Consider the following 144,179-nt stretch of genomic DNA (forward strand, 5'->3'; position numbering starts at 1 on the left):
ATTAGCTTGTAAACTTGGAAATATGCTTGCAACAAAGCATCTTTCGTATTTACCATGTTGCAGAAATTGTCTGGCAATTTGATGCATTGTGTGCCTCCATGCAGTTGTACTGTTCCATTTCCAATGCTGAGCAATTGCTCGGAGAATGATAGTGCCAATGGATCGTTTTGCAGTTGAACACGTATATTTGTGTTAAGACGTAATGTACTGACATTTCGCCATAGATAAGATCGTTTTATAGATGCGTTAATTTCATCCGCATATGTAGCGCGTGGAATGACCGGCAATGTCTGTCTAAAATCACAAGACAGCAGCAGTAGAGCACCACCGAAAAGCCTGGTGTTATTATTTAGATCTTTCATCATTCTATCGAGAGCTTCAAGTGAATGCTTGTGGGCCTTAGTGCATTCGTCCCAGATAATAATTTTGCATTTTTGCAAAACTGAAGCCGTACTGGAATGCTTTTTTTATGTTGCACACTGCATTTGGATATGTGTGAATGTCCAACAGCAACTTAAGTGCTGAATGTGCAGTCCGTCCACCATCAAGCAAACTGGCTGAAACACCTGATGACGCAATTGCTAACGCAATACTATTTTGTGATCGAGTGCGTGAAGTATTAGTGAGGTGAGAAACGTTTTTCCAGTGGTGCGTCCAAAAAAAAAACAAAACAAAAAATCCACCTTGTTCTGCTGCAATTGACAAGTTAATTCGATCGTATACATTATTTTGTTCATCACGGAGTAGATACTCATTATTTTCAACGAAAGTAGTTAAAGAGACCTTTTTTCGATCGTATACATTATTTTGTTCATCTCGGAGTAGATACTCATTATTTTCAACGAAAGTAGTTAAAGAGACCTTTTTGAACTGTTGTTCGCTCTGAATCTCGTTGTTAATAATGTCTGTTGCTGGGCAGTTAGGTGAGGCATACCAAAATGAATGAGTGGCATATTCGAAATCAAAGTGCAATTATCTTCAATCTTTATTAGCACCTCGTTATATGTTTCCGGCAAAAAATCGATATTGGGATCTTGATCAGCGATGCGAATGCGATGCAGAATGTCGTCGCTCATGGAATCCTTATATTTGTCCCAGAGGACAGAAGTTTGAGATGGAAAACATGTCGTCAATAATATGGCGAATAATTGGCGAATTTGATGAGGAGAGGAACTCTGTGTTGCATCTGCATATGTAATATACCAATGTTTGTCATCTTCCAGTAAATGTAATTCGCGGCACGCATCTTGATATGTGTCGTACAAAATGCCCATTGACTGTTCGCACGTATTGGAAGGACGTCGGTCCAGGAACATTAACCAACAATAAAGGCAGGAAGAAACATTAGCAGTGCTTTGGATGGACTGTGTATAATCGGCCTAATGTATTTCCCATAACTATGCCGTTGTATCCTTCAACCGCAACACCTCACTTTCGTGGTACCCACTTTTTTGACTGTTTGTTCCATGTGAAATATAGTGGCACATCAGTATACATTAATGTCTTTGGGAATTGACAGGGAATACCTGGTCGGTTGCATAGTTCGAAAAACTCAGTTAATGTGGTTTTTGGAACAATTTATGCACGCTGTAGAGCAGTCTCTTCAGTGACCTAAACACGCTGTCCATTTTTAAGGTGCACGGCCAAATGTATAATGGAAGGGTCTCTTTCGTGTATCGGAAAACCCAAATTTTCATTGTCCGTCAATTAATCTTCTGTTGATCTATTTAAACAACGGTTCTGGACTAATTGTTGATTCCGAGTACGTCGACCAATATTTCCTCCTCGTCCAAGAAGATGTGGCATTGTTTTATGTACGTAACTTACATGTGAATATAATACACTTAATATTGACTAAAATGAGACACCTGAAATATCAAAAGACACCGTACAAAAAAATTAAAATGTCAGAATAACGAAACACACATAATATAGTACACTCAAATTAAAATGTCGAAAAATAAACGAAATCCTAAGCACGTAACTTATATCTGAGTATAACACGCTCAATGTTGCACACAAAAATGCAACGCCACCTACCTTGCTGATTTAAGAATGTAAATTTTCCATGCCCCCACTTGAATGCATTCACAAAAATTCTTTCAAGTCGATCAAGCCGTTTAGTTGCAGTATAGATAAATAACCTAGATATCGACTGCAGCGCCATCTGCCGGGCTGATTTGTGAATCTAAACCACCCAGGGCGCCACCCACAGGCATACAAAAAATTCATTCAAATCGGTCCAGCCGTTTAGGAGGAGTTCAGTGGCATACACACGTACAGTAGAACTATATATATAAAGATTTGGCTATTTATGTCATTAATATTTAAAATCAAAAAAATAGTCTCAGTGGCCACCTACATGCAATTCGAGCCACGGAATATTGTTATTTCAGTCGGTCCTTTGGTCCGATTATACTGCATGATGATTTGAGTTTTGCGTGTTGCCCTGTTGTTGGATCAATCTGATAATTTTCATGGAGTGTACTTATCATAAGCATAACTTTTTTTTCTTTTGTACATAGGAAGCCAGAACCTTGTTCTCTTGAAAACCAAAGATACTGCTCAGTGTTGTTCTTATTTTAGTATCTAGGAACAAAGGAGGAATTTCTATTTCATTCTTCTTGAGAATAGCCTACCAACTAAAGTGCTTCTTTTGTTCACCAGTTCGTCAGATAATGGAATCGAGGTGAAATAATTATCAGTCGTTTTATTTCTACCAGTGTATAACATGTTGTTGTTGTTGTGGTCTTCAGGCCAGAGACTGGTTTGATGCAGCTCTCCACGCTACTCTATCCTGTGCAAGCTTCTTCATCTCCCAGTACCTACTGCAACCTACATCCTTCTGAATCTGTTTAGTGTATTCATCTCTTTGTCTCCTTCTTCGATTTTCACCCTCCACGCTGCCCTCCAGTACTAAATTGGTGATCCCTTGATGCCTCAGAACATGTCCTACCAACTGATCCCTTCTTCTAGTCGAGTTGTGCCACAAACTCCTCTTCTCCCCTATTCTGTTCAATACCTCCTCGTTAGTTATGTGTTCTACCCATCTAATCTTCAGCGTTCTTCTGTAGCACCACATTTCGAAAGCTTCTATTCTCTTCTTGTATAAACTATTTAACGTCCACGTTTCACTTCCACACATAGCTACACTCCATACAAATACTTTCAGAAACGACTTCCTGACACTTAAATCAATGCTCGATGTTAACAAATTTCTCTTCTTCAGAAACACTTTCCTTGCCATGGAAAGTCTACATTTTATATCCTCTCTACTTCGACCATCATCAGTTATTTTGCTCCCCAAATAGCAAAATTCCTTTGCTACTTTAGGTGTCTCATTTCCTAATCTAATTCCCTCAGCATTACCCGACTTAATTCGACTACATTCCATTATCCTCGTTTTGCTTTTGTTGATGTTCATCGAATACCCTCCTTTCAAGACACTGTCCATTCCGTACAACTGCTCTTCCAAGTCCTTTGCTGTCTCTGACAGAATTACAGTGTCATCGGCGAACCTCAAAGTGTATAACATATCTTGTGATAAATGATTCACGGCACCAGATGTAATGTTATCGAATTTGTATGGGCCATTTGGTTGCTTGCCTGGGTATATTTTTACATTACTCGTATAAAAAGAATTTGACTCACATAAAGCATACATCTTGATTCCGTACTTGCCCAGTATATCTGCTATGTACAAACGGAATATACAGCGGCCTAGAAATGTTTCTAACATTTCATCAAGTGTTACATTTTCTCCTACCTGATAATTCTGTCGACACTTCGCTGCAAACGAATCAAATAGTTCACGAATTTGGGCGAGACTGTGTTACTTAGACCTCTCTGAGTGGGTTGAATATCGTCAAGCCTTACAGTTGTTATCATAAAAAGAAATCTAGTACTTCTCATAACGGCTCGAAAAATATCAGGAGCTCAGTAGTGTTTGTTCATTTCCTGCACCTTCAGATGACACAGTTTTTGGTACTAGACATGTATAAAATGCTAATAAACACTTTCAGTTGTATAATATGAGTCTCTTTACATTCCATCTCTCTTGACAATCGAGCCTTGATTTTTCTAATATGAATATTCGTAAACGTCACTGTGTTAGGATTTCTTTACTTACAAAAAGAATAAAACAGTCTACAATATCTCAGGAATCTTTTGCCACAACTTTTATCTCTTGTTTACCAATAACAATATTATGAGATCTTCTCCTCACATTGGAACATCATGGACTTTAATTCGTTTGTTTGTCTTTGTCTAAGTAAAATAACTGACCTCATACTTGGATGGAAGACATTTCCACTTCATATTAATCTGATGACTGTTCTGTTTCGGTACAGTGATTGCTGTGTACAGTGTCTAGGTCACTTTCAGTATTATCGGCTCTAACACATGCTACTGCAGCATTTTCTAGGTCGTCTTTTTCAGCCAAGGAAATATTCTTTCTTCTAGTCCATCAATCTATAAAAATTCTAAATAATTTTGCAGGTATGTGTTAAATTGGTAATCTATAAACGACGGACAGGCTTCGTCCCGGCGTAGCCCTCAGTGGTTCACAACCCCACAACAGTCCACAGCAGTCCACCCACCCCACCACCGCCCAACACCGAACCCAGGGTTATTTTTCGGTTCGGCCCCTGTGGACGCCACCAGACGAGTGTAGCCCTAAATGTTTGCGTGGTGGAATAATTACGGTGTACGTGTGGGTGGAAACGGTGTTTGCGCATCAATCGACGACACAGTGTAACTGAGTCAGAATAAGGGGAACCAGCCCGCATTGGGGGCTAGATGACAAACCGCCTTGCAAACCACCCTCAAGCCGGTAGGCACACCGGACCTCGACACTAGTCCGCCATGCGGATTCGTGCCGGGGACCGGCACGTCTTCGTGCTCGGGAAGAGGCCTAAATGATGTTAGTTCATTCATTACATAGACACTTAGCTATCGCAAAAAAACACATTAAACTTAGACAAATACACATAAAATGATATTTTAAGAAATATGAATAACAAAATATATACTTGCGTCGACACTCGCACGATGAGTAAAATGCCACTCGGCGATGATTGGCCCAACCAAATGACATCTGCGAGCGACACTCACGTACTGGCGCAATGACAACAGTCTGCACGGATCGGGGGACGTAAAAAACCCAGTTACCGAGCGAACGAGAACGCTTCGACAAAATGCCGATTGTTTTAAAATTTGTGTGAGCCAAATGCTCATTGACAAGTGCTCGTGGGTTAATACCAAGACCACGTCTTCCCGCTACTTTGTCTCCTATTCCTGTCTCTATTACAGTGTTCCAGTCATCCTTAATTAGTAGATTCTCATATCTCTTTATGTACTGTTATATGCTGAATATCCTAATGTCTCTTCATTTTATGCTTTTGAAGGTGTCATGTATATCTGGGCTACTTTTTCAGCCCTTAAAACAGATAATTGACTACAAATAGACACAAACCTAATCGCTTGTGTTTTCCAGTATTTGTTACTGCCAACATACTGATGAGGTGTTTTATGCATTAGTATGAAGCTAAACACCTGATGAAGCAAATATAATTTGAGAAGGTTCAAGTGGTTCAAATGGCTCTGAACACTACGCCACTTAACACCTGAGATCATCAGCCCCCTATAACTTATAACTACTTAAACCTAACTAACCTCAGGACAACACACACACGCATGCCCTAGGTAGGATTCGAACCTGCGATAGTAGCGGTCCCTCAGTTCCAGACTGAAGCGCCTAGAACCGCTCGGCCACAGCGGCCGGAATAATTTGAGAAACTAGCTTGAATTTGAAGAGAGATCTCTTAATAGTCAAAGTGGTCCTTCTTATGCAATGGGGAGTATTTAGACTGTTGATGCCCTAAATACAAAGTGTTAAGTTCTTTCCATTTCATGTACTTCTTACAGTTCCCCAGCCATTTCCACTCCACTGCCTGTATTGATGATAATCGTTCCACCATATCAGTGCTAGCAGAGTGTGGATGTATGATGTGACGGCGGGAGTAGCTATACAAGAAAAAAAGAAAGAAAAAAAGAGAGAGAAAGTGGTAATATGCATCCTTCCACTCGTGTGCTGTTGTAAGTTTAAGAGGTGTTTCTGGGATGGGGTAATATTTGAAGAACGAATCAAGTTATGAGGTCATGACCCGTCGGCAGACCTCGTCAGCCGTGGTGCCCGAGCTGATCAATCACCTTCGCCATTTACTGGAAGTACCAGTGCAGTTAACTTCTGTGGGGCAGCATGCCGTAACTACAGGCAACGTTAGGCTGAGACTAGTTCGTTCATTAGGTTTTCTCTACTGAGAATGTAGCAGACCAGGATAATGTGTTATAAGGGACGATCGAAAACGTTTCGTGAGGGCATTGCTGTAATGTATACGCAACACAGCACGACTCCTGTGTCAGTATATAAACATCGAAATGTAGGCTAGGGATTAGTGTGGCATTCATGTCTGTCCGAGCTGCTACAGTAAATGTGGCAATGTAAAGTATGGCAATGCAATTACAAAATGCGTCCAAATTGGACGAACGTGCTGTTCTTCTTTTCTTGGCTGCTGAGGGACAAACACCTGTAGACATCCACTGAAGAATGAAAAATGTGTGTGAGGCAGCATGTCTTCCCAAAGCCACCATCGTGGAATGGTGCGTCAAATTCCGTGGTCGTCGCAGTTCGACACAAATGTCGTAACACAGATGTTACTCCAGATGAAGTCGGAGACATTCGAGCACCTGCCCTGTAGTTGGTAACGCCACGTAGCGTTCTGTATGAAAATCACTGACTGTGCTGTGTGCAGTCTGTGGCTGGTTTGCATTGTTGGAATAATTGCTATTGTAGTGTTGGGCAGTTGGATGTGAATAGCGTGTAGCGTTGTGCAGTTGGTGAGCCGGCAGCGGTGGTGGATGTGGGGAGAGAGATGGCAGAATTTTGAGAGCGGACGATCTGGACATGTGTCCACCAGAGAGAGTAAATTTATAATACCGTATATCATGAACTGATATATCTATATGATGAATTTTGAATATTATTAAGGCAAATACATTGTTTGTTCTCTATCAAAATCTTTCATTTGGTAACTATGCCGATCAGTAGTTAGTGCCTTAGTAGTTAGAACCTTTTATTTAGCTGGCAGTATTGGCGCTCGCTGTATTGCACTAGTTCGAGTAATGAAGAGTTTTGTGAGGTAAGTGGTTCATGAAAGGTATAGGTTATTGTCAGTCACGGCCATTCTTTCGTAGGGAAAATTGAAAGTCAGATTACGTTGCGCTAAAAGTATTGTGTGTCAGTTTAGTGTTGATCAGAATACGTAAAGAGCGAAATGTCTGAGTACGTTCAGTTCTGCTCAGCTGTTTGAAAATCAAATAACGTAAGAGGTTTATCAGCACAGTAATTCATAAATTTTTCTAAGGGATTGTGTCATATGTCGACCCTTACCCGAGGATACCTCACTGGAATCTTCTGATTTTTCTTGTAGTTTGTGCAATTAATGTAGTTATTGTTTATTGCTAGAGCGTAATTGTAGAGAGAATTTCCTTTGTAGTTGTAGTTTTTCATTGTTTTACAGTAAAACAGTTGTGGCATGCATGGAGATTTGCACCAAGTATTTCGCAGCTGCGCTTGCAATTAACTAGATATTATTTACAGTGCTATGTTAATGTGTTTTCTTATTTTTGCTCTTCAAATTGTGCTTTTCTTGTTATCGTGTGAAATACGTGATAATTATGGCGTGTGAAAAACGTAACACTAGGCTCCAAAGTAAATTGAGAAATGATAGTGACGACGAGTGTAGCTTATCAGCACAACCGTGCAATGAATTAACAGACATTAAAAGTAGTAATTTGGTAACTGTACATAGGGAAGTGGAGCGGACGGCAAATAATGGTGTAGACAGTGAAACAGTTAGTGAACAGGGAAGCATTATCGATCGATCGGTCGGCAACAGCTCGCCTCATGAATCCGAAATGACAGGACACAATCTTGCAAAGACTGTAGATTCAGGTTTTGCGTCCTCACCATTTTCTCATATAAGTCAAGACACATTTTCTGCTTTTCAAAATGCGAATATTGCCGATTTAAATGCACTACCGAATAGCGCTAAGGAACATGTTTCAGACACCAGTGCATTGTTATTACAGTTAATGGGACAAAGGCTTCAAAAGTTAGACACCACGCTTGAACAAACACGTGAAGGTTTAACTGCTGAGTTACTTAAAATCGAATCGAAATGTCAAAAAGTCTGTAATGACGTAAAAACACAAACTTGTGAGCAGTTCCAACTATTGTTTCGCGTCATGAAAATGCATTACAGAATCACGAAGCAGCCATAAAGTAACTGCAAACTATTGTTCATGAAAATCACGACACCTTGCAAGCTAAAATTGACTCAGTTGCATCTACCGTTTCAGTTACGCAACTTGCAAAACTAAAGAAAACTTAAAGGACACAGTAGATACGTTTTCAACACAAATGGATACTCTGAAACTTGGTTCAGAAAAACACACTCAGGAAATCAGTCCATTGTCGGAGAAAGTAGCCGAACTTTCGGATCAGTTCACTAACTTATCTGTAAAGGTAGATGATGATCTGAATGACACAAGACCTGTAGCCTTCACTGACACACAAGAGTGAACAAATTAAGATATTTAAACCAAATCAAAATCAAATTAATACGCAATACAAAAGATAAATCCAGGAAGTACAAGATCAGTTGGTACAAGCAATACAAAAATTACATATTTCAGAGGACACTCGCGCTCCAACTCAGGAAGAGGGACATAGAAATACGGAAAAACCACAGGGCTTTTCGGGAATTGTGAAAGAAATTGGCAAGGTGTACCTAATTTTGAGATGGAACCGCCGACACGACGTAACAATGACCGATGTGCGACTCGTCGACACGATGACTTTGACTATTAGCTGTTCATTACTACACGTAAATTCAAAACATTTTAGAACTCTGGCAACGACATTCATCCACAAGCGTGGCTTCATCAATTCTCTCAGTGTTTCCCTCCCAACTGGTCATTAGAGCACAGATTATAATTTATGTGTGGCTACTTAGAGAATGAACCAGCTGTAAGAATGCGATCGGTCGTTCACGATTGTCACAGTGAGGGGGAATTTTATCATGCCTTCCTCTCAGCATATTGGTCTCAAGCTACGCAAGACCGAGTAAAACATAGCACCATAATAATGAAACATTTCGAACAATCTGAATCTTCCAGTCTTGTGAAATATTTTGAAGACACGTTGCATAGGAATCAGTATCTTTCAAACCCATACAGCCCCTCAGAACACATCCGCATTTGCTTAATCAAATTGCCTGAACATTTACGACGTATTATTTTGGCAGGACGTTGCAAAGACGACATTGAAGCTTTTAAGGGACTGTTACAACAACTGGAAATTGACAATGACGATCGCGGGACTCGAAAACATGACCACAATAATTACAGGTCACATCCGTCACAATTCCGCGATGAAAGAAATAATAACTGGATACGACAAGGCTATTCTTACAACGCAAATCGTGACCAAAACAGACTCCACCCGTATGACAACCGTTGGCAGAGTAGTAATTATTACAAGGAAAGATCACCTCTCCGTCAACTACCATACTCTCTACAAGGACTACAGTGGGTTTGCACCTTTGATGGCCCACCAATACCATTATCTCTACAAGGACTACAGTAGGTCTGCTCTATGCTGACCTACCTACCAATATTCTTCAAAACTTCGACTGACTCTACTGTGGGTTTGATCTGTTGTGGCCCTTTACCTGTCTGCATGTCAAAAGTCAGCATTGCCTTTCCATTGGAAGGACAACACTACTTCTTCAGGACTGCATGGAAATCCACTACTTCTGTGTGCATTTTCCTTTAATGATAAGACTTTGTGGAATGGGAACAATTTTTGCTTTTGGCCACCCGTGTATCAATAAGTGTGTGCATTTGATGTCTTTGTTATTGTAATTATGAAAATTTTTTTTCAGATCTGTATTGGGAACTGGCCAAAACAATTTGTAAAATTTTTTTGTGGGGTGCATGGGGGCTATGTAAGTAGGCTGCTATGTAAGTAGGCTGCTATGTAAGTAGGCTGTTTAGGTTTTTGTGTTGGTAACGTCATGTAGCGCTCTTACCTAAGTAGGCTGCCGGCCAGGGTGGCCGAGCGGTTCTAGGCGCTACAGTCTGGAACCGCGTGATTGCTACGATCGCAGGTTCGAATCCTGCCTCAGGCATGGGTATGTGTGATGTCCTTAGGTTAGTTAGGTTTAAGTAGTTCTAAGTTCTGTGGGACTGATGACCTCAGAAGTTAAGTCCCAGAGTGCTCAGAGCCATTTGAACCATAAGTAGGCTGTCTGGGTTTTTATCTGGGTCACACCATGTTGCACTCTGTATGAAAATCACTGACTGTGCTGTCTGCAGTCTGTGGCTGGTTTGCCACGTTCATAAATTTGACACAGATGTTACTCTGAGCATCTGTTCTGCCATTTCTTGTAGTATCTCCACAAATTCCTTTTCGGATTTATACCTCACTTTAATTGGTATGTAGCTTATGCTTCACTCACGAAAGACTGAAGGAAAGGTAGAATGCGTCACTTATTCACGGTAAGCTAATAATTAACACACACCTTACTACATGGCCTTCATCGAACAATGAACCGAACAGATGCAGACGCATAACTGGGTTCAGACTGTGAGGGAGTTAATGAGTTCTTGTGTTCTGAGAGACAAGGGGTCTTCCACCAGCACCTCTGTTTTAAATACTGTGCCTTTACTCTTCAAGATTGTAAGTATGTTTGCAGTATAAAACATTTTCATCTTTTCCAAGAAGATAGTTCACTTACCCTTGAGTAAAACTAAACATCTGGTTCTCGGTTTCATCCATGCGATTCTGTAGTTCTGTCGTATTGCCAACACCATCCCAAACGTGTGCAGATATATCTGCTTCAGTTCTTATCACAATCGGTTGCGAACTTCGGTGGCTTCTACTCGCTCTTCCAAGAAACTAGTCAACTTCTCCAAATATAATCACATCTGCACTACTCCAAAGCATTTTTGTGTGTCATAATTTCCATTCCTAAGGGACATTACATTTAAGACAGTATTACTGAAAACAATATTAATAAATGTGGACTTACTGTAATTCCTATTTTCGTTACTATTACTATCATTATTATTATTATTATTATTATTATTATTATTATTATTAGTGGTGATAGAAGTAGCAGTTGTAATAGTGGTAATTGTCTGCCTCTGTAGCTGTGTGATAAGTGTGACAAACTAAAATGAACATGTCCCGGTTTCGATTTCCAGTGCTGCAAAGTACATTTCTTTGATGGAAGGATTAGAACAGCCTCGTGATGCCAGTTGACAAGCTGCTTGAGCGATTAATAACAGCTCCACGTCACGAGAAGGGACAACTCCGGAAAAATGGTATGCTGAATCCACACTTCTCCATACCACATCCCATGACGTAATGGGCAGATGATGACACGGTGATGGGTCGGTACCGATGGACCCGCCAGGGCATGTGGACAGAGTTTACTTTAGTAGCAGCTATAGTAGTAGTGCCATTTTATGCATATATGTTGTATTACGACATCGCAGTGTTGAATCTCTAAGGGTGATGGAGAAGAAGACTTTCAACTTAAGATCAGTGCATAAATAAATAGTTTTTTCGTTGGTGCTCGCTTTGTGTATCATTGCACAGGACAACTGCAAGTTCTTCCTCTGCTACTGAAACAGATCTATTGGAATTTTTTTATTTGCGTTTCGGCAATTTGTACATACTTTGGATGTCTCAAGCACTAAGCGACAATTTAGAATTGCTTACTATTAGCGCAGTCTTTGGTCAGAGTAGTGATGTCGCTGGCAGACGTGCTTGTTTTGTCATTGCTGCTTGGCAGCTAGGGGCGGGGAAGTTCTGTCGTTAAGGAAGTAGTGAGACAGATGTCGAGCAGAGGGTTCGTGGCAATGTAGACGTAAAGTTCAGTGCATCTGAGTTTAAGTAAAATGATTTGTGTCTGAATATTTTGAATGAACCGAGAAAGATTCGACCAATTATTTAGAATGAAATGAGATGTAATGAGATTAGGAGAGAATATGAAGAGGAATGAAGGTCATATTTTTTATCTACGCGAGTAGTCTTGGAACCATTGTTGAATGAGATATCTATATCAGGGAACTATAGATATTTCATTATAGATTGAGTAATCTTCACTGCCATGTGTTTTTCTTGTTTATTAATTATTTGTCTATAGTTTGAGAAAGTAAGAGTTTAATATCAATTTTAGCCTTTGTCAGCGTTGATGAGTGTCGTAACATGAGTTTCGTACAAGTAATAATATATCAGATAATTTAATAACAGTTTGTTAAAGAAATATTCCACCTAAGAACATTGTCCACATCTTCGAGCCAAGTAAATTTTATTTACATGCGTGTCTCACTCTGTGATGTGTATAAAATAGTTTACTTGTTTTCTCCTGCATTGCAGTAAGCTCTGAGCAACTGCAGCTAGAAATTTGCAGCTGGTGCTCGGAGAGCAGCAAGCACCAAGAAATTACCTTACGAGGTAAGATATTTTCATTTCAGTATCTGTTTGCTACGAACATTATCAACGCACAGGCGCCATTTCAAGAACAGCTTTATTAGGATGATCATTAACACATAGTATCCTCTTTGTTAATTAAAGACATTAGCCGTAAACTTCCGGCTTTAATCAGCTTGCACGTTTTACAAAGATTATGAAGCAGGGTCAAATTCATGTTATATTTTTGCAAGCAGGCATCTTTGGTTTCTGTCGCAGTTAGAAATGCACAAAGTAACCCAAAGCTAAAAAACAGTGGAGTTGAACCAACGACGCAAGCCAGTACGAGTTCGAAATGAAAGTAAAAATAATCACCAAAGGAAACTTTCACCATGTGCCATGGAGATGAATACGAATGAGGTTCGATATCGATATGAAAACTAAAAAAATCACCAAAGGAAATTTTCATCATGTACGATGGAGATGAATACGAATGATGTTTTCGCAGTGTATAAGATCATAATCTGGAATCTTGCTTTGAAAGGTTTCACACTATGGTCACCAAAGGAAACTTTCACCATGTACGATGGAGATGCATACGAACGAGGTTTTCACGGTGCGTAAGATCAAAATGTGGAACCTTGATTTGAAAGGCTTCACTCTATGATCATTGTTATAGACTGAGATATCGACAGCGATTAGTACTGAAATAGTTAAGTCAAGAAGGTGTGACGATACGTCACATAAATACTGACATTTTTAGCGGTTGTAAATCGTAGTTTAGGTATTTTATGAATATAATTACTGTAAAAGATATAGATAGTGTTCTTGAAACAACTGATATGCAGTGATAGCATCTTTATTTAATGTCTATGAAAATAAAAAAGGATCGAAAGAGACGCGGTTGTACGGCCGAGGAGGAAGGACGTATTTTGTGGTACACACACTGTTTTGTTTCGCTATACGGAGGGCAGCCATTGAGCGGCTACATATATTTTATGTAACTTATTCCTATTTATTGCTAAAATAAAGTTATTATTATTACAAAACGAATTTCTTTGTAATAGTTGTCACCTCAAATGCTCCCAGTGGCTAATTATTTTTAATAAGCATTTTTTCAGAAATTCGCGCTGCGAGTTCATCTTCCGATACAGTCTCTGGTCGGCCATTACGCGCCGAAGTATTAATTTATCTTTCAGTGTTAACAGTAACTGTAAATGCGAGAGATTTCGTTATAAGAACCTTTTTAAATTGCAACACATAATTAATTTACGTTAAAGTTCAAGTTTTTAAACTATACAGATTCCATGAGTTCGCTAAGTTTGATCCTGGCCGCTCCATGGCAACAATCGAAATTCTGTCAAGCTTTGCTTTGCAATCAATAAATAGAAATTAACAAAATTACATTCAATTCGGTTAACGGCAACTATATTTTAGTCATCACGTTCAAAATCTAAAGTTGGTACATGAACAACTGAGGCCCTTCAAGAATCCGTTTCATATTTACTTATCCACGTAAGTAAAAGTGATAAGAAAAGACAACATCCCTGAGAAAAAGAAGCATGCTGATAAATTAAAAATATGCAATTTATTTGTATACGACGTCATAAAGGTAAGACGAAAGAACAACAAGCATGCAAAGCAAACACAGCAATCCGAGTCTGACTGAAACGCTGCTGGAGACAGAAGAGTAAAAACAAACAGAAAAGTACGTTATGGTACCATGTGACGGAGATAAGCAACGTTCTTCAGCGGAGTCTGCAGGGGACAAGGCAATGGTAAAAGCTAAAACCACCGTCACGCGAGAGCTGTCAAAAGTAAAATAACGCCGAAAAGCAAACGAGATGAACGCCCGTCAGAAGTTCTGACAACTTATTCAAGACAAAATATCGGGCTCCGCAAAAGAATCGTGATGTTTTTCTTAACAGGGGAGATCCTTAGCATATGCAATGAGGAAACTGTGATGAGCTGCGTTCAGATAAAACGCAGTCTTACATATATAGTTTAAGTGGCTCTTATGACGAGGGAAACAAAGTTGCTCCACTGTCTACTGCATCAAAGAAGAGCAGCGATCTCTAATTCCTTTTTTTTGTCTGTGTCACCAGTGAACGCCGTAGGAGACTTTCAGAAAAAAACGAGAACAATGTTTCACTCAAGTTTTTACCCGTGGACTGAACAATTAAGAAGCGGCCGGACAAGTGTGAAGAACAAGGAAAGAAGGGGACGACCTATCACCGATCCCAACATTGGGCAACTCTGTGGCGTACTTGCAGTTGGTTAAATGATTAGCAAAACATGAGCCACATTTCTCATTAACATATCTTCCATAACAGGCAAGCTTTCCTTATAGTCTATTGAAGATGGATCACAAAACAACGAAACAAAGGCTACAAGCGCTACTGTCTGAGAATCGTCAACACTTTTAGGTCTGTCATAAAGAGGACGAAACATTTTGAAGCTAATCTTCACTTTGAACAACTAAACAAGCGCCAGAATGGAAATACCTAGGATTCTCAATCGAAAAATTTCAATAGTCAACTCAGTGCAGGAGAAGTGATGATCACAGATTATTGCGACGCACGAGAAACAATTCCGAAACATTACCTGGAGAAACGGTCAACAGTAAACAGTCAGCGTTACGGTGCTCCGTTCAAACTATTTAGAATATGGATTTTGAGACGCTGGAGCTTCTTGTAGACAGTTTGATTTCGTCCCGACGAGTTAGGACTGATACGGTTCACTTCAAGGTGACTCAGGAGGGAGTTGATACACCTCTGGTCAAGAGGTGGAGGAAGCGATGGCATGCTGCTATACTGATTTTCTTCTGAGGGAATTGGTGATATTGTGCAACAATGCAGAAAGTGCATTGAAAAACAGTGACGTTGTTGGTATGATGTCATCTAATTTTACTGATGCAATAATTTATAAAGATGTTGTGCTGGTACTTTTTGACTTACCCTCGTAAATTCTCCATACAGACATTGTGGTCACCTCATAACGTAAACAGAGAGCAACATATAAACGGTGGGGAAGACAGCGTGTATTTTGTAACTCCGAAGTTCGTATAATCAAGCAATATGGTATTTCCTCATCCCCGTTCCTGAAAATGTTCGCCCAGCATCTTAACTGCGTTCCAGAGATTTCGCCGTTGAATGCCGATATGGGCTACATTCTCGACAAGCACTGGAGGTGAATATTTCAAACAAAATTACTTCCGTGCAGCTGCTGTACAGGAGACGCAGTAATGTTAAGTATGTGTTCTTAATGATAAAATCGACACACCATTCATGTATATAAACTTACTTTGCTTTTTTACGAGTTATCGGGCGAGCATTTACTCCGAATACTCCTCAGTGCAAAGAATGCATGCTTGGACGCTCCATAAAGCGTGCGCCGCACGAAATCTGCGGCTCGGATCTGCCGAGACTGACAGCGCCTGTTCCGGGGCGTGGCCCGCACGGCGACCCTAATCGATTGCAGGAGGTTTCTTGGGAACCGACCTCTATTAGTTGGCTGATGGGCGTCCATTTGCTGCGAAAGACATCCGCCCACTGGGCTTCTATTGCCACAGCTTGGGCCACATTTCTGAGGCTCCGTGCTCCCTGAGAATTTGTTTCTCCTTACCCGCTGCAGGCTTGATTACAACGTCGTTCAGTGCCTTCTTACGGTGCAATCACGAAAGCCTCAGCTATTGTTTTGAAAGGTGATCTCCTGAGACAGTAATATTTACTTCAAGTACGTCACTGAACGAAAAACACATAACGATTTACTCCGTCAGTCTGTTTACCAGTTTTCCTAAAGCTTCCTAAAACCATTTCTATTTGTTTGGAAGAAACAATATTCTTCGCAACTCGTGCTTAATTAATTTCGGCTCCATACATCAACCAGAAACGTTTGTTATAAGGATCGTGTTGTGAGCACTGCTTTTAAAGAACCAATCTGATTCTAATTATTTTCATTAAAATGATTTCGGGACCACCGGTGCACATTTATTTTTACACATTTGTATTACCTTCGACATTTATGTCTGCAGAGTTGCGTAATTTGAATTTGCCGCTGAGATAATTGTTAAGATGGCGGCAGACAATTGACAGAGACTTTCTATTGTTAGAGCAAATAGGATAAGTATTTGAAATGCTTATTAAACTTTACTTTCGTATTGTGCACTATTTGGATTTCATCAAGCAAACATTTGATTTTTTCTAATAAAAACACAGACAAAAAAACGCGATACAAATTGCTATCATCAATGACTGCGCTCCTTGCAGTGGAAAGAAATAATTAACACAGATAGTGCTTACTGAGAGAGCAATTAAAGTTACAAATAATTATTCACTCATATTTATAATAATAATGAACTCTATTCTCAAGTAATAATTAACAAATAATTACAATTTCTTAACAGACCTCAATTTGATATGCGTCTTGCGTCCTGAACCTACAAAAGCCAACCAACAAAAGGTAAAAACAAAGGACGACAAACACAGATCATAAAAGGAAATTACAATTATCATTGTCTTCGTATGATACACATCGATATATCCAATGACATCATAAAATATTATATAAATAATTAATATTTATCATCGTTTTCACTGTTTTTTCATATGTCGAATAGATAATGTTTATAACTGTTAGAGGCATAATTTCCTCTCGTCGCACTGTAGCTAAAATTTATCTCGTGGATGTTAGAAGCTTCCTAAAACCATTTCTATTTGTTTAGAAGTTAATGTTGGATTTTGATAATGAAATAATAAGACACCGAAAGAATGGATTTGATGAATCTAGTTTAGGTCTTGCGTGATTTATCCTTGAATAACAGGAACAGAAGTATATTAACACTGAAGGAAAGAACATAGGATTGTCTAGTGCTTGAAACATTGCCCCTTTCGTCAGAGTGCTGAAAAATTAATCCTTTATCTGTCTTATTAATTTGCTAGAGTCAGTGTTAGCAAGGAGATAATCATAATGGCTGGCAAATTCATAACAAAATTAGTGTCCCTTCATTAGATAGCCATAGTGCCAAAAATTTAACTAATGGACATTAACGAATTTGAACAATTTTGTCATCATTATCATCTACCTACTTATTTTTGCAACGTATTAATTCTCGGAAAATTGTACCGTTTTCGACCTTCGGTGGAAGGAGGACTTTCTGTTTCCTGTGGCAAGTCATTCGACAGGAAAGTCTCTAATATTTCTCATCCACTGCTGAAGAACGCTTTCCTTCAACTTTATTTTCAATGGTCTAAGGGGTTGACTACATGAACCATGAGATCTGCTGCATGTTCGATTTGTAGTATGTTCTAATAACAACGTGTACATTTATTATAATCAGCTTTGTGGGACTGTGGTGACTGCAGGCACCGGTATGAGTTTAGATGAAATGTGTCGGCCCTTCGCCAGATTGTTCCTTGTCGGGTCCACATATTCTCAAGGTTGTTTCGACTACACTGCAAAAGATTCGATGGGAACGTCCTTACCTTTTTTCACATTTCTCGTATTCACTGGACTGTCTTTTATTACTCATAGCCTCCACGCCAGAAAAGTAATGCAACCATCGATATTAGTGCTGTTTGGTGTGGGATGGACTGTTTAGCACAGGGGAACTCGGGACGGACCGGGGTGGGAGACACAACGGGACTGTGCTGTATTTTAAACTGGAGAGTGCTACGAGGAATTTCAGTGACGTGTAACTATATCTCTGAATGGAAGGAACGGCGCGACATACGTTTTGACTTGGTCTGGAGTGAGACTTGTAAGTAAAAATTTGTCCTTCACGTTTCCAGTCGTATTTTTACAAGTTTCGGTGAATTTCAAGGCAAGATAAGCCTTTGCTTTTTTAACTGTATGCCCATCAGATGGTTAGTATTTAAATTTTTGTTTTGCATGATCGCCGACCGATGCTTTTTATGTATTAAATCATGGGTGGAGAAAGCTGACCTGATTCCAAGACTACAATATCAAAATCCACAAGTACACTTATTGAGATGCTTCCACACACTCACTCATATTCACTGGTGTAACGGGTAAATTTATTTGGAATACTTGTAAAAAGAAGGATATACGAACTGAAGCAATAGTATACCCACAGAGTAATTTGTGTATAATGAATATGTCTGAAGGCAATGCCTAGATGATCTCACACATACAAGGATGAACTGTGTTCAAAATACACACATACTCTAAATCAATTGAGCAGTTGGTTACTACATCCGCACTTACTGCATCACAATACCAAAGCAGTCATTCCATTAGAAACATATCCTCCTACATGATTCATCACACTGAAAAAATTCCCATTAAAATACACTGACATATGGAAGCATTTGTACATTACAAAAAAACTATAATAAAAGTAAATTATACCACACTTGTGTTGTATGATCAGGTAGGAGTACAAATTTATAAAGTATCAAAGCCGGCCGGGGTGGCCGAGCGGTTCTAGGCGCTACAGTCTGGAACCGCGTGACCGCTACGGTCGCAGGTTCGAATCCTGCCTCGGGCATGGATGTGTGTGATGTCATTAGGTTAGTTAGGCTTAACTAGTTCTAAGTTCTAGGGGACTGATGACCTCAGAAGTTAAGTCCCATAGTGCTCAGAGCCATTTGAAAGTATCAAAGGATATACTCATTGCTTCATACGAAATGTGTGAAATATTTTCGTGTTCTTGGTTTTTTGTGTGTTGTGTGATGCAGACGTGCTGGGGCTCAGAGTGGAGTGTGGAAAGAGCATAACATACTTACGTCCTCAACATAGAAACGTTATACAGGGTGAAAAGTATTTAAACATACAAACTCTGGGAGGTTGTAGGGGACATTAAACCAATTATTTTTCCCTAATATCATTTTTTCCGATGAGGATTATTTAAACCGGTGGAGGCCGTATTACGCTCTTCAGTTGTTAGAGGGCGTATTACGCTCTTCAGTTGTAGGCAACTGCTGTCCGCCAGTGTAGTTGTGCATTGTCTCTGTTTACTAATGGAGCGATACATCTGGAGTGAGTATACTGATATGGTTGGTGCGTACTACGTAGCGCACCACAACGGATGAGCTACTCAGCGGGTTTATCAACAACAATATTCTAATCATTACTATTAAAAACAGTCTTGATCACAATTTATTTTATAAGGTGACCGGTTTCGACCACTGCTGTGGTCATCTTCAGACCATTGAGTGGAAGGGGTTTCCACTCAATGGTCTGAAGATGACCACAGCAGTGGTCGAAACCGGTCACCTTATAAAATAAATTGTGATCAAGACTGTTTTTAATAGTAATTATTTACAATTTTATTGATCACTGCTGTTCCCATAATGCATTCAAAAGTAATATTCTAATCGCCGTATCCTGCATCATACGACGTTTGTCGCTGTGTACCAACGTCCGCGTGAGACCGGGTCAGTTATCAGATAACCTGGACAGGGACGCCGTCGCACGGTATGAACGCTGCAATTTCAGGAAGCAGTCTTGCAGCATGTGGAGCGGGATCCTTCAAACAGCAATTGTTAGTCCATTTCACTTACAACGTGGGTTGGCAGAGGTGGTCCTGTACCATGGCCTGCTCGATCCCCAGATATGTCCCCTCTGGACGTTTTTGTGTGGGGAGAAATGCGCAACCTTGTTTACGCAACTCCTGTTGCATCAGAAGAGGATCTGGTTGCCCGGATAGTAGCAGCAGCAGGAACAATTCAGGATACTCCTGGGGTTTTTGCCCGTGTCAGACAGAACATGATCCGACGGTGTAACCTTTGTTTAGGTGTCAGTGGAGAAATTTTTGTAAATCTACTGCAATTGGAATTGGGTTGTGTTACTGTGTTGTCTCTTGATCATAAAAAAATGGAAAAGTGTTTGTCGGTTTAATTAATTTTCCACCAGAGAAATATTCCTCTACCGCTTTAAATACTCCTCATAGGAAAAAAATGACATTAGGGAAAAATATTTGTTTTGATGTCCCCTACAACCTCCAAGAGTGTGTCGGTTTAAATACTTTTCACCCTGTACAAGCAAATTCACGCCTAGCACAAAATTATACCAACAGATTGCGCAATTTACATCAACTAATTTTCTTTATACTCGTAGCACTGAGGTAAATGGTTCAAATGGCTCTGAGCACTATGCGACTTAACTTCTGAGGTCATCAGTCGCCTAGAACTTAGAACTAATTAAACCTAACTAACCTAAGGACATCACACACATCCATGCCCGAGGCAGGATTTCTAACCTGCGACCGCAGCGGTCGCTCGGCTGCAGACTGTAGCGCCTAGAACCGCACGGCCACTCCGGCCGGCCACTGAGGTAAATACAAATAAAAATTCTCCTTAGCCATTTGTTACATAAATTAATAAAATTTTCCACAGCACAAATTCAATAGTCCAAGTAGGGGCACCGGTTTTGCAGTGGAACGCGTGCCATTCACTGTACGTGGAGCGCGTTCCACGGAGTGAGAGCAGTACGTAGGGGTGCGAGAAAAGTTGGTAACTTTTCCTTTTTTAAAAAAGGAATGAAGGTTGCCTAACCCGGACAGTTGTAACAAAGATTAAAAAAGCCAAAATACTCTCCTTAGCTTTACTGTATGATTTTATTTTTCCCATGTCTGTACCACAATTAAATAATTTACAGTTAATTTTCTGTACAAAACTGAATATACACTCCTGGAAATGGAAAAAAGAACACATTGACACCGGTGTGTCAGACCCACCATACTTTCTCCGGACACTGCGAGAGGGCTGTACAAGCAATGATCACACGCACTGCATAGCGGACACACCAGGAAGCGCGGTGTTGGCCGTCGAATGGCGCTAGCTGCGCAGCATTTGTGCACCGCCGCCGTCAGTGTCAGCCAGTTTGCCGTGGCATACGGAGCTCCATCGCAGTCTTTAACACTGGTAGCATGCCGCGACAGCGTGGACGTGAACCGTATGTGCAGTTGACGGACTTTGAGCGAGGGCGTATAGTGGGCATGCGGGAGGCCGGGTGGACGTACCGCCGAATTGCTCAACACGTGGCGCGTGAGGTCTCCACAGTACATCGATGTTGTCGCCAGTGGTCGGCGGAAGGTGCACGTGCCCGTCGACCTGGGACCGGACCGCAGCGACGCACGGATGCTCGCCAAGACCGTAGGATCCAACGCAGTGCCGTAGGGGACCGCACCGCCACTTCCCAGCAAATTAGGGACACTGTTGCTCCTGGGGTATCGGCGGGGACCATTCGCAACCGTCTCCATGAAGCTGGGCTACGGTCCCGCACACCGTTGGGCCGTCTTCCGCTCACGCCCCAACATCGTGCAGCCCGCCTCCAGTGGTGTCGCCACAGGGTGAATGGAGGGACGAATGAAGACGTGTCGTCTTCAGCGATGAGAGTCGCTTCTGCCTTGGTGCCAATGATGGTCGTATGCGTGTTTGGCGCCGTGCAGGTGAGCGCCACAATCAGGACTGCATACGGCCGGGGCACACAGGGCCAACACCCGGCATCATGGTGTGGGGAGCGATCTCCTACACTGGCCGTACACCACTGGTGATCGTCGAGGGGACACTGAATAGTGCACGGTACATCCAAACCGTCATCGAACCCATCGTTCTACCATTCCTAGACCGGCAAGGGAACTTGCTGTTCCAACAGGACAATGCACGTCCGCATGTATCCCGTGCCACCCAACGTGCTCTAGAAGGTGTAAGTCAACTACCCTGGCCAGCAAGATCTCCGGATCTGTCCCCCATTGAGCATGTTTGGGACTGGATGAAGCGTCGTCTCACGCGGTCTGCACGTCCAGCACGAACGCTGGTCCAACTGAGGCGCCAGGTGGAAATGGCATGGCAAGCCGTTCCACAGGACTACATCCAGCATCTCTACGATCGTCTCCATGGGAGAATAGCAGCCTGCATTGCTGCGAAAGGTGGATATACACTGTACTAGTGCCGACATTGTGCATGCTCTGTTACCTGTGTCTATGTGCCTGTGGTTCTGTCAGTGTGATTATGTGATGTATCTGACCCCAGGAATGTGTCAATAAAGTTTCCCCTTCCTGGGACAATGAATTCACGGTGTTCTTATTTCAATTTCCAGGAGTGTAAATTCAAGTAATTACATTAAAAATGATTGCTTACTTGAGGGTCAAAAACGTAATGGATCTAAAAATGAGTTCACTACATTCCAGTGCTGGCCGCTGTGGCCGAGCGGTTCTAGGCGCTTCAGTCTGCAACCGCAGGTTCGAATCCTGCCTCAGGCATGGATGTTTGTGATGTCCTTAGGTTACTTAGGTTTAAGTTAGGGGACTGATGACCTCAGATGTTAAGTCCCATAGTGCTCGGAGCCATTTGAAGTACATTCCAGATTTATGTGAATCAGAGGTGACCGTCTAAGAAAGTCAGTGCTACAACAGAATACTCGTTGATGTGCGAAAATGTACAACACATGAGAGCTTGATTGAAGCTCAATTTGTATAGAGTGTAGCTGGTAGGTACCTGAAACTATATGGGAGACTGCTACTGAATCGCGACTGGCTTTCCAAATCTGTACAACTGGCAAGTGCTAGGTAAAAAACGGATCGAAGATCCAAGTAACTGAAACCACTGAAGAAGCAACGGAATTTGTGGAATAAATCTCACAAATTTTGGGCTGTTCAGAGCAAAGGCAGCGCTGACGCTAACATCGACACTTACCCAACACTCAGCAGTGTTCGACAGGCTGCGACTGTGCGCTTCTCTCTATATATATCACTTCTGGCCCGCGTGCTATCACACTGACTACGCAACTCCTCTAGATTCCTCTGTGTTCCCAAAATCCGACTATTTGGAGGGGAGGATTCGCGACTTACACCAATGGGCCGACGAAAAATCAGAGGAAGCATGCCAAAACTTCTCCACCATCACTGTATGTCAGTTTATCAACCAGACGTTGGTACAAGGTATCTGCTTTGTCATCACATACTGGCTGTGACATTGGTGCCACACCACAAATGCTGGTGGCCAATTGGATGGGCTGACAACATCTGCTCTGTAGAATCCAGTAATTTTCTCACATTCGAAATGGAAAAAGGTGGGTTTCGTGTATTTGCGTTACCTTACGTTATGCACACATTCGTCACGCCATCAGTAACAGGGGACCTGCGGTGGCTATGTTAGAATATGGAAGGCTCACGCTGTCGTGCTGACAAGGGAAACAATTCCATCTTCGACCGAGTAGTCCTGAGAACCCATAGGTGCCAAGCGTGTTGGAAACCACTCCGTTTCAAAGCGCCAAGATGATCGAGGCTTTACGCCACGCATCCACTCTGGACGTTCCAGGGCAATGGAATGTAAGAGTATTACTCCAGAAGCTACTAGCTATCTATTACCTTGCCGCAAAGTTAAGGTAACACTACTGCAAAAATTAATTTGTATCGCAAAGTCATACTGACTGTATAATCACATCACCCATTTCGCTTCTTTATGAAAGAGCAAAGTTCCCTTGATGGTGATGCTGGACTGTAGCTGATTAATGGTATGACTAGAGAAAGAATTATACTTAAACATCAGAAACAGGAAGGACACGAAACTCATAACAAATTTCTATTCAACGATGAGAAAAGATGAAAACAATAAATTTGAGGAACCTCGTCCCGGAACCAATTAAAAACGAATACCACAGTATCTTTAGCCTGGATTTTACGTGGAAGGCTCGAAATGTTCCAAAAATGTGTTTCAAATTACATGATCATGTGAACGCCATGAGAAGGTAATGAAGCTCTTTGCTTTAGTAAATGAAAACACAGTACTTAGTGTTATTTGGCTCATTTGGCTAGCCACTGACCCAAATTAAAAAAAAACTCACTAAATTAAACACGAGCGCAATTGGCTTCAAAAAAATAATGGGCTGATGCCAAAATTCATTTGGTGTGGTACTCACGCGCGTACCGTCGTGCATGTCCAGTGGTTAGAAAAGCAAGCCAAATATGTGTTTATGCATAAGTGTTTGTGGGGGACAGTAACATGCAAAACTGAGCTAGCTTAATGTGGTTAAACAGTTGACGGACAGGGTGAGCAGGTTGCTGACAGGCTGTGCCAACAAACTGTGTTCACAGCTGGGCAAGACTCTGTTATACACGGGGCACGCGCCTTCCCGTCTCTTGAGAGATATGCCGCGGGTACGGGCTCCACTCGGCAACTCTCCTCTAGTGGTCATTCGCCTCGGACAGCTGCTGCCAAATCCCTTCCGCTGCTGAAGGCAATACCGCTGAGTCCGAGACATTCGAAGGCTCAAATGAGCATAGTCTCTCATCTTTCCGGCACTTTTGCGCCCCTGTGTCGATCGTAATATTATAGTCGATCATCGTAGTGTCTTTTGTATCTAAATTGACTTTTTATTCAAAAATGGGCACTGTTTCCACCACAGAGTCTAAGTGCAAAGAAAGAACGGCTGTAGTCTTGTTCAACAAGCAAGAAGAATAAATATCTATTTACTACCCCCCCCCCCCCCCCATCCAATAAAACACACTTCCAAACACACATTTAGTGCACTCGTTCACAAGTCAGTCCTTGTGACAGACAGTCATGATTTGGAATTGTTACGTGACTGTCAAGGGTGATGAAATCTACACACTGCATTCACGAAACAATTCGTTAGGGTGACGTGTTCACAGAACGCTACATAAATATCTCATCGAGCTTGCTCAGTGCTCTTATGACTTCGAATGGTGGCTCACGGTAATAATTAAAAATACTAAGGCAAATGTAAACCACTGTGATAATCAGAAACGTTTTATCTGCAACAGTTAGCTACAGGTCCCAGCCATTTCTCTACATAGTCACCACTCCGACATTTGTGGTAGCTTTGTACTAACTTTCCGGTACCCTCGTTATAGAGCGCAGGCTCCTGTATTTCCCGCCAATTCTGTACGCTCATCTATAGCTCATTGTCTGTGCGAAAATGTTTCTTCATAGCCAGTAATTAAAGTGAGCAGAGATGAAACACAGAGAGAGCCAATTACCGGCTGTAGTGCGGGTGATCAAACACTTCCCATCGAAAACGCTGCAGGAGCATTTTCATTGCCCCTGCAGATTGTGACAAAGAATTGTCACGAAGTAGGATTCGTATGACAGTTCTGTAATGTGGGCTGCAGAACATCAGGCGAAATCTCTCACCTGGGCCTCATACTTAGCGGGAGACACTATTTTCTACGCATCTTTATGGGCTCACCATGCTCTCAGAACTAAAATGAGGGAAATGATGCAACAGACAGGCATACTAGAGACACTGTAAAACACATACCTGCAAAGATTTATTCAATTTTCAGAGTGGTTTCCATTTCTTGACCGATCGAAACTTACTTTCCGAATATCCCTCGTAATATTTGCCAGACGGTAATTTCCCCGGTGCGCATGGTCGCAGCCGATGGAAAGTCCAAGTACAATATCATCATGACACACATTAAAAAGTGCTCTCTCTTCAACAAATGCGTAAGGTTATACCCTTCCAAAATCTGTTTACTTGTAGCAGAGATCAGCAGTCCCCCTCAAGTAGGATAATTCCGAAATCTCTTAGTAGTAAACAAAGCCATTCATTCTTGGAAATGCCAATTTTTGAAAGCAAGGATGAGGCGCCGTACAAGAGATAACAAAGAGAAGGTAAATCTCGAACAGAATGATATAGATACTTTATTATCTTGTGCAGTTCTTTCGATGCTTCACAATCAAAACTTGGAGGACACCCTCGAGGAAACGATGCTAATGGTTCTTGTAGTTCACCGTTGCATCACATTCAGTGTAACTGTAGAAAACAAGACTTAGCATTCTGACAATGAAAAGACCTCCACCAAATGGATGTAAGGATGAAAACAACTAAGAGTGTGTACATCAGCACACACACACATTCTCAAAAATACACACGAACGTGCAAAAACGTTCCTGCAACCAAAACAACTTCATGCATCACTTAACCTAACAAAACCGTGAACGCTACATATTTCACATACAAAGGAAAATAGACATACACGAGAACAAGAAACTTACAGCTAATGAAAGATAATTGTTATTTGTTTTTCAGTCTCAGTTGCACGCTTTACATTATGTTACGTATTTCGTTAACTCAGGATCATCCTCAAATTTAAAAAGCTGCGTTAGCAACCCGTCTTTCCATTCGGAACAACAAATCAGAATACTACTTAGATCTGAACATGTGTGTGAAATCTCATGGGACTTAACTGCTAAGGTCATCAGTCCCTAAGCTTACACACTACTTAACCTACATAATCCTAAGGACAAACACACACACCCATGCCCCTAGGGAGGACTCGAACCTCCGCCAGGACCAGCAGCTCAGTCTATGACTGCAGCGCCTTAGACCGCTCGGCTAATCCCGCGCGGCGATCTGAACATGATCCTGAGTGATCGAACGCTTTATCTATTTAAAAAATGTGCAGCTGTAACTGAACAATAAAAAAAACTGTGATAAATATCAATAAGTTTCTGACTATCAACAGATGAATATGTCGTCTATAGTATTATAGCCCTCCCCATGAACCATGGACCTTGCCGTTGGTGGGGAGGCTTGCGTGCCTCAGCGATACAGATAGCCGTACCGTAGGTGCAACCACAACGGAGGGGTATCTGTTGAGAGGCCAGACAAACGTGTGGTTCCTGGACAGGGGCAGCAGCCTTTTCAGTAGTTCCAAGGGCAACAGTCTGGATGATTGACTGATCTTGCCTTGTAACAATAACCAAAACGGCCTTGCTGTGCTGGTACTGCGAACGGCTGAAAGCAAGGGGAAACTACAGCCGTAATTTTTCCCGAGGGCATGCAGCTTTACTGTATGATTACATGATGATGGCGTCCTCTTGGGTAAAATATTCCGGAGGTAAAATAGTCCCCCATTCGGATCTCCGGGCGGGGACTACTCAAGAGGATGTCGTTATCAGGAGAAAGAAAACTGGCGTTCTACGGATCGGAGCGTGGAATGTCAGATCCCTTAATCGGGCAGGTAGGTTAGAAAATTTAAAAAGGGAAATGGATAGGTAAGTTAGATATAGTGGGAATTAGTGAAGTTCGGTGGCAGGAGGAACAAGACTTCTGGTCAGGTGACTACAGGGTTATAAACACAAAATCAAATAGGGGTAATGCAGGAGTAGGTTTAATAATGAATAGGAAAATAGGAATGCGGGTAAGCTACTACAAACAGCATAGTGAACGCATTATTGTGGCCAAGATAGATACGAAGCCCACGCCTACTACAGTAGTACAAGTTTATATGCCAACTAGCTCTGCAGATAACGAAGAAATTGAAGAAATGTATGATGAAATAAAAGAAATTATTCAGATTGTGAAGGGAGACGAAAATTTAATAGTCATGGGTGACTGGAATTCGAGTGTAGGTAAAGGGAGAGAAGGAAACGTAGTAGGTGAATATGGATTGGGGGACAGAAATGAAAGAGGAAGCCGCCTGGTCGAATTTTGCACAGAGCACAACATAATCATAACTAACACTTGGTTTAAGAATCATGAAAGAAGGTTGTATACATGGAAGAACCCTGGAGATACTAAAAGGTATCAGATAGATTATATAATGGTAAGACAGAGATTTAGGAACCAGGTTTTAAATTGTAAGACATTTCCAGGGGCAGATGTGGACTCTGACCACAATCTATTGGTTATGACCTGTAGATTAAAACTGAAGAAACTGCAAAAAGGTGCGAATTTAAGGAGATGGGACCTGGATAAACTAAAAGAACCAGAGGTTGTACAGAGATTGAGGGAGAGCATAAGGGAGCAATTGACAGGAATGGGGGAAATAAATACAGTAGAAGAAGAATGGGTAGCTTTGAGGGATGAAGTAGTAAAGGCAGCAGAGGATCAAGTAGGTAAAAAGACTAGGGCTAGTAGAAATCCTTGGGTAACAGAAGAAATATTGAATTTAATTGATGAAAGGAGAAAATATAAAAATGCAGTAAGTGAAACAGGCAAAAAGGAATACAAACGTCTCAAAAATGAGATCGACAGGAAGTGCAAAATGGCTAAGCAGGGATGGCTAGAGGACAAATGTAAGGATGTAGAGGCCTATCTCACTAGGGGTAAGATAGGTACCGCCTACAGGAAAATTAAAGAGACCTTTGGAGATAAGAGAACGACTTGTATGAATATCAAGAGCTCAGATGGAAACCCAGTTCTAAGCAAAGAAGGGAAAGCAGAAAGGTGGAAGGAGTATATAGAGGGTCTATACAAGGGCGATGTACTTGAGGGCAATATTATGGAAATGGAAGAGGATGTAGATGAAGATGAAATGGGAGATATGATACTGCGTGAAGAGTTTGACAGAGCACTGAAAGACCTCAGTCGAAACAAGGCCCCCGGAGTAGACAATATTCCATTGGAACTACTGACGGCCGTGGGAGAGCCAGTCCTGACAAAACTCTACAATCTGGTGAGCAAGATGTATGAAACAGGCGAAATACCCTCAGACTTCAAGAAGAATATAATAATTCCAATCCCAAAGAAAGCAGGTGTTGACAGATGTGAAAATTACCGAACTCTCAGCTTAATAAGTCACAGCTGCAAAATACTAACACGAATTCTTTACAGACGAATGGAAAAACTAGTAGAAGCCAACCTCGGGGAAGATCAGTTTGGATTCCGTAGAAACACTGGAACACGTGAGGCAATACTGACCTTACGACTTATCTTAGAAGAGAGATTAAGGAAAGGCAAACCTACGTTTCTAGCATTTGTAGACTTAGAGAAAGCTTTTGACAATGTTGACTGGAATACTCTCTTTCAAATTCTAAAGGTGGCAGGGGTAAAATACAGGGAGCGAAAGGCTATTTACAATTTGTACAGAAACCATATGGCAGTTATAAGAGTCGAGGGACATGAAAGGGAAGCAGTGGTTGGGAAGGGAGTAAGACAGGGTTGTAGCCTCTCCCCGATGTTGTTCAATCTGTATATTGAGCAAGCAGTAAAGGAAACAAAAGAAAAATTCGGAGTAGGTATTAAAATTCATGGAGAAGAAATAAAAACTTTGAGGTTCGCCGATGACATTGTAATTCTGTCAGAGACAGCAGAGGACTTGGAAGAGCAGTGTCTTGAAAGATGAACATCAACAAAAGCAAAACAAGGATAATGGAATGTAGTCTAATCAAGTCGGGTGATGCTGAGGGAATTAGATTAGGAAATGAGGCACTTAAAGTAGTAAAGGAGTTTTGCTATTTGGGGAGCAAAATAACTGATGATGGTCGAAGTAGAGAGGATATAAAATGTAGGCTGGCAATGGCAAGGAAAGCGTTTCTGAAGAAGAGAAATTTGTTAACATCGATTATAGATTTAAGTGTCAGGAAGTCATTTCTGAAAGTATTCGTATGGAGTGTAGCCATGTATGGAAGTGAAACATGGACGATAAATAGTTTGGACAAGAAGAGAATAGAAGCTTTCGAAATGTGGTGCTACAGAAGAATGCTGAAGATTAGATGGGTAGATCACATAACTAATGAGGACGTATTGAATAGGATTGGGGAGAAGAGAAGTTTGTGGCACAACTTGACCAGAAGAAGGGATCGGTTGGTAGGACATGTTCTGAGGCATCAAGGGATCACCAATTTAGTATTGGAGGGCAGCGTGGAGGGTAAAAATCGTAGAGGGAGACCAAGAGATGAATACACTAAGCAGATTCAGAAGGATGTACGTTGCAGTAGGTACTGGGAGATGAAAAAGCTTGCACAGGATAGAGTAGCATGGAGAGCTGCATCAAACCAGTCTCAGGACTGAAGACCACAACAACAACAACAGTATTATAGCCAGTACTATCTGATACCTATGGGTAAGGATCATTTCCCTAAATATGTAAGCCCTGCTGATTAGAACGGGATTCCCTATTATTTCAATGGTTTTGTTTCCTCACTTCCTTGGGGACGCCGACATTCCGTTATTCTAAGGCACCTTTGTCTTAAACTTTCGAGGCCTTTGGTTCCGCAAGTTTGTAAATTTAGACAACATAGTCCGTGGAGAATAGGAAGCTGATGGTATATTTTAGTTAAAATGAACAATCGAGATCGCGACAATATTTGTTTATTTATCGACAATCGCGGTACCATAAGAAAACCGAAGGGCTGCCAGCACCAGCCGTAGGGGGACAAAAAATTCTGAAGATGATCCGAAACCGGTAAATAAACAGACATTACTGTGATCTCGACTGTTCATTTTAACTTAAATCTGCCAATTTGGCTTTTCAAACACGACTTCCGTTGTCTAGTGCTATTCTAATCTGCATTGGTATTTGCTCGCCCGATACTACAACCAATTCCGTATTGACGCCTGTCGTATGCAAAACACGCCCACTCCTCCTGAGGCTGAAATTCAGTCAGGTCAAACAGAATTAAGGTGAACGCCTCTAAGTCGTTTTCCTCCACTGTAGTGGGCGATCGTCAGTGCTGGGTTGGCATCGAGTTTGTGGATAACTGGATCAGCTCACTAAAACAGATGATCCTAATGTTAATTCCGCTTAAGGATCTTGCAGAAATATATGACATACGAATGGAAACTCGTCGCTGCAAGGGGCGGGGCTCTCATGATGTTGAAGCGCAATCGGTTCTGTTCCGCCGCGGTTTTGGTTTACTGGCAACCAGTAATGGCTTCACCACTCAAGTGCCTACTAATTAATTGGAGTGTCCTTGGGATAGCTTGGTAGGCTGTTTTTGAGTCGGGCCATCCAAATTTTGATTCGTAGCTCCCCGCCAACACAGTGTGTTAAAAATTTCCTAAGCAAGTGTTTTTCATGAAACTAGACGAACTCTCGAACGAGCACATGGACCCCGAAGACGCTCTAGTTTGTCTCTCTTCGTCCGGTTAGTGCTCCCCCAATACACTATCAATTTTTGCACCCAAAGCGCACATTTTTCTTCATTTTTCTACTCTACAGCACTGTTAAAAGCGATCCCACCAAGTGGAGTCGCTCAGTTCCTCTGTCCAGAATCGCTACATTCAGTTTCAACTAGCTGTGTCGGCTCTGCCACTTCTGAACCTGACCGTTCCTTTAGATTTTGCATGCTTTGTTAAAGTTCTTCATTCGTGCCTTCGCTCGTTTTCACTCTTTTACAAAGAGATGTATTAATTTTCTCTACTTTCTCCATTCTAGTTTCGGCCTGCCATAGCCCAGCTAAAACCATTTCACTGTTCCCAGGACTTCGTCGATTTGCTCGTCGGTAATGTTGAAATTTTAAACTATTTTCCTTTCTAGCTCGGTCACCTTCTCCCGAACTGCTTTCTTTCTTCTACGTTTCTTCTCTGTCTGCTCAGGATTTTTATCCATCTGCCTCAACTTTATGTCTCTCTGCCTCAGTTTTATGTCTGTCTGATTCAGCTTTTTGTCTTTAAGTCTCAGGTTTTCGTCTATCAGCCTCCTTTGCCTCTAGCATTGTTCAATCCATAGTGACACGTCCCTCATAGCTCCAAAAATTGAACTGCAGTTATGATTTTTTTTTCACATTTATCAACCAGACTGCTTCCACTCTGGTCATTTACCTGTTCCCTTCCATAAATTTCAGGCATTGTAACTGCTGCTACTGCCTCCCCCACGAAAAATTTCTTCTGTATCCACAGGATTTTCGTCTCTCGTAATTTTCGTAGCCTCTCTCGACGTAGCTCGATTTTTCCTTTACATGGCGTAAAGAGCACAAATCTAATTTACTATTCAACGAACAGACTTAACAAAAAGTGCAATAAACAAATATACACCACAAACACAGAAAATAGTTTCACACACAATTGAATTAATCTTCACACCTAACATAATAAAAAAATCAAGAAAATGCCCCTGTCATACAAGTGCCACTGGTGAAAAAAAAAATGCAAGGAAGTGAAGCGGTGACCGCAAAAGGATGGCTACAACAATATTCTGCACAATAAATAGCGTCTCTTCACGCATTTCTACCTGCGTTTATCAGACAATTTCAGTGGCAAGGATCCTGGATAAGGGTCGACAAGAATTATTCCCATGTTCTCATTTTGTGTGTGCAGTTTTCTGCAGACATTCTGGGGCTCGACAATGGAGTGTGCCAACTGCTTACCACATTTACGAGCTCAAAACACGAACGTTATACTAGCGAGTGCACATCTTGTACAACATTTAAGCAACAAAATGCGCTAGTTAGAGCAAATGAATCTCTCAATAACGAGGTAAATACAAATGAGAGCATTTCCCATTAATCACTAGTTACATAAATGAATCAAATTTCCTACAGAACAAGTTAATTGTTGCAAGTAGGGAAGCCTATTTTACAGTGGAACACCATCACAGTGAGAGCTCAGTTCAGCTAAACAAAAAAACCAGTCATATTTTATTTTTAAATTACGGTCACCTTAAGGACAGATGTAAGGTAAGTTACAAAGCCAAAAACGCTCCTAAAGCTTAACGTATGAAATTATGATGGCTTACTTGAAGTTCAAAAATACAACAGACCTCAAAATGAGTTTACTGCGCCACAGATTTTATACGAATCGGAGTCGACTGATTAACAAAGTCAGTTACTCAATGGAATACACTTTGAGGTACCCAAAAACAACGCAAAAGACTGCTTGAGTGAAGCTCAATTTGTGCAGAACGTACTGTTAAAGGCTGGTAGGTAGCTCAAACTACAGCGAAGATTGCAATGGAACCGTGACTGGCTTTCCAAAATCTGTGCACCTTACTAATGCAAAGTGAAAAACGGATGACACGTTCCAATTAGTGAAACCACTAAAGAAGCAACACTGTTTGTGAAAGAGATCTCGCAAATTGTATGCTGCTCAGAGCAAGGCAGCGCTAACGCTGAAACTGACATTTACCCAAGACATAGCGAAGTACTCCAGGCTGCGACAGAGTGCTCCTCTGTTTCTCTATGGCTTTTCGGCCACAGACGTTCACTCCGACTCCTTGGCTCCTCTACGATTCCCTCTACTCACAAAAGCCGACGACCTGAGAGAAGGATTCACGAGTCTCACCACAGTGACGAGCAAGAATTTTGCTGAATACGCCAAAAGGCAGGGGAAACATGCGAAAACTTCTCCACCGTCGCTTACTGTTTGTCAATTAACTAACCAGAGGTTGTGCACTGTATTTTCTGTGTCAGGACTCATTGGCTCACACATTCGCGTCACAGCACCGATACTGATGACCAACAGCACTGGCTGACAGTGTGGAATGTCGAATTTAGAAATTTTCTCCCCTTATAAACAGCCCAGTTCGATTTCGTGTGTTATCAGCCTACAGGATGGGCAGATTCAGCATTGCAGTAATACTCAGGAGACCATTAGGGATAAAATCACAGGACTGGCGTTTGCTATGCTCGAATATTAAAGGCCTTTGAGGAGGAGATGACAAAGAAAACAGAGAATCCTATGGGCAAGCGGTTGTACGAACTAGCTATGTATTTCCCTACAGCAAAGTTACGAAAGTACAACTACGAAATCTAATTAGTATCGCAAAACGGTACATTGTCGTACTGTGTCATGCTATATAGGAGGGGCATTCAAAAAGTAACGCAACACAATTTTTTTCTGAAAGCAGGTTCGTTTTGCTCAAAATTCTAAAATCATTCCGAAATCTTTTGGCTATAAAAGCATACTTTTATATTCCGTTAAGTGTGACAGCCTGACGCCACCTCACAGGCAGATTCACTATGCCCGTAAGGTACCGCTCCAATGGTCGTCGTCAGATGTAACGTCTGGCTGCATCAGTAACTTCCCATCATCCACGACTGCTTGCTGTTGAGTGCATCACTCATCGGACCAAATAGAAGGAAGTTGGAAGCTGCAAGATCCAGAGTACAGTGTGGGTGACAAAGAACAGACCAGCGAGGGTTCTTGAACCCCTCTCTGGTGCGCATAGTTGTATGGAGCCATGCTTTGTCGTGGAAAAGGAACAGTTCGTTTTATGGCGACTAACATGCTGAAGCCATTTCTTCAGTTTTCTGAAGGTACCACAGTACACCTCAGAGTTGATCGTTGCACCATGAGGGAAGACATCAAAGAGAATGATCCTTACGGAGTCCCAGAAACCGTCGTCATAACTTTAACAGCGGAGGGTACCGCTTTTAACTTTTTCTTCTCAGGTGAGATAGTATGGCGCCACTCCACAGACAGCCGTTATTATTTTCCGCTCGAGGTGATGAAACTATGGTTCATCGCCTGTGACGAATTTCAACAAAAAATTGTCACTGTCTGCCTCGTAATGCGCAAGGAACTCCACTGCGTTGATCCTTCGTTGCTCCTTGTGGTCGGTCGTTCGTTAGGTGGCTAGGAAGCCAGTGGGTACACAGCTTTGAGTACCCCTGGTGGTGGACGCGTGTGTCAGCACTACCAACAGAGACGTTTAGTTGTGTAGCGAGATGTTCGATTGTGATCCGTCGATCACTTCGAATGAGACTGTTGTAATAAAATGAAACACCTGCAGCCGTCCTTATGATCTTATTTATTCTCTAGCTACCAGTTTCAGCGCTTCAGTGCACCATCTTCAGGCCTTAGTTGATGCTGAAGAAGTTATCACGATCAATATATACGCTGCATCAGTGGCCAACATGTGACATATCTTTGGATTTTGTATTTGAAATGTTTCTCCAGTCAGTTGGCAGTTGATGGTTGGAGTGCTGACATCATGGTTACAAATAGTCTGCGTATACCAGTTGTGTTGGCCACTCATGCAGCACATATATATATATATATATATATATATATATATATATATATATGGATGGTGATAACATCTTCAGCTTAAGCGAAGGCCTCAAGACGACACATTGATGCGTCGAAACTGATAGCTACACAAAAAATAAGATCATAAGGAAGAAAGAAGGTGTTTCATTTTCTTACAATAGTGAGCGTCTGTGGTCTCCATCACCTGCAATAAAAAGGATGGACATACAAAAACTCGAATGAGACTGTCGTACATTCCAACCTCGCAGGAATCACAGCTGTGTGCGGCCGTTCCGGCATGCCGGAGATAGGACAGGTATGCGATACCTTGTTGAGATGATGACAGGCGTGTCGCCCAACGACTCACCGTGCTTTTCTTCAGTGCCGCATCTCCGTAGACATTCTGTAACCGCCTATGAATCTCTGCGATGCTCTACTCTCCGCCAAGAGAAACTCAATAACAGCTCTCTGTTTGGAACGCACCACAATTGTAGAGGCCATTTTGAATGGCACATATACCGACGCCGCCTGGCGGAACTTCATGAAACTACAGCAGCTGAAGCAGGAATATTCCACGGTGTCTCACAACAAATTCTAATTTTTTTCAACAACAATTGGTCGAAAAAATATTTGTTACATTACTTACAGAACGCCCTCTTACAAAGAAAATTAGCTAAATATTTAAAGCATTAACTCTTATACAAGAGTACATGTGTCACTGAAGAAACGGGTTGAGTTACATATTGGTAATTAAGTGTCGAAATTGTGACATTAAACACGGACAGACTTACGCTAAATGATGAGATTAATGTAGCACATTGTTATAATAAAATACTATAAGATCACAAATATGTGGAAACTGCCACGCAGTTGATGGTCCGTGTGAACATTAGTTCGTAACTATTCACTCAATCAATAAACACACATAAAGTTTCAAGGGCAAACGTAATGTATCATCGCTGATGATTCACATTCAAATTATTGGGTTAACGAGTTCTTGCTGATCAGGCCTACATGCCAGTCTTTGACAAAAATGAAAATAACAACATAGTCCTAGAAAAAGTAGTGTAAGTAGGCTGTTTAGGTTTTTTTATTGGTAACGCCACCTTTGTATGAAAATCACTGGCTGTGCTGTGTGCAGTCTGTGGCTAGTTTGCATTGTTGTCTGCCATTGTAGTGTTGGGCAGCGGCAGCTGGATGTGAACAGTGCGTAGCGTTGCGCAGTTGGAGGTGAGCCGCCAGCAGTGGTGGATGTGGGGAGAGAGATGGCGGAGTTTTGTAACTTGTCATGAACTGCTATATATATATTATGACTATTAAGGTAAATACATTGTTTGTTCTCTAATAAAATCTTTCATTTGCTAACTATGCCTATCAGTAGTTAGTGACTTCCGTGGTTTGAATCTTTTATTTAGCTGGCAGTAGTGGCGCTCGCTGTATTGCAGTAGTTCCAGTAACGAAGATTTTTGTGAGGTAAGTGATTTGTGAAAGGTATAGGTTAATGTTAGTCAGGGCCATTCTTTCGTAGGGATTTTTTGAAAGTCAGATTGCGTTGCGCTAAAAATATAGTGTGTCAGTTTAAGCACAGTCCTGTATAATTGTTTAAAAGGGGAAGTTTCATAGTAGAAATAAAAAATGGAACATTAATTAACTTCAGTCTTCTTTGGCAAACACACTGTCCACACACGTATTGTTTTGGTGAAAAGTTGGACATACCTAATGACACGAAAACGAAAGAGTTGCTGTTATGGATTTTGTAGAACTCTCACGGAAGTGGGGCACGACTTGTAAGTTCGAGTTAGGATCTCGTTCGAGTTAATGGTGGAACACTTCGATCGTAATTAGTGGGTTGGCTAGCATAACATACCATGTCCATAGCCTGCTCATGAAACCAATTGAATCCTTCTCAGATTGCATATATTGTCTACCATTATTAAGGTCACAAGTTCCTGCTCTAATGTCTGAACTCGCCTCTAATAGTTAGTTAGGCTACTAATAGTTATAACGAGCAGCACTAAAAGTTTATGTCTTTTACTCACAATTAAATCGATGCTGCGAAGGCCAGCCGCGGTGGTCTAGCGGTTCTAGGCGCTCAGTCCGGAACCGCGCGACTGCGACGGTCGCAGGTTCGAATCCTGCCTCGGGCATGGATGTGTGTGATGTCCTTAGGTTAGTTAGGTTTAAGTAGTTCTAAGTTCTAGGGGACTGATGACCACAGATGTTAAGTCCCATAGTGCTCAGAGCCATTTGAACCATTTTTTGATGCTGCGAAGAGTGACATTATAATGTTCATTCTCAAACAGAACTAACGACGAAGTATGATGTCGTCTTCAGCTTCAATAGGAATACATCTGTATCACTTGTCACATAGTTTAAATGTGTAACCACGTAACAGTTCAAGCCAAGTGGCAGATGAGTATTGTTCATATGTGTAAAAGGACGTTATCGCCACCACAATAACAAGTTAATGAGCGGTTTTTCATCCAGTCCTAACATACAGGTTTACTAATGACGTAGGTCGACTTACAGCCTACCTGATAATTAGTGATGTCAACGCGGATTGAAGTCCGCTGCAGCATCGCTCCTGATCGGAACATCGCTGTTCAAATGTTTCAGATGGCTCTGAGCACTATGGGACTTAACAGCGGAGGCCATCAGTCCCCTAGAACTTAGAACTACCTAAACCTAACTAACCTAAGGACATCACACACATCCATGCCCGAAGCAGGATTCGAACCTGTGACCATTGCGGTCGCGCGGTTCCATACTGAAGCCCCTAGCACTGCTCGGCCACTCCGGCCGGCGAACATCGCTGTCACCAAGGTTGTCTTATGCTGCATAAGCCTCTTCGTCTCCCTCTAGTACCATGGAAGTCATTCCCTGATGTCTCAACAAGTATCCTATCATCCTGTCACTTCTCCTTGCCATTCATTAAACTCCTTTCCGGTTCTGCGCAGAATCTCCTCATTCCTTACCTTATCAGTCCACCTAATTATCAAGATTCTCCTATAGCATCATATCTCAAATGCTTCGATTCTCTTCTGTTTCGGTTTCGCCATAGTCCATGTTTCACTACCATACAATGCTGTGCTGCAGACGTACATTCTCAGAAATTTCTTCCTCAAATTAAGACCTACGTTTCATACTAGTAGACTTCTTTTACGCAGAAATGCCCTTTTCGCCAGTGCTAGTCTATTTTTGATGTCCCTCTCACTTCGTCCGTCATTGGTTATTATGCTGCCTTGGTACCACAATTCCTTAAATTCACTTACATTCTCGTTGTTCTCATTTCTGCTACTTCTCATTAATTTCGTCCTTCTTCGATTTACTCTCAATTTATATTCTGTACTCATTAGATTGTTCATTTCGTTTAGCGGATCATGTAATTCTTCTACACTTTCACTCAGGATAGCAATGTTATCATCGAATCGTATCATTGATATCCCTTAACATTGAATTTTAACTCCACTCCTGAACCTTCCTTTTATTTCCATCATCGCTTCCTCGATGTACAGATTGAACAGTGGACACGAGACGCAACATCCTTTTCTTACAACCTTTTCAATACGAGCGCTTCGTTCTTGTTCGTCCACTTTTATTATTCCCTCTTGTCTATTGTACATATCGTATATTACTCGTCTCTCCGTGTAGTTCACCCCTATTTTTCTCAGAATGTCGAACATCTTGCATCATTTTACACTGACGAACGCTTTTTGCAGGTCGACAAAATCTATGAACGTGGTTTGATTTTTCTTTAGCCTTGCTTTCATTATCAACCGCAACGTCAGAATTGCTTCTCTGGTGAAAGACCTTTTCTAAAGGCAAACTGATCGTCACCTAGCGCATCCTCAATTTCCTTTTCCTTTCTTCTGTATATTATTCTTATTAGCTACATGGATGCGTGAGCTGTTAAACTGATTGTGCGGTAAATCTCGCACTTTTCAGCTCTTGCACTCTTCGGTATTGTGTGAATGATATTTTTTCCGAAAGTCAGATGCTATCACGCCATACTTAAACATTCTACACATCAGCGTGAATGGTCATTTTGTTGCCACTTATCCCAATGATTTTAGGAGCAGACATATACTCAGATCAAAAAGTAGTAGTGATGAAGAGTAGACTGAGGTTTAAGAGATTATTCAGGAAGAATCAATACGAAAAAGAAGTGGGATGTGGAAATAGTCAAGAATGACGAGATACGCTGGAGGTTCTCTAAGGCTATATATACAGCAATGAGCAATAGCACAGTAGTCAGTACAGCTAAACAAGCATGGACATCTCTAAAAAAGGCAATCACAGAAGTTGGGAAGAGAAACATAGGTACAACGAAGGTAACTACGAAGAAACCTTGCGTAACGGAAGAAATACTTCAGTTGATCAACGAAAGATGGAAGTACAAATAACTTCAGGGAAATTCAGGAGTACAGAAATGAAGAATTGAGGAATTGAGGAAATGAGGAATTGAGGAATGAAATAAATAGGAACCGCTGAGATTCTAAGGCGAAATGATTGCATGAAAAATGTGAAGAAATCGAGAAAGAATGATTATCTATCTCAGGAAATAGAAAAGCCAAAGCACCCTGCGGTCAGATTAAAAGCAAGAGTGGCAACGTTAAGAGTGCAATGGTAATTCCACTGTTACGTGCTGAAGAGAGAACGGATAGGTGGAAACAGTGCATGCAAGATCTCTGCGAGGGGGAAGATATGTCTGGTCTTATAGAAGAAGTAACAGGAGCCGATTTAGAAAAGATAGGGGATTTAGTATTAGAATCAGAATTTAAGAGTGCTTTGGATCAATTAAAACGGAATGGATAGATAACATTCTATCTGAAGTTCTAAAATCATTGAGGGAATTGGCAACAAAATGACTATTCTCGTTGGTGTCTAGAATGTCTAAGTATGGCGTAGGAGCGTCTGACTTCCGGAAAAATATCGTCCACACAATTCCGAAGACTGCAAGAGCGGACAAGTGGGAGAGCTACCGCACAATCAGCTTAACAGCTCATGCATCCAATTTGCTGACAAGAATAATATACAGAAGAAAGCAAAAGAAAATTGAGGATGTGCTATATGACGATCAGTTTGGTTCTAGAAAAGGTAAAGACAACATAGAGGCATTCTGACGTTGTGGTTAATAAAGGAAGCAAGACTTAAAGAAAAATCAAGACACGTTCTTAGAATTTGTCGACCCGGAAAAAGCTTTCGTCAATGTAAAACTGTGCAAGATGTTCGAAATTCTGAGAAAAATAGGGGTAAGCATTTGAGGTGTGGTGCTACAGACGAATGTTAAAAATTAGGTGGACTGATAAGATAAGAAATGTGGAGGTTCTTCGCATAATTGGAGACGAAAGGAATATGTGGAAAACACTGACATGGAGATGGGACAAGATGACAGAACATCTGTTAATACATCACAGAATGACCTCCATTGTACTAGAGGGAGCTGTAGAGGGAAAAACTGTAGAGGAAGACAGATATTGGAATACATCCGGCAAATAATTATGGGTGTAGGTTGCAAGTGGTACTTGAGATGAAGAGGTTAGCATGGCATAGGAAATGGTGGAGGGCCGCATCCCACCTTTTAGAAGTCTGATGACTCAAGAGGAAATACTGAATGTTTATCAGTAGAGTGTTTGGCCTGTTATGTATGAGCAGCACCTACAACCGTATCACCCCCAGAAGGTTCAGGCAATCCAGTCACAGGAATTTGCGCCATGAGCCCAGTTATACAGGTGGTGTTTCCACCATAGCTTGGACAAACCCCCCTTTTCGTGGCGGGTCCTTTTCAAGGATATGTGAAGTTCCCAGGGAAGGTGTCCTCAAAGCCCACAACAGTAACATGTGGGCTAAAGAAAACTCGTTTGCTGCACGCTCTCACGTAATTCAGGAACGATACGGTCTAAACAGGAATGGTTTCTGGATGGACATGTGACTGGACCACAAGTGCTGCGTAGTTAAGATTACTTGACGGCGGACTACTTGGTCTCTTGAAATATGTCCCATTGGATGCAGGTGTAAACAAGTGGTTCTAGCACTATGCCACACCAACTCATTTTTGACGTGTGATCTGAGATCATCTGCACTAACGATTTGGGCAACAGTGAGCAGCAGATCGTGGCGCCCGATTGCCTTCACTGTATGTTCTCCTGACTTTAACCCGCTAGACTGCAACCTGCGGTGTGACATGAAATCTTTGACTTACAAGACCACTGCTTCAGCCGTGGGCGACCAGGTATTTGTGATCGCGTGTACCTGAAAATGGTACGAATATACCGTATGTGTTTTGACCCCGGCGGTCGTCACATCGAATCCTATTTTTAAGTGGACCCAGACCACAAGCAGCAGGCGCGAGAGAGCAACGCGTGTTGGGGTATTGGGGTATTCTGAGTATAGCGGTAAAAAGGTGCTTTCCCAGGCATGAGCTGCAATGCTAAACTTAACCGTTTTGGTGTCCACTACGAGTCCTCAAGGGCTGTTAGGGCAATTTAGTTGCACCATGTACACAACTTGCACAGAAAGCACATTGTAGTTATGAGAGCCGAAAGATGTGAGACGGAAAGTGAGACAGATCTGTGTCCCTGGTGTTATTCAATCGGTATATTGAGCAAGCAATAAAGAAAGCCAAGTCTTATGAGAAGAAATGAGACATCGAATTTTCCCGATAACATTCTGTGCAGCCATCTTTATCACGGAGTGACTACTGCGACATGCAGATTCCAATGGGGCAGTGTTTTACATCCGGAATATCTTACAGAGATGATGTCATCATCGTTAACCCATGCAGTGGAGCTGCAAGCCCCATGAAAAATAACGGTTGTGTTCTCTTCTTGCTTTCAGCCGGCGACGGAACCAGTATAGCGAGGTCCTCTTGGCTGGTGTTCCAATGTGACATCAGCCAGTCATTCAGACATTGCCCATGCAGCTACTGAAAAGGCTGTTGCCCTCTTTAGGAACTACGGGTTAGCGGCTGCGGTGAGTCCGTCTATATCGTTGAGACACGTGAGCCGCATCACCTGGCACGTCGATCTGTCTGTTACATACAGATACCAAAAGCAGAAACATATGAGAGGCAATAGTATGAAACGGCAAAAAATTTTAAGGAGAAGAAGCAGGTCCAGCTACTCAAGTAACATGACGATCTCTTATATGAAACAGGAGATCAAATGGCACTCTATCCGGTTTATGAGAAAAAGTTTTGCAGGGCTGTGGAACTGTTTTTGGTATCCATTGCAAACTTCCCACTTTGTCTGTCAACGTTGAACTTACAAATAAAGACGACAACGTAATCAGATAATATTTCATACTACATTTCCAGTGTTGCAACACTAAAGCTATACCTCAGAGGGAAATTCTATAATTTTACACAGTCAGTCAGATTTGAGACTGGATTAATAAAAACAGAAGGAATGTAATATGGGAGTTCTAGTGCTTCAGGTGTTTATATAGTCTCCCTCCACCTGAGTACAACACAGACAACGTCCATACAACCATGTGAAACTGTCAGTAAAGGCCTCCATTTGGATTCTGTTCAACTCGTGCATCACGTTAGCTTGAGTATTGATTATGTTGTCAGACCGTTGACCATTCATGGGAATATCTGCGCTCCGTCATTTTGTGATATGTTCGTACTGACAATGCCAAGTCTCTTCACGTTTTATGGTTTTTTTCCTAGAACAAATGTTTGCATTTTCCATTTTAATCAAGCTGCAGCAGGCGTCCACGCGTCGTTATCTCTGTTCGAGAGTCGAGCTGAACAGGATAAACTCTGCACAAATTTATCTTCAGAACTATATTGGAACAGACAAGTGGAACAGACAAGTGGTAAGGCTGAGTTGAGCTGTGACTGAACATAATTAATTCACACAAATGTCATGCATAATAAAATAAAGGAACTGATAAGAAGAATTCGAGGCAATGACAAGTTTGACTTATTGTCCGTGAATCGTGCGTCGAATTTCATCGTTGGGTTCTAAATATTCACATTATGACATTACTTCTACCAAAATCATTTAAACATTGGTTGAACTACTATGTATCTCCTGTACAAGTCCATTACAGTTCAACAAATTTAACCTTAACTGTCATCAGATGACAGGCAATTAACCAAATAGTATAATTCATACCAGATGTGGCTTCACAACAACTTTAACTCTGTATTAATCTCGCAAATCAATGAGACCAGAACTTGAATTTAAATTTTGTTATATATGAGATTCTTTAACATGAGTAGAATTCTTATGTACGTCATTACAGTCAGTATGTAGCAACCATGTCTTATTAAAGTGTTAATAGCTACAGCTGTCAGCGCCTGTTTGGAATTAATGAGTTCTTCTTGAAGTTTGATAGTATCTCATCCATCTTACATTTTCTGCACACAGTGTAGAACAGTTACATCCTGGCGGTTTCTCCCAAGCATCTTTGTAACCATGCTACCTTCCATCAGAACGTGGGTGCACTCAAAGACTGTGATATGACTTTCAAATGATAGAGCACAGCCACCAGTCGTCCTTTTCTTACAGGTTTCGGCAAATCTAGATTTCGGCTAGTGCCTAGCCATTATCAATGCACCATTTCATAATATTAATCCATGTTCTAGTACGTCAACCCCTGTTGTTCGGGTTTCTGACACAGTTCGTTCAAGACTGCTCTTGAAGGAATTGTGAGTTCGTTGAAGACTACTCTTATACGAACTGTGGTAGAACCCCGAACAAGGAGGTCACGTACTAAAACATGAACTAATAGTATGAAGTGGTGCATTGATAATGGCTAGGCACAAGCCGAAATCTAGATTTGCTGAATAAAACCTGCAACAATAGGACAACTGATTGCTGTGCTCTATAATTTTAAAGATCTTAAGAATTCTGAACGAATGCCGTCTACTCAAAGACCTTGCTTCGACTTACGTCTATCATTGTTCTGTCAAGTTCTTCACATAGTGTCACATCTCCCATCTCATTTTCAGCTAATTCTTCCTCTCTTTTTCCACAACTACCTACAGATTGATTTATTTTGTATGGCCGTATCCGTCCTTCACATTCTTCAGCTTTCCCTCCTTTGCTAGCGAGAAGAACACGGCAAGTGCCACAAGTCGATTTCCCTGAATCTTTGCTCAGTGAAAGAGAAGTCAAAATAAGCGAACACATTTCTTGGCTTATCCGTAGATATTTGACCGTTTCTGAGAAAACGACCATCAGAGTTTTCGACATAACTGAAATGCAGTTTAAGGCACAATCGGTTCAGCCGAAGTTGTCACACAGTGGCTACCAGTGCAGCATTTAACATTTGCGCTCCATGTTCTAAGCCCTATTGTTTTTTTTTTTAAATTTACCTACCTGCATCCGCAGAAGTTTGCTATATGAATGTTTCTCATCATGTTAGGAGACACAAGGGCACTGTAAAATTCATCTGGATTTCACAATAAGTTTCAAACATTATATGTGTGTATGGTATTTTCTAGGGTTACAGTCTTTTAATTTTTTGTCATGTTCTTACGTTTCATTGTCATATCAGTTATTACAATAATTCTAAATTTAATTCTTATCATCAGTCTTCAGGAAGATTTGTTGTATTCCACTGGATGATACCGATCATAGCAACATTCCAAACATAGCAATTCCGAGCACCACTGGCATTGCGCAAAGGTACGTGTGCGCAATGACATTTCTTCGTATGCATCTCACTCGGGAAACAAACGTCGTTAACACTGATGAAGATTATACGCCGCGCGGGATTAGCCGACCGGTCTAAGGCGCTGCAGTCATGAACTGTGCGGCTGGTCCCGGCGGAGGTTCGAGTCCTCCCTCGGGCATGGGTGTGTGTGTTCGTCCTTAGGATACTTTAGGTTAAGTAATGTGTAAGCTTATGGAGTGATGACCTTAGCAGTTAAGTCCCATAAGATTTAACACACATTTCAACAATTTTTGAACAAGATTCTACGCATTGCCAATTATTTGACGACAAATCAAAAATGGCTCTGAGCACTATGGGACTTAACATCTATGGTCATCAGTCCCCTAGAACTTAGAACTACTTAAACCTAACTAACCTAAGGACATCACATAACACCCAGCCATCACGAGGCAGAGAAAATCTCTGACCCAGCCGGGAATCGAACCCGGGCGCGGGAAGCGAGAACGCTACCACACGACCAAGAGCTGCGGACAACGACAAATCACACACGATGGATCACTTCAAAGATAAATAGCGCTAGAAATGTCTAGTAAATGAAGATACAGTACAGGAATGTCACCGAGAATAATTTCAAATAGTTTTCTCATTCATGTATGTATATTTTTTTTTAAACCATTCACCAGGCGTGCAATTAGGAGACGAATAAAAACAACGTTATTTATTAGTCCTCTGCGGAGATGGGTAGACAGATGAAAAACAAAAATAAATATAGTAATCGGGTTTCGTACACCTGTTGCAAAAGTGGTAAGCCACAACGCTAGGCACTGTACTAATATGTGGTTCAATTATGTTTTAGGTAAAAGATACATAAGCTATCTCGATAAGTTTTAACCGTCTTTTTTTTCAGAAACTGTCGAGAATCTTTGAATAAGCTGAGACACGGCTTATTTTGATTCCTCTGACATGAGAGAAGTTTCTGGGAAATCACGTTATGGCAGTTTCCGTATCTTCTCGTAAGTACTGGGTTGTCATCAAAGTTGAGGATATTGTACAGTTGTTCTCTATTCTCACTAGTGTCTGATCATGTAGCTAGAGGGCGATGCGATGTACGCCACGGGGGATGTCCCTGGGGTGTGGAACCGCGTAGACAAGCGAGGGCGCCGGTAGCTCCGTGTGACGGCGCCGGGCGCTTGCCGCCATCGATCACTGCGTCCCAACCCAACGTCTGCCGGCCAGCCACCTTCTCCCGCCTCCCGTCTACCTCGCGCCGTCCGGCGGTCACGACTGTGCTCCTTCTAAAGCCCTACAATGGCCGCCGTTCACGGCACTGTTCACCCTCTGAGGGGCATCAACGTGTAGTTCAGGACTATGGTTGTGGTCCACGCAGCGAGCGTTAACACAACGCTGTCGCTCGCATATACCACCCCTGAGAGCAACATCTTTCTTAGAAATGGTGTGTGAATAAAAGGAATGATCAGCCTAGACCAAGTTCCAAAGACATACAGGCATACCATCTATTGGTCACAAAAAAACGTTCGTGTCTTTCTACACATATCAACATCATACTCGAAACAAATCTTTTGGAATGTCCTCTTACCCACCGAGCCTTAAACGACTTTTATCAGAAGTCGAATTTGGTGTCCAGAAAGAAGTATTTACTATGATTCAAATGGCTCTGAGCACTATGGGACTTAACTTCTCAGGTCATCAGTCCCCTAGAACTTAGAACTACTTAAAAGCCTAAGGATATCACACACATCCATGCCCGAGGCAGGATTTGAACCTGCCACCGTAGCAGTCGTGTGGTTCCAGACTGAAGCGCCTAGAACCGCTGGGCCACTCTGTCCGGCTACCATGATTCAAGACGAACATATTTCACAGAGGACTGGACTGTGTCTTAATGACGAGAAAACCTAGTAATGATCGTACACTGAGTTCGAATAAATGCGAGGGTAACCCCAAAAGTAAGGTCTCCCATTTTTTATAAGTACTTAGACCTGTTTATTTCTGCTATGGTTTACATCAGATTACAAATGCCTCTGAGCACTATGGGACTTTAACTTCTGAGGTCATCAGTCTCCTAGCACTTAGAACTATTTAAACCTAACTAAACTAAGGGCAACACACACATCCATGCCCGAGGCAGGATTCAAACCTGCGACCATAGCGGTCGCGCGGTTCCATACTGTAGCGCCTAGAACCGTTCGGTCACCACGGCCGGTCATCAATTTACAGCTTGAACATTTAGCTTTATTTCGACATAATCATCATTTCTGTAGATACATTTTTGTAGACGCTGTGTCAGTTTTTGTATGCCCATGTCATACCAGCTCCCCGACATGCTGTTGAGAAAGTTATGAACTGGAGTGATTGTAGCTAGGTCTCAGGTGTAAAGTGGTATGACCAGCTTTCGTCACCCGTGGCAATTGAGTCGAGAAAGTTGTCCTGTTCGGCTGCAAGGCCGTGAAGAAATACGTGGGAAGTATCAACACGTTGCCGCATGTGGTCCTCAGTCAGCATGCGAGGCAGCCACCTTGCGCACACCTTCCGGTAGTTCAATGTTTCCATAAAAATTCTGTGAGCGGTGCTTCGGGAACCTCAGGAACCAACGTGCAGAGATCATCCAGGGTGATCCGCCGGTCTTCACGCATGCTTTGCTCAACCTTCAACACTGTCTCCTCAGAGACTGACGGTCTCCCGCTCCTTTGTTCGTTGTGAATTTCGGTCCGACCAGCTGCAAACTCTCTACACCACTTACTAACATTTTTGACATCCATGCACGACTCACTATACACTTCCTTGAATTGGTAATGGATTTCAATCGGCGCAGTGCCCTTTGCGTTCAAAAACCGAATAACTGTGCGCGGTTCGCACTTGGCGGTAACATCCAATTGGAGCCCCGTTCTCAACGGCTGCCAGGACTAGACTGAGCGCCTCAGTGCAGCGTGCACATGTTTACACAGCGCGTGAAGCACTCTTCATAACAGTGTGACCAACTGCCACACAAACAGAGTTCTGTACTTATAAAAAATTTGAGACCTTACTTTTGCGATTAACCTAGTATCTTATTATTATTGTTATTCAGCAGTCTCCATATTATACGAATTGTGACGTGTTATTGTTCCCATCTTTTTCTCGATCTACCAGGATCTCTTTTCCCCCTTCGGATTAAAATTCTCTACCTGATGTGATAATCTTTCTGGATCCATCTTTTGTTGATGATCATTCCATTTGTTTTTGTTTTCTTCAAGTTTTTTACTCACACGCCAAATTGCCAACTCTTTTTGAATACCTTCACATCTTATTTTGTCTGTATCCTTTTACACCTCTTTACTGCTCTACGAAATCTCATTTCTCCTTCTTATATTTGTTTATCTTGCCCTTTTTTCAATACCCATGATTCACTTCCTTACAACAACGCTGGCAGTTGTCACGTGGCAGGTAATCCAAAAACTTTCAAGCAATATTTTTCGTAATGCTACATTTACACCCTCGTGGTCAACGTAGTCGACCGATTCATGCTGCATAATAACCCCAAACAACATTCAATACTTCCAGTAGCTCTGCAGTCAGCTTACGTCTTCTTTGCCCTTCCTTTTACTACAGTGAGGGACCTATCATTTTCTGCAGCCTTGGAGAGCTATTTCTAGCTGTCTTGCAAAGTGGGATGTTACTTACAAGGACCAGGCTGACTCATAAATTCCTTCAGAGTTTAATGCAGTCCTTGAGAGCAGGTAGTTGAACCAGAATTCTGTTCGTTCCACCTTCACACAGGAGGCCCAAATGACCGACCATCTGCCGTGAAACAATATTGTTCGAGACACTAGCAGAAATTCTTGTAGAAAAGATAGCAACGTGTAGGCTTCAGAGATAGTATCCGTAATACCTGCCGTTTTCTCTTGGCCGCCACTTCGTGGGAAAATTTTCCTTTAAAATCATTGCAACAGGCTTTCTAATTGCATCATAATACTTATTTATGTACAAAATTTGCTGTCCCGTGTGTATCTACGTGTCATCCCTCTTCCTTTAAACAACTAACCATTCTTGAAGTTATTTTCAGTATTCATGATTTTTTCTACGGATTATCCTTTAACTGTGTTCACTTAGAAGTATATCACATGTACGTCTCAGTCAGTAGCTCATACGCTCCTGCTTTACAGTTTTTTTTTTTTTTTTTTTTTTTTAGTCTTCTGTCTGGTTTGATGCCGTCCGCCACGAATTCCTCTCCTGTGCCCTGTGCCAACCTCTTCACCCCTGAGCAGCACTACTAGCAACCTACGGCCTCTATTATTTGCCTGATGTATTCCAATCTCTGTCTTCCTCTACAGTTTTTGCTCTCTACAGCACCCTCTACTACAATGGAAGTCACTCCCTGACGTCTTCATAGAGGTCCTATGATCCTGCCCCTTCTCCTAGTCAGTGTTTTCCACACATTTCTTTCCTCTCCGATTATGCGCAGAACCTCTTCATTTCTTACCTTATCAGTCCACCTAATTTTCAACATTCGTCTGTAACACAACATCTCAAATGCTTTGATTCTCTTCTGTTCTGGTTTCCCCACAATCGATGTTTCACTGTCATAGAATGCTGTGCTCAAAACGCACATTCTCAGTTATTTCTTTCTCTAAATGAGGCCAATGTCTGATACTAGTAATTTTTGTCTTTGACAGTAATGCCCTTTTTGCCAATGCTAGTTTGCTTTTTATGTCCTCTTTGCTCCGTCCGTCATTGATTATTTTGCTGCCTGACCGTAGTCTAACACACCCTCAATTTTCTTCTCCAGTCTTCTGTGTATTATTCTTGTCAGAAACGTGGATTCGTGAGCTGTGTAGATGACCGTGCAATAGTTCTCGAACTTGTCGGTTCTTGATATATTCGGAATTGTGTGGATGATATTTTTCCGAATGTCAGGTGATATATCACCAGACTCAGACATTCAACGCACCTACGTGAATAGTCGTTTTATTGCCACTTCCACCAATTATTTTAGAAATTCTGATGGAATATTGTGTATCCCTTCTGCCTTATTCGGTAGAAAGCTTTCCAAAGCTCTTTTAAATTCTGATTCTAATGCTGTTCCCCTATCTCTTCTGTAATGACTCCTGATTTCTTTTCTATCACGTCATCAAACAAGTCTTCCCCCTCATTGACGTCTCCAAGGCGCTCTCTTCGCCTGTTCTGTCTCTCCTCTGTATTTAACAGTGAGCCGGCCGGTGCAGCCGTGCGGTTCTAGGCGCTTCAGTCTGGAACCGTGTGACCGCTACGGTCGCAGGTTCGAATCCTGCCTCGGGCATGGATGTGTGTGATGTCCTTAGGTTAGTTAGGTTTAAGTAGTTCTAAGTTCTAGGGGACTGATGACCACAGATGTTGAGTCCCATAGTGCTCAGAGCCATTTGAACCATTTAACAGTGGAATTCCCATTGCACTCTTAATGTTACCGCCCTAGCTTTTAATTTCACCGATGGTTGTTCTGACTTTTCTATATGCTGAGACAGTCTTTCCGACAATCATTTCTTATAATATTTCTTCAAATTTTTTCTCATCCATTTTGAATAGCTTCCCTGAACTCCCTATTTATTTCATTTCTAAGTCACTTCTATTTCTGTTTTTCTGGATGTTCCTGAATATTTTAGTACTTCCTTCTTCGATCGACTGAAGTATTTCTTGTGTTACCCTTGGTTTCTTCGCAGTTACCGTCTTTGTACCAGCGTTTTCCTTTACAACTTCTGTGATTGCTTTTTCTAGAGATGCCTGTTCCTCTCCAACTGTATTGCCTAGTGAGCTATTCATTATTCCAGTACCTATAGCCTTAGAGAACTTCTATCTCACCATTATCTAGTGAGTCCGCATCCCACTTCTCTGCGTATTGATTCTTCCTACTAATCTATTAAACTTCAGCATACTTTTCATCACTGCTAAATTGTGTTTTGAGTCTATATCTGCTACTGGGTATTTCTTACAATACAGTAATTGATTTTGAATCTCTGTCTGTCCACGATGTAATGTCTCCCGGACATTTTATTACAGAACTCAATTAACGTTTCTCCTATCTCACTCCTAGTACGAAACCGATATTCTCCAGTAATCCTTCTTTCTTCTTCTTGCCCTACAGCGGCATTCCAATCCTCTATGGCTATTAGATTTTCATCTCCATTTACGTTCTGAATTACCAGCTCAGTATCCTCATGTACTTGCCTTATCTTTTCATCTTCCGCTAGCGACGTCAGCAGATCTACCTGAACTACCATTGTCGTTGTTGTTTTGCTGTCGATTCTGACGAGAACAACGCAGTCAGTGAACTGTTCACAGTAACACATTCTCTCCCCTACTCTCCTATTCATAACGATTCATTCTCCCGCTGTACCATTTTCTGGTGCTGTTAATATTACCCTATACTCATCTGACCGCAAATCCTTGCCTTCGTTCCATTTCACTTTGCAGATTCCGCCTATACTTAGAGCGAGCCTTACCGTTTGCCTTTTCATATTTTCTAGCTTCCCCACCATGTTCAAACTTCTGTTATTCCACACCCCGACTCGTAGAAGGTAGGTGTCGAAACCCGATGTGGTGGCCACAATAAATAACACCCCCGCCCACTCAACCCCCCACCCTCCCGCCTGCCACTGTGCTGCTCCCTCACATCGACATGGAACTACGTTGGTTTGTTTATTTAATTTTATTACATTTTTTATACTTTTTTAATTTTTTCTTGAACTTTGTTTTTCTTTATGAAAATAAAACCTGACAGACAGAAATTCCACCATTCCGGAACTGAAAACAAAACCAATATGGAAGAACAAAATGAGAGAAAGCTCTACAACAGGGGAAAGGAGGAAAAAAGGAGGTAAACGTATCCAGCTGCTTGGCGGTTAAAGACAAGGTGCAACATATTTGCAAATAAAGCACCATAACCTCTACCATTCCCAATGAACGGTCATCACAGTTTGGCGAAAAACAGGGGTGGGATCGTTGCCACATCCGACTACATACTGGACGTAGTGTCCGAGGAGCCACACGATCGAATTAGCCTTCGTCCAAGGAAAAACGGAAAAGTCTGGTCACAGAAGAAGTTCAACTGAGAAAGCAGCTGATCGGGTTAAGGAAAGGTCACAGACGAATCCAGAGCCAGTTCTTCGTCCGCAAGAGACAAGCCTGTGTGGTAACGTGTCAGCTTGATGACATGTGTCCTAAAGACCAGTCGGACTAAGAACAATTCGATGGAGGTGTTAGTTGGTCGGGATCAGATTGTGAATGACCCTATACCACGATGAGGCGACTTCCATCAGGAGGATAGGAAGACTAACGTGAAACCTCACTGTTTTCCAGGATATCAATGGTGTGGCCATTTCCACTGGGGGAGGAATGATTGTACTCCCCAACGAGAGGTAAAGATCTGGCAATAAGGTGTGTCACTAATGAAATATCAGCGTCTAGAAAACTTATTACAATATAAAACTCACATATGTGCCGCAACTTACAGTTGATCGATATTGGGAAGTCTCTACCATCCAAGGAGACAGGGCCTCGCAACCCCTTCATAACGAAGTAGAAAGATACGACTTTCCCAAAGGAAACGACCTATAAGATCAGCATTTCGTGAAGAAAACTAAGGGAACGGCGTTTGTGTTAACAAATTACCCCTTGAATTCGATTCGTCACCTCCGACCAACTGACAGAAGCCATTTTTATCGGACAGCTATCCACGGTAATCCCCAACGATTTGTGGCGAGCAACCACCGTTGCCCACGGAATGACAACTTAGTGAAAACTCTGCAGTAGTAACAGGGTACATTTCCATTCATTAATGCGGCCACAGAGAGAGAACAAAAGGAATCCAATAAGTCCTTGAACAAGGATATGTCACCGATATAATGGAGCAATACCATAATATCATCCGCGTACGCTCGTACCTAGAAGGTTTTCCCTAATATATTCCAGCCATGTAATTGATCAACAATAGTGTGAATCAGAGGTTCTAAGGAAAAGACAAAAACCGACGTCGAGAGGTGGTTCGCCTGCGGTAAGTCTCTTCGGAAAGGTGATCTGTGCAATAAGTTGTTCATTCACTACGACAGATGCTTGAATACCAGTAAGAAGATTGGACAATACCTGACACGCGGTATGATTGAGTTCGATCACCTTGAGCACCTGCATCAAAAAACTGTGACTTACCTGGTCAAATGCTTATTAAAATCAATAAAAAGCAAGGCTGCAGAGACAGAAGTCGTTGCAGCCACCGAGACAACGCCCCGGCCTTCAACAACAGAAGTCAGAGTCTTGAGCCCAGGCACACAGCTTTGGTGCACAGCAAGAATTTTTCCTCTCAGTATTGACAAACGGCTGATAATCACCAGGGCAACAGTTTTGTAATGGAAGTTAAGTAGTGTAATCGGGCAAAATTTATCAATGTCAAGACGTTCGGTATTCTTCGGAATCAGAACAATTTTACCAATCTTGAGGAGTTAGGAAACAAACTTCCTTGTATCACCTCATTTACCAGTGAAGTTATGGTATCACCTATAACTGACCAGAAACATGCATAAAAATCCTTAGCAATCACGGCGATTTTTGCAACAGAGAATCAACAGTATGGCTATATATGTCATCATTTAATGCGGGAGTAACCATGCACTCCAGGAGAGGAGTCAGAGCATTATGGACAATCGCAGCATTAGCAGTGACATCATAAAGGTCGGTAAAGTAATTATAGTTTGCTCTGGAAATTTCACTTTTGGACGTCGGTATACGATCATCGGTGTGAGTAGTATGTGTTGCATGTTCTTTTTTGACGCGTCCGCACTCGGATAAGGAAATATAAGATCTGTTCATCCTGTAGGAAGGAGCAGGACTTTGATCGCAACATGAGTCCTTCCATTTATTAACTGAAGAACTTCACCTTAACATGGTGGACGTCCATAATCCGCAAGTAACCTTGTCTGGTACCGTCATACAGTTGTAGCAAGACAGAACAATAAAATTCCTAGATCCGACGGAGATCCCTCGCCCTTTCAGTGGCCGTACCGCATTAACGACTTCCGCAGCAAAGGTTTGTGATGCCCTGGCCACCATCTGATAAAAGGAGGATAACGGTCCTGCGTATGCAAGCTACTGGCCCAACCTCTTGAACAATAATCTCGAGGAAAGGATCCTTTAAAACGTATGTTTTCAACATCCAGGGGAGGCTATACTGTTTTACTGGTTGCAGCACATGATTTAATGATACAGCTCCCTCACGGTGGTCGGTAAAATAAGTATCACGTCTATCACTAACAGATGCTCACATAAAGAACCAGAAAGATAAAAGCGATCGAATCTTCTGCTGGAAGTAGCTGTAAAATGAGTGTGATAGTGACAGATCGACGCGTCGCGTGGCTGCGAAGAGCACACCAAATTGTGTAGCTCCTTCCTGAAATTAAAATTAGGGGTCTGGTCCACAGGATGCAAAACACAATTAAAATCTCCGCCTAACAGGAATTTCTGCCGAGTTGTACGAAATAATGTGCTAAATCCTTTTCATAGAAACGCCTATGATCCGTCGAACGGTCAGATCATGGAGGACTAAAAAGATGAATTAAAATAAGATCACAAGAAGTGCAGCCTATTCCTCGGCCGTTATTAAGAACTAGATCTGTAAGTGGCATTCCCTCCCTGTAAAATAACGTAGCAGCAGTAGACAGTTCAGGAGCCACATCAAAGAAAACACAAAAATGCTCAAATAATATTTCTTGCAAAAATGTCACGTCTGCTCTTCCATCGTAAGTAAACTGTCGCAGCGCCGCAAGTGTAAATTGGGAACCAATTCTGTTCTCATTCAACGTAAGAAAAGTGTAGGTCTGTATCCATTCATTACGAAAACTATGCAGTTGATTACTTGCAAGGGACCTTTAAAATCGTATATGACAGTCCATGGTAGAGTCAACGGGTGAATCTGAATGCAAAGAGGGGGATGCCTCTCCTCCACCCTCTTCCTGTTTCTTTTCTTTCTTTTTTCGCGATGCTGCACCCTCTGGATGAAAACACTGTTTATTGCGGTTGATACACCTCACTCTTCTACAGGTGGGCGGTTCTGCTGCTGGGAATGAAGTGAAACGAAAACTGACGTTAAATCCCTTACCGCCACCACGTGTTCCACTGACACACTTGTGCCGATCTGGCTCTGATCGCCAGCGGCCTCTGGCATACATTCCCCATCCGTGGATGTATAAGAAAGGTGGGAGTACTACGCAGACTTAGGGATGTCTGGGAAACCCGTCGATACAGTACGGAGCTCCGGAACAAGTCTGTCCTCTTGGGATACCGAAGGGGCGATCTCAGTCTCGGGAGCCACATCGGAGGGGGTGCTGAACGCTTTTTAATCCTGAACAGCAACTGCGGTCTGAACTCGGTAAGGGGAGAGGCCTCCTCAAACGAAATCTTTCCATTAGAACAGAGAAGGGAAGAGGAATGGTCTGGTTCCTCACCATTTTTCGTCTGTCTAGGTTTGTTTTGAAACGGAGCTGGTGGCGGCGCGGAAGCTACAGTGGCGCAGTCCTTACTCGAGGTTAAAGGTGGAATTGTGCGTTACCCCTCAAAGCTTGGTTAGTCACAATAGCTGTAACTGTGGAATCCCGGTCCGCTGAAGTTAGCCTTTCAGGTAGTTCATACGTGGATTTGAAGATCGTGACGGGAGGCGGATAGTTTGTGCGGAGTTGTCCACTATCATTACATATAAAACAGGTCTCTTCTTGTCCATGGTAGAGACAAGAGACAATCTCAATGCAAAGAGATATACTTGTACCTGCAAATGAAAGGGGATTTTCCGTTTGACCACCATGTGCACAGATGGAACTCCATCATAAACTTTTAAAAGATGTTGGGCTGACCACCGTTCCGTATGTACCCAAACGGAAGCAGCCCGGTCTTGAGGAAACTGTCATCAACTTAGGGCTGAAGGCTAAACATCTTAACATTGTAATTAATCCTCCATTTTTGTCAGTATAATCATACTATGAGAGCTATCGCAATGATGATGATGCTGATGATGATGTTAGGTTTGTGGGGCGCTCAACTGCTTGGTCATCGGCACCTGTACAAAATCCCAATTTTTACATAATCCAAATTTTGTGCAGTCCAATTTAGCCACTGTCGCAAACGATGATGAGGATGAAATGATGACAACACAAACACCCAGACCCCGGGCAGAGAAAATCCCAAACCCCGCCGGGAATCGAACCCGGGACCCCGTGATCCAGAGGCAGCAACGCTAGGCATTAGCACGAGCTGCGGACAGCCAAAGCGATGAGTGAAAGATAGTTGTTGCCCGTGCCGCAAAAGGAGCCTGTCAACCTGAAGTGAGTTATAAACATGACATAAAGCACATACGATTCCGAATTGAAGTAAGCCAATTGATCCTGTTCTAAAGTGACTCTGATCGTATCCACAAGCCAATCATGAATCTAGCGAACTTGGCTGCACATACTGCGTGGACTTGCCAAAACTAATACTGATGGTACTTGTGTGTGAAATATTCCTGGGAGCTTTGGACGACATCAAGGTCCAAGACAACGCTGTGTCAGAATTAAGTGACAAACACGAGATGCTGAGAGACAAGCTACGATGTAACGCACACGACGACTTACACGGCATGGAGGATAAACAAGGAAGCTCTCACAATGCTACGATAGAAACACGAGCAGCCAGAACCCAATTGCCTGGCGGGCGAAGAGGAAGTACCCATAAACCACGGGGACCGTTATACTACACTTACCAAGCTATAATAGGATAGTGACTTGCGTAAGTTGTTACAGGAGACACAATATGCACTGCTATGAGGCCAGTTTCCTGATCAAACACTTTCAGCATTTATGACAGAGCCGCTAAACACAAACAGGGCTCACCCGTTTTGAACAATTAACAACCCTTCATAGTCGGGTATTCTGTCAACATCTACATCTACATCCATACTGCGCAAGCCAACTGACGGTGTGTGGCGGAGGGTACCTTGAGTACCTCTATCAGTTCTCCCTTCTATTCTAGTGTCGTATTGTTTGTGGAAAGAAAGATTGTCGGTATGCCTCTGTGTGGACACTAATCTCCCTGATCTAATCCCCATGGCCTCTTCGCGATATATACGTAGGAGGGAGCAGGTACTGCTAGATTCTTCGGTGAAAGTATGTTCTCGAAACTTCAACAAAAGCCCGTACCGAACTACTGAGCGTCTCTCTTGCAGAGTGTCCCACTGGATTTTATCATATTCGTAACGCTTTCGAGATTACTAAATGGTCCTGCTACGAAGCACGCTGCTCTCCCTTGGATCTTCTCTCTCTCTTCTAACAACCCTATCTGGTACGGATCCCACACTGCTGAGCAGTATTCAAGCAGTGGGCGAACAAGTGTAGTGTAACCTACTTCCTTTGTTTTCGGACTACATTTCCTTAGGATTCTTCCAATGAATCTCAGTGTGGCATCTGCTTTACCGACGATTAATTTTATGTGGTCATTTCATTTTAAATCACTCCTACTGCCTACTCCCAGATAATTTACGGAATTAACTGCTTCCAGTTGCTAACCTGCTACGTTGTAGCTAAATGATAAAGGATCTTTCTATGTATTCGCAGCACATTACACTTGTCTACATTGAGATTCAATTACCATTCCCTGCACCATGCGTCAATTCGTTGCAGATCCTCCTGCATTTCAGTACAATTTTCCATTGTTACAACCTCTCAATGTACTACAGCATCATCCTCAAAAAGCCTCAGTGAACTTCCGATGTTATCCACAAGGTTATTTATGTATATTGTGATTAGCAACGGTCCTACGAAACTCCCCTGCGGCACACCTAAAATCACTCTCACTTCGGAAGACATCTCTCCATTGATAATTACATGTTGCGTTCTGTTATCTAGGAACTCTTCAATCTAATCACAGAATTTGTCTGATAGTCCATATGCTCTTACTTTCTTCATTAAACGACCGTGGGAACTGTATCAAACGACTTGCGGAACTCAAGAAACACGGAATCTACCTGGGAACCCGTGTCTATGGCCCTCTGAGTCTCGTGGACGAATAGCGCGAGCTGGGTTTTACACGATCGCCTTTTTCAAAACCCTTGCTGATTCCTACAGAGTAGATTTCTAGTCTCCTGAAAAGTCATTATACTCGAACATAACACGTGTTCCAAATTTCTACAACTGATCGACGTTAGAGATATAGGTCTATAGTTATGCACATCTGTTCGACGTCCCTTCTTGTTAACGGGGATAACCTGTGCCCTTTTCCAATCTTTTGGAACGCTACGATCTTCTAGAGACCTACGGTACACCGCTGCAAGAAGGGGGCAAGTTCCTTCGCGTACTCTGCGTAAAATCGAACAGGTATCCCATCAGGCCCAGCGGCCTTTCCTCTTTTGAGCGATTTTACTGTCATCTATTTCGATATCTACCATTTTTTCATTTGTGCTACAATGTAGAAAAGGATGTAGTGTGCAGCCTTCCTCTGTGAAGCAGCTTTGGAAAAAGACATTTAGAATTTCGGCCTTTAGTCTGTCATCCTCTGTTTCAGTACCAGTTTGGTCAGAGGCTGTCTGGACATTTGGTTTTGATCCACCTACCGCTTTGACATAAGACCAAAATTTCTTAAGATTTTCTGCCAAGTCAGAACATAGAACTTTACTTTCAAATTCGTTAAACGCCTCTCGCATAGCCCTCCTCACACTACATTTCGCTTCGTCTAGTTTTTATTTGTCTGCAAGACTTTGGCTATGTTTATGTTTGCTGTGAAGTTCCCTTTGCTTCCGCAGCGGTTTTCTACCTCGGTTGTTGTACCACGGTGGCTCTTTTCCATCTCTTACGATCTTGCTTGGCACATAGTCATCTAATGCATATTGTACGATGGTTTTGAACTTTGACCACTGATCCTCAACGCTATCTGTACTTGAGATAAAACTTTTTTGTTGAGCCGTCAAGTACTCTAAAATCGCTTTTTGTCCCTTTTGCTAAACAGAAAAATCTTCCCACCTTTTTTAATATTTCTATTTTCGGCTGAAATCACCGATGCTGTAACCGCTTTATGATCGCTGATTCCCTGTTCTGCGTTAACTGTTTCAAATAGTTCAAGTCTGCTTGTCACTAGAATGTTTAATATGTTATCACCACGAGTCGGTTCTCTTTTTAACTGCTCAAGGCAGTTTTCAGATTGTGCAGTTAAAAAAATTTCACTGGGTTCTCTGTCCCTGCCGCCCGCTATAAACGTTTGAGTCTCCCAGTCTATATCTGGTAAATTAAAATCTCCATCCAAAACTATGACATGGTCCGAAAAACTACTCGTAGTATTTTCCAAATTTTCCTTCAAGTGTTCTGCCGCACCAGCTGCTGAGCCAGGGGGCCTATAGAGACATCCAATTACCAAGTTTGAGCCTGCTTTAACCGTGACCTTCACTCAAATTATTTCACGTTTCGGATCTCCGTCAATTTCCTTCGATACTCCCCCTTCACTGTTCAACTTGTCTTTGCGGTATACATTCCAATCTGAGTTTAGAATTTCATTACTGTTTACATCTTGTTTCAGCCAACATTCCGTCCCTAGTACTATGTGGGCAATATGACCGTTTATTAATGAGAGCAGTTCTGGGTCCTTTCTATAGGCGCTCCTGCAGTTCACTATTACCACATTAATATTGTCATTCCTTGTTGCGTTTTGCCTACTGCTACCTTGTCGCGTCTCAGGAGGCGTCTTGTCGGGCGTAGGGAGGGAATTCTCTAATCTAAAAAACCCACATGTGCACTCCACACGTACCTATCTTTTCAGTCTTGAAGAATAGCATACAAAGCTCAGACACTTGCTTTTTATTATTCCATCCGTAAATTAGCCTATGGAGCAGAACCATTCAATTCTACACAACGATAGTGTTCCTGTTTATATATCCTCCTTTTTTTCCATTGGGTGCAGTTCATCCTTTTCCTTTAGGTTCACCTATCCTTTCCAACACATGAAACATATATACAGATTGGGGTACAAACTCCTTTTAATGTACATGTATAGATCGAGGTAACATACTCCTACTGTTTCCTGTATTCATAAATTGTTTCTTATCTGTCTCCTGTGCAGTATTACGAACTCCTCTGAACATAAGCCATTACTTACGTGTACTCTACTGTAACTCTGAATACACTCCTTTATATTTTTCAGCACTGATACCCAGCTGTAGCCCATTATATTTCCACTCCATAGCCTCTTGATTCACCTGTAAAAAGTGATGTAAAATGTGATGGAGCAAAGAATCAGTACTACATAGTAGAATCAACTCCAATAAATTCTTCAGCTTATCTGTTAGCCAATGTTTGAAAAGGTTCTGTTGTTTGCCAAATACGAATGTCTATCTGTGTCATTCGTTAATATAACTATCTCACTGTGCATGTATTAGTTATTCTATAGTGTTACTTGTAAAACATAGGATAATTAAAAGTAATTATAATTTTGAATAAGCTAGGGAACAGGGTAAGAAACTACTACACGGAAATCTAAAGCGGAAGAAATATAGCAGAAAGTTCGATACCTAGCTGGCGTCAATGCGCTAAATTCAAGCAGGCAATGTATTTACCTTAGTCACGTTTCTTAGGAAACATATATGTTGAGCACGTCTATATTATACAGACCGTTTTCTTTACCACTCGAAGAATCTATTTAGTAAACAGGTTTCGGATGTAGAATCACATTAATTTTAATGGACCTTGATAAAGATGGAAAAACTTGTTCGTTTCTTTCTTTTATAGTGAATTGGGATGAAAAACTTTACTACAACCATGCAGTTCAAAATTAGGGGCAATTACTTTTAAATTATGTTCTTGCACTCCATATTGTATTTCTTACATTAAGTTCGTTTCTACAGTTCCTTGTAAATCGCTACTTGTTACCTCTTTTATATTTGGTCAACAAAAGAACTTTAACAACGGTTCCCTAATGAACTTTTTGATCAAAACTTATACTGCAGAAATCCATTTGACAAATGAAGCTATTCATCAAGGATAACCTGAAATTTCAAGATCATCTGCACTCAAGTTGCATGCATTGTAAAACAATACATACAGCATGATCTTCCTATCTCTCCCTTTATTCTTTCAGATGACTTGAACTGTGGCAGATATTTTGAACTAAGAAGCATTTTCACATAATGCCATTCGAAAATGTCTTTAAAAGTATTACTTACAAACTGATTGACATTATCAGCGAATAAATGATTTGGTTTACCAATATCCACGAAATAATCTCTTAGTCATTTGATTATAGTTTGTATTTCCTAATTTATTGGATATAATTTTACACATTTTAACCAACTTTGTACGAAGAGAAGTATCACATTGGCCCTTCGGGAAAGAGCCCAAGACTGTGCTGCTGTTAAGTCATGTAAAGCTGTAGTAGTTACTGAACACAATGAAAAATTTATTTGTTTGTTGTGTCGTTTAATCTTCTGACGAAGAACATGACTTCTCAATAGTCTTTTTATATCTTTACCCAGATTTTTAGAACAATCGAACCTTGTAATATGCTACATGCTCTTTCATATACCAAAATGCCCTCATTCCCCATGTTGAAACCGAATTAAATCCTTCACTAGCATTTTAGGTATATATAACTTCCAGTGAGATGGCTTTTCATGCTGTCTCCAAAATAATATATAGAACCATTGCTTCTATCCACTCCTGGCAAGGTCTCCTGTGTACACTGTTCTATTACTTCCGAAAAACACACTTCAGTTTTCAGATCATCTTATTTTTATCTGGCCAGCATTCTTACCTCATGGTTTGTGTTGATTACAGCTAAGGATTTATTCGAAAAATAACACGAGGGCCTTCTGTTTTAGCTCCTGTCCTTATTCCCACAGACAGAGCTAGACAAAGTCTAGGATTTTTGTGCGGGGAAACCTACCAATATTCAGCTGTCAGGTTCATCGAATTAAAAAGATTTGTTTCTTCTTGGATAGTAATTCTTACATTATAACTAATAAATCCTTTCTTTTTTCAGTATATTTGTCCGAAGTCTGAGTATCTAACGCCAAACGAATACTCCTGTTCAGTCTTTACACTAATAGCAAGGTGTTATAACATGCTCTCAGAACACGTTCTATAACACCATTGTCAATCATTTTCTGTATTTCTCCTTGTGCCATTATGCTGTGATAGTTTATCATCTTTTATCTTAAATATATAGGTATAATCACCAATTACTCCAGGCTCAAACGAAAATATTCCTTGATACTTCAGTAATATTTCCTATAGTTCAGCTATCTGTTCTTTCGTTAATATGTTGGATATCTGTGACTTAACTAAGATGTTTGCCATTCTCTGCTGTTACTGCATTGGTAGTAGTCACCAAGTAACCACACTTTACTTCATCAATACTTACTTAAATTCTACATATTCGTTTTTAAAAGATAAGTAAATTTACCTTTCTGCCATTTCACTCTCTTTGCATTAAAATCAAGTGATAAGCCAATCAAAGCCAAACAGCTGCTCTAAATTAAGATGTTGTGCAACTAATGCGTTGAAATGAAAAATTATTAACGGTAAGCTGGTTTCTTTTTTAATAACATTTCCTTTCCTCCCAGTTATTACAACCAAATAAACTCAGGTTACAGGTAAATTTGGACAGCTATGTTTGTGACATATATTTAACATTGACACTTGCTACATCAAAGAAATCTAGCTCCCAGATTCTCAATGAATATCCACATCCCTCTCAAAAATGTTCTGTGTATAATAGGCTTTATCTGCTCCTCTTTCTCCTGATTTCCTTCCTCCTACACTCACGTATATGCCTAAAGCTGGCTACTAAATTTTTCACATGAGGGCCTATTATTCCATTCTGGACCCTGGCCCCTGATCCAGTATGATTTTGTTTTGACGATGACAGGTTTAAAACCAGGTGGTCTGAAGTGTTAGTAGTACACGTAAGAGTTTATATTACTTGGCGAGAATGTTGGTAACGGATTACTCCGTGGACTGCTTCGCCTAACTATAATATGTTTCCTTATTTTACATTATTTTCTTCCGTTATTTCGTTGGAATAGGAGTAGATAAAGATTTCCTTCGTTTTTATCTGACTGACGACTATCTTCTAGTGTATAATCGCACATTATTTATTTAACGTATCCAAACCTTCGACAAACGTCAAGTCATTAACCGTCTACCGTGCCCAATACCAAATATCCTCCCTTACCTGAAATTGTAATCTACCTAGCAAAGCTTTAACTAAATGCGAAACAGCAGCGTCTGTGTTATTAAGAAGTAGGAAGCAATATTCCTTCAGATACGCATCCAGGACCTAAGGAATTGGGGACTGGTACTGGCGAGATAATACGAAATAGCTGTACCTGCGTTATTAAGAAGTACGAAGTAATGTGCCATTACCAGGCTCTCTACTCTCAATAAATATGTCCGTGGTCGGTAATATATGTAACGTAAGAGTGCACGTTGAGACAAGAACGACGACAAATGGATGTTTGGGTGTGGCCCGATAAGCGGACAGCAGAAGCAGTTAAGGTGACCGCTTGTGCGAAGTGAAATTGTCGTCATTCCAGTATACAGCCACATCCTAGTTTCTGCTGCATCTCTGTCGTGATATTGACTGGCGAGGTAAGGTCTCATCAAGACCTGTGATTATGCGTTATCCAATTTTGCTCACATTCTTTCTACACACTCGCCAACATCTTCCGATCTGACTTCGTTTCTCGAAGTACAGCAGTTATTGCTGGAAGTTAAGAGTACAATTCAACATCCAAATTCTCGACATAAATACGATCTTCTAATAAAGAACGTGTCGCATATCATTTATGATGACCATGTTAACAAAACTGATTCGTTATTCGCAACATCACTAGCACATTAACACGGACTATGTCCAGAATGGTATGTCTCAGTTAAAAGATATCAATCGGAAATACAGATAGTAGGTTTTCTCTTGTCCTCGCCACACCACCCGGACTGTCACGGCCGCTCTTTTTCCACAGCTCAAACCGTATCACGAAGGCAGGCTACGTCGACGTGGATTAAACCGACCAACCAGCAGGTACCGCTAACATAGTAAGATTTCTTCCGTCGTCTCGGCTTGCTGACACACTGCTTCCATTCGTTTTATAACACACGCACGAAAATAAAACACGCATCGGAAGAGTAGACTATACCAATTTTAAACTTCTTATAATGGCTATCATCATTGTCGATTCGGTAAACGTTCCGCAACACATTATGCATGAACAAAGAGATGTCACCCCACAGAATTTAGGTAAAATTATTAAATATAGCAGCAGCAGCTACTAGTCAAGCATCTATTTTTACATTTTTTTCTATTGTATTTACTCCGTGCGGATCACAAAAAAGTTTTAACAAATTGTTAATGAACGAACAACCAGGTAGTGACGCTGAAACAGGACACTACGCTGCAAAGAAAGAACTTAAATTAAGATAATATAAAAACGTTAATCAATAATTTGAAGTTAGTGACAGGAATTAAATATAATATAAAAACGTTAATCAATAATTTGAAGTTAGTGACAGGAATTAAATTAAACTGCCATCATATTAATTGAAATGATTCTTTCTTACTTTTAAAGTAGTTCATCAGACATCGTTGTAAGGGAGAAATTTAAAAATGTTATGAGTAACTTTTCAGGTTTCCTTCAAAATGAGAAATGCATTTGAAAAGGCCCATTAAATTTATTAGACAATGAGTTTTTAGTTTCCCAGTCCAGTGTGTTAGAAATGCTGCGAGAGGAGACCAATAAACTCCAGAAATACACAGACACTACCAGTTTAGGAAACATTTTCATTCTGTGGTTCAATAGACGTCCAGTCCTGCTATGGTTGTAGCAGCAGGCGCTGTGAAGTCTGAACACGAAAAACAGTTCGAATTCTCGAACTGGCAAACTACTTCTGGAAGGATTAAATGTCAGGAAGTTCTTGACTGAAATGCGAGTAGTCGGCCTTAGCTGAGAACGTCTGTAATACTTAATTGGGACTATCTTTACTCCCCATCTCGCTAACAGCTCGATAGTTATGAATCAATCTTTTACAGCTGAGTGGGGATTGTTCCCAGTAAAATATCATCCAAATGTTGATTATCCTCGTGTGTATCCAGTGTGGTTATATACAGTAGGTATCTTGCACTGATAGTAGTATTTAACTAACAGTTTCACAAACTTTTTCTATAACTTTAAAAAACTGTTATCACTTTGTAAACCACACAGAGCACCAACGGAAGAATGTCACATAAAATATAATTTTTCTTACTTGTCATGTTGCAACATGGCATACATGGTTACACAAAATAAAGATAGAAGAGCTTTTTTGACAGCAATACTATGCTTGTGTCATTCTGAAAATTACACTGTTGGAAACAAGAGTTGGAGCACCATAAGGCAGCATGCGACAACGTTCCAGTTGGCATAAAAAGTACTAGATACTTCAGAACCCAACTGATTAGCACCTCAACGTAACTGCACATTGTTGTTAGGAGTAACGTCACCTACAATACCAGTGACCTCCCTCCCACCCTCCTCAAACCACCAATTCTTTAAGCTTTGAGACCCCCCCCCCCCTTACATGCCGGCCGGTGTGGTCGAGCACGCTCTAGGCGCTTCAGTCTGGAACCGCGCGACCGCTATGGTCGCAGGTTCGAATCCTGCCTCTGTCATGGAGGTGTATGATGTCCTTAGGTTTTTCTTGTATAGCTACTCCCGCCCTCAAACCATACATCCACACTCTGCTACCACTGATATGGCGGAAAGATTATCATCAATAGAGGCAGTGGAGTGGAAATGGCTGGGGAACTGTGAGGGTGCCAAGGAGTACATGAAATGGAGAGAACTTAACACTTTGAATTTAGGGCACAAACAGTAAAAATACTCCCTGTTGCATAAGAAGGTCCACTTTGACTATTAAAATCTATCTTCAAATTCAAGCCAGTTTCTCAAATTATGCCGGCCGTAGTACCCGAGCGGTTCTGGGCGCTTCAGTCTGGAAATGCGTGACCGCTACGATCGCAGGTTCGAATCCTGTCTCGGGCGTGGATGTGTGCGATGTCTTTAGGTTAGTTAGGTTTAAGTAGTTCTAAGTTCTAGGGGACTGATGACCTCAGATGGTAAGTCCCATAGTCCTCAGAGCCATTTGCACCATTTTTTTGAACCCCCTTACATAAAACAGCTTCAAACGTCTGATTATTTTACAAAAGAGTTAATATGTTATATGTTTGACATTAAGAATGTGTGCTGTTCGTGCTGGCTTCGCGGCCAGAGTAGTGGCCCTCTTTATCGATGGTCTTCCGTTGTTTATCTTCCGGTCAGAGGCGCTGGTCTGAGGGTCTGTGACCGGAAGGCTTTTTCAGCGCGTGCGGCGTTTCGGTTGCTTTTGGCTCCGCGGTGGTGCGAGCATATTCTGCGAGATGGCGGGTCACGCGGCTGTTGGAAGAGCTAGTGTCCGGGTGGTTTAGTGAGGGGCATGTTGTCCTCTGTGATGGTGCGGAGCAGGTTTGGGGTCGCTGAGTACGAGTCCGACGAGAGTACTGTACTCGAGTCTAGGGCGCCGATTGGCACTGGTGTTCACAGACAGCGGTGAGCGTTTGAATAGTTTGATTGTATTGGTGGCTAAACGGCTGTTTAAAGCAATAGTGAGCCCACATCCTGATCACAGTAGACATAAGCCTACAGCTATGCTATTATACAGTATTTGGTTGCTTGATTGCACTAATGAGCGTATATGTTACAAAGCAGGTGTTTGGTCTAAGTGACCTGATAAATTACCAAAAGTTTCGTTCGCCCGTTAAGAAACGTTGTAACTATAATTTAGTATAGTTTTCATATTTAAAAACTATCTTGTGTTGTTGTTTTATCGTACGTTAGATATTTTGTGCTTCAGATTGAGTTCCTTTTACTCAGTCATTCCGTAAGCATTACCTGGTTGGATGATCACCGAACTCTTTATAATTCTAGTACGATTAAGTTGGCTGACGCTTTTGCTTCTAATAAACCCATGTGATGCTTACGAGCTAGCTGATGACTTACTGAGTTGAATACGTGTAGCTGGCTTGAACTGTTGCTAAAAAATCAAATAAAAACAGTGTCTATCGCGTTTTCAGATCTTTATTCGTTAGCAATTGGTTTCGGCTCTTTTCTCCGACCATCTTCAGGCTTTTCCCCACCATTATGGCTGCTGTTGGCGGCAGACGGAGTGAGATCCGCAGAAGCAAGAAAGTTACTAAGGCCGGAAACGGCTGCCGACGAATAAAAATCTGAAAACGCGATGCAGAGTGTTTTTATTTGATTTTTAGCGTTTTATACCGATCGCTGCTTTGCCTCAACTACAGAATGTTTTCTAAAATTTTAAACTGTTTGCACTGCTGTTGGTCAGGAATTGATTCATAAAGTCAGATGCTCTTGTCTGCATTGGTCCAATAGTTACTTCTTACTTGAAGTGTCTGGAAGTAATTAATTCTTAAGTTGATATGAGAGACAGCAATCATATAGGCTTAGTTGACTGATGGCTAAATTATTGGTTAAAATTAAATGTATTCATTTCATTTAATGCCAACGTTTAATCTAATACTTGTAGTTTCTTACCATTGCAAATTTTCTGTGTGTGTGGAGGGGGGGGGGGGGGGGGCGGAGTAGGGGGCGGCGCGTTACGTAAGTTTGATTAAGCGCTGTGACTCATTGTCTACGCCTTGAGCTAATAGGTTCATGTTACAGGTATCATAAGTTATTCTAAGCAGAAGGGCCAAGCGACCGACTATTTAAAAATGAAGGCCATCAAGCGCAATGAAGGATGTAGCATTTGTAAAATCAATACCAATATTGTGGCACATAAAGGCACCTGCAAAAGTTAACTACCGTTATTTATCCCTTGGTTGCCATTGGGTTCGCAAGGATTGTCTCTGATGTTTGATTGTCTCGAGTGATTTCTCAGGCCAGCCATATGTTATATTGGGAGCTGTAATTATTTCTTTTAAGGAGATAGTCATACTTCAAGATTGTTGGAATTCTTTGTATATATTGTTTACTGTCAACATTTTACTGTCAGCCGTCGTAGTTGTACAAAAGTTAGTTCTTTAATGCTGGTCATCAGTTTGTTGGTAGTTATCTGAACTGACCATGTGTGTCCAGGTGTTGGAATTCGCTAAGTGCTCTCATCCTCAAAATACTGGATGAATACAGAGATAGTAATTTGCGAGCTGTGATCACAGCTGCCTCGAGATGTGTATAAAGTTCCTAACTCTAATACTTGAATTATTGCGTTAAACCTTTATTACCGGATTATAGATCTTAATGAGTACATTATGACAACATTTTAAAATCTTACGTTCGGTCTATAATTGTAGGAAATATTGACAAGCAAGTTTTGGTTGCCGCTGGAAACAGTTAGATGGGCATCCTGTTGCTGGAACAATGCCCAGGATTAACCGTCTAGTAATATAGATGTACACATGGTCTATTTCAAGTAACTCCGAGAGGTTGTAGCAGGCGTCCTGAGAAAAAAGTCGAGGATTGGAACCCGTTCTGGAAACGTCAACAAACGAAGCTGTTGAGCGTCCAACTTTTAGGTGCCAGAACCTGCAACTAGGCCACCGCTTCGGCAGCTAAAGTGACTTTGTACGCTGATGGACTGTACGTGGAAGGTCTGGCAAAGTTGTCTCTTATACAATGATCGTGGCCGACGGCCACGATCGGCAGTGGAGAAGATTCAGACTGCTGCTGTGTAGAAATGCCTTGTATGCTACGAATGTGATGCTCTTTTCCATCCGCAGTTTGTTTTTCTCCTGGATTCCTCTAACATCTCCAACGTATTTCGGTATACAGGAGAAATGTAAATTGGAGATGGAAACCTGTGTCCGAAACCTCCACCCGTCAAAACGACAGAGCATAGTGCTCACAGGCGACAATGCGTATTCACGTAACAGCTGGCTCTATCTTCTCCACTGGCGATTGTCGCAATCGGTCGCGATCATTGAATAACAAACAGTATCGAGAGACGAGGGACGTTTGCTGCTGAAGTGGTAGCCTAATGGCATGCGCGTCAAGTCTCTAACGTCGACGCTCTGTAACGTCACTGAATGATTCCGTCGCGGAATGATTCGGCGACTGACCATACTTACGTGCTGCTACGCTTGGAGACTGCCTGACGTCTGGTGCTCTCTTTAGGTACAGCTGTGTACGGTAAACGACATTAAAGGAGAATTACAAACACACCAAAGGAAAGGATAGAGAAAGAAGTCAATCGGGCGTATGCTTGAGAATGCAAACGGCCACGGCCTAATCAGTTCGGGTACGCCACAGTAAAAGTGTGTGTGGAAATTCAGCAACATTATTGTGTACAACCACAAAAAGCGACATTTCTTCCCGGTCACTACAGCATTACTTATTTGCACCTACTATCTTCTCCGTAGGTTACTATCCTCAACAATGAAATTAAAAAAAATCGATATCCTACTTTTGCTCAAACCACGCAAACCTCCTACTACACCATCTGCCTCACCTCATTAGCAAGGTCTTCGAATCCATCCTCTCTCCTCCTCATCCACATCGAACACCCACACAGCTTCTATATTGTTCACAAACTGGTTACACTAACCTCCGAGTCTCCCCTCTGATCGCCCCCGTGTTATGCTTCCGCTTTTTGACAAACACGTCTCTCCGTCCGTGCACCTACACACACACTCCACATCATATCCCAGCGCATTGTCAACCATCTCCTTCTCCCAGAGAGGGACATCCAGCCCGGTATTTATTCCTCCTACAAACTTTAACTCTTACCCACCTATCCCACTCCACGTTAGGGCTCCTCTCTCCTTTCCCTCTCCATCCATTCTAATTCTTTTCCTCTTGCAACCACCGCCCCATCAGCGCGACGCCCTCCTCGCCCTCTGTCTTTCCCACCGACTGTGTTTCCCACCATCCACCTTTCATCTCCATTGTATTCCTATCTAACAGACCGCTCTTTTCCTGCCCACACCCATCAATCATACGGAATATACTCTCTCCTCCAGCAATACCTCTCAACCTGGTGTAGATCCAGATTTTAAAAGAAAATTCAGTGGTTCAGTGGTTTTATACAAAGAATTCCTTATTCCTGTGATATGTTTTTAAACTGTATATACGAGGTGCGACAATAAAGTAACGAGAATGATTTTCTTTGCAAGATGTGGCAACCCTGCAGGCTTGTGTAGGTACAATATCGTTGACCTTGGTCTATAAGCTGCTTCTAATCCAAGTGGCACGTCGATGCAACTGCTCAGTTGTGAGTTGAGCTGTAATAAGTTAACACGTGTTTGTGTCTCTCATCACGGAAATGGAACTTCATAATATTGCGCAACGGTATGCCATTTCTTTTTGCGTTAAATTAGGTGAAAACGCGATGACAACTTATAGTAAGCTTCAGAAGGCATTTGGAGACGAGTTATGTCAAGAGCTCAAGTTTTTCGTTGGTATAAAATGTTTAGTGAAGGCAGAACAAATGTTGGAGACGAGGACCGCAGTGGCCGACCATCACACCTTCTTTGATTCCAAGGGAATTGTTCATAAAGAGTAGGTGCCTCCTGGACAAACAGTTAACCAATATTACTACAAAGAAATTTTAGAAAGACTTCGTGAAAGAGCTCTGCATGTTCGTGCCAACATAGCTGATAATTTGATTCTGCACCATGGTGAGGCGCCATCCGATACTGCTCTTTCAGTAAAGGAATTTTTAACCTCAAAACAAATTTCAGTACTACCACAGCCACCTTATTCACCAGATATCGCTCCGTCCAACATTTTTCTATATCCAAGAGTCGAAACGGCGGTCAAGGGACACCGTTTTCAGACAACACAAGATGTCCAAAAAGCTGTGACGAGGGTCTTGGAGGATATTACAGAAGATGAGTTCCAGAAATGTTACCATCAGTGGGAGAAGCGCTGGAAAAAGTGTGTGCAATCAGAAGGGAACTAATTTGAAGGAGACCACACTAAACTTGACTAAAACGGTAAGCAATTTTTTTTTCGAACTGTGCTGCTGACAGCCCACCCACTGCCCGTATGGGGCGAGGTGGATGAAATAACAATAAAAACAAAAACTGTGTAGAATCCAAAGAAATGAACTGAAGTATTGTACCACTTGTTGTTATTCACTATGCAGTCACATTAATGTGACCACGTTTCAAACGCCTGAACTACGACCGTTTGCAGTGCGGACTGCTGCGAGACGTGGAGGAAGAGTGTTAAAGATGTTCTTTAATTTATAAATGATAGAGCGCAGGTTTTATTACGCAAATCCAGATTTCAGCTAGTGCCTAGCCATTATCAAATGGTTCAAATGGCTCTAAGCACTATGGTTCAAAATGGCTGTTAGCACTATGGGACTTAACATCTGAGGTCATCAGTCCCCTAGACTTAGAACTACTTAAACCTAACTAACCTAAGGATATCACACACATTCATGCCCGAGCCAGGATTCGAACCTGCGACCGTAGCAACAGCGCGGTTCCGGACTGAAGCGCCGAGAACCACTCGGCCACAGCGGCCGACGCCATTATCAATGCACTATTTTTTAATCTCGATGAATGTTAGTTTCCTTGTATTCGGGTGTCAATCACAGTTATTTGCAAGAAGTGTGACTGACGCCCGAACAACAAGTAACTAACATGCATCGAGATTAAAAAATAGTGCATCGATAATGGCTAGCAGTAGCCGAAATCTCGATTTGAGAAATAAAAAATGGTTCAAATGGCTTTAAGCACTGTGGGACTTAACATCTGAGGTCATCAGTCCCCTAGACTTAGAACTACTTAAACCTGACTAACCTAAGGATATCACACACATCCATGCCTGAGGCAGGATTCGAACCTGCGACAGAAGCAGCAGCGCGGTTCCGGACTGAAGCGCCTAGAACCGCTCGTCCACAACGGCCGACTGAGAAATAAAACCTGCAAAAAAATGGACGACTGATTGCTGTTCTCTATCATTTATAAATTACATAACTGTCGCTGAGTGCACCCACTTTCCTAACGGAAGGTAACCCGATGGAGGTTCTTTAAGGTACCGGCGGAGATATAAGGCCTTATGACTCCACTGCCCCGTGGCCAGCTGCGCTAGGGTTCTCGGTTGAGGATCCATGGAGCGAACAACGCGATCGAGCTGGTCGCACAGATTGTGTATTTGGCTTGGTAGTGAGGGGGGGGGGGGCGCAGGGGAAGGGCATGGAGTCTAGTGGCCATGGGAGTATGATAAACACATTCTGGTGCTTCTCGAACTACGCACGCACACTGTGACGTTTGTAACACCATGCATTGTCCTGTTGGAAGATTCCACCATAAAATAACAGAATGTAAGGGTGGACACGGTCTCAAAGATGGGTAAATACTTGTGTTTATTCATTGTGCCTCCCAGGATGACGAAATCACCCAGAGGGTACCAGCCGTTTAACGCCATACACGCCAACGACCATCTGTCCGATGGAGCATAGAACATCGTTCATCTGGAGAGACACCTGATCGCCACTCAAGAGACGTCCAGTGCCGGCATAGGCGTGCGGATTGCAGCCTTCACAGCCGATGAATATCAGTCAGCAAGGGTGCATGAACCAGTCGCCCGCTGTCGAGGCCAATACGTAGCAGTGTTCACTGAACATTCGTTGAGGAGACACGACTAGTATCTATTTGCTTCATGTAGGCGGCACATCTGTTCGCCCGTACACATCTCCGCAGCCGTCGTTCAGCTTTGTCAATTATGTTCCGTATTGCACCACCGTTGCCACGGCGCTGCTATCGCCATTATGCCCGGCACGAAAGACTAAACCACGACGGTACGGAAGTAGTTAACAAGCTTGTCTGCTTCGGAAATGCTTCCTTCGTTGCCAATTATCACGCCCTTTTGGATGTTACATAAATGGCTTCGTTTCCGCATTACGAAGACGACTATACTGATGTGACCCGACGGTGTAGAATGGCAGTGGTGGAATTACAGACATCATGTGTACCGAAAATTACGATAGCGCCAAGTGCTGAAATATGGCAGATATTAACATTTTTTTTATTCCAGTTCCGGCTGATGAAGAATAACCTGATACATGAACTCATATATACAAGTGTTTTTGCGATCCCTGACTAGAACAAATAAAGCTTACAAAAATGTTTCTAGATCACTGCGAAAATTTTGCTGCGACTATGTAGCAACTCATAAAGTGAGGCTGAGTTTATGATGACACTACAGTGTTTGTTGAAACATTAATGTTTAGTAACGGAGAGTGGTGCGTTCTAGAAACCGAATACACGCCAACTGAAGAAGAGCAATAATCTGGTACCTCGACTTATTGGCTACTCATCTATGAATGTAGAATCATATTCTATGGACTGACGGTGTGGTACTTTGAAGAGATGGACATTATCTGACTAGGTGAAAATAATCTCGATCGGTCTAAGGCTCTGCAGTCATAGACTGTGCGGCTGGTCCCGGCGGAGGTTCGAGTCCTCCCTCGGGCATGGGTGTGTGTGTGTTTGGCCTTAGGATAATTTAGGTTAAGTAGTGTGTAAGCTTAGAGACTGATTATCTTAGCAGTTAAGTCCCATAAGATTTCACACACATTTGAACATTTTGGAAAATAATCTCGACTTTCGAAAGGCTTTCGACTCAGTTCCGCACTGACACTTGCTCCAAAAAGTGCGCGCTTACGGTATATCAGATAACATATGCGGTTGAATAGGAAGTTTTCTAACAGACAGAGAGCATTATGTCATCTTGAATGGGGTGACTCCAACAGAAACAAGCGTAACTTCAGGTGTGCCCCAAGACAACGTAATAGGTCCGCTGCTTTTTACGATTTACATAAACGATCTTGTTGTGGTACTGACAGCGGCATTAGACTGTTCGCCGAAGATGCTGTAGTCTACAGCAAAGTAGTATCACACGAAAGTTGTGAACAAATCAATGAGGATTTTTAGAAAATAAATGCGTGGTGTAATGACTGACAGTTATATCTCAAAATTACTGCGTATAACAAGGTGAAAATCCTCATTAGTGTACGAGTGCAAAATAAATGCCGAGACCTTGGAAGCGGTAACATCCGTCAAGTATTTGGGTGTGACTGTTCGAAATGATCTCAAATGGATTGGCCAGATGCCGAGACCTAGGAAGCGGTAACATCCGTCAAGTATCTGGGTGTGACTGTACGAAATGATCTCAAATGGAATGGCCAGATTACACAAGTGACGGGCAAGGCGAACTCTAGATTGCGGTTTATTGGTAGAATCCTGAAGCGATGCAGTCCTTCAACAAAGGAAATTGCTTGCAATACGTTAGTTCGCCCAGTCGTAGAGCATTGTTCGTCTGTATGGACCCTTACAAGTTGGGTCTCATTCAAGAGATTGAAAAGGTCCAAAGAAGAGCTGCAAGTTTCGTGACGGGTACATTTATCCATCGCGAGAGCGTTACAAATTTCACAGAAAGTTTGAAATGGGATACACTTGCAGACAGACGACTTGCTAAACGGAAGGGGCTGCTCACTAAATTCCGAAATCCGATGTAGAGGATGTAGTGCACATATTATTACCACCAACTTTCAAATCGCGCAGTGATCACCATTCAAAGATAAGGGAAATAAGAGCCCGTACTGAAGCGTTCCCCTCGCGCGATCCGCGAGTGGAATAGTGGGGGGAATGTGGCTTTGGCACGAATTGTGCCCTCCGCCACACACCACTTGGTGGCTAGCAGAGTATATATGTAGATGTAGATGAATCTTAAACAGCAGAAAACCGTAGCGATAAAACTCTTATTGCATCAATATTTCCATTCGTTGATAATATATAGTTTCAAACAAGAAATCTAACCGTGATCGTATTTGTTGAGGCATACAGCCATTGTTAATAAGGAATGCGATATAGTACTAAGCACAGCCACGAGCTACCTCCCAACGAGTCATATCGCTAAACGTCCGCAGACTTCAATAAACAAATAAAATGACGATTAGGAAGCTTACAAAGGGCCTCAAAGACGCTGCTTTGCTAGCCGGAAATCCGACCGTGACTGTTGTGAGGTCGGCTCTTTTCCAAACAAATTGGAATTCCAGGAAGTCTTTAGCGGACGTAATGAATTCCCCAGCGCTTCGCTCCGACATAACAGGACAGGCCACCCACATTACGAATTTTTCCTAAGGATTTTTAGACCGATGACTAACACGAAAGGCGAGAAAGTATCAAATTTTCGCCACACAATCAAATGTTACATTCACACAAACACGTACACACGCACATGCATGCAGGACACGTCAGGCATATGCGTTAAATCTGAAGGAACAAAATAAAGTCAGATATTGTTTAAAGCAATACACTGCCATTTGACTGTTTTCTTGTTTATTTAAGTGTGGTGTCACCGCCAGACATCACACTTGCTAGGTGGTAGCCTTTAAATCGGCCGCGGTCCGGTAGTATACGTCGGACCCGCGTGTCGCCACTATCAGTGATTGCAGACCGAGCGCCGCCACACGGCAGGTCTAGAGAGACTTGTTAGCACTCGCCCAGTTGTACAGCCGACTTTGTTAGCGAGGGTTCACTGCCTACTGACGTTCTCATTTGCCGAGACGATAGTTTAGCATAGCCTTCAGCTACGTCTTTTGCTACGACCTAGCAAGGCGCAATTATCAGTTACTATTGATATTTTGAATCATGTACCGTCAAGACCGCCGTTCATCATTAATGGATTAAAGTTAAGTATTCCACCAGCTACGTCCGTTTTTCTAAATTCTAATTTCCTTGTCCTGTTCCAGACCTCACGCCAGCCTGCATGAGCTAAAACGCGTGCATTTCGGCCTCCTCTAGTAACTCGGTGTTGGCTCTCCTCCCAACCACAACATTGGCGACGAGGCAAAACTATTCTACCTAGATTTATTTGTGTAATGGCTTCACCACAATCTCCAGATATACTGTCCGAATTTTATCGCTTACAGAATCAGCTGACGCAGGCATTACTGGATGCCCTTGGACAGCTCGTCCAGGGTCAACGTGCAATGCAAAACGATGCGGCAGCCGCCGCTCCACCGCTAACGCAGCCACAACACGCAGTTTCACCAACTTTTCGTCCGTTTGATGCTGCAGTGGAAAGCTGGATGGAGTGGTCACGCCAATTTGGATTCCATCTCGCCGCCTACAGAATTCAAGGTAACGAGCGTCAGCCTTTTTTGTTATCATCAGTCGGGGTGACATGTACCGTGTGATAGTCAAATTATTTCCCCGACACGACGTAGCAACTCTGTCCCATGAAGAAACTTTATCTGCATTAGATGCATATATCAAGGAATCAGTCAATGTAGTTGCGAAATGGTATACCTTCTTTTGTACAAAACTTACAGCAGGTCAGACTAATTGGGTGTGGGTTGCAACCTTGCAAGACCTTACCAGGGATTGTGCTTTTGAGTGTCAATGTGGACTCCCTTATTCAGATACTATGGTACGTGATGAAATTGCACAGAACGTTTCTGATGTTCGTATAAGGGAACAGACTTTGAAACTAGTGAATCCCTCCCTTCAACAAGTGATGGACATATTGGATCGGCAAGACATACTTGACTTTGCTCAGGAATCATTTGAAATTTCGCCACCCGTGTGTCAGGTTGAACGGCCCGCCAGCCGAGCTGCACAGAACAGTAAACAGTCCTCGCGCCCAGCTGCGCCACTGCCGCCAGGCTCTCAGCCACGTGTGCCACGCCGGCAAGCAAATGCAGTGCTAAAATCATACCAGCGGTGCGCTACTAGACATTCGCGTGAGAATTGCCTGTCACGCCAAGCTATTTGCTTTTTCTGTAATAAAGAAGGACATGTTCAGAGTGTTTGCTAGAAGAAGCTCAGATCGGAAACTCACAACCGTTCCAGGCCCCTTGCTTCACGCCGGATTCGAACCAAGGATACTCAGCCTCGTGAAAATTCGCCCATGGAAATTCGTGTAGTTCATTCCACTCCGCTCAGTGCCACTCTCTCTAACAGTGACTGTGTTCATCCCACAAACAGTGTGCATCGACATCGCCGGAAATCCCGTCAAGTCGCAAGTGATTATGTACCAGTGTCAGTTCACGTTGCACGAGACAGTCGCTCTTGTCGTCAGCAGGACAATAAACTTTTTGTAGACTTGGGCATTAACGGCAAAGTGATACCATTCCAGCTCGATACCAGAGCTGCAGTTTCACTGATCAGTCACGACATGTACAAACAGCTGGGCACACCTACGATGTGTGCCGCAAATGTTAAGTTAACTACCTATTCAGGTCAAGAGATCCCTGTGTTGGGACAGTGCAGCCTTCTTGCAACATACAAAGGACAAACAATACTTGTGTCATTTTACGTCCTTCGTTCTTCTTCTGCAGTGAACTTGTTTGGTTTCGATTTATTTCAGTTGTTTAACTTGTCTATAGTAAATCAGGTCTTATCAGTGAACCAGACTGTGCCTTCAGACAGTGTTCCTCGCCCATGTGAAGAATTTGCAGACATTTTTGCACCGGGCCTTGGTTGCCCTAAGAACTATAAAGCACATTTGGAACTGAAAGTAAACACGCAACCGAAATTTTTCAGAGCGCGCAATGTTCCCCACGCATTGCGTGATAAGGTCGCAAAAACATTACACGATTTGGAATCACAAGGTGTAATTGAACGTGTGCAGGCTTCTCTCTGGGCATCACCCTTAGTAATTTTGCCAAAACCTTCGGGAAAATTGAGACTTTGTGTGGACTTCACGGCAACAGTGAATCCATAACTAGTGATTGCAACTTTTCCTTAACCCCGCCCGGAAGATCCTTTTTGACAAACTGTGCCTAGGTAAATATTTTTCGAAGTTGGACCTCGCAGATGCGTACTTGCAAATACCGGTGGACGAAGAATCCCAGCGCGTTTTGGTGGTTAACACACATCTTGGGTTGTATCAATTCAAAAGACTGCCATTGGGGTGTGCATCCGCCCCTGCATTGTTTCAGCTATATCTACAAACTGTTTGGGCGTCGGTCCCTACTGAAGCAAACTATCTGGACAATATTGTGATCTCCGGAAAGATGGAAGAAGAACATTTAGCCAATCTCAGAACATTATTTCAGGTCTTGCGACAAAGTGGTCTTCGCTTGCGGAAGGACAAATGTGTGTTTTTTGCTCGTGTCTCGCCATAACTGGGACATATACTCAATGCCCAAGGCATACATCCCAGTCCCGAGCACCTCCGTGACATACAAGACTTGCCTTCGCCACAGTATTTGAAGCAGCTACAGAGTGTGCTGGGGAAAATCTACTATTATCACCAATATGTTCCACACGCCGCTTCCATTTCAGCTCCGCTTCATCGCTTACGCCGTAAAGGTGTTCCGTTCGTCAGGACGACGGAAAGCGAACGTGCCTTTCACCAGTTGAAATCGGCGTTGCTTTCCAATACTTGCCTTACGCCATTCGATGCCCAGAAGCCTCTTTTATTGATGGTGGATGCATCGGATTTCGGGATCGGTGTTGTGCTTGCGCACCAAGATGGATCGCACGATCGCCCTATTGCCTTTGCGTCCAAATTGCTCTCGTCTACGCAAAGAAATTATTCACAGATCGAGAAAGAAGCATTGGCTCTCGTATTTGGTGTTACCAAGTTTCATGATTTCTTGTATGGTCGTCCCTTTACCATAATCACAGACCACAAACCTTTGCCATCACTTTTTCATCCGACCAAGCCTGTACCTCCACGTACAGTGCAGAATTTCATTCGCTGGTCTATTTTCCTCTCGCAGTACCGCTACGATATCTTGTATCGGTCCACTGCTAAGCACAGAAACGCCGATGCGTTGTCCTGCTTGCCTGTTGCTGAGGATAGGGCATTCGATTCCTCCGAACTTGCTTGCATGTTCATTGATTCGGAAAGCGATGACGTGGTCGAATCGTTTCCAACTGATTTTCGTCGTGTAGGTACAGCCACAGCTGCCGACCCTGTCCTTGCTACCGTTCTGCGTTTTGTTGCTACGCAATGGCCCTTGTCGAAGTCATGGATCGGGGATCCGTTGGTTCGCCGATTTTTTGCTCACCAGGAGAGACTTTTTGTACGACGTGGTGTTTTGCTGTTGCGTTCTGATAATGAGCAGTCCAGGGTCGCGGTACCATGTTCCTTACAGCCCTCTGTCTTACAGCTGCTCCACCAAGGACATTGGGGTATAGTGAGAACGAAACAACTTGCTCGTCAGCACTGTAATGGGTTCGGAATCGATGCCGCGATTACGAATATGTGCTCATCTTGCATGATGTGTGCCGAACAACAATCAGCATCACCGCGGAAATTCTTTGCATGGCGAAAAGCCACATTCCCTTGGCAACGCTTACACATCGAATTTGCTGGTCCATTCTGGAATGCTCGATGGTTGATTGTGGTAGATTCATTCAGTAATTTTCCTTTTGTTGTCCAGATGTCTTCCACGACGTCATCTGCCGCCATCCAAGCGTTATCTGCTATCTTTTGCATTGAAGGTCTGCCACAGACTATTGTTCCCGACAATGGCCCACAATTCATGTCCGCAGAATTTCAGTCATTCTGCAAGGCCAATGGTATTCAACATCTGACGTCCGCACCGTTTTCGCCACAGTCAAACGGTGCCGCTGAACGATGGGTCCGGACATTCAAGTCACAGATGTTGAAATTGAAAGAGTCGCATTCTCGGGAGGACGCGTTATTGCTCTTTTTGTCCTCGTATCGCTCTCGGCCGCGAGATGGTCGCTCGCCGGCTGAGTTGCTCCACGGTCGTCATCATCGAACCTTGATGTCTTTGTTACAACCGCCGCATTAGGTTCCTGTGCAGCGGTAGACACCTGCTTTTGCTCCAGGCGACGTTGTCTCGCCACTATCGAGGTTCACGGCGTTGGCTCGAAGGGCGCATTCTTCGCTGCCTCGGCCGCGCTATGTATCTGGTTTTGGGGGCCTCTGGTGAGGTGCGTCGGCATCTCAATCAGCTGCGCCTCTATCGTCGCACGGGATCTGCCGCTCGCCGTCTGGTTTCAGCGACGGTGCCGTCCGGTCAGCACCCTGGGGACCCATCTACTGGCTCGCATCAGCCCCAGGTGTTACCGACGCTGCCTTCAATTTTGCCCCATGGCGACGCGCCGCCGCCGCCGCCTGTTCTCCCGCCGGCGACGCCCGCAGTGGACGCTTCGCTGCAGCCGCCGGGCGCCTCCATGGGTGACGCGCCGCCGATCGCTTCCCGGGGCCAGTTGTCCTCCGACATGGAACTCTTGCCCGCTCCGGACCATGTGTCGTCTTCGCCCGTCGGGTGCCCCGGCCCGATGGAAGTCGACCCTTCGGCCCCTCCTGTCTCTCTACTGGCGCATACACCGCATGTTGGCGTGCACCCTGGAGCAGGTTTTCAGGCGTTTCCTAGCTCCCCGCGGTCCGAATGGCAGTGTGCGGGTGGCCCAGCCTCGCCTGTTGTTAGGCTCCCCACCTCGTCGCATGCGTCAACATGGGGTCCTCCCCACGCCGGGCAGAAGCCTTATACCACAACCGTACGCCGATTTGCGGGGGAGGAATGTGGTGTCACCGCCAGACACCACACTTGCTAGGTGGTAGCCTTTAAAACGGCCGCGGTCCGGTAGTATACGTCGGACCCGCGTGTCGCCACTATCAGTGATTGCAGACCGACGCCGCCACACGACAGGTCTAGAGAGACTTCCTAGCACTCGCCCAGTTTTACAGCCGTCTTTGCTAGCGAGGGTTCACTGCCTCCTTACATTCTCATTTGCCGAGACGGTAGTTTAGCTTAGCCTTCAGCTACGTCGTTTGCTACGACCTAGCAAGGCGCCATTATCAGTTACTATTGATATTGTGAATCATGTACCGTCAAGACCGACGTTCATCATTAATGGATTATAGTTAAGTATTCCTCCAGCTACGTCCGTTTTTCTAAATTCTAATTTCCTTGTCCTGTTCCAGACCACACGCCAGCCTGCGTGAGGTAAAACGCGTGCATTTCGGCCTCCTCTAGTAAAACGGTGTTGGCTCTCCGGCCAACCACAACATTAAGTATTACCCACGTTTCGGCCTTTTATGCCATTATCACCTATAAAAATGGTGAAACCTGGGACGTTCTTAAATATACAGTATAACATTCAAATTCCGGTGGATTCCTTTAAAACCATATGGTATGACTGTTCCTCAGCAATATCAAAAACCGTTTAATATCAGATAGCCTAAGAGTTAAGGCCACTGCTTATGAAAAGAAACAGTTCCGGTTTCGAGTCCTAGTCGAGCATGAATTGTGATCGCTAACGCCGTATATATTACTTTGCTGGGAATGACAGATTACATACGATAACTATTCACATCAGGAAACAATATGGCAAACACCCTACTGTTTGTACGAAGAAATACATTCCATCACTTATCGCTCTCCCATTATTATTTATCCCTCTCCAAGTTTAATACACAGAAGGAAACTACCAGCAGTGCTACAAAGCGCCCTCGGCCAAGCACTGCCGAGTGGATTTCAGAGTATGTTCGTTTTATCTTATACACACAAATTTGTAACGTTACTTGATAAACAAAGGAGAACTCTCAAGCACTAAGAAGAGTGACGTATCAATTGCTTTGTTTACGTACCTGATCTGCTTTTCAGTTCTTAAGAATTATGTCCCAAGATTTTTGTAGCTATCACTTCTGCCCATTTCCAAGAGTAATTTAGTAAATTAATCTCTATGTCGCGTACCATTTAAGTGAAAGACTTTTCCAAGAAATGGGTGCCGTAAAGATTAAATTATTTCAGATAAGAGGACCATTACAGCTTTTTTTCTTCCTACGAAATTTACTAATCGTTTTTGACCACCATTATCGAGATTCAACACATGGTAATTATGAGTTAGGTATAGTCCTCACGGATTACCACCTTAAAGTTGGTGGGTAGGTCTGTCTCAGTGTTCCATTGAGCTATTCTGGCGGGAGCTATGCTCCGGTAGGGCTACCCATGTCAAGGTGGTCAACTGGCGAGAATCCAGACAAGGTGGAGTATCCTATGGGCTCCCTTCTTGGGAATATATGGGTGGTATCCACATGGACCCTTAGCTAAGTGTGACATTACTTCCACTTATTTGTGACAGGTTGCTTCTCCTTTATTTTCTGTCAGCCTCCATTGGCTACCGCCTGCTTTTTTAACATTGGTTAAAAATTACCTGTGCTCCAGTTTGACGATTAAGGCGTTGATCCTGCTACCCATCACTTGGAAAGCTTCAGTCTGCAAAAATCCTCGGAACCAGATCGGACTGAAACTGGATCGATCCAGCATACGGAAACGGTAGATGAATTTTCATACATGGAACATCCAGGGCATCGCAACTAGGAAAACGTAAGTATTCAGAGAAATCCATCTGAACAAAGTGGACGTAGTAGCACTAACTGAAACAGAAAATGAAAGGTAAGGAAGTAGAGGAAATAGATGATTTTGTTCATATTTACAATGGAGAGAACAAAGCGTGTGGATCAAAGAATGCGATATCCCTTGCGGTACATGAAAAATGGAAACGCTGCGTTAAGAAACGGGCTGTGTGAACGAATGTCTGATGCGTGTGGATATGAAGCTAAAAGCATACGACATAGCGATCATTGCAGCCTAAGCATCCATAAATAATGTTGGTGCCATGAGAACATTACTTTTTTTAACGATGTGACAAAGCTTCTAGTGAACAACAGGAAGGAGTTACATCTTTTAGGAAATTTTAATCGACGAGTGGGTAAGCAGGAGAGAAGCAAGGTTGTAGTCAAATGTGGGGAGGATATTGTGAATGATAATGGAGGGAGGCTGGTAGAAATGTTTGAAAAGTAAAGCCTTTAGGTATGGAATGGCTGTTTTCAACACAAAGAGATCCGTAAATATATGTAGTCACAGTCTGGTACGGAGAAAGAAAGTAATCGTACAAAAAATGGTTCAAATAGCTCTGATCACTATGGGACTTAAGATCTATGGTCATCAGTCCCTAACCTAAGGACATCACACACATCCATGCCCAAGGCAGGATTCGAACCTTCGACCGTAGCGGTCGAGCGGTTCCAGATTGTAGTCCCCATGGATAAAAAGCTGGTTTAGGACTTCCGGGGGGTGGGGGAGGGGGGGGGGGAGCGGGCTGAGCTTCTGTTCTACCTCTGGCCATTCGTCTTTTCTCCAAGACACTTCAGCCTCGTTTTTCTTTTAACGAAGTTGCAGCTGCTTCCTTCACTGCCAGCACTCAGTCTCAAATGAGATTTTCGTTCACAGACATCCGACTCGAATTTGCATTCACCCTGGAAGTGTCCTGCTGTTAAGTCTGATGAACAGTATTCTGGCTATTGGTATTTAGTCGCGGTATAAAAAGAAATTAAATCTGTTTTTTGTTGCGTCTTATAACGACTGTCTAGTTTTAGTGCAGAGATAATACAGATTCAAAGTGGCTCGTTTAAATCGTGTCATTTCGTAGCCGCACTGGATTATACGTAGAGGTTGCTTTAACAGCTGAAATTAAATATAACTCGTAAATAATATTATCGTGAACATAAAATGTAGTAAACGTTCACGCAGTAACTCTGAAAGGGACACAAAATTTATGAACATCGGACATTTATACAATCGTTAACGTCCAAGTATGAATTTATGTGCAATGAAATAGTAGTACCACGTAATACAAGCACTATTGTACGGCAATTTAGCAATACATTTACACTGCCACGTTACAAAATCACTTACAGAATTTGTTTTGGTTGACTGGGTTCCTTCTCATGTGTTTATACGTCGACGACACGTGTTTAATTATTTCTATCTAGGGCTATCTTGTTACACACTTTTTCTGCTTAAATTTAAGTTCTGAAGAGTCCTGAGTATCGACGTGCATTGAGTGAAATGCACGTAAAGGACTTATTGTTGTACTCTGTGAGCTGCGCTTCAAAAGCATTTATTTGCCGCAACGGCATTCGGGCCTACAACTCATTATCAGTGGCATCTGATACAGACGATAAACAACATATGTGCACATCTACGCCGGTAACACAGGAACACTCCATATACGTCAAAGTACAAAAAGTTAACTTATACACTGCGCACTTCTACATCAAATGAGACACCTATTGGGTATAAAATCTTTAGGAAGATTGTAAATGATGTAGATCCATAGAAAGAGAAGCCCCGTGAATATTTAAAACATAATTATAACGATGCGGAGATCATCGCCTGTGTAACACGCTGAACGAAATAAGAATGACCATTTCTTCCGATTGCGTGGAACCACAATAACAATTTCTTGTATGAGTTGTGTATGAAATGCGGTTAATGGACCTCCTGGTCGAGACAGAGTATCTCGTAGTAATAACTTACGTTTGATATACAACTTAATTGTATTCGTGTATTCTGTCCTTGTATTCGATTTGTCCAAAAGCATTAATCAGTGAATAAAGTGTGTGCATGTCACCTATCTAGGAGTGATCTTAAAAGTAATAAGTGAACCTGTATTATCTGATTTTTTTGTCTTGTTCGTACGTTATCGTTGTTATGTTTGTTTATCCTCAGTAGCAGATGTCACTGTATTTTATTCTTTCTTTCAAATCAGACGTTTTACGTGAACGAATCTCCCACTCTGCAGTGGTGAGCGCTCTGTCTTGGCAGTTCAAAACTGTGTGATGGTTCGTGACTCAAACCCGGAACTTTCAGACAAGGTTATTTCTGTCTAAGACATCCACTCCAGTCTAAGGTTCTGCCAGTATATTTCCACTGCTTCTCCAGTTACACAAGTCTACTGGATATCGTTATGGACCATCGTGACTATAAAGACTAATACAGAGGAGAAACAGCTTAACCCCAGATTAGGGCAGTTTCCTAATGAATCTGACTCTGGAGGGAAGAGTGCACTATTTTCAAGTGTCCTACTGTTTAGAACTATCTTCACGGTCGTGATTTGAATGTGTAACCTTGCTTTCCGAGGGTAATTTCTAGGCAGTACTGCCAGTAACAAAATTACCTGAGATTCATAAGGTTCTGGATTCGAATGCCAGTTCAATACATTTTACCCGTCGCCTCTTCCCAATGTGTAGTGCATTGCTTCGATGCTAACACGTAACCACTAGTGCTACAACCTCAAGTTACAGGACTATTAGTAACGTATTAACATCGAGAAGTATTTTATAAATTTTAACTTCTGATGCACTTACATGTCACCTTTTGATTCCCAATAAGCCCACATTAATCGAAATAAATAACATAAGACGATTGCCCGTCTCAAAATTGGTAACTACACATTATAAGACGTATTAATTACTACAATCAAATTGTTCATTAATACCAATTTATAGCTTCATGTTGAGTATTCCTGCTCAGTATCACATCCTTACCGTACACAATTGACGGAGGATATCGAAAAAGTTCAAATTAAGGACAGCTAGTTTCTTGAAAACGGAGAGAGAGTGTCACGAAAATAAGTCAGTTCAGGTGGCACACATGAAAACAAAGGCGTTTCTCGTTACGGTGAGATCTTTCCATGAAATTCCACTCACCAACTCTGTCCTGCGAATGAAGAAATATATTTTTGGCTCCAATCAAAAAAGTAATAAGTTATTATAATCATTAAATAGTAGAAATCGGAGTTCGCACCGAAAGTTGTGAGTATTCGTTTTCCCCACATGCTGTTTGAGAGTGGAAAGGTAGCGAAGTAGTCTCTGAAGCGCTTAAGTGAAAATTGTAGAGTAGTCATTTAAATGTAGCGTTACGGCACAGAATAATAAAGGGTAGGACATTAGAATGTTTTTATTAAAACTCATTAATATTGCCACAGGCAGAGGCAGAAGTAGGAAGGGAGTCGATATGTCGCATTTTGGTCACACCATTGACCCATTAGACACGTTCTGACGAGTGAGAATACGCATTCAGCAGAAAGAAGACTGCCACTAAAAAAAAAAAGGGAGAGAAACAAGCTTGTAATACATGGTCCAAGAAACTCTATTTCATGCACAAGAGCACGTAGCGAGGAAGTGACATCGCAGGTAACAGCCTGTTCGCTAAAAATGACAAGCCTATCCAGGGCTTGACTGTTGCGCAGGTTAAGCGTTTGGTACGGCCTTGTCAAAGAGGGCGGAGGAGCGGATACACGTTCTGGGCACTCTCTTGTCCTAAGGGTGGGAAATTGCCCCTAAAGACGGAAGAATCAGCAATGATCAACGACATGAGGATGCAGAAGGCAACAGAAACCACTGAATTAAAGACACGTGTCGTGTATCCACAGGACATGTGGCCTGTATATGAAGAAGTGCCATGATGATCTCTCCATTGACAAAAGATTCCGGAATAGTCCCCCATTCGGATCTCCGGGACGGGATTGCCAAGGGGGAGGTTACCATGAGAAAAAAATTTTATAATCTACGAAAGGATAACGTTTTACGAGTCGGGGCGTGGAATGTCAGAAGCTTCAACGTGTTAGGGAAACTAGAAAATCAGAAAAGGGAAATGCAGTCTATATATAGTAGGGGTCAGTGAAGTGAAGTGGAAGGAAGACAAGGATTTCTGGTCAGATGAGTATCGGGTAATATCAACAGCAGCAGAAAATGGTATAACAGGTGTGGGATTCGTTATGAATAGGAAGGTAGGGCAGAGGGTGTGTTACTGTGAACAGTTCAGTGACTGGGTTGTTCTAATCAGAATCGACAGCAGACCAACACCGACAACGATAGTTCAGGTATACATGCCGACGTCGCAAGCTGAAGGTGAACAGATAGAGAAAGTGTATGAGGATATTGAAAGGGTAATGCAGTATGTAAAAGGGGACGAAAATCTATAGACATGGACGATTGGAATGCAGATGTAGGGGAAGGAGTAGAGGAAAAGATTACAGGAGAATAAGGGCTTGGGACAAGGAATGAAAGAGGAGAAAGACTAATTGAGTTCTGTAACAAGTTTCAGCTAGTAATAGCGAATACCCTGTTCAAGAATCACAAGAGGAGGAGGTATACCTGGAAAAGGCTGGCAGATACGGGAAGATTTCAATTAGATTACATCATGGTCAGAAAGAGATTCCGAAATCAGATACTGGATTGTAAGGCGTACCCAGGAGCAGATATAGACTCAGATCACAATATAGAAGTGATGAAGAGTAGGCTGAAGTTCAAGACATTAGTCAGGAAGAATGAATACGCAAAGAAGTGGGATACGGAAGTACTAAGGAATGACGAGATGCGTTTGAAGTTCTCTAACGCTATAGATACAGCAATAAGGAATAGCGCAGTAGGCAGTACAGTTGAAGAGGAATGGGCATCTCTAAAAAGGGCCATCACGGAAGTTGGGAAGGAAAACATAGGTACAAAGAAGGTAGCTGCGAAGAAACAATGGGTAACAGAAGATATACTTCAGTTGATTGATGGAAGGAGGAAGTACAAACATGTTCCGGGAAAATCAGGAATACAGAAATATAAGTCGCTGAGGAATGAAATAAATAGGAAGTACAGGGAAGCTAAGACGAAATGGCTGCAGGAAAAATATGAAGACATCGAAAAGGATATGATTGTCGGAAGGACAGACTCAGCATACAGGAAAGTCAAAACAACCTTTGGTGACATTAAAAGCGACGGTGGTAACATTAAGAGTGCAACGGGAATTCCACTGTTAAATGCAGAGGAGAGAGCATATAGGTGGAAAGAATACATTGAAAGCCCCTATGAGGGTGAAGATTTGTCTGATGTGATAGAAGAAGAAACAGGAGTCGATTTAGAAGAGATAGGGGATCCAGTATTAGAATCGGAATTTAAAAGAGCTTTGGAGGACTTACGGTCATGTAAGGCAGAAGGGATAGATAACATTCCATCAGAATTTCTAAATTCATTGGGGGAAGTGGCAACAAAACGACTATTCACGTTGGTATGTAGAATATATGAGTCTGGCGATATACCATCTGACTTTCGGAAAAGCATCATCCACACAATTCCGAAGACGGCAAGAGCTGACAAGTGCGAGAATTATCGCACAATCAGCTTAACAGATCATGCATCGAAGCTGCTTACAAGATTATATACAGAAGAATGGAAAAGAAAATGGAGAATGCGCTAGGTGACGATCAGCTTGGCTTTAGGAAAAGTAAAGGGACGAGAGAGGCAATTCTGACGTTACGGCTAATAATGGAAGCAAGGCTAAAGAAAAATCGAGACACTTTCATAGGATTTGTCGACCTGGAAAAAGCGTTCGACAATATAAAATGGTGCAAGCTGTTCGAGATTCTGAAAAAGGTAGGTGTAAGCTATAGGGAGAGGCGAGTCATATACAATATGTACAACAACCAAGAGGGAATAATAAGAGTGGACGTTCAAGAACGAAGTGCTCGTATTAAGAAGGGTGTAAGACAAGGCTGTAGCCTTTCGCCCCTACTCTTCAATCTGTACATCGAGGAAGCAATGATGGAAATAAAAGAAAGGTTCAGGAGTGGAATTAAAATACAGGGTGAAAGGATATCAATGATACGATTCGCTGATGACATTGCTATCCTGAGTGAAAGTGAAGAAGAATTAAATGATCTGCTGAACGGAATGAACAGTCTAATGAGTACACAGTATGGTTTGAGAGTAAATCGGAGAAAGACGAAGGTAATGAGAAGTAGTAGAAATGAGAACAGCGAGAAACTAAACATCACGAGTGATGGTCGCGATGTCAATGAAGTTAAGGAATTCTGCTACCTAGGCAGTAAAATAACCAATGACGGACGGAGCAAGGAGGACATCAAAAGCAGACTCGCTATGGCAAAAAAGGCATTTCTGGCCAAGAGAAGTCTACTAATATCAAATACCGGCCTTAATTTGAGGAAGAAATTTCTGAGGAAATACGTCTGGAGTACAGCATTGTATGGTAGTGAAACATGGACTGTGGGAAAACCGGAACAGAAGAGAATCGAAGCATTTGAGATATGGTGCTATAGACGAATGTAGAAAATAGGTAGATTGATAAGGTAAGGAATGAGGAGGTTCTAAGCAGAATCGGAGAGGAAAGCAATATGTGGAAAACACTGATAAGGAGAAGGGACAGAGGTCACCTCATTTCTCCCACGGTCTTACTATGCGCGAGTAGCGCCGTGTCGTCGGTACGTATTGCCAACTTCATGCGCGCCACCCGGGGAGAGTCGGCAGCGTACAGGGAGTGCAGCAGGGGGCCGAGCACCGACCCATGCGGCGCTCCCGCTAATATCGGCCTCTGTGTCAATCTTCCATCGTCTGTGCGGACGTAGAACCTCCGTCCAGAGAGGCAGGAGCGTATCAGGACTCCGGTTGACGTCAACACCCCTTGCACAATGAGTTTGCACGCGAGGCCGTAGTGCCATGCAGAGTCGAAGACCCTGAAAACATCGGGTAACACTGCCCCAAGGTACACTCGCATCACCAAGGAGCGCAAGACCTCTTTTACCAGCCATCTCGTCCGGTCATCCAGATGCTGAATTGCTGCAGTAGCGTTTCCTCATGCAAGCCCCCTTTAAATACTCCAGCGTTCCGGTTCTCGTCGTGAGTTCATCATTGGGACTGATGGCATTCAAAGTAAAAGCACTCCATTCAACAATTCGGAATCAATGTCCTAGATGTTCCAGAACAGAGAACTAGCCAAATATGTACCCGAGATGATGGTTTTCAACTGGTGAACCTCATGCTGCTCACCACCCACCATCTACTGATGGAGACATCGACTGTCTTTGGAAAGCACCACATGGCAGGCTGTTGCCAGAGCTGAACTTCAATGCAGAAACCAGCAGCAGGGCCTCTTGTGCCGATGTTCCTATTCAACAACCAGGCACCTCCACTGCTGAAATCTACCAGGCTACTATGGAGATCAACCGACCACACTACTAACGACACCAGATACGAGTCATCACGAGTCATCGTAGAATCTGTAGTAAGACGGAGGACACTTCAGCAGCCAGCACGTGACTACCTCATGCTAGACAATGGCCACGCCTGCTCGCCGGCAACCCGCCTTCTCATTCTGGCAGACTTCACGTAGAATCAACGAGCGGCTTCATTAAGCATCGGCAGAGACTGGTGCAAAACAATGTTGATTTGTAAACAGAATAATGTTTTACTAACGTCGAAAGAAACAGAAAGTGAATGGTCGCATGCAGGACTGAATACTGGTTTTACTGCGCCTCCCCTTATGTCTTCAATTCTAGAAGTTACTTTAACTTTCATCAACATTTTCCACTTAGTAGTGTGCTTAATATGGTGATGTTTTGTTGGAGAAATAGTAACTGAACCCACAGCCTTTATTATTATAGATTAGATAGGAAATCAGCTACTAGGAAGAGAGACATTGACTGCACAAAAAATTAAACTTCAAAAAATTGCGTCCTTACGTTAAGTAATCCAGCGAATTCATAGCCTTTCGATACTACTCATCTGGAAGTAAAATAACTCGTGTGTCTCATGGTCTCATAAAAGTCTTTTCTATTTGGCGCTTCTTGCGCAGCTTGAATATCAAGTGTTTATAGTGGTCAGAAGTTCTGTTCTCAATCTGGATGCCTGATATATACCAGTGGAAGATGGTCTCGGGTGCCAGACCCGGTGGTGGTTTTTAAAACAATAATAAAAGTGTAAATGGTGGTGGCATTTTATTCAAAATTATTCCTTTTCCCAGAGTTTCGTCAGCATACATCTTCAACACATGTAGTACATACTTCCTCCCCTTTGGTTTTCTTAATCAACACCTCCAACTCTCCATCCATCTCGTCCTGCCCTCTCTCTCACAATCACCTGCTTCCCCTTCACTGTTCATTCCTTTCTCTCCCCCTCTCCATTTCCTCCTCATTCTCTTCTGTGCTCACTTGCTCTATACCTACCTCTCTGCCCATCAACTCCTCCCACATCTCTCACTTCATCTCTTCCTTTTCCTCCCTGCTCATGTGCTCCTGCCCCTCTCTTCACAACGCTTCTTCCCACCCTTCCTGTCTTCCTCCTCATCCCCCTCTCTGCCCACCTCCTCTATCCTCTTCTCTCTGAAAAATCCACTCTTCCTCCACCACTTTCTGTCCTCTTCTCCCCAACTCTCTGTCCATCTCCTCCTCCTACTCTCTGTTTCCATTTTCTGCCCCTACTCTTCATTTCTGCCTTTTTCTGCCCATCATTTCTTACCCAATTCACTCTGTTCAGTTGATCTTACTACCCTCTCCCTGTCCATCTCCTCTTGTTTCCCTCACACTATTCATCCCTTCCTTTCCATTACTCCATACTCATCTCCCTCTGTGCTCTCTCCCTATCCATTTCTGCCTGCTTCCTTGCCCATATGCATGTGTAGACCGTACAAGACAGATCGATAGAGGAGACCAGTACTACTCCAACAGAAAACGCCTGCTATGCAAGGCAGCCTACAGGTCTCAGACTAGATAACTATTTCTTGCCACTGACATGTAGTCTGTCCTGCAAAGCTGGTCGATTAGAGAGGTCTATACTATTCCCATACAACAAATAAGTCATGCATGGTAGCCAATACAGAAGGTGGTGAAATACATTTCTGCTCCTATCTCTTCTTCTGTTGGAGCTAGGAGATTATAAACCCAACAGAGATACATCGAGAGGTTTAGAACCAAATCTTGGACATACATACACACCTCCATATAAGCTGCTTTATATATTTATAGTGATTGATTTGTGTAACGGTTCTGGTACTGAGACAATCCAGGGGGTATTGATTTAGATTTAACTTACTTAAACTTAGCATTTTAAAAATATGAGTACAACGTGTGTTTTACATCACTTCGACCACAGCAAGAAGTCTACAATATCACATTTCGGAATCTGCAGTTCTGAATCTTTTTATCGTAAGAGGTACCCATATGGCGTACAAGTGCGTATTATCACAAAGAAGGCAGCGTATGTACTGATGGAAAAAAAATCGCAGCACCAAGAGGAAGTTGTGAGATATAAACGGAAGTCAGTAGATGTGTTTCTATATCTGAAAGATTATTGCCTATCCCAATTTCGCACCAGTCACATAAGAGTGAAACTAGTATCGCCATTATTAGAATACAAATCGGATTTGTTTAAATATACGCTGTAACAGTCGTGAGCGTTTGTTATCTTTCAGATTGGACGTTACTCAAGAATACCTTTAAGGAGAGAAAAATGTTAATATCGACGTCTCACTGAATTTGAACAAGGTCTTGTGATAGGGCTACGAGAAACTTGGTGTCCATTCAGCAGTACTGCAGAAAGACTTGGCAGGAATGTAACTACTGTACGTGACTGCTGGAAGTGGTGAGAAGAATGTACGACGCAAGAAGACTGGGCTCTGAATGGCCGTCTCGCACTACCTAGAGGGAAGACCAGCATATTCGACATAGGGCCCTGGTGCACCATAGAGCATCTGCAGCAACAATTTGAGCAGCAGGTAGCACCACTGTGACACCATGAACCCTTAGAAATCGGTTACTTCAAGGCAGCTTCGAGCGTGCATTCCACGGAGCCCAAACCAATACGGTTTGAGACATTTTGAGACTTCAGTGGTATCAATCGAAAGGTCATTGGAAAGAAGAGTCCAGGTCTTGTGTGTTTTGTGTTGGAAGCTGGTTCTGCCTCGGTACCAGTGATGGCTGTGAGTTGGTTAGCAGGAGGCCACTTGAGGCCAGCACTCATCCTGCCTGCATGGTAGACACCACAGGACCAGCACGTGGAGTTATGGTCTGAGGTGCGATTTCGTATGACAGAAAGGGCTCTCTTTTGGTGATCCTAGGCTCCTCGATTGCTAATTTGTACATCAGCCTGTTTATTGAGCCCGTCGTGCTGTGATTCGTGAACTGCTTTACCGACGGCGTTTCCCAACAGGATAAATCTCGCCCACATAGCTCTGTTGTAACCCAACATGCTTTATTCAGTGTCAACAGGTTACCTTGACCTGGTCTATCTGATCTGTCTCCAATCGAAGACTTATGGGACATCATCGGATGACAATTCTAGTGTCATCGATAACCACGATTAACTGTCCCTGTATTGATCAACCAAGTGCAACAGGCATGGAAATTCATCCCACTAACTGACATCCGGCACCTATAGAACACGATGCATGCACGTTTGCGTGCTTGCATTCAACATTCTGACAGCTACACCGGATATTATTGTGCCAGAATTTCACATTTGTAATGGCGGATGCCGCGCATACACCAATCTGTGATCTTGTAAAGTTAATCACTTAAATATTTTACCTTGACAAATCGATTCCCGAAGTTGCATTACTCTACCTTCACTATCTTTTGGTGTTGTGATTTTTTCTGCCAGTGTATGTATAAACGAATTTAACTTCCTCATCCGATAGACTGATCATCACGAACAGCGTCACATGTTCCTATTGTGTGAAATACTCAGGAAAGATTAAGCATTTAATCCAAGACACTGATGCAAAGTCTGGTGATAGGAACTTTACAGCAGACGTTGTCGTCCCCATGCCGGTCAAATACCGGTGGCGAAAACTTCCTTCATCACCCCGACACCAACCAGCTACCTTTAGTCGAACGAAACCTTACGAGCTTGCGTTGGCGACCCCAGGTAAGGTGACAGATATACACTGAGGAGGCTTAACACTATGACCGCCTGCTATATAATCTGTATCTTGTTAGTAACATATCTGTAGTGACATGTAACCATTTCCATATTGTTACGTAAAAAAATTACTCTTTTCAGAATGTGTGCACCTGTCCTGAAACTGAAGCAGGAGTATCTGGTTATGAAAACAGATTCGTCTGCTACAGATTCTTCTTGATTAGTCTTAACAAAAGCAAACAGCCGGTTGGAGACCGAATGGCAATGATTTTCTTCGTCAGAAAGCACGTACAAGCCAGACATGAATATTTAATAGTGCATAAGCCATTCATATGTAACGGCACTCGTGACTAACACAACTGATGGTTCACATGCGAATTCAGTATCGTCCACGCATATCATTATATAGAAATACACTCAAAAAAATAGCTACAAATGAAATAAACTGGCGTAAAATAACATCAGTATTATTTTTATTTGACATTGAAATAGGCCTATGAGCAGTTGTTCTATACAAAGTCCCTTACATTGCCTCTGTTAAAGAATGCAAATCTATACATATTCATTTAAATTACTTAAGCTTTGAAACATGCCAGTTTCTATCGACAGTATCACTAATGCTCTTAACCTAGTCTCGGCTTTTGTGGTTGATAAAATATCTTAGTCGTCTACAGAGGTGAGAAGCATCTCTTAGCCGCAACGGTAGTCAGATGTGTTGTGAAGATGAAGATGAAGATGATTCTCGAAAGTTTGCATGATTCTGAAAATGCTGTTTTCACTTTGTTTCCAGTTATGAACTAAACAAGATTATAGCGCCACTCACGATTCGGTAGTCTTGTCACTTAGAGTTCTAGTTCCCAGCCAAGCTTTCTCTAACAATGAACATGCTTCTACTGCCAGTCAACGAGCACTTGGCTTTCATGAAGCGTCCTGACAGATTAAAACTGTGTGCCAGACAAGAACTCGAACCTGGGATATTTGACTATCGCCAGCACGTGCTCGACCTTATGAGCTACCAAAACAAGAGCCACGAACCGTACTCTCAGCTTTACATCCAATAGGACCCCAACTGCCACTTTCAAAACGTCAAAGAAGTTCTTCCGCGTAACTCACTCAGATGGTAGATCAATTTCCCGAGAATGGCGAAGGTTCCAGTTTCGAATCCTGGTATGGCACACAATTTTAATCCTGCCAGGACGTTTCGCATTAGCGTCCACTCCGCTGAAGAGTGAAAATTGGTTCTGGGACTTGTCTTTCGTATTTCGACAAGTTCTCAGCGTCAAAAGCGAAAATGATATTCACAGATCGAAATGTGTAGTTTACTAAATAAAGCACTATGTTTCAGACTTATTTCCCAATGATACCTCTTTGGATTTACACAGTTTCAGTGTTCCTTCTTTTCACAGTCGGAGGGTAATGTGACGGATCACTGACTCACAGTGTATGTGACCGTACGGGTTCTATGCTTTTAAGTACTGTTCCATGAGTTAATCCGAGTGAAACATTTTGTATAGGATTAAGCGCTTCTGCAAAGCCATTCTAGGTTCCGCAAGATTCTTGGTTGTTCACCAGACTGAAAACGCTTACCTACACCCTTGTGAACAGAGCTGTTGTCGTGTTAAGACAGGAATGACCACAGCATACCGGTATTGAAGATTCAGAAGAAAGGGAAACACTTGGTCACCGAGAATGTTGGGAAAAAGTCCTGGTTAACGTCCACGGTAGGCTGATGAATGGGGTCAAGGTATGGTACGAAAAACACACACAAAATATCACAGATCCTCCTCCGGGCAAAACTGCAGCTTCCTGAATGTCTCATGTGGGTGTTGGTGCACTCGAAGTCTTGGCAGAGCTACGACGTGCCGGATAACATTCCTAAACACATGTCAGCTACTATACGGTTTTTGTTTTCTTCGATCCACTGAAGACTTGGAGCATTACACACCACCGTGAACAATGGTATTTTGCTAGATAACCGTATGTTCACTGCGTGCAGTGTTCGCTCTTCAACTACACTCTAACACCAAGAAAACGAAGCAGAAAAAATGAATGATTTATTCAGCAGAAAGACTCTCACAAATTGAGCAAGTCAATAAGGCGTTGGTACCTTTCTGGACCTTGTGCAAGCAGTTTACCATTCTGGACCTTGTGCAAGCAGTTATTCAGCTTCGCACCGATTGAAGGAGTTGTTGGATGTTCTACTTTCGTGCCACGTACTGTCCAGTTGGCGTGCTAGACAGTCAAAGTCCCAACCTGCTTGGAGGAACCAGCTCATAACGTTAAAAAATTTCTTCAGTTTGGGACAGATCCTGAGAGCTTTCTGGCCAAAGTACAGTTTGGCATGCTCGAAGATAAGCAGTAAGGAACTGTCGCCGTGTGAGTGCTGGTATTGTTGTTGTGGTCTTCAGTCCACAGCCTGGTTTGATGCAGCTCTCCAAGCTACTCTATCCTGTGCAAGCTTCTTCATCTCCCAGTACTTACTGCAACCTTCATCCTTCTGAATCTGCTTAGTGTATTCATCTCTTGGTCTCCCTCTACGATTTTTACCACGCTGCCCTCCAATGCTAAATTTGTGGTCCCTTGATGCCTCAGAACAAACCCTACCAACCGATTCCCTCTTCTTGACAAGTTTTGCCACAAACTCCTCTGCTCCCCAATTCTATTCAATGCCTCCTCATTAGTTATGTGATCTAACCATCTAATCTTCAGCATTCTTCTGTAGCACCACATTTCGAAAGCTTCTGTTCTCCTCATGTCCAAACAATTTATTGTCCACGTTTCACTTCCATATATGGCTACACTCCATACAAATACTTTCAGAAACGACTTCCTGACACTTAAATCTATACTCGATGTTAACAAATTTCTCTTCTTCATAAACGTTTTCCTTGCCATTGCCAGTCTACATTTTATATTCTCTTTACTTCGACCATCAACAGTTTTTTGCTCCCCAAATAACAAAACTCGTTTACTAGTTTAAGTCTCTCATTTCCTAATCTAATTCCCTCAGCATCATCCAACTTAATTTGACTACATTCCATTCTCCTCGTTTTGCTTTTCTTGATGTTCATCTTATACCCTCCTTTCGAGACACTGTCCATTCCGTTAAATTATTATCTTTCTGGTATTATCTTCCTAAAATGTCAGCCCAGTAGGGATTCCTATGAAGGGCAACGAAATGGGGCGTAAAATATCTCCGACTTGCCGCTGCACTCTAAGGGTGCCGCGGATGACAAACAGAGGGAAAAGAAGTGACACTTCAGACCATCACTCCTGAATGCCAGGCCGTATGGCGGGCGACGGTCAGGCTGGTATCCCACTGTAGTGGAGCATCTCCAGTCATATCTTTGCCCCGATAACATCACATCCATCGAGTTCCGTCACATTCAGATAATCGCTCCGTAGTGTTCGTCTTTTTCTTTCTTTTACCTTGTAGTAAAGTGTACATGAAATACGAGTATATACGCATTCACTGTATGCAGCATTAGCTATTTAGTTGAATAGAGTTTGCATTGCCGAGGCGTGAAAAAAACCTATTCCCAGTCACTTATGGTCGTTTCACGAGCACTTTCATTAAATGCCTGCAAGCAGCACACCAGCCCTTTTAGAAACATTGAATAGTCCATCATGATACACCAACCAATCGAACAATTCTTTCACAGTGTGATTCAATAGCTTATCCAAATCGACTAATCTTACAGAGCTGCTTTCCTACAAGTACTCTAGCACTGCACCCATACACACCCACACACACACACACACACACACACACACACACACACACACACACAACTCTTCACTACCAAGATTATGTCAGCAGTGTAAGGTCAAATGACTGCCTTAAATCAGTTCTACACCATCAAAAGTGCTCCAAAGCAACAACTGTTATCTCTTAAGCGGGTCGCTAACAAGGAACTACTACACTACTGGCCATTAAAATTGCTACTCCAAGAAGAATGCAGATGATAAACGGGTATTCATTGGACAGATATATTACACTAGAACTGACATGTGATTACATCTTCACGCAATTTGGGTGCATAGATCCTGAGATATCAGTACCCAGATCAACCATCTCTGGCCGTAATAACGGCCTTGATATGCCTGGGCATTGACTCAATCAGAGCTTGGACGACGTGTACAGGTACAGCTGCCCATGCAACTTCAACACGACACCGCAGTTCATCAAGGGTAGTGACTGGTGTATTGTGACGAGCCAGTTACTCGACCGCCATCGACCACACGTCTTCAATTGCTGAGAGATCTAGAGAATGTGGTGGCCAGGGCAGCAGTCGAACACTTTGTATATCCAGAAAGGCCCGTACAGGACCTGCAACTTGCGGTCGTGCATTATCAAAATGGTTCAAATGGCTCTGAACACTATGGGACTTAACTGCTGTGGTCATCAGTCCCCTAGAACTTAGAACTACTTAAACCTAACTAACCTAAGGACATCACACACATCCATGCCCGAGGCAGGATTCGAACCTGCGACCATAGCGGTCACGCGGCTCCAGACTGTAGCGCCTAGAACCGCACGACCACTTCGACCGGCGTGCGTTATCCTGATCAAATGTAGGGTTTCGCAGGGATCGAATGAAGGGTAGAGCCACGGGTCGTAACACATCTGAAATGTGACGTCCACTGTTCAAAGTGCCGTCAGTGCGATCAAGAGGTGACTGAGACGTGTAACCAATGGCACCCCATACCATCACGCCGGGTGATACGCCAGTATGGCGATGACGAATACACGCTTCCAATGTGCGTTCACCGCGAACACGGATGTGACCATCATGATGCTGTAAACGGAACCTGGATTCATCCGAATAAATGACGTTTTGCCATTAGTGCACCCAGGTTCGTCGTGATGCAGTGTCATGGGTAACCGCAGCCATGGTCTCCGAGCTGATAGTCCATGCTGCTGCAAACGTCGTCAAACTGTTCGTGCACATGGTTGTTGTCTTGCAAACGTCCCCCTCTGTTGACTCAGGGATCGAGATGTGGCTGCACGATCCGTTACAGCCATGGGGATAAGATGCCTGTCATCTCGACCGCTAGTGATACGAGGCCGTTGGGATCCCGCACGGCGTTCCGTATTACCCTCCTGAAGTCACCGATTCCATATTCTGCTAACAGTTATTGGATCTCGACCAACGAGAGCAGAAATGTCGCGATACGATAAACCGCAGTCGCGATAGGCTACAATCCGACCTTTATCAAAGTCTGAAACGTCATGGTACGCATTTCTCCTCCTTACACGAGGCATGACAACAACGTTTCACCAGGATACGACGGTCAACTGCTGTTTGTGTATGATTAATCGGTTGTTTCACTGGCTCTCTGCTTTATTATTGCTCGCGTAACAACTAATGTATGAGGTAAAATGTTTTGGTACGAAAAGAGCCATGAAATACTTTTTAGGGATGCTGTGCTGTGACTTTCTTTGGATCATTAATTTTCGACAAAACAAAATATATTATGTTCTTATTATTCTGGATCTGGCTTTCTATTAAAGGAACATTATTTCGTTACTGTAACTCGCTATAAAGTTCAACATATCTTCCTCACTTTACAGTTATTGAAAAGGTTACTGAAAATTATTTCGTTATCCATGCTGTTGTTACAGTACGCAATGTTTGTTCAACATCAAAATTTTGCAGTGGGCTTTTGTTAACAGTAAAACACCAATAAGTACCACGACTAACACGAGAAAGTGAGACTATTATCAGAGAAAAATATGTTTTTACTATAATGTTTGCCAGATCAGAACTACGCACAGGAAGATTCCATTTATGTTATGAAGGTAAATTATTTTTTCGCACTGTTAATAATATATCATTCGCAGTCCGCGTCCACCTGTAAAACACATCATAAAATCTGCTGCTCTGCCCTGCAATTTTGAAAGCTGAAAGAAATAATTTTAGTTCACTATCACCTGTCCACTTATTTGCGGTATGATTGGTTTCATTTAATGCAGTTTGAATGCAGCAGCGGCTCGTTCGTTCGTAGCGCTGTTCTGCACCACGAATAATATTTAAATAGATGAAAATGTCTTAAAAGGATGGGATAAAATACCAGGCAAGCTTATTACAAATCATAATGCAAGTTTTCGCTTAGTAACACTACTCAAAACATTTAGACATTAAATTATTACACACCTTTACATATCAGTACCTAATGCCGCCCTTCCCTAAATCATGACAAAACACTGCTACACAAGCCTACAATATAACGTCACAGGCTCTCCCTACTCACGTAATTCCAAGAAGACGACAGAAAAATTAATGCTCGGTCACTACTGTTTATACTCATTGTGACATATTCTCATCTTTGTTTGATATTTAATAAGTATCGTCTGTGGCGGTTTCTGTACTCGGCGACACAGATATTATCTTTAAAAAAATCGGTACATAATTCTATCCAAGTATAAAACATGACACAAAATGGTTTCTCTTTATTAAATAAAGTTCACACAATGATTGCCCACGCAATTACAATCATCCGGTTCAATTATTCTTTTCTCCTTTTTTACCACATATGTGTTTTGCCAGGAGACGTTACAGTTGGAAACGTTCCTCATGTCAGCACGTTGTTGGTGTCGACCCCGGCGCCAACCTTGTGTGAATGCTCTGAAAGGGTAATCATTTGTTTATCACAGCATCATCTTCCTGTCGGTTAAATTTCGCGTCTGTAGCACGTCATCTTCGTGGTGTAGCAATTTTCATGGCCAGTAGTGTATAAATGGTACATTCGTTCTCAGAGGTCTATATTTTCCAAATCATGAGGTGTACAAATACGAGTGGTGAGTGAATAGATACGTAAACTCACAGAATTTGCGTCAAGTCCAGTAGTTGGCGACACGACTGTATCGTTACTGACAATATTGCGACGAAATAAGGAAAGAGACATATATTACAACAGTGGAGCGTGTATTCAGAAGGAATTATGGAAAACAACCGGCACATGAACTAATATTTGTACATTGGTATCAACAATTAGGGGCTCCTACATATCGCGCGGAGAAAACAAACACCTATAACCTTCCTTGAGAGCTCTGATTGCCCTCATTTTAATATGATGATCCTTCCTCGCTATGTAGGCAGAGGTCAAAAAAATATTTTCTCATTCGTAGGAGACAGTTGGTAATTGAAACTCCATGAGAAGTTCCCGCAGCAACGTAAAACGCTTTTTCACGTTGATTTCCACCCCACATCCTGATTCATGTCAGAGACGCTCTCTCCTCTATTTCTCGATCATACAAAACGTGCTGCCTTTCTTTGAGCTTTCTCGATGTACTTTGTTAATTAATCTTATCAGGAAATTACCGTACACCGCGCAGCAGTTCTCCACAATAGGATGGACACGCGTAGTGTAGGCAGTCTCTTTAGTAGATCTGTTCCGCCAATAAAACCCAATCTTTTGTTCACCTTCCCCCTAACATTTTCTATGTGTTCTTTCCAGTTTAAGTTGCTCGTAACTGTAATTCCTAGGTATTTCGTTGAATTTATGGCCTTTGGGTTTGACTGATTTATAGGCTAACAGAAGTTTAACGGATTCATATTAGCACTCATGTGGATGACCTCACATTTTTCGTTATTTAGGATCAATTAACAATTTTCGCATCTTACAAATATCTGTTTATCTGTGTAATATTTTCTGTGCGGAGATCCACACTAAACTGTATGGGTCGTTATTATTTTGTGAGGAGACTGTGACAGTACCTCTTACCTTAATATGTAGCAGTTGTAGCTTTTCCACTTCTGACTGACTCAGAGAACTCCAGTTCCTCTCGCTGTAGCATCGACTTCTGTGCCGAACTTCGGCATTGCTGGATGTATGTAATGGTGAAGACGATGTCACTGCGCTCTGTAGCCCCGCACCCCCTAGGTCACCTTATGACTTCTACGTTTGGGAGTGCATTAACGACTGTGTTTATGCATCCCCACTGCCCAGAACACTGGAACAGCTCACAGAAAGCATCAATGCTGCTGCGATGAGCATTGAAGAAAGGCAGAAGGACTAATTACACACCAATATCCTTAGCATCGGTTTCCTACAGAATACTTGAACATGTTCTGACCTCAAAAAATAATAATAAATTTCCTTGAGGTGGAAAAGCTTCTGTCTACAAGTCAGCACGGGTTTAGAAAGCATCGCTCGAGCAAAAGTCAGTTTGCTCTTTTCTCATATGGTATCATACAAATCATGGAAGGAAGCCAACCAAAAGACTCCATGTTTCTAAATTTTCGGAAAACGTTTGACACGGTACCCTACCGCTGACTGTTAACGAAGGTTTGAGCGTATGCTCTAAATTCCCAGTTATGAGACTTTTAGCCATTAATTTTTCCCTCTATTTGCAAGAGGAATGTTCAAATGTGTGTGAAACCTTATGGGACTTAACTGCTAAGGCCATCAGTTCCTAAGCTTACACACTACTTAACCTAAATTATCCTAAAGACAAACACACACGCCCATGCCCGAGAGAGGTCTCGAACCTCCGCCGGGACCAGCCGCACAGCCCATGACTGCAGCGCCTGAGACCGCTCGGCTAATCCCGCGCAGCTTGCAAGTGGAAAACGAAAGAAATTTACTAGTAGTGGCGCGAGGTACCTTCCACCGTGCACCGTACGATAGTTCGTGGATTTTTTATGTATGTATGTAGACGACACAGGATGTTGCTACATAAGGTATGAAATGAACTTGACTATAGATTGTTCGTGTGTCGTACGACCAGAGGGGTACGCATAGAAAATTTTTAGAATGAAAAATGCAATCTTTTTGAGTTACATTCACGCATCAAACGTATTTGTAGGTAATATTTTAAAAATATAGAGATCTGAAAATGAATGAATCTTTTGTACAAGGAAGAACCAAAGAAACTATTAAACCTGCCTAATATCGTGTAGGGCTCCCTCGAGCACGCAGAAGTGCCGCAACATGACGACCCATAGACTCGACTACTCTGAGGTATTGCTGGAGGGAATTGACACTACGAATCCTGCAGGGCTGTCTATAAATCCGTAAGAGTATGAAGGGGTGGAGATCTCTTCTGAACAGCATGTTACAAGGCCACCCAGATATGCTTAATAATATTCATGTCTGAGGAGTTTTATGGCCATCGAATGTGTTAGAAGAGTTTTCCTGGAGCCAATCTGTAGCAATTCTGGATAAGTGGGGTGTCGAATTGTCTTCCTGCAGTTTCCCAAGTCCGTCGGAATGCACAATGGACATGAACGGATGCAGGTAATCAGACGGGATGCTTACGAACGTGTCACCAGTCAGAGTCGTATCTAGACGTGTCAGGGGACACATATAATTCCAATTACACACGCCCCACACTCCTACAAAGCCTCCACCAGCTTCAACAGTTTCCTGCGGAGATGCAGGGTCCTTGGATTCAAGAGGTTGTCTCCATACTCTCGCACGCCCATCCGCTCAATGATTTGAAGTGAGATTCGTGCGATCTGACATGTTTCCACTCATAAACAGTCCAATGTCGGAGTTGACGGGCCCAGCGTAAAGCTTTGTGTTAAGTGGTGAGCCTTAACTATATATATACTAAGATGGTATCTGTTCACCGGCCACTTGACCATCTTCTTCTTCTGTGCGAATGCACGAACAGTGCCCGAACTCTTACGTGAATCGGCAACGCGCTGCGAGTAATAAGTATAACGGGCGGGGGCACTACGAATGTAGTGCGGGACAGTACGTTGAGAATGTGGGTTTCGCGGGAGGCGTGCCACGGATAAATCCCTGCAGTCGCGCTATCCTCTGTGTCCTCGGTGGCTCAGATGGATAGAGCGTCTGCCATGTAAGCAGGAGATCCCGGGTTCGAGTCCCGGTCGGGGCACACATTTTCATCTGTCCTCGTTGACGTATGTCAACGCCCGTAAGCAGTTAAGGGTGTTCATTTCATTGTAATTTCATTCTAACGAACTGCATGGTCACCGACCTATTCTTTCGGACATGTCCGAAAGAACAGATACCATCTTAGTATTCTCGTGAAATGGTCGTACGGGAAAATCTGCACGTCAGAGATGCTGTGTCCCATCGCTCGGGAACCGACTATAACACCAGTTTCAAGCTCACTTAAATTTTGATAACGTGCCATTGTAGCAACAGTAACCGATCTAACAACTGCGCCAGACATTTGTTGTCTCAATTAGGCCTTGCGTACCGTAGCACCATTTCCTGCCTGTTTATTTATCTCTCCCTATTTGAATAAGCATGCCTATGTACAGCGTGTTTCAAAAATGACCGGTATATTTGAAACGGCAATAAATACTAAACGAGCAGCGATAAAAATACACCGTTTGTTGCAATATGCTTGGGACAACAGTACATTTTCAGGCGGACAAACTTTCGAAATTACAGTAGTTACAATTTTCAACAACAGATGGCGCTGCAAGTGATGTGAAAGATATAGAAGGCAACGCAGTCTGTGGGTGCGCCATTCTGTACGTCGTCTTTCTGCTGTAAGCGTGTGCTGTTCACAACGTGCAAGTGTGCTGTAGACAACATGGTTTATTCCTTAGAACAGAGGATGTTTCTGGTGTTGGAATTCCACCGCCTAGAACACAGTGTTGTTGCAACAAGACGAAGTTTTCAACGGAGGTTTAATGTAACCAAAGGACCGAAAAGCGATACAATAAAGGATCTGTTTGAAAAATTTCAACGGACTGGGAACGTGACGGATGAACGTGCTGGAAAGGTAGGGCGACCGCGTACGGCAACCACAGAGAGCAACGCGCAGCTAGCGCAGCAGGTGATCCAACAGCGGCCTCGGGTTTCCGTTCGCCGTGTTGCAGCTGCGGTCCAAATGACGCCAACGTCCACGTATCGTCTCATGCGCCAGAGTTTACACCTCTATCCATACAAAATTCAAATGCGGCAACCCCTCAGCGCCGCTACCATTGCTGCACGAGAGATATTCGCTAACGATATAGTGCACAGGATTGATGACGGCGATATGCATGTGGGCAGCATTTGGTTTACTGACGAAGCTTATTTTTACCAGGACGGCTTCGTCAATAAACAGAACTGGCGCATATGAGGAACCGAAAAGCCCCATGTTGCAGTCCCATCGTCCCTGCATCCTCAAAAAGTACTGGTCTCGGCCGCCATTTCTTCCAAAGGAATCATTGGCCCATTTTTCAGATCCGAAACGATTACTGCATCACGCTATCTGGACATTCTTCGTGAATTTGTGGCGGTACAAACTGCCTTAGACGACACTGCGAACACCTCGTGGCTTATGCAAGATGGTGCCCGGCCACATCGCACGGCCGACGTCTTTAATTTCCTGAATGAATATTTCGATGATCGTGTGATTGCTTTGGGCTATCCGAAACATACAGGAGGCGGCGTGGATTGGCCTCCCTATTCGCCAGACATGAACCCCTGTGACTTCTTTCTGTGGGGACACTTGAAAGACCAGGTGTACCGCCAGAATCCAGAAACAATTGAACAGCTGAAGCAGTATATCTCATCTGCATGTGAAGCCATTCCGCCAGACACGTTGTCAAAGGTTTCGGGTAATTTCATTGAGAGACTACGCCATATTATTGCTACGCATGGTGGATATGTGGAAAATATCGTACTATAGAGTTTCCGAGACCGCAGCGCCATCTGTTGTTGAAAATTGTAACTACTGTAATTTCGAAAGTTTGTCTGCCTGAAAATGTACTGTTGTCCCAAGCATATTGCAACAAACGGTGTATTTCTATCGCTGCTCGTTTAGTTTTTATTGCCGTTTCAAATATACCGGTCATTTTTGAAACACCTTGTACTTACGTGCCTATGTTTGCACGGCCCCGTTCATCGGCACCTCTCTGACCTACGAGGTGACTGTGTTGTGGAGGGTGTGGTTACTGATTTCCAGCAGCAACCACCTCTCTCGGTACACGCGTGCCAGCAGACTTGCAGCAGGTCTCGTCATGGTGAGGGCCGCTGTTAGCTGGCTGCAGATTGCGACTGAATGAGTAATGAGCCGGCGGCGGCAGGGAGCTCATCTCAGACACCGCGGGCCGCGGACCCTGCCGGTCTGGCCGCATCCGCCCAATACCTGGAGACTGACGGGCGTCTCATCCGCCCATTACATAATGCAAACTCCTCTCCCACGCAGCGGCTTTATCCCGCTAGCTATAGGGCGCCAATACGCGTGTGGACAGTACGAGTAAATGACAGTGAACTGACAGTTCCTTTAACCAGGTTACCCTCTAGCTGCAACATAAGGCATGTATAAGTTGTCAGAAACAGGTAATGTCTAAATAAATAGCAGCAACCTAGAGACCGAGAAATTTTACGATTAATGTAAACCACCTGAGTTGTAAAGTTACATTTGTATTTTCTATGACTGTTTTACCCTCTCGAAACCTGGACAGCAAGCTACACCGCGATGCAGAGTGCCTCTCTTGAAGATCCTGTCCCTTGTGTTTGCTAAACAACTCCGTAACGCTATCACGCTTACCAAATATCCCTGTGACGAAAGGCGCCGCTCTTCTTTGGATCTTATCTACCTCCTCTGTCAATCCGACCTGGTACGGATCCCACAATGATGAGCAATACTCAAGTATAGGCCGAACGAGTGTTTTGTAAGCCACCTCCTTTGTTGATGGACCACATTTTCTAAGGACTCTCCCAATGAATCTCAAGCTGACACCCGCCTTACCAACAATTAATTTTATATGATCATTCCACTTCAAATCGTTCCGTACGCATACTCCCAGATATTTTACAGAAGTGACTGTGGTGTCACCGCCAGACACCACACTTGCTAGGTGGTAGCCTTTAAATCGGCCGCGGTCCGTTAGTATACGTCAGACCCACGTGTCGCCACTATCAGTGATTGCAGACCGAGCGCCGCCACACGGCGGGTCTAGTCTAGAGAGACTCCCTAGCACTCGCCCCAGTTGTACAGACGACTTTGCTAGCGATGGTTCACTGTCTGCATACGCTCTAATTTGCAGAGACGACAGTTTAGCATAACCTTCAGCTACGTCATTTATTACGACCTAGCAGGGCGCCATATTCAGTTACTATATGAAATATCTTCAAGAATGTTTTCTGAACAGATAATATTGTGAATCATGTACCGTCAAGAGTGACATTCATCATTAATGAAGTATCAAACTAATTACATCGGCTTTCTGAATTCTCATTCCCTGTCATGTTCCAGACCTCACGTCAATATAGTTCTTCCCTCCTAACGCTAGCCTGCTTGAGCTGAAACACGTGAATTTCGGCCTCCACTCATAACACGGTGTTGGCTCTTCTGCTAAAACAAAATTAACTACTACTAGTGTTTGTTCCGCTATCATATAATCACACAATAAAGGATACTTCTTTCTATGTATTCGCAATACATTACATTTTTCTATGTTACGGGTCACTTGACACTCCCAGCACCAAGTACCTATCCGCTGCATATCTTCCTGCATTTCGCTGCAATTTTCTAATGCTGCAACTTCTCTATATACTACGGCATCATCCGCGAAAAGCCGCATGGAATTTCCGACACTATCTACTACGTCATTTATATCTATTGTGAAAAGCAGTGGTCCCATACCACTCCCCTGTGGTACACCAGAGGTTACTTTAACGTCTGTAGACGTCTCTCCATTGAGAACAACATGCTGTGTTCTGTTTGCTAAAAACTCTTCAATCCAGCCACACAGCTGGTCTGATATTCCGTAGGCTCTTGCTTTGTTTATCAGGTGACAGTGCGGAACTGTACCGAACGCCTTCCGGAAGTCAAGGAAAATGGCGTCTACCTGGGAGCCTGTATCTAATATTTTATGGGTCTCATGAACAAATAAAGCGAGTGGGGTCTCACACGATCTCTGTTTCCGGAATCCATGTTGATTCCTACAGAGTAGATTCTGGGTTTCCAGAAATGACATGATACGCGAGCAAAAAACAGGTTCTAAAATTCTACAACAGATCGATGTCAGAGATATAGGCCAATGGTTTTGCGCATCTGCTCGACGACCCTTCTTGAAAACTGGGACTACCTGTGCTCTTTTCCAATCATTTGGAACCTTCCGTTCCTCTATAGACTTGCGGTACGCGGCTGTTAGAATCGAACTGGTATCCCGTCAGGTCCAGTGGACTTTCCTCTGTTGAGTGACATCAGTTGCTTTTCTATTCCTTCGACACTTATTTTGATTCTTTAGGTTGCCTGCAGTGAAACAAAATAGGAAATTTGGTTATAGCTACAGCAGTTTAACGAATAAAACAAGCAAGTCACAACGACAACAGTATTAAAATAAATCCTTACTAAGTTACGCGTAAATAGTGAAGCAAACGCTCTGGTTGTCTTATGTAATGTTGAAGACAATATCCAGATACAATGATTACAAATATATTGCCTACCTTTTGACGGAAATGTGGAGAGCGGACACGACGCGCTGCGTAGCAAACGGCACAGATAGGACCACTCAAAGAGAGAGTTAAACATGTGAACATAGCACTTGGTCTCTGTGAAGTGCGATAGTCGATTGTGTCATCGCAAGCAATAACAGAATCTTAAGTACAGAACTAGAATTAAAGAGTAAAAAATCACTACGCAATTAATCAACATAAATGAAAAGTAGAGACGAACTAACTTCTTCATTGTTGTGAAACACACGTTTTCTAGTGAACGTATGCTCACAGATCTTAGAGTACGCATTTTAGACTCCATTTTTACTAAACATTGTTGTTTCGAATTATTGTTTCTGCCATATTTCTGAGTACTGACCATTCCTTCTAGGACACACTGTATAGGACTTCTAATGGCTATCACTGCTCTGGCCTCTAATAGAGAACCTAAAAGAGGATAAGTCCTGCCACATACTGAGACAGCCACCGACTGAAAGGCTACATGCTATCACTGTTAATTTATGTAGTGTAGCTGTGTGTTTACGTAGTTTTGACAAGTGTATTTTTGGGCGTTGTTTCTTATTTCACAGGCCTAGTGAGGATGGCATAACGGTGGAAACCGGTATAGTTAATAAACACTATAAATGAGCTTTGACTGGTAGCCTCTGTATTCAATTATAGTGTGCCTGTTGATTCTCTGTGCCACCAATGTGACGAATTGGACAAATCACGAACAAAACATTCCTGTACACTACGCTGTACTATTGCAATTGGTGGCTCTGCTTTCTGCGCTTGTGCTCCGTGCCACTTTGCTTATAGCTCCTTTAAGATGAGTATATGACAGATGGTCAGCGTCTATAATGTAAATGTGTTTGGATATCGCAAAGTTCGCTTCAGTTATTATCAATTTTTTTTTTGGTTTTGATCACTGAAAATGGCTTGAAAGTGGTAATGTGAAATAATCTCCCGACGATCTAGGTTGAGTAAGTATTTGTCAATAAATCTTTGGTTTCCAAAGGCATTATTTCAGTAACTCCTCTTTTACTTCTTCTGCTTCTTTACCTTAAGGTTCAGGTTTAAGCTCTGTTCTGTTGTCACTGAAGCAATTTGTCTACTGTTTTGTCATATAACATTTAGAAAAATGTACAAGAACATCTCTTTACTTTCCTTAAGAAATGCTTTTCACCTGACTGTATTTTGGCTTTCTCGGGCTAAGTCACTATCCGCGATACGAGTCTGGCGGCAGGAGAGTAAGGAAACTCATCCTCGTACTCTTAGAGCAACACATGCACAGTGGGAACTGTGTGACACGTTGCATTTGTCCTGCTGATACATGCGATCATGTGGATTGGAAAATCAACTGCTCGTAGGGGTGTTCATGGTCCCCAATGATACATACATACTTGTGTTGATGCATTGTGCCTTCCGGAATGTCGAGATCACCTAGGGAATGACGAAAACATTCCCCAGACCATAGAGCTCCCTCCTCAGGCCTGAACCCTTCCGATGATGGTTGCAAGGTGATTGCTTCCAGACGGTTCACGCCCTACGTACCCACGGCCACCTGCCCCATGGAGCATAAAAAGTGATCCATTTGAAAAGGCCGCCTGTCGCCGCTCAGTGGACGTCCAAACGTGGTACTGGCGTGCAAATTCCAGGCTTCCTGCAACGTTCGCTGAACGATCGTTAAATTTACATTGTTAGTAGTCTGTTGACTCGTCTGGGAGGTCATTTGCTCAACATCTTAACGTCTGTTCGCCAGCACATATATCCACAGTCATCGTTTACCCATACCATTTATGGCTCATGGTGCATAACAACTGCCTCAACTTCGGTTTTGGATAGCGGCGTACTGCCAAAACCATGGTTTACTTTAACAACGGCGGCACGCGAACAGTTTACAAATTCTGCCGTTTCGGAAATGCTTCACCCTTTAGCTAGAAAACCAATAACCATGCCGCTCTGCTTACGCATTACGATAACGATTGCATTGTTTTTCCACGTGCCGCCCCCCTCCCCGTCCCCCCCCCCCTCCCACCAACACGCTTTACATACGTACTCTCCATTCCTAGAGTTGCCATTAGCCGTAGTGATTGGTTATTGCATGTTGACGTCGAACATTAGCGGTGGTCAGATTAATGTGACTGAACCATGCGGGTATATTGTCCGTTTTTTACAATTCGATCCTCTACACCTTTTTCTTGTCTCTGTAAGCTCAGGCGAATAGCTTGCAGCATCAGTTCGGGTAGATTTAACTGGAACCGCTTACGTTGGGGCATGATGCTTCGTGGGCAGTAGTTCTGTCTCTATACCAAGCGAACACCTATCTCTCTTTTCATTTGTCATGTTTTTTTCCCTGCCAGTGGCTCTGCTAATCTGGATTTGAATTGTTGTACCTCATTTTGTTTATTACGGGGTTTTGAAACTGTCACATTCTCTCTCCGAAATTGGTACACGGGCTTTTAAATTTCCATTTGCATTTCGTCGAACGTAAAACCCATGGAATCCATCGCTAATAAAAGAAAAGCTTCGGAATAACAACTGTTCATTAGAATTTCCACATCGCAATAAGAGTAAAATGTAATCAGTCAACACAGTTTTTAGGTCGGATGTTTGTATGAAGTATTGGAAACCTGCAATAAATTAAAGTATACGTATACGCAAATAATGAGCTCAATTGGACACAAATATTCCGGTGCTACAAATCAACGGAGATATTAGATTTCACACGACTTGGTTTCGTCTCTTGCATCCGCCTGCAAAGATATAAAAACGTCTATTGTTGCTTATCTTAAACAAACAGTATTTTCGAGTTCACTTGCACTTGCAACTAGTGTTTTGCATTAAAATGTGATTTACATCATGTTACAGGCACTGTACAATGAACGAATAATTTGCAGGACTGAACTTATCTCTGTATCTAGCTGTAATTATCCTGACAATGACGGTAACTTCTCGTGTGTGCATTGTGAACAATGGAACTAGTAGCAAGTCGCTCTAGAAATACCCAAAATACCCAGGAGACGGAATCACATGCCGACGGTGATGTTACCTACGTTTAAAATCTGTACCTACCTTCAATGGCAGTCAGAAACAATTAGCCTTCTATTTAGTAGTTTCGCTTTGGTATGATGCGATTTCTGCGACACGGAGTGTTAAGGGCTAAATTGCAGACTGTTTTCTTCATTTCTCTTCTTTCGCACAGCAACGCACAGCTACGAATTGGTGTTTACGGCGTAACTATTTTGTGTTAGTATGTAACGCTAATCCTGATTGTACTTACGTTTTTCCTCTGAGTTAGGATATCTGTCTCCACAAAGCTAATAACTCTGAAAGTAAACGTTCTGTGAGAAGGTTGTACCTGCCCAGTGACTGTTACAGACAGGGCGTAACATCTGCTGCACCACGTAACAAATAATTACTGCCTGATTTGTTTGGCTATGCTGAACATAATTTTTTCAGCAGTTGTTATTTATTAGCTTTACTTACGAAATTGCAGCTGGTCCTCAAACCTGTCTACAATATTACTCGTTTCATAAACATCGTGTGTGAGCGTGTAAAATTTGTAAGTTGCAATCATTCGAACAAACCGACCGTAATTATGACCAACACTTTACACTGACTGATTCTTACACAAATTAGACGAACGAAGTAATCAGTAGTGCGACATTCTACAAAGTAGATATTAACTCCACAACTTGATAACTTGCTGGATTAAAACAGACATACTGTAAGTAGGCTGTTTACGTTATTATGTTGGTAACGACACGTAGCGCTCTGTATGAAAATCACTGGCTGTGCTGTGTGCAGTCTGTGGCTGGTTGGCATTGTTCGAATATTTTCTATTGTAGTGTTGGTCAGTTAGATGTGAATAGCGCGTAGCGTTGCGCAGTTGGAGGTGAGCCGCCTATCAAAATCTTTCATTTGCTAACTATGCCTATCAGTAGTTAGTGACTTCAGTAGTTAGAATCTTTTATTTAGCTGGCAGTATTGGCGCTCGCTGTATTGCAGTAGTTCGAGTAACGAAGATTTTTGTGAGGTAAGTGATTCATGAAAGGTATAGGTTATTGTTGGTCAGGGCCATTCTTTTGTAGGGATTATTGAAAGATTGGGTTGTGCCAATAATATTGTGTGTCAGTTTATTCATGATCTGAATAAGTAAAGAGAGAAATGTCTGTGCACGCTCAGTTTTGCTCAGCTGTTTGAAAATCAAATAACGTAAGGGGTTTATCAGCACAATCATTCATAAGTTTTTCTAAGGGGAGGTTTCAATTCATACACACGTTTGTATCGTGATATCAATTCACCACACTTTTACATAAAAGGGAGACACAAAATTCCTGGTTTATTAAAAAAGTAACTTTGTTGGCTAATTTGATGATGAGATCGATCATCGTCAGCGAGGCCTTAAAGTTAAAAATTGCAGAAAAAGTCGCATTGTGCAATACAGCAAAATAGAGATAGTAACCGTTTGTGGCGTAACAAGGAGAGGACTAGGTCTCAAGACAATAATGGATAGGTAGCTAATGTTTTATAAAGTAATGGCTACTCGAGTAAGTTCTTAATACAGTAGTGTGTGCTTACTCCAGTAGTGACATATAAAGGTGGATTTAAACCCAATGGAAAGTCTGTGGGACCACCTGGATCCGGCTGTTCACCATGAATCCTCAACCGAGAGACCTAGTGCTACTATCCATTGCATTGGAGTTGGCGTGGTTCCAAATACCTGTCGGTACCGTCCAGTGCCACTTTGACTCTCTTTCTGCAGGTCTCGCGGAGGTCCGCGTTGCAGAAGGTGGTTCTCCAGGCTTTTCAGAGGTGGTCACTTTAATGTGACTGGACAGTATATGTAGTTAGGGCAACGTTCATCTGTGTCTAAGAAAATGAATGAACAGCTTCCGAATATTTCATGCAAAAGGGTGTATTTTATTACAAAAGATTATTTACAATATACGCCACCATGTATTTAGTGCTTTTAATTGTGTAAACGTTGATAATGTTTCATCACAATGTTGAACTAAATGAGATGTAAGCGTTTAATATGTCAAAAGCCTATTGGTGCACGTTTGCTACATACCCATTTATATCTGACAGATATACCGTATCATAGCTTTGGCCTTATAAACTCCATAACACTTCAATAATGGTTACAAAATATGACTTTTGATTTTTTTCTGTGGGGAGTTTGCAAGTCATTTTCGTAATCGCGTTACCAAGTGGGAGTGGAGTACATTTCGCCCATCTAAATAAAAATTAAAAATTGCATAATTCATTAATTATTGTTGACTTTCATTAACAGCATGATTTTAGAGAGGTACTGGTTCGTTAGTAGGGTCCAAAATATGAAAATATCTTCCAGCACACTCTTATCAACACAACGCGCTTTCAATTACTGTATTACCAGAGGCTAGTGAGTACTGTATGCCAACCCTAAAAAAATTAAGAATGCAAATTTCATTAAATGATATTGACTTTTACTCACATGTAAGTAAGATACCGAACCTGAAAACACTGAATATGACATTCGTTGGGAAAGTGGCAACTATGACTAAGACTTAATTCTTTGAATTCAGTTTGACTGAAAAATTTAAAATATTTATGGAATCAAGTTAAGAATTCGTTAAAGGCAATAAATACTTTCCCAGAACTTTGGAACATAAAATAACTTATTGCATCACCATACGGATAAAGTTAACCTCCTTCCTCTTTGGAACTGTGATGGTTAAGGGTTAAGGGATTAATTAGGAAGTTTATAGGAATTCAGGTCGATCCGTTATTCACACATATTTGTTGAATGATGAGGTCCGCCGGTGTGGTCGAGCGGTTCTAGGTGCTTCAGTCTAGAACCGCACGAACGCTACGGTTTAAGTAGTTCTAAGTTCTAGGGGACTGATGACCTCAGTTGTTAAGTCCCATATTGCTCAGAGTCATTAGAACCATTTATTGGATGATGAGTGAGTACATTTATTCAGGTTTGTAAAACAAAACGACTTGCATAATAGTTATTTGGGTGGAGATTAGCCAGAACATTACGACCTCCTACGTAATAGCCAGCATGTCCATCTTTGGCACCGATAACAGAGACGAGGAGTCGTGTCACGGAAGCAATGAGGTCTCGGCAGTTTCTTGGAGGGAGTTGGGACCACATTTGCACACACAAGTTACTTTATTCCCGTAAATTCCGGGGAAGGGGGTGATGAGCTCGACGCCACGTAAAATTACATACCACATGTGTTCGATCGAGTTCAAATCTGGCGAGACAGGGGGTCAGCACATCAGTTCCAAACCCGCTACTCTTTCATTCGAACGACTGCATCGCACTCCTGACCCTGCAGGATGGCACATTATCCTGTTGAAAAAAGCCACTGCCGTTAGGAAACATGATCGTCATGGAGAGTATGAAATGCTTCAAATGGCCCTAAGCACTATGGGACTAAACATCTGAGGGCATCAGTCCCGTAGACTTAGAACTACTAGAACGTAACTAACCTAAGGACATCACACACACCTATGCCCAAGGCAGGGCTCTAATCTGTGACCGTAGCAGCAGCGCGGTATCGGACTGAAGCGCCGAGAACCGCTCGGCCACAGCGGACGGCTCATGGAGAGGTCTCCGTGGTTTACATCCAGTGTACGATACTTTTTGGCCGCCATGGTGCCTTGCATGAGCTCCACTGGACCCCTGGACGCCGAAGAGAACGTTCTCCAGTGCATAATGTAGCAGCCGCCAACTTGTCTCCGTACTGCAGTACAGGTGTCAAGGAGCTGTTCACCTGGAAAACGACGGATTCGCCTCTCCCATCGCCACGATGAAGAAGGTGTCGGTTCCAAAATGTGTGTGAAATCTAAGCTTACACAGTACGTAACCTAAATTATCCTAAGGACAAACACACACCCATGCCCCAGGGAGGACTCGAACCTTCGCCGGGACCAGCCGCACAGTCCATGACTGCAGCGCCTTAGACCGCTCGGCTAATGCCACGCGGCGAAGGTGTCGGTATTCATCAGATGTTGCAATGCTCTGCCACTGTGCTTCGTCCAGAGCCGATGGTCACGTGGCCATTTCAGTCGTAGTTGCTGATGTCGTGGTGTTAAACTCGGCACGACCATGGGTCGTCGGCTGCAGAGGCCCACCATTAGGAGCGTTCGGCGCACTGTGTGTTCAGGCACACATGTACTCTGGCCAGAATTGAAATATGTTAGTTTCGCCGAAGTTGTCCGTCTGGCCAGTTTAACCAGCCTGCCTAGCCTACAATGTCCGACATCTGTAAAGAGGCCTGACTGCCCAGCCCCATGACGTCTGGACGAGGTATCACCTTCGTTTCGCTACGTGTTGAAGACACCCACCACAGCATTCCTCTAACGCCCAACAAGTCATGCAGTTTCCGAAGCCTCTACGCCATCTCAATGTGCCCTCGGTCAAAGTCAGGTAGATCGCGTGCCTTCTCCATTCTACTCATGGACAGCACAACCACTAGTACCACGCGCCCCGTGCGTGTCTCTCACTAGTAGTCTTTCCTCGGTAAGTGACGCTGTTCTCGCCTGGGTGGGTTCATATCGATAGTAGGTCGCTGCTCATAATGTTCTGGCTAATCAGCGTACGTCTGTTGCGATCACGACATAATTATCCACACTGCTAAGTTATGCGGGAAGAGGTAGTTTTCGGCTCACTCTAACGTCACTGAACAAGGGAAGCATATACAGATGATGTATGTGTGTCTATGTTCATGTTTGTATTGCGTATACGCCTGCGAGCGCCTGTTTGGAAGTATGTTGGTAGAATGGATACGTGTTTCCCATAAAAGAAGATTCATTTTCAATAGAATACAATTCCTGTCTTTATTACTTTACTGGCCATTAAAATTGCTACACCAAGAAGAAATGCAGATGATAAACGGTATTCATTCGACTAATATATTGTACTAGAACTGACATGTGATTACATTTTCACGAAGTTTGGGTGCATAGATCCTGAGAAATCAGTACCCAGAACAACCACCTCTGGCCTTAATAACGGCCTTGGTATGCCTGGGCATTGAGTCAAACAGAGCTTGCATGGCGTGTACAGGTACAGCTGCCGATGGAGCTTCAACACGACACCACAGTTCATTTAGAGTAGTGACTGGCGTATTGTGACGAGCCAGTTCCTCGGCCACCATTGACCAGACGTTTTCAATCGCTCAGAGATCTGGAGAAAGTGCTGGCCAGGGCCGCAGTCGAACATTTTCTGTATCCAGAAAGGCCCGTACAGGACCTGCAACATGCGGTCGTGCATTATCCTCCTGAAATGTAGGGTTTCGCAGGGATCGAATGAAGGGTAGAGCCACGGATCGTAACACATCTGAAATGTAACGTCCACTGTTCAAAGTGCCATCAACGCTAACGAGAGGTCATCGAGACGTGTAACCAATGGCACCCCATACCATCACGCCAGGTGATACGCCAGTATGGCGACGACGAAAACACGCTTCCAATGTGCGTTCACCGCGATGTCGCCAAACACGGATGCGACCATCATGATACTTAGAGCCTAGATTCATCCGAAAAAATTACGTTTTGCCATTCGTCCACTCAGGTTCGTCGTTGAGAACACCATCACTGGCGCTCCTGTCTGTGATGCAGCGTCAGGGGTAACCGCAGCCATGATCTCCGAGCTGATAGTCCATGCTGCTGCAAACGTCATCGAACTGTTCGTGCAGATGGTTGTTGTCTTGCAAACGTTCCCATGTGTTGACTCAGGGATCGCTACGTGGCTGCACGATCCGTTACAGCCATGCGGATAAGATGCCTGTCATCTCGACTGCTAGTGATGCGAGGCCGTTGGGATCCAGCACTGCGTTCCGTATTACCCTCCCGAACCCACCGATTCCATATTCTGCTAACAGTCATTGGATCTCGACCAACGCGAGCAGCAATGTCGCGATACGATAAACCGCAATCACGATAGGCTACAATCCGACCTTTATCGAAGTCGGAAACGTAATGGTACGCATTTCTCCTCCTTACATGAGGCATGACAACAACATTTCACCAGGCAACGCCGGTCAACTGCTGTTTGTGTACGAGAAATCCGTTGGAAGCTTTCCTCATGTCAGCACGTTGTAGGTGTCATCACCGGCGCCAACCTTGTGTGAATGCTCTGAAAAGCTAATCATTTGCATATCACAGCATCGTCTACCTGTCGGTTAAATTTCGCTTCTGTAGCACGTCATCTTCATCGTGTAGCAATTTTAATAATCAGTAGTGAATGTGCGAAGGGGTTGGTTTCGGCGCACTCTAACGTCACTGTACAAGGGAAGCCTATACAGATGATGTGCGTGTGTCTATGTTCGTGTTTGTATTGTGTATAAGCCCGCGATCGCCTGTTTTGAAGTATGTCGGTAGAACGGATTCATGTTTCCCATAAAAGAAGATTCATCTTCAATAGAATACATTCCCTGTCTTTATTACCTCTTTTAGAGTAAGTAAAAACACAATGTCAGTCTCTCACGCACGCACACACACACACACACACACACACACACACACACACACACACACAGTGGGTGGGTGTGGTAGTTAGTGGCAGACGCTGACGGTGGAGGGAGGAGGAATTCGTCGAACGCCGTTGCCTGGGCCTTCATCACAAACGATGAAGATGAATTGTTTTCGCAAAGTAGCAGCCACCGGCGACGCCTATCGACCCGCTGCCGCGCCTGCCTGTCCGCTCATTACGAGGTGTGGCGGTGACAGAATGCGAGTCGGGGTCCATATTGCTTCCTGGTGTGCGGCGACCTATCAGCCGTCCCTCCCGCCCGCCGCGCCGCAATTAATAAGGCTCTGCTCTGATACGCAGCGATGAGGTCGGGCGATAAGTGATGCATCTGATCGCGCGAACTGCGCTGGCACGTGGCTTTATTTCACGTTTATGATAGCGGCGCTTCCTGGAACATATCTTCCACAGACCGTCGGCGTGAGGTGTAATGAACTGTATTGTGGTGAACATCGTTAGGGACAAATTAGCCGTGACATTCACGTTAACAATACATATGTGATGTCATTTTCTTAAGGAGTGGCGGTAAGACTTTAGAATTAATAAGACTAAAGAAAAACTTCCTTTTATTTCTATTATTGTTTCTTCTACGTACAGTAGGGGCGAAAGACTCCATCCCTTAAACCCTTTTTAATGCCAGCACTTCTTTCTTTGTCTTCTAGTCTTATAATTCTTAGTCTCATACAGGCTACACACCAATGTAAACAGTCGTTTTGTCGCAACTTCCCTCAAGGATTTCAGAAATTTTAACGTACTTTTACCCATCCCTTCCGCATTAGTTTGATCTTAAGTCGTCCCAAGCTCATTCAAATTCTAATTCAAATACTGGATCCCCTATCTCTTCCCTACTGCCTCATTTTTCTTCCTGTATCACGTCAACAGACAAGTTTTGCTTCTCATAGAGGCGGTCAGTGTACCCTTTCCATCTATGCGCGATCTCCTCTGCATTTAACAGTGGAATTCCCATGGCACTCTTATGTTACCGCCCTTGCTTTTAATTTCACCGAAGGCTGTTTAACGTTTCTGTATGCTGAGGCATCCCTTGTGACAATCATTTCTTTTCCAATTTCTTCACATTCTTCATGCAGCTATTTCGCCGTAGCTTCCGTGCACTTCCAGTTTATTTCATTTATCAGTGATTTGTATTTCTCTAATCCTGAATTTCCCTGAACGTTGTTGTACTTCCTTCTGTCGCCGATCGCTTGAACTATATATGCTGTTACCATTGGCTGCTTTGCTGTTACGTTCTTTGCACCTACACTATGTGATCAAAAGTGACTTAAAAGTTCGTGGCGCCCTCCATCGGTAATTATGGAATTCAGTATGGTGTTGGCCCACCCTTGGCTTTGATGACAGCTTCCACTCTTGCAGGCGTACCTTCAGTCAGGTGCTGGGAGGTTTCTTGGGAAATGGCAGCCCATCCTTCACGGAGTGCTACACTTAGGAGTGGTATCGATGTTGGTCGGAGAGGCCTGGCATGAAGTCGGCGTTCCAAAACATCCCAAAGGTGTTCTGTAGGATTCAGGTCAGGACTCTGTGCAGGCCGGTCTATTACAGGGACGTTAATGTCGCGTAACTACCCCTTCACAGACCTTGCATAATGAACGGGTGTTCGATCGTGTTGAAAGATGAAATCGCCATCCACGAATAGCTTATCAACAGTGGAAAGCAAGATGCTGCTTAAAACATCAATGTAAGCCTATACTGCGTGTGATAGTGCAACGCAAAACAACAAGGAGTGCAATCCCCCTCCATGAAAAACACGATCACACAATAACACCACCGGCTCCGAATTTTACTGTTCGCAGTGCACACGCTGGCAAATGACGTTTACCAGACATTCGCCATACCCACACCCTGCCATCGGATCGCCGCATTGTGTACCGTAATTCGTCACTCCACACAGCGTTTTTCCACTGTTCAGTTGTCTAACGGTTACGCTCCTTACACCAAGCGGGGCGTCGTTTGACATTTACCGGCGTCATGTGTGGCTCGACCATGAAATCCAAGTTTTCTCATCTCCCGCCTAATTTTCATAGTACTTACATGGGTCCTGATGCAATTTGGAATTCCTGTGCGATAGTCGGGATGGATGTCTGCCTATTACACATTACGACCCTCTTCAACTGTCGGCTGTCTCTGTCAGTCAACAGACGAGGTCAGACGGTACGCCGTTGTGCATTATGAGTCCCTTCACGTTCACACTTCACTATCAAATAGGAAACAGTCGGCTTAGGGATGTTTAGGAGTGTGGAAATCTCGCGTAAAGATATATGACACAAGTGACACCCAATCACCTGACAACTTTCGGAGTCAGTGAGTTCCGCAGAGCGCCCCATTCTGCTCTCTCACGATGTCTAATGACTACTGAGGTCGCTGATATGGCGTACTTGACAGTAGATGCCAGCACAATGCACATAATATGAAAAACGTACTTCATGCATTTCACTTCATTTTTTAGCATTTCCGTATTGCACTTCTTTGTGCACGGATTCTTCCTGGCTAGTCTCTTAAACTTCTAGTCTCTTAAACTTCAGTCTACTCTTCATCATTACAAAATTGTGATCCAAGTCTATATCTGTTCCTGGTTTCGTGTTAAAGTCCGTAAACTGATTTCTGGATATCTGCCTGACCATGATCTAATCTAACTGAAATCTCCTCATATCTACCGGGGTTTTTCCAAGTGCACCTACTCAAATGGTTCAAATGGCTCTGAGCACTATGGGACTCAACTGCTGAGGTCATTAGTCCCCTAGGACTTAGAACTACTTAAACCTAACTAACCTAAGGACATCACACACATCCACGCCCGAGGCAGGATTCTAACCTGCGACCGTAGCGGTCTCGCGGTTCAAGACTGCAGCGCCTAGAACCGCACGGCCACTTCGGCCGGCTAAACCTACTCCTCTTGTGACTCTTGAACAGAGTATACGCTATTACAAGCTGAAATTTATTGCACATCTCAATCTGTCTCTCTCTTCTCTCATTCGTACTACCGTATTCTCTCGTAACCTTTCAGACTACCGTTACTTGTATCTAATGTTGTGGAAACTATCGCCGCTACCTAAGAAACGTTTTTGTTATATCTTATTATTTTAAAAATGTTTTGGACTCATCGAACGTCGATGTCGGCAGCATTGCCCCAGGCCTGCACTGCGTGGGCGACAATGTCTTATGCGGCCCTTGTAGACAGATGGGGTGGGCAGAATAGACTGTGGGTTGGTAACTATAAAAGGTCCCTGAGTTGTCCCATGGCCTTGCCATGTGCTTCTGTGTGTTGCCACCATGTTAGACGTATGTCTAGCGTGACGCCATGGTCTCGGGCAGAAGGTGTCTGGTTTACGGTCCTTCCTCTGACGATAACTGGTGGAGAGCTACGGGCACCACCCTGTTCACATAATGATGACCTTTGTTTTGTTTTGGTTGAAATCGAGCCGACAGCTTTTTCCCAGTCATCGATTTAGTTTATCGCTAACTGAAGTCTTCTTCGCAGTTTCAGTGCATTAAGGGTAGCTTAGTGTTGTACTGTATGCATCGTATATAGGATCGGGCGAAGCAGCGATCCGTGCGGTACTCCTGCGCGTTGGGATGACGTGATGGTATCACGTCGGCAGCACGAACACGAAAGGCATATCTATTTATATACTTGTGCGGTAGTTTCAAGCGTGAAGCTGACACTCCATGTATTAGTAACCGACACAGTAGTCCCTCGTGCCACACGGAGTCGAAAGCTCTGGTGACATTGAACAGCAGGACTCCTAAGAACACGTGGTGATCGAAGGGCTTTTTGCATCCTCTACCAAGCACAGTACTTAATGAGTTGCAGAGTGCCCTCTCCGGAAGCCGAACTGGACATCTGGTAAACTGTTTCCGGCTTCCACGTGATCGAAGTTGCATCGCAGGAAGAGATGTTCGAACACCTTCGATATTTCAGGGAGTACGCTAGACTTATCGGCCGACGTCTCTGAGAAAGGCATCCGCTATTCCGAAGTTTACTATAGCGCTGTGAGTTTTCCGCGCATGCGTCAGGAATTTGGTGACACTAGGCGGCTGGCAGTGCCTTGGCTGGTGGAACTGCGGAATTTAGATTTCATTTCGTGTGCCGCTTTAGGCAGCCATCATTGTACTCTGTGGTCTTCGATTAGGTTAACTCCTGGAAAAGAGAGTTTTTCACGAATTATCAAACTGGAAGCCTCTATCACAGTTCATCAATTAAGCGCAATGCCTATTTTCAGTAGGGGAGACCCAGAAATGTCAAAAATTATATTGTTATCACACTCCATTGAATGTCCGGTGGAGATACAATCCTAGGACATGGCAGACTTGTTTGTCTGCGCTAGTCCGGTGTTGATATTCGCTGCAGTGTTTTTCCATAGTGCGCGGGATCTGGCTTTTATAAATCACAGAGTAGTTTTTCAAATTCCTGTCTGCCTCAATAAATAATTGTTTCATTGATCCCATACATTCTACAACCTTAGATAGTGGGCCATTAATCACTTTCATCTGAAGTATACGGGAGATTTTCGCTATATTTTCCGCTACAAATATTCTCTCGACAATCTATTGGGTACAGCACACATCTCAAACTTCCACCATTGTGGCCAGACCACTCAAAATTATAGTTCACCACTGTGGACAGCATCTGCGCATCAATTGGCGTCGTCAGTGTAGGTACGAAATCTGTACTCTAGTAAGTCACTATGGCGAACACGCGGACATAGTAAGCGATATCATGCTCGCCCAAACTCCCCTCCTCTCCGCCCTCCAGCAGAACACAGCATGATACTGTGAAAGCAACACTACTCCGCCACCTCCCCCCCCCCCCCCACCCAGAGGAACAAATCGATCGTGTCATTTAGAATGAAAGTCTGAGTGAGAAAACTCTACCACAATTATGGCGAGGCCTTGGCACACAGACGGACCTTCACCTCATGCCCGACCATACCTTACGGACCCTGTGGGTTGTGAAGCTCGAACCACAATTCGAACTAGCCACAGCCGTCCATGAGCATGAACCTTTGGATGAGCCTTCAACTCACTGATCGTATGTACTCAGACAGCACATTAATAATGTCGACTACAATAGCACCAGGCGTGACTCGCAGCCTCAGAGACAGTACAAGTGACGAATCGCCAACAACGAGCTGACCCGACTCCACACAGATTCCATCGAAAGTCACAGCGCATGGTCGGAGTGATGACCTTCAAGTGGCATCAACAAATGCCCTCTTACCCACCTTCCACGCCGAGCCCGCCTCTAAGCAGAACGTGGTCAACCGCACCGCGTCGGGTGCCTTTGCAACACGCTGCCGATCATGCCGCATTAGCACAGAATCACTTTTGTTGGTATGATGCAATACAGGCCGATTCCACCTGAAACTGCCATCCTCCGTGCAATTTCCAAAGGCAAAGGTCCCGAGTTCAAAATGGCTCTGAGGACTATGGGACTTAACTGCTGAGGTCATCAGTCCCCTAGAACTTAGAACTACTTAAACCTAACTAACCTTAGGACACCACACACATCCATGCCCGAGGCAGGATTCGAACCTGCAACCGTAGCGGTCGCGTGGTTCCAGACTGTAACGCCTAGAACCGCTCGGCCACTCCAGCCGGCCTGCCCCGAATTCGAGTCTCGTTCTTGCACACAGTTTTAATCTACTAGGAAGTTTCATATCAGCGCACACTCCGCTGCAAAGTGAAAATCTCATTCTGGAAACATCGCCTAGGTTGTGGCTAACCCACGTCTCCGTAATATTCTTTATTTCAGGTGTGCTAGTTCTGCAAGTTTCGCAGGAGCGCTTCTGTGAAGTTTGGAGGGTAGGAGACGAGGTACTGGCAGAAGTAAAGCTGTGAGGACGGGGCCTGATTCTTGCTTGGGTAGCTCATTGGTAGAGTACTTGCCCGCGAAAGGCAAAGGTCCCGAATTCGAGTTTCGGTCTGGCACACAGTTTTAATCTACCAGGAAGTTTCATATCAGCGCACACTCCGCTGCAGAGTGAAAATCTCATTCTCGATTATTCATCATGGTGGCGTTCCTGTCAGGGATCCTCCGACCCATAATCCGTATGTAACGGTCATCCACGAGAGTAGTAGCCCTTCGGCGGACTGAGTAAGGCATGTCATCGACAGTTCCTGTATCTCCTCCATGTCAGAACAATATAGCTTTAGTTCACTCCGAGACGCCTGGACACTTCCCCTGTTGAGAGCCCTTCCTGGCACAAATTAAAATAGCGGACGCGATCGAACCGCGGTATTGACCTTCTAGGCATGGTTGAACTACAGACAACACGAGCCGTGTTTCTCCTTGCTGGTGGAATGACTGGAACTGATCGGCTGTCGGACCCCCTCCGTCTAATGGGCGCAGTTCATGAATGGTTGCTTAAGTCTTTTGGGTGGGTTTAGTGACATCTCTGAACAGTCAAAGGGACTGTGTCTGCGATACAGGATCCGCAGCTAACGTCTGTCTTCAGGAGTTCTGGGAAATGGGGTGAAGCAAAACTTTTTTTGATGTGTGTATTTCTAGTTGGGAATTTCCATAACCAGCTGACTTGGAATCTGATTGAGAAGACCCTAACTCTATAATGGGTTGTAAATCGAACAGTCCTGCCTGCCATTAGCATGCCAAGTGTAATTGTGCACTACATATGATATTTGTTACTCATTTAGATGGATTACGTATCCCTATCCATTTGCAAATAATCACAGTAAGGTTTCTGAGAAAGTGCTACGTCCAGGTAGGTTGTAGAAACTTTTGTTTTTCAGTTCCACTCAATTCTCATGTGTTGTTACATTTGTAGTACAACTTGGCAATGAGGAGACTCTTAAATGTCGTCAATAGTGACTAATAAAGATCTTATTTATAGATTATCTGAAAAAATTATAAAACAACCAGTAAACGTGGCAGGATGCCAGTGTGACTTCGCACACCTAAGGGATTAGAATTGCAATTCTCTGTGACAGGTGGAATCGCCACCTGAATGCATTAGTGTCCTTCTTCTTTAGTGTTATTACCGGGCCTGGTAGGGTATATAAGAGTCGTGCACAGCGTCAAATGTTGAACTGAAGGGCATGGAGCCGCCACGTACTCGTGTGAGGCAGGGGTAAGATCCGCTGACAAAGTCCGAAAGGGGTCTCGTTGTGCTTCTCTACTTGGGCTAAACCCAGTTGGCGGAGGCGTGTTTGTTGCTGTTAGAATCTACATCTACATCTACATTTATACTCCGCAAGCCACCCAACGGTGTGTGGCGGAGGGGACTTTACGTGCCACTATCAAATCCTCCCTTTCCTATTCCAGTCGCGTATGGTTCGCGGGAAGAACGACTGTCTGAAAGCCTCCGTGCGCGCTCTAATCTCTCTTATTTTACATTCGTGATCTCCTCGGGAGGTATAAGTAGGGGGAAGCAATATATTCGATACCTCATCCAGAAACGCACCCTCTCGAAACCTGGCGAGCAAGCTACACCGCGATTCAGAGCGCCTCTCTTGCAGAGTCTGCCACTTGAGTTTGTTAAACATCTCCGTAACGCTATCACGGTTACCAAATAACTCTGTGACGAAACGCGCCGCTCTTCTTTGGATCTTCTCGATCTCCTTCGTCAACCCGATCTGGTACGGATCCCACACTGATGAGCAATACTCAAGTACAGGTCGAACGAGTGTTCTGTAAGCCACCTCCTTTGTTGATGGACTACATTTTCTAAGGACTCTCCCAATGAATCTCAGCCTGGTACCCGCCTTACCAACAATTAATTTTATATGATCATTCCACTTCAAATCGTTCCGCACGCATACTCCCAGATATTTTACAGAAGTAACGGCTACCACTGTTTGTTCCGCTATCATTTAATCATACAATAAAGGATCCCTCTTTCTATGTACCCGCAATACATTACATTTGTCTATGTTAAGGGTCAGTTGCCACTCCCTGCCAATCAGTTTAACTTGCGGCGAAATTGAAGTAGATACTTCCTGTAAGTCAGTATAGTCAGAGGTCATTGTGGGCAACCGGAATAAAATAATAATTCGATCCTTTTGCCGACCTCCCAATTCAGATGATACAGTTGGTGAAAGGTTCAAAGAGAACTTGTGTTTGATGTGAAACACGTTCCCGACTCATGTGATAATAGTTGCTGATGACTTTAATTTACCCTCGATATGTTTGCGAAAATACACGTTTACTTCCGGAGGTACGCATAAAATATCATCCGAAATTGTGCTAGACGCATTCTCAGGAAATTATTTTGAGAAATGAGTTCATGAGCCCACGCGAATAGTAAACGGTTGTTAAAACACACTTGACCTCTAAGCAAAAAATAATCCGAAGTTAATAACGAGCATCAAAACCGATTCAGGGATTAGTGACCACAGGTTTGTCGTAGAGAGATTGAATATTGTAATCCCCAAATTCTCAAAGTAAGCGGAAAATATACCAATTCATAAAAGCAGATAAGAATTCACTTGACGCCTTCCTGAGAGACAATCTCCACTCATTACAAATTACTAATGTAAGTGTAGACCAGATGTGGCTTGGATTCAAAGAAATAGTATCAGCAGCAATCGAGAGATTTATACCAAATAAAAAAACGACGGAGCTGATCCTCCTTGGTACACAAAACGGGTTAGAGCACTGTCGCAAAAACACCGAAACAAACATGCCAAATTTAAACAGACGCAAAATCTCCAAGATTGGCGATATTTTACAGAGGCTCGAATATAGCGCGGAATTCAATGCGAGTTGCCTATAACAATTTCCACAACGAAACTTCGTCTCGAAACCCGGCAGAAAATCCGAAGAGATGGTTGTATGTGAAGTCAATTCCTTCTCTGCGCGATAAGAATGGAGATACTATCAAAGACAGTGCTGCCAAAGCAGAGGTATTAAACACAGCCTTCCGAAATGCTTTCACCAAAGGGGACGAAGTAAATATTCCAGAATTTGAATCAAGAACAGCTGTCAACATGAGTAACGTAGAAGTAAATATCCTCGGCGCAGTGAAGGAACTCAAATCGCTTAATAAAAGCGACTCTTCCGGTCCAGACTGTATACCAATTAGGTTCCTTTCGCTGTATGCTGATGCATTAGCTCCATACTTAATAATCATGTATAACCGTTCGCTCAAGAAAGATCCGTGCCCAAAGACTGGAAAGTTGCACAGGTCACACAAATATTCAAGAAAGGTACTAGTGGTAATCCACTAAATTACAAGCCAATATCGTTGACGTAGATATGCTGCAGGATTTTGGTACATATATTGTGTTCGAACATTATGAATTACCTCGAAGAAAACGATCTATTGACACACAGTCAACATAGGTTTAGAAAACATCGTCCCAGTGAAACACAAGTAGCTCTTTATTCACATGATGTGTTGAGTACTATTGACAATGGGTTTCAGATTGATTCCATATCTGCGGGTTTCCGGAAGGCTTTTGACACTGTACCACACAACGAGCTCGTACTGAAATTGCGTGCTTATGGAATATGGTCTCAGTTATGTGACTGGATTTGTGATTTTCTGTGAGAGAGCTCATAATCCGTCGTATCTAACGGAAAGTCATCGAGTAAAACAGAAATGATTTCTGGCGTTCCGCAGTGTAGTGTAATAGGCCCTTTGCTGTTTCTTATCTATATGAACGATTTGGGAGACAATCTGAGCAGCCGTCTTCAGTTGTTTCCAGATGGCGCTGTCGTTTATCGACTAATAAAGTCATCAGAAGATCAAAACAAACTGCAAAACGATTTAGAAAAGATATCTGAATGGTGCGAAAAGTGGCAGTTGACCTTAAATAACGAAAAGTGTGAGGTCATCCACATGGATGGTAAAAGGAACTCAAACTTCGGGCACGCAATAAATCAGTCTAATATAAAAGCCGTAAATTCAACTAAATACCTAGGTATTACAATTACGATCAACTTAAATTGGAAGGAACACATAGAAAACGTTGTGGGGAAGGGTAACCAAAGCCTGAGTTTTATTGGCAGGACAGTTTGAAAATGTAATAGATCTACTAAGGATACTGGCTACACTAAACTTGGCCGTCCTCTTTTAGAGTAATGCTGCGCGGTGTGGGATACTTACCAGATAGGACTGACGGAGTAAATCGAAAAAGTTCAAAGAAAGGCAGCACGATTTCTATTATTGCGAAATTGGAAGAGAGTGTCACAGAAATGATACAGGGTTTGAGCTGAACATCATTAAAAGAAATGCGTTTTTCGTTGCGACGGAATCTTCTCACGAAATTATAATCATCAACTTTCTCCTCCGAATGCTAAAATATTTTGTTCACAACGACCTACATAGGGAGGAACGATCCCCACGATAAAATAAGGGAAATCAGAGCTCGTACGGAAAGATATAGGTGTTCATTCTTTCCGCGCGCTATACGAGATTGGAATAATAGAGAATTGTGAAGGTGGTTCGATGAACCCTCTGCCAGACACTTAAACGTGATTTGCAGGGTATCCATGTAGATGTAGATGTAGATGGGCTGCTGATCGAAGCTTGCAATATTCCGAATTGTTGAACTTCGGAAGTGACAGTGGAACGTTGTATTTGACATGCTCTATGTCATCAACCCTGTCGACCATGACTGATCACCACAACGTAGGGCCACCCATCTGCGCATCAAGCACATCGTAACCTCTTCCCATTTGAGCCTGCCATTCGAGAACAAGTAACGGTGACACTCTGTATCACCCCACAGCATTGGTCGGAGAATAACAGCCGGACTAGGGATCTACTGTCCCATGCTGAGGCTGCCTTTAACACCTTAACACAGACGACTGAGTTCGGAGTGGTGCTGTGACCGGGAAACATGGGCTGATGTGGAATAGCGTCGCATTCTGTTCCGTGATGAATCTCGGGTCTACAGCACCCAGAATGACCGTCGCTGGCGAGTACGGCAACGACCTGATGAAAATATTCACTGGCATTCCAAATAGGAAATGAGATTACTGAAAATTGAGCTTTGAATCACATTTCTGATAGCAGCTTTTATGTTGCTTGGTGCCTGGCACGAAGCTCCGCGTCGTACAATGCGCGCTCAGTTCTTCAGTCAACGACTGGCATAAATTATCTTAAGTAGCCATTAGTAATTAACGAAATTAAATCGTCACCGAATTTTCAGGTCCTATGACGCCTTACCAAAAAACCAACAATAATCACAGTTATGTAAAGCCCCTTGAGGGAACACAGGGTAATTATTCAGTATGATAATTAATCATCTCCATACGGTGAAGGCATTTAATATTATCACGACAAATCGAAGTTCTTTCCTACAGGCAACTCGTAAAGACTAAATGGCGTAAGAGTGCCTAAAGTAAATCCACGTATAGCTTTTTTGAAGTACAGGATCAGATTATATGTTAAATTAGTTCTTTTTCAGATAATGTATTCCGAATAATTACTTGGTGCTAAAGGAAGACGCGACTGGCGGGAAAGTCCGCTACCACTCACACAGTAGCATCTCTGGCGTACTCGAAAACCGCAACATTTCCATGATATATTTCACTGGGGAGAGGTCCGTCCTTTCACTGGAGTGAGACAGGGGTGCTACTACTGGCGTCATGGTGTGCGAAGCCGTCGGGTACAACTCTAGGTCACGGCTGATAGTAGCTGAGGGAACAACTGTGCGTCAGCTACATTTTGCGCCTTTATGTGTTACCCCTCATGCGCCAGTATCGTGGTGCCATTTTTCAACAAGGCAATATTCATCCACACATGGAACATGTGTCTATGACCTGCGTCGTGTTGAAGTACTGTCGCGGCCAACAAAATCCCCAGACAAGTACGCCTGATAGAACATGGGTGGGGCCAGTTGGGACGTCAACTCTATCCCAGCACCAGTAGACGGGGTAGTAAGGATCACATACAGTTGCTAACCAGCTTGACTCAGGACAAGGTAAAACTGCTTTATGACACCATTCTCAACCGAGTCAGAGCATGCCTCCTGGCAAAAGTGAGTGCAAAGCCATAATGATAAGCGGGATGATCCTACCAAGTTTTTGTAAACTGAACTCGATTTAGTAATCAGTGAAATGATATCGCACACCCTGTCCGCCTGTGAAGTTTCATTTCATCTCATCTTTTTTTCTGGGCATTTCATTTTTCTAGATAGTCAGATTATTTGTTCCGCTATTCGTAGGAACGATTAATACTTGTATGTGTGGTTTATGTACGAGAAAAATGATGTTCTATGGTGCTTTGATATGGAAAGAAGAATGATATTAGAGCAACTGTGTGGCAAAAAAGTGAACCACCAAGAAGACACAGTCATCTTACAATGGACCACTCTTGTGCAATAATACTCAACGTCATCAAGTCGCAGATCAACGTACAGTCTACTCAAGGCGACCTATTGTCACACCAGATAAGCAAAACGCATGAATTAGTTTCTACTTTGCTGTGAACCAATGCGATTATGTAATTAATTCTTCGTGTTTTCCTAGAAAGTTATTTATTTTAGTCACATAACCCTTGATGATTCTATTCCTAATCCCAAACTTTCCCGCAATGCTTCAAGTTTTGATAATAATAACCGATGTGTTAAAATATGATTAAAATCACTTGAAAAGTTAAACAGAGAGTGTGATAATCTGAAGAGAATATTTGCTTATTGAAGAAAATAACTAACATTTGTTCCATTCTGATTTGTCCCCATTTTTAAATAGGTATTTGATACAAAGGTGGAATGTTGTGTAATGCATTTCTGCTTCAGGAGTGTTTCATGCAAGTGTTGCCACGTGATATTTTATTAAGATGGGCCACAGTCTACAAGTAGGTATCATAAGAGATATATTCTTTCAAAGGTAGACAGTTCACAAAAAGAACTCTGCTGTCAGGGAAGGGTTTGCTAGTCTGTTGACAACTCATTGTAGAAACCTATTGGTAGTGACTGATTTTTTGAATCTGTACACACGTGAGATAAATGCTGCAAGGTTTCAATATACCTAATGAATCTCTTAAGCATAATATTATTAACACCGGAAAAAGGCAACCAAATCCGCGGGCTCTTGCGGGCCGTCGGTACTGACAAAGCTACGTGTCATCCTACTCAAATGGCATCACAGAGAGAATTATCTGGGAGTAGGCATTATGAGTGATTTCAAATGAAATTATCATATAAAGTTGATCGTCGGTAAAACGGATGCCAGACTGAGATTCATTTGAAGAATCCTAAGGAAATGCAATCCGAAAACAAAGGAAGTAGAATACAGTACACTTGTTCGCCCACTGCTTGAATACTGCTCACCAGTGTGGGATCCGTACCAGATAGGGTTGATAGAAGAGATAGAGATGATCCAACGGAGAGCAGCGCGCTTCGTTACAGGATCATTTAGCAATCGCGAAAGCGTTACGGAGATGATAGATAAACTACAGTGGAAGATTCTGCAGGAGAGACGCTCAGTAGCTCGGTACGGGTTTTTGTTGAAGTTTCGAGAACATTCCTTCACCGAGGAGACAAGCAGTATATTGCTCCCTCCTACGTATATCTCGCGAGGAGACCATTAGGATAAAATCAGAGAGATTAGAGCCCACACAGAGGCATACCGAAAAATTTTTTCTTTCCACTAACAGTACGAGACTGGAATAGAAGGGAGAACCGATAGAGATACTGAAAGTGCCTTCTGTCACACACCGTCTTGTGGCTTGCTGAGTATGGATGTAGATGTAGATGTAGAATGAAAGCAGTACGGAGGGATGTGGGATCAGCACATCCCTCCCCCTGTTTCGCAACTTGGAGCCGCTACCGATCGATCAAGTAGCTCCTTAGTCACCATCACGAGGCTGAGTGCGCCCCGTTCCAGTCCTCCCATCAATGATAATTCAGTGGCAGTACCCGGGAATCGAACGTAGGTCCTCTGCATGGCTGTCAGCCGCACTGGCCACTCAGCTGCGGAGGTAAACCTATCAACACTTATTCTTAAATTCTAATATGAACTGGCGACCGTATTTTTACCTGGCAACAAGTCCCTATTCAACTACTGCCTTGAAATCTATACTCTCCTGAAACAAATAATGTTGTGCTTTGAAGACGGTACCAATACTCCAAGTGCTTAAAATACATTAGCTACACAATAGCGATCGTAAACCCTGTAAAACAGTAACACTAACTTACCATTATAATAAACAAGTAAAGGGTGATTTTCCTATCTTCTGACTAGTTTGATGCGGCTCTCCACGAATGCCTCTCCTCTGCCAACCTCTTAATCTCAGAGTAGCACTTACAACCCACGTCCTGCCCTCCCTGCGGGTCCAGGGATTAGAATAGGCCCGAGGTATTTGTGCGCGCGGGCTCTTCTTCCCGTGGTGGCACATTGGAGTGTGAATGTATAGTGCGAGAGAACTTACTGTCCTCCCCTTATTTCCACTCACAATAACTAGACGGAACAAGTTGTCTGTTATAATTGTTTATTACATTAAACGTTACAACTTGCACAGGCAGCGCGCCAACTGCGGCTCCTGGCTTAGCTGGAAGACATACACGCCCGTCCGCTACGGGGTCTCGCAGCTACCTGCTCGGCCGTTACAACGGCTAATCCTACCTGCGCATACAAAGGACCTGGGAGGTCCACTTCCGCACATAGGTTGCAAATTCTTCCGACAGGGAGCAGACTATACTGGACAGTCTGACCTGGCCAGTCTGAAGCTGCCACTAGATGGCAGTTGGAGTGAGTAGCAGAGTCCAAACATACTCCCACTCTAAAATGAGTTTTCTCATTTTACAAATGCCAAAATTTTAACAAACAACAAAACCAAAACAAGTAAACAATAAAAAATATAACTAGGTACGAGATCAATGCACATAAAACACGAATACACTAACATTTTTTACAAATAACCAACATTTTAACAAACATCAACACCAAAACAAGTAAACAATAAAAATATAACTAGACACAATATCAATGCACGTAAAACATGAATATACTAACATTTGGGATGCCCACATCACCTAACACCACTGTCATGCTGCATGTGAAACACGATGGGTACTAACATGCAGGACACAAAACAATAGAGTATTAATATTATACTGCATAAAAACATGAAATCAATATTAACAGCAGTTAGTCCACAAGAAAAATCCACAGCCTCCCAAGTTGATTTTATGAATTGTGAGGTTATTCCAGTAAATGACAATTTGGCAGTGGCTCTGTATCATGTATCACTACACAGATCTGAGGGAACACTTAACTGATTCACTGTTTAGGTAGGGGACACAATTTTGCTATAGGCCTCTTAATATGCCCATTAGCAGTTTTTACCATTACCACACGCACACACTTATCAGGTCTGGGAAACAGCTGGTCAATGACACCCAGCCTCCACTCCAAGGGAGGCAAATTATCCTCCTTGACCAGCACATGATCGCCGATCTGGGGTTGCCATGCTCCTTCCGATGTCCATTTTTTGCGTTGCTGCAGATCATGTATATATTCTGTGGACCACCTCTTCCAAAAGGACTGATGCAACTGCTGCACAAGTTGCCATCTGTGCAACCTGTTGGCGGGAACCTCAAGGACAGAGTGTTCAGGTTGAGCACAAAGGGGCTGTCCGATTAGGAAATGACCAGGAGTGAGAGCAGCAGGAGAATCTAGGTCATCAGAGAGAAGACACAATGGCCTTGAATTCAAGCATGCTTCTATCTGAATTAACACAGTAGTCAGTTCTTCAAGTGTCAACACTGCATTGCCGATGATGCGTTTGAGATGCGACTTCATGCATTTGATTCCTGCCTCCCAGAGTCCACCAAAGTGAGGGGCACGAGGTGGAGTGAACCTCCAACTGATTTCCTCTGAGGTCGAATAATTCACCACACCTTCAACCGTAACATCATTGGAGAGAAAACGTTTAAGCTCATTGTCTGCACCTACAAATGTGGTACCATTGTCACTGTACATGTGAGAAGGTTTCCCTCTTCTTGCAATGAATCTCCTGAGGGCGGCCAAAAATGAACTTGTTACCAAGTCACTAACTAATTCTAAGTGGATGGCCTTGGTTGCCATGCAAATGAATAAAGCAATATAAGCCTTGGTGGTAACTTTACTCCGCCTTCCACCATGCTTTACAGCAATAGGGCCTGCATAATCTACTCCACAGTGCTGGAATGGATGAGACTGGTTTACTCTAGCCGCAGGTAGCTGACCCATGAGTTGAACTGCTGTCTTGGACTTAAGCCTAAAGCATTTTAAACATTTTGTGATAACTCCCTTGACTGTGTTACGCCCATTGGGGGTCCAAAACCTCCTACGCAACATAGCCAACAAAATTTGCGACCCAGCATGCAACAGATTTTCATGTTCACGTATTATGAGAGTTTTGTCAAATGATGCATAGGCGGTACGATAATAGGATGGCGCTCATCATATGGTACATCAGCATTCATTAATCTCCCTCCCACTTGTAAAATACCTTCGGCATCAACAAATGGGTGCAAATCCCTTAATTTGCTATAATGTGGAATAGGGGAGCTGGCCTTCAACAAAGCGATCTCATTACCATATTCATGCATGAATGCAGCGTATTCCTTCTGCAGATTCGGTTGCCTTTTAAACCTCCTCTCAAGATGCCCCAATCTCCAAGATGCTTGTTGTCGTGATTCGCCTAATGATTTACAGTCAGGTTTCACTGGTAGTCGAACCACAAATCTCCCTTCTTCATCTCGTGCCGTGTGGCGCTGAAAGTGAGCCTCACATATTTTACCCTGCTTACTAATCGTTTTCGTAGACAGTTCCTCTAACTCCCAAAATCTTTGCAGTTTGGCATCTAAATTGTCACCTCTAACAAAGCACGAGGTCACTGTAGAACGAGGCATATTGCATGAAACTGAAGGCATCCTACCAGACAAAATCCAGCCAAATTTTGTTTCGACCAGTGAGGGATGACCTGGTTTCACCAGCCTTTCCTTACAAACAACGTCAAAGAAAACCTCAGCATCAAGAATTAAATCTACTGTGGCAGGCTTGTTGAATTCTGGATCAGCGAGCGGAAGATTACATGGGACACTCCAGGACCTTGTGTCTATCTTGCTCGCTGGTAGGTCACTGGTGACATGATCTACGACAGCACAAGTGGTTCTGACACGAAAGTCGTTGACCTTAGACGACAGTTCAACATCACAAGTGTAAGACACTGAGGCAGCAAAGGCATTGTTTATACCCTTCACAGGAAACGAATGTTTACTTCGTTTCAGTTTTAATTTCTCTGCCATGCCCTTAGATATAAAGGATAGCTGACTCGCACTATCTAGCAGAACTCTGCAAACCTGCTGTCTACCCATGCTGTCCTTAATGTTGACAACAGCTGTTGCTAACAAAACATTACAATGGATGTTTGCCTTCCCGTTCGTAGTTTCATGGGCCAGGGAATGGCCTCCTGGTTCACTATTCTGCCCATTCCTTGGTTCAACAGGCTTGTGGAGCAGTACGTTGTGCCTTCCTTTACAGGTCTTACAAGGAGAAATCCTGCATTTAGTCGAGAAATGACCAGAGCGGATGCACAAAAAACAAAGCTTATTTTTTGTGACATATGCCCGCCGCTCATCGACATTTAGTGCTTGAAACCCCTTGCATTTAGTGATAGTATGAGGTTCACTACAAAAATTACATGATTCCTCAGCATCAGCATTAGCGAGATGGGCCCTCCTCACATGTCTTGTTTGATTTAAATTACTGACATTTCCTTGCAAATCCCTTGAGGTGTTATCCCTGAACCTGATCAACTCAAGGGCCTGACATTTTGTTTCCAAAAAATCTATTAGTTGATTTAATGTGGTGAATGTCGACCCAGACATCTTTACCTCCCACTCATGACGATCTGTGGGTCGCATACTGGACAGAATCTCTTCCGAAAGAATAACTTCATGAAGTGGAACATCAGGTTTGAGAGCTTCTAAGGCCTTCAAATGGCTGCATACGTGATTAATTAGTTGCCTATAATCGCTCGCTGCGCCATAGCCGACTGTAGGCAAGGCCAACAAAGCCTTAGCATGTCTGGCTGCAATTATTTTTGGGTTATTATACCTCTGCGTAATAAGTCCCCAGGCTATCGCTAGATTTCCTGCTTTGACAGGTATATGTTTCAAAAGGTCTTTAGCTTCACCTCGCAAAGACGAATTAAGGTAGTGAAGTTTTTGAACGTCATCAATTGAATTGTTATTCATGATGAGACTCAAAAACGTATCCCTGTATGATGACCACTTAAGGTAGTCACCTTCAAAATTTGGCAAGTTAATAGCGGGTAGTTTCAAAGAACTGACACTGCCTGATGGATTCGAGCCCAAAGGCTGCGGAAGCTGGGTGTACCTCTTAATTGAACCCTTGAGAGTGGATTCAACAAAGTCCCACGAATCCTCGAATTCTGCCCTGTCCTTACTGTGATCTGCTGATTCGTCTTCAATTTCCAGCCGTGTTTGAGACGACTCAAAATCAGTCCGAATCCGAGTCAATCGATTTAATTTTGATTCCAACATTTCGATGCTGGCACTGTCTGCAGACTGCACAAAGCTCGCTAAGCGCGCGAGAGCGGCCTTTGCTACACCTCTCTGCTTGACTAATTTTGTTTTCTCTGAGAGCTCCATTTTAGGACCAGGAAGATGATAGCAAGAAGCCAACAGTTGCACTTACCAGGCTGCAGAGGCAGTACGGACTGGAACAGCAGCGGTGGCACGGTCACGGGCACTGGCAGCTGGCGTGGCAGGCGCTGCAGTCTCCGGCGGCGCGAAGTTTCGGCGGGAGCAGGAGGTGACGTCACCGATGATGCTGGCACCGACACGTTTGTGTGCCTCTCGCGTTTGAATTAGAGACACATTAAATGTTCACAAATATGTCCCCGATCGCCGTCGTTAAGGCTGTTATTGTCGAAGTCCCGAACAGGCCTTGGGACTCGATAGCAGTCAACAACGAAACCGATAACGTGCGCAGCTCACACGTGGTTTTTTAGAAGTTCACAAGTACCGGAAAGCAAATCCGCGCGAACGTGAATTCCGCGTGGTCACTAATCCGGCCTGGAGGACCAAAAAATGTGCGCGCGGGCTCTTCTTCCCGTGGTGGCACATTGGAGTGTGAATGTATAGTGCGAGGGAACTTACTGTCCTCCCCTTATTTCCACTCACAATAACTAGACGGAACAAGTTGTCTGTTATAATTGTTTATTACATTAAACGTTACAACTTGCACAGGCAGCGCGCCAACTGCGGCTCCTGGCTTAGCTGGAAGACATACACGCCCGTCCGCTACGGGGTCTCGCAGCTACCTGCTCGGCCGTTACAACGGCTAATTCTACCTGCGCATACAAAGGACCTGGGAGGTCCACTTCCGCACATAGGTTGCAAATTCTTCCGACAGGGATCAGACTATACTGGACAGTCTGACCTGGCCAGTCTGAAGCTGCCACTAGATGGCAGTTGGAGTGAGTAGCAGAGTCCAAACAGTATTCCTGCTTCTCGAAAGAGGCGACTAAAAGGAGCCTCACACGTTTCGGCTTTGTGTGATGGTCCACTGTAAGGCCTGACTTCCATTTTTCAAACTTTTCCCGAAGAGCGAGCCAACTGGGGGAGGACGCCTTACATGATGCATAGTGTCCATCATGAGCTGAGACTTATTGCATCCTTCGTCGACGTGGATCTGCACTTCCGATCATTCTCCAGCTGTTGGGCGAGGTCACTCTCCTGGGCGCGTTTTCCTCCATCCTCTGTGCAGTATCGCTTTCTGCACTGTCGACAATAATGGACTTCTTAGCTCGTTTGCACCTGATACCCAGCACAGTAGCCAGTCTGTTTTGGTGGGGCCGCCATGTACCCTGTTGGTTGTAGCCCCCTGACCACACCACACAGGTATCGCTCTGCTGATGCCTGCACCGTTAACTCCCCACATATGCCAAGGAGTAAATGCCAATCACCATGGGGCATTGGGACTCCTGGCAATGGCCATCCTGCCACATAGCCTTTGCTGTGCCTGGGTGACGCCCATGGGGAGGGTCCCTGGTTGGAGTGGGTGGCATCAGGGTGGATGACACGCCATGAAGCGTAGTACGTCATCTCCTGCTGGTGGTCAAACACCAGTAGTCTCTAAGTGGTCAAGATCTACCTTCAATACTAAGAAATACGACCCTAAATAGTCCCCCTCCCCCCTAGCCACACCTTGGGAGGAACGCCAGGTTAAAGATGACAGCGAAGCTCATTCACCCTGGTACCTCATGTATGTGAGAGTTGATGGGGAAACTTTCTTGTCAATGAAACCTCAGTTTTTGTGGAGGATTTAGAGGACAAGTTTGTGGAGGTTTAGGGCTTGTCCAAAATGCGGTCAGGGTCGATCAAAACAGCATCCTCTACCCAGTCACCGGCACTACTCGCCTGTGACAAGTTGGAGAATATTTCTATCTCGCCCAATAAGAGCTTAAATATGTCCAGGGTATAATATTTAACAGGGCCTTCTTTGGCAGTCTGACGGTGAGCTGCGCGCCAAGTTAGAGGGGCGAGGCGTCCATTTCGTCCGGCGCGTCCACTGGTGTCTGAGGGATAATCAGGTTGCCACCGGTGCCTTCATCTTGGCCTTCAAGGGTGACACTTTACCCGAGAAGGTCAAGGTGACGGTGTTCTGCTGTGATGTAAAGCCATATGTCCCTCCCCCGATGGTGCTTTAAGTACTGGAAGTTCGGCCATATGTCTTCCTGCTGTACTTTCAGCATTCCCTGTCAGGATTGTGGACGTCTTTCACATCCCTGTTCCCTACCTCCCATCTGTGTCAACTGTGGAGAACACCATTCGCCTTGCTCGCCAGTCTGCAGGATTCTCCAGAAAATAAATGGAATTCAAGACCCTGGACTGACTGGCCTACACTGAGGCTAAGAGAAAATACACCGCCGCTACGACAGCGGTTGTACCATCTTCAGTTCCACCACATACAGTTGTCTGTCAGAGCTGTCAGACTCCACCGGCCCCTCTGATGGTGGGGGGCACTTCCCTCCCTGTTGCTCTTGCACAACCTACTTCAGGAGTAACACTAGCCTAACCATTGGGGACATCAGTCCCCACTTCTAAGCCAGAGAAGTCTTCTTCGGCTCTTCTTGCCAGGAAGGGATCCCTTGGGTCACTCACTTCCGATGTTCCTACCAGTGTCAAGGCTGACACCTGCCAGTGGCTGAAGTAAACACAGATAGGTGGTCTGAGGACTTCATGGTCCTCCTCAGTCCCTGAGACTGAATCAGTGAAGCCCTCCCAGATGGAAAAACCTAAGGAGCAGGGAGAGAAACCGAAAAAGATCGCCAAGAACCTAACACTGCGTTGACGCCCACACCAACACTTCCTACAAGCTCTGTGTCTCAGGATGAGGTGGAGATTCTGGCATCCACTGAGGACCTAGATCTCGCTGGGCCCTCAGACACAGTGGATCAGTGGATGTCGATCGCACAGGTACTCACCTGGTGGTTACCCTGAGGCATAGACTGCCTCATTGGGTGTTTCATGCCTTCCCAATCCCACGATCACGTAAGCCTCCAGTGGAATTGTGGTGGTTTTTTCCACCACCTGGCTGATCTATGGGAACTGTTAAGCCTTACACCTCCTTTCTGGATTGCCCTCCAGGAAACCTGGTTCCCGGCAATGCGGACGCATGCCCTCTGCGGCTATAAGGTATGTTACAGGAGCCCTAGCAACTATAATAGTATCAGGTGGAGTTTGAGTCTATGTCCTGAACAGTATGTAGTGAACCTGTGCCCCTTCAAACCCCTCTAGAAGCTGTGGCTGTCGGGATACGGGCGTCGCAGGAAATAACTGTCTGCAATGTATATCTTCCTCCAGATGGTGCAGTACCCCTGAACATATTGGCTGCACTGATTGATCGACTCCCTAAACCTTTTCTACTTCTGGGAGATCTTAACACGCATAACCCCTTGTGAGGTGGCTCCAATCTTACTGACCGAGGTAGGGAGACCGAAAATTTTGTCACAACTCGACCTCTGCCTCTTAAATACAGGTGCCCCCACACATTTCAGTGTGGCACAAGGCACATATTCGGTCATTGATCTCTCGGTCTGCAGTCCGGGCCTTCTCCCATCTATCCACTGGAGAGCACGTGGTGACCTGTGTGGTAGCGACCATTTCCCCATATTCCTGTCACTCCGCTGGCGTCATGCCCACGGATGCATACGCAGATGGGCTTTAAACAAGATTGGGAAGCCTTCACATCTGCTGTTACCGTTGTATCTTCGCCACATGGTGCCATCAAAGTTGTCGTTGAGCAGGTCACTACAACGATCGTTTCTGTAGTGCAAAACGCGATACCTCGTTCTTTAGGGTGCCCCTAGCGAAAGACAGTCCCTTGGCGGTCGCTGGAAGTCGCTGAGGAAATTAAAGAGCATCGGCGATCTCTAAAGCGACGCAAGTGGCACCCTTCCCTAGAGCACCTATTAGCCTTTAAGCAGCTCCGTGCCCGCGTTTGCCAGCTTATAAAACGACGGAAACAGGAGTGTTAAGAGAGGTATGTGTTGACAGTTGGGTGCCATACATCACCCTCCCAAGTCTGAACGATGATCAGACGTCTTTTTGGGTACCAGACTGGACACGACCTGGCGACTTCATATCCTTGCCACATTGTATGAGTGTGGTCTCCGGGGTCCGCTCCTGTTCTTTATCCAAAACTTCCTGTCGCTCCGTACTTTCCGTGTCCAAGGTTGTGTCTCCCATAGTTCCTCGGTATTGAGGAGAATAGCGTTCTGCAGGACTCCTTATTGAGTGTCTCTCTGTTTTTATCGGCTATTAACGGTCTAGCAGCAGCTGTAGGGCCGTCGGTCTCACCTTCTCTGTATGCGGATGACTTCTGAATTTCGTACTGGTCCTCCAGTACTGGGTGTTGCTGAGCGGCACCTACAGGGAGCCATTCCAAGGCGCAGTCATGGGCTCTAGCCCCCCTGATTCCAGTTTTCAGCCTCGAAGTCGTGTGTCATGCACTTCTGTCGGCGTTCATCCAAAACAGAACTTTACCTTAATGACGATCCATTCACTTTAGTGGAGACATATTAATTTTTAGGGCTGATTTTCGACGCACGATTGACTTGGCTACCTGACCTTCGTCGTCTTAAGCGGAAGTGCTGGCAGCACCTCAATGCCCTCCGCTGCCTGAGCAACAACAACTGGCGTGAAGATCGCTCTACGCTGCTGCAGCTCTACAGAGCCGTTGTTCAATCCCGTCTAGACTATGGGAGTCTGGTTTACGGCTCGGCGGCATCCTCAGCGTTGCCTTTACTAGACTCAGTGCCCCACTGTGGCGTTTGCCTAGTGACGGGAGCTTTTAGAAAGTGTCTGGTGACCTGCGTCCTGATGGAGGCCACAGTCCCTCCATTGAAGGTTAGGCGTGCACAACTGCTCGCTAGTTACGTTGCACACGTTCGTAGTTCTCCTGCACATTCGAATTACCGTCTCGTTTTCCGAACCACAGCCGTTCATCTCCCACATCGGCGGCCCAGGTCAGGGCTTACGATTGCGGTTCGCGTCCGGTCCCTTCTGTATGAACTGGAGTCCTTCCCGTTACCACCTCTCCTCGAGGTTCGTTCACGTGCACCTCCATGGTGTACACTTAGGCCGCAGATTCTTCTGGACCTTTTGCATGCTCCTAAAGACTCCGTGAACCCTGCGGCTCTCCTCTATTACTTCCTCTCGATTCTCGACATGTACCGGGGCCAAGAAGTGGTTTACACCGACGACACGATGGCTGATGGTTACGTAGGCTTTGTGTATGTTCATGGAGGGCATACTGATCAGCACTCTTTGCCACATGGCTGTAGGACTTTCACTGCAAAGCTGGCGGCCATATCTCGTACTCTTGAGTATCTCCGAAACTGATTTGCGTTCTGTCTTACGCCGCAGGGTTTTTCGGCTTTGGGAGACGGAATGGAATAACAGGACGCACAACGAACTGCGCGTCATTAAGGAGACTACGAATCCTACGCTCCTCTCGCAGGGAATCAGTTGTCCTCTTCCGGCTCTACATTGGCCATAAATGGCTAGTGCTTGGTTGCCCCTCCGTTGTGAGGACCCACCTCGATGTCGCTATGGCTCACAAATGACGGTCGTCCACCTCTTGCTAGACTGCCTACTTTTAGACGCTCTGCGGGGGACTTTTAACATTCCCAGCACCCTACCTTCGGTGTTGGGCGTCAATGCCTCAACAGTAGCTTTAGTTTTACGTTTTATTCGTGAGGGTGGTTATTATCATTTGATCTAAGTCTTAGCGCATGTCCTTTGTCCCTCTGTGTCCTCCACCCTAGTGCTTTTAGGGTGGAGGTTTTAATGTGTTGCAGAGTGGCTGACTACTCCTTTTTATTCTCATGGTCAGCCAGCCATGGTAATCTGCTCTCTTGTTTCGATCTCTTCTACATGTTTCTTGCGTCTCTCTGTGGTTTTGTTGTCTGATGTTGTCCATATTAGTGTTTGTTGCCCTTCTGTCATTCTCGTGATTTTCTCCTTTCTTCCAGCTGTATTTTGTATGTCTCGATTATTTTACTCCCAGTCTTGTGGAATTATTTTAATCGGAACGAGGGATCGATGACCTAGCAGTTTGGTCCCTCGCCCCCTCTTTTAAACCAAACCAACCCACGTCCTGAGTTACTTGTTGGATGTTTTCCCATCTCCGTCTTCATCTACTGTTTTCACCCTATACACCTCTCTCTTGTACCATGGAAGCTATTCGGTGATGTCTTAACAGATATTCTACCATCCTGTCCCTTCTTCTTGTTAGCATTTGCGTATATTCTATTTCTCGTCGGTTCTGCGCAGAAGCTCCCCATTCCTTACATTATCACTCCATCTAATTTGGAACCTTTGTCTGCAGCACCATATTTCGAATGTTTCGATCCCCTTCAGTTCCGGTTATCACACAGTCCATGTTTCACTACCATACAATGCTGTGCTCCAAATTAATGTCTTTGTTTGTTATCAGGAGGCTTCTCCTGGCCAGGGAGCCTCTTTTTCCAGTGGTATACTGATTTTTATGTCCTCCTTGATTCGTCCGTTATAGGTTATTTGGCTACATAGGCAGAAGAACCCCTTCACTTCGTCTACTTCGTGACCATCATTTCTGATGTTAAGTTTCTCGCTATTCTCATTTATGTCAATTTTCATTACTTTCGTCTGTCTTCGACTTACTCTCAGTTCATATTCCACTCTTTTACTTCCGTTATTGTTTCTTGAACGTATAGATTAAACAGTAGGGGCGAAAGACTGAATCCCTGTCTCATACCCTCTTTAATACGAGCACTTCGTTCATGGTCCTCCAAACATAATGTTCTTCCTTGGCTCTTGTGCATAATGTACGTTCCGACAAATCTTATGGACGCGTCTTGATTTTTCTTCAGCCTTGCTTCCTTTATCAACCCAACGTCAGAACTGGCTCTCTGGTGCCTTTACATTCCCAAAGCCAAACTGGTCTATCACATTCTCAGTTTTTTTCCATTCTTCCGTATATTATGGTTTTCAACACCTTGGATGTATGAGCTGTAAAGCTGATTGTGCAATGATTTTATCATTTGTCAGCTCTTGCAGTCTTCGGCACTGTGTGGATGATATTTTCACTAAACTCGGATTGTATATCGCGATTCTACACACCAGCGTGAATACTGGATTTCTTGCCACTTCTGTCAACGATTTTAGAAATTCTGTTGGAATATTACTTATCTCTTCTCCCTTATTTGATATTAAGACTTACAAAGCTCTTTTAGATTCTGATTCTAAAACTGGATCCCATACCTTTTCTTCACTGGCTGCTGTTTCTTATTCTATTACGTAAGTCTTCCCCCTCATTGATGCCTTTAATGTACTTTTTCCACCAATCCGCTATCTCCTCTGTATTTAACAATGGGAATCGTATTGCACTCTTAATGTTACCATCATTGGTTTTAATTTCTCTGCAGGATGTTTTGACTTTATGCTGAGTCTATCCATCCGGCAACCATTTCCTTTGGGATTTCTTCACATTCTTCAGGCAGTAATTTAGTCTTAGCTTCCCCGCACTTACTGTTTATATTATTCAAGTGTCTTGTACTTCTGTGTATCCGAGTTTCCCTGAACATTTTCCTACTTTCTTCTTTCATCGATCGACTCGTGGCTTCTTCACCGTTACCATCTTTGTACTTATGTTTTCTCTGTTCAACTTCTGTGATTTCCCTTTTTAGATATGTAAATTCCTCTTCAACTGAACTTCCTACTGAGACATTCCTTAGCACAGTATCTATAGCTTTATAATTCCGCATAAAAGGTTGAAATCAATATATTTACAACTTTTATGGGTTACCCAACAAACCTTCAACATTATACTTAAGCTGAAGGCTTGTGTGGAGCATTAAGCGAATCAGCGGCGATGAGCGGAAACGTGTACCGGAACAGGAATCGAACCCGGGACCTCTTGCTACTTAGGCATGTCCAGTAATCACTGTGCCATCCGGGACACAGCGCAACTGTAACTGCTCGGACTATCTCGGCACGCTTCACTGCCGGTCTACATTCCCACAGAGCTCCGTCTACCGCAGTTCCTGTCCATTATTCTCCCGATCGCTACTCAGAGATTCCCACAGGGGGTCGGACGTATTTGTGCATCAACACTGAAAAGGTGCATCCATTGTCCACCTAGGCATGTCAATGACAGAAATGAACGGTGTTTGTTCTTTCTGATTTGTCCGACACACTCATATGACCTACTACATTGCCGCGCAGGGTAGTGCGGTCAGAGGTGCCTTGTCATGGTTCGCGCGGCTCCCCCCCATCGAAGGTTCGAGTCCTGCCTCAGGCATAGGTGTGTGTGTGTTATTCTTAGCTTAAACTAGTTTAAATTCGTTTAATTAGTGTGTAATCCTAGGGACCGACGACCTCAGCGGTTTGGTCCCCTAGAAATTTAGCATAAATTTCCAAATTTTTTACCTAATACATTCCATAAATACAGTAAGTATTAATAAATCTTCACTGTTAAGAGTTCACAACTCAGCTACTTACGAGACAAACTTAGAGTACGC

At 43.3% G+C, this 144,179-nt stretch overlaps 1 non-coding gene across 1 annotated transcript; it reads left to right on the top strand.

Annotated features, from left to right (window-relative positions):
- Positions 1-103,060: 103,060 nt before the first annotated feature.
- On the top strand, positions 103,061-103,134 carry Trnat-ugu. The gene has a single exon. It is a non-coding gene; the product is annotated as a tRNA-Thr (tRNA).
- The last annotated feature ends 41,045 nt before the right edge of the window (positions 103,135-144,179 follow it).

Source organism: Schistocerca piceifrons, chromosome 3 (assembly GCF_021461385.2).
Source record: "Schistocerca piceifrons isolate TAMUIC-IGC-003096 chromosome 3, iqSchPice1.1, whole genome shotgun sequence".
In the NCBI taxonomy this organism is placed as follows: Eukaryota; Metazoa; Arthropoda; class Insecta; order Orthoptera; family Acrididae; genus Schistocerca; species Schistocerca piceifrons.